At 44.0% G+C, this 144,179-nt stretch overlaps 1 long non-coding RNA gene across 1 annotated transcript; it reads left to right on the forward strand.

Annotated features, from left to right (window-relative positions):
* Positions 1–14,327: 14,327 nt before the first annotated feature.
* On the forward strand, positions 14,328–98,984 carry LOC141089035 (uncharacterized). Its single transcript, XR_012232152.1, has 3 exons — positions 14,328–14,439; positions 93,114–93,207; positions 97,979–98,984. It is a non-coding gene; the product is annotated as an uncharacterized lncRNA (long non-coding RNA).
* The last annotated feature ends 45,195 nt before the right edge of the window (positions 98,985–144,179 follow it).

Consider the following 144,179-nt stretch of genomic DNA (forward strand, 5'->3'; position numbering starts at 1 on the left):
CCCATAAAAAATGATGTAGGGTCTCCCTATAATTAATAACCAGCAAGCGCTAGGCAGACAACTGCAGACTAATATTAGTAGCCTGCGAAGGAACCATGGATATTGGGTGCGTCCCAGACTAAAAATATCAGCTCCCAGCCACCCCAGAAATGGCACATGCATAAAATGCGCCAAATCTGGTATTTAGCTTTGCTCTTTCCACTTGCCCTGATGCGGTGGCAAGTGGAGTTATAGTTGGTAGGGTTGATGTCACCTTTGTATTGTTAGGTGACATAAAGTCTAGAGGTTGGTAATGCAGAGGCGTCTCTAAGGCGCCCTCATTACTAACTCCATAGCGATATTGTATGAAAAACACACAACCAGAATAAAGTCCTCTATTTGAACAAATGACACAGAATCCTTTATTGACATTAAATTAAACCATTCTCGCTTCATCTCCCAGTCCACTAAAGCCAATGTCCCCTGTAATTGAATTAAAATAATAAAACAAGTGTTGGTGCCGGGATTCTCCTGCAGCACAGGATAGATCCCAAGCCTTGTCTGGTGCAGTGGTCTCCCATTCAGGCTCGGTCAGTGGGATGACTGCTTAGCACAGACTCTGGACCCAGTGACTTGCCCAAGCCCATGCTGAAAGTGTAGATGTTGCAGGCTCTCCAGCTAAGCCTACAGTGACTACTGGTATACACATGCAGCATTGTATTCTGGAGCCTAAGAGTGTACCAAAGTGGAATTTATAATTTCCCTTTTGTCAGGCAGGGCGTTAGAATGGGCTATGCCATTATGGGAACAAGATGATCACCTGATGCTTAGCGCCTCTCATTTTCTGGGTGCCCTGAAAGAGGTTTTTTGGAGCCACAAGTAACTTATGATACCGCACTCCAACTCCTGGCTTTAGCTCAGGGTTCATACTTGGATAGCCAGTTTGCCATTCAGTTTCCTATCCTCGCTACCGAGTTGGAATGGCTTGATAAGGTCCTAGTACAGATCTTCTGGAAGGGATTAGCAGATCATTTCAGGGATGCTTTGGCCACTAGGGAGATTCCAACTACTATGGAGGAATTAATATCAGTGGCCACTCGCATCGATCTGCGGCATGTTGAGCATGGTTTGGAGCGAGCCCATACTAAACCCTGGGTTCAGTTGGCTCCGAACTTCGCCAATCTCATGTGTCCTCCAACTCAGGTTGACGGCCCTGTAGAGCCCATGGACGTCTCCTGAGCTGAGCCAATCTCCCTCTCTGTACATCCTAAGCTGGCTTGTTTTGCCTGTGGGGAAATCTGTCACCTTGCCAATAAATGTACCAAACATCAGAAAGAATCACAGCCTCAAATGGCCTTGGGGAGTTCACTAGTTCCTGTTGAGGTGTCACCCAAGTTGGCTTTTGGGGTTTCTCTGACGTTTGGGTTGGCTACTCTCACAGTGCAGGCTTGCATGGACTCCGGGGCTGAGGGCAATTTCATGTACGCTACCTTCGCCCAATGGCACGCTATCCCATTAGTAATGCTTCGTAAGCCAAAGTCTTTTTGGGTCCATTTTGCTAACCTGAATTTCCCATCCGACTGTACCTCTTACTCTCACCGTGTCTCTGAAGCATCAGGATAGTTATCCTTGAGGGTTTGGATGAGGTACTTCTGGGGTTACCTTGGCTGCGTCTTCATTCCCCCCAGATTGATTGGGCAATGGGGAGCATACAAAAATTGGGTAGCTTCTGTGAGAGTCTGTGTCTGAAGGCCCAGGTACCCCCGGGCAAGTTTTATGCACCATCTAGAGCTTTAGCCAATCAGCAAAAGCACATCCATGCCTCCCAGCATATGTTGGCTTTTAAGCATGGCAAATGTCACCGGGGAGTGGGTGTTAGAGGGGGGTAATGTTAGGCGCCTATATTCTCCCGCCGCACGGGATAGATCGCAAGGCTTGTCTGGTGCAGTGGTCTCCCATTCAGGCTCAGTCACTGGGATGACTGCTCAGCACAGACTCTGGACCCAGCACCTTGCCCAAGCTCGTGCTGCATGTGTAGTTGCTGCTGTCTCTCCATCTAATCCTATGGTGACTAATTGTATACACGTGCAGCATTGTGCTCTGGAGCCTAAGTCCAGATTTCGCCATACTGAGCATGTCTATGATGTGGTGCCTTCTCATTGGTGCTTGGACATCAGCTGCTCTGGTGATGTGGCAGCTTCAGATTGGTCCACAGGCAAGGTCCTGTCTGTCTGGACTTTCAATGGCGTACACTAGTATCATGTGTGTTTGGTGTGTTGGTGGCTACTTTACTAGCCTGTGTGCACATGTGTCAATAATACCACTGCAAGTGTTGGTCTAGACAGGCAGTGTAGGCTGGTAACTCCCTCTTGAAATTAGCATCTCCACCGGGCATCCTCAGGCGCACATTCTAAAGCACACCATGTGTCAGAGCACGGTCAACCACCAGCTTAGTCTTCCTGGGGGTTAAGTTATAGGGACCCCAATTAGTATTTTTCTATAAACCTGTGCAGACTAACAGGGTATAGTCCTTTTTGCTTTGCTTCATAGTACCGCTCTGTGGTGAAACAGAGATTGTTACTTTGCACTCTGTGCACACTGAGTGACATTTAACTCAGTGTGTTTTAAGTGTTTTCTTGCAGCCTTACTCCGCCATTGTGCTAGCTGCGGTTTCTCCATCACCGCATGGTGGACCCTGGGTTGCGAACGCACCTTATTATAATTTCTTATTTGGTGCATTACGCCAATCCTAACAAGCATATTCCTCACCTGTCTGAAGTGAAAAGATAATCCATAGTGTCCCAGGATGATCCTGATAACTTTGAGAGCAGTTACTGATTCATCTGTTCTAAAGAACAGCCAGCTACACACTGACACAAGAGTTAATTGCTTCCACAGTGTGTAGCACTGAGCTACGGTGAGAAAGTTCACCGGAGTTCATCAGAAGGAAGAATAGATCATCAGTGGTTCTCCTAACACTAAAACAGTATCCATGAAATATCATGGACAAAAAGTTTAAAGATAGCATATAGGTGGTATCTACTATATATGGCTATAAGAACTATTCAGCCACAGTGACATGGGGTCAGGAATGTCTTTTGATTCTTAATTTGAGGTCAGCTCTGTCTGAAAATGCTATGAGTACAAGGTTGTGTGAGGACAACTAGCTTGTAGCTCTTGAGCCAAAATGAGCCCTCATCTCCCATGTGACATTTATAATATTGATGTCTTTTTATGCGGAAAATAAACTCTTTGGCTCTGTCAAGCATTGGAGGCCTTTAGTTTTAAGCTACAGGATACAAAAGATAGTAAAGAATTGGAGACCTTTAGCTTTATGAAAAGTTTGAGATGAAACTATAGAAAGTCCACAGATAGGAGTTGTATCACTATTTGTGTACTTTCTATAGTGTCAAACTATTTCCACAAAGCTAGAAGTCACCAATTCTTTAGCAATTCTATAGCATGCTATAGATTTAACATATTTCTATATGTGTAATATTACACAATTATGTACAGTGGGTATGGAAAGTATTCAGACCCCTTTACATTTATCACTCTTTGCTTCATTGCAGCCATTTGGTAAATTCAAAAAAGTTCATTTTTTCTCATTAATGTACACTCTGCACCCCATCTTGATTGAAAAAAAAAAACAGAAATATAGAAATTTTTGCAAATTTGTTTAAAAAGAAAAACTGAAACATCCTTCACCAAGGCTCTTCTCCCACGATTGCTCTATTTGGCTGGACGGTCAGGTCTAGGAAGACTTCTGGTGGTCCCAAACGTTTTCCATTTAAGAATTATGGAGGTCACTGTGCTCTTAGGACCCTTGAGTACTGCAGAAATTATTTTGTAACCTTGGCCAGATGTGTGCCTTGCCACAATTCTGTTTTTGAGCTCCTTGTCCAGTTCCTTTAACCTCTTTATTCTCATTCGGTCTGACATGCACTGTGAGATCTTATATAGACAGATGTGTGCCATTACAAATCTCAAGGAGGATCACAAGGAAATGGACAGCATGTTACTTAAATATAAGTGTCTGAGCAAAGGGTCTGATTACTTATGACCATGTGTTATTTCTCTTTTGCTTTTTTAATGGATCCCTGTCCATTCGTTCTCATCCTGCCTGTTTGAAGATGTTTTAAGGTTGTACTAATAAAGTTTTTGATTTTAAGAACGGTGAGTGCCACCCTTTTTTCTATTTTTTGCATGGATTATTTGGACTGTTCGAATTGGTTTGGCACAAGTGAGTTTACGTGATAATGCTGGGAGCGAGGTGACTGAACATTGTGGATACAGGGCTCTGGTGAGATAGTGGTGCGGAATCCTTTTTTAAGGTAGAACAGCACAATAGGGTCTCATCTGGGGAGGAGGATATCAATTAATAATGAGAAATGCTCACCTTGCAGGGTTGTGTGACCACAACCACTTATATTGCTTAGATACAGGATATTCTAGAACCACAAGCATGCCAATATACCAATAGTGGAGAAGAATGGGTTAATTCCTGCACTGTCTGAAAGTATGAGACCATAAATTGATGGAGTAATACCTACACAGGTTTGTCATGAAGAAGTGTGTTTAGAGTTGAGCGACTTCTGGTTTTTTAGGGTCGCGTTTCGTTTCGTGAAACCCGACTTTTCCAAAAGTCGGGTCGAACAAGATCGTCCGATTATAGGGAAAAGTCGGGGTCGTCCCGAAACACGAAACCCAATGTAAGTCAATGGGGAATAAAAGTCGGCAGTGAGAGGAGGACAGGAAACACACCTACAGTGCCCATTTGAATGCCAAAAGCATCAATTCTTCTTACTTAAGCTTGTCAACCTTAATTAACTTCATAATACAAGTTACGCACTGAAAAATGGGGGTTATTTGGCTAAAGTTGTGGGGGGGGGGAGGGCTGGCTGCAGGTTTTCATGTGCCCTGGGCGAAAGAGCGCCCCTTTAACACATATCACAACTCATCATGCTCCGATACGGCAGAGAAATAGCGGTATAGTACAATGAAAAATACCTCACTTTTTACATCTCATGACGAGGCCCATCTATTTCTCCATACAGAATCATTGGTCCCATATAATGTTTGAAACAGTATATGATGAGCTCCACATAATGCTACAGTATATGTTGGTCCCCATGGATGAAGCTCCACTGTCTTATGGGCCCAAATAATGCTCCAAACATAATGGGCCCCATTTCTAATGCTCTAGTGTATAATGGGCCCTGTAAATGCTGTTCCAGTGTCTGATGTCCACCTTTGGAATGTTCCAGTGTATGGTGGGCCCCATCTATCATTCTCCAGAGTATAGTGCTCCCCAAAAATTGCTGTCCCAACATTGAAAACAATCAAATAAGTCTCCTCGCTAGGGAATCCCTGTACTTGTCTGGATTCCTCGTCGTCCCCATCTTCCATCTCACTGCACAGTATTTCAACTTTGCAAGTGCTGTGATCCTGGGCAAGCAGGGGGGGCCCACTCGTTGGCGACGGCACTGGCACAGGGCCCCTGATAGTACGGTGGTGTGTCTGATGGCGGGTGGGCCGAACCTGCACTTTCATCTGCAGCTTCCTCTTTGTCACCGTGTAAGATGGAACTGTATATGGGAAGGGTAACCTGAGTTTCATCAGGGTCAGATTCAGGTCGTGTAGCGTGCGAGGGGAATGTAGTGGTCTGGGTCAATGTACCAGCAGATTCATCGAGCAGTGGCTGGGCATCAGTGCACTTGTGTCGCCCCCAGGAGTACGGTCGCCACAGTGGCATTACCTTCTTCCTAGGGAGTGTGATGTCATGCTTGGGAGCAACGAAGGATCTCTCTAGCAGGTTAACTGATTGGGCGGCGTTATTCCCACGAGTCATGACCCTCCAAACAGCATTCATGAAGGCAAAGTGTTTGTTTTACGTGGGCAGTATGGTTGCAAAGCTGAACCTTAAAGGAATGTCCAGAAGGGCACCACCAGGAGTGGAGCCTACGGTTAAATTCGACTCCACCTGGGAAACCTCAACCATGCCAGCTACAGAACAGATGCACACATTGCAAGCTTAATTCCGTTAACGAACGAGACTCCGTCATGCCCCGCGGTCCGAGTCCGGCTTATTAGAGGGACACGTGAGGCTCTGGCACATGAGATTGGCCAATAACTGGTGTGTCATGCCCTTACATGTCTGTGGCTGCATGTGCGCTACACTGAAAAGGCCAGCGTTTGTCGCTTACAGGTGCAGATAACCCGCTGAACAACGTTAGTGATGGGGATCACTGATTACAATTATTACCCGCGAACAATGATTTCCCAGTAAGTGCAGGTCAACCGCAGTTCCGGAATTAGGCCTAACCGTCATTCCTGAAAAAATGAAAAACTTACGTGTGCAAACCACAGGTGCTGTAGCTTGCTTAACAGCTCGCCAGCCGTTCTCACGCCCAGTATGGATTACACGTGATTGCACAAAGGTGAGAAAGGGTACCGTATCCCCAGATAACATGTATGGATAGTGTACACATTCAAAATATATGTCTATACATCAGGAGGCAGGCTCAGACGGTGTTAGGCCCAGTATGGATTGCACGTGATTGCACAAAGGTTAGAAAGGGTACCGTTTCCCCGGATAACATGTATGGATAGCGTACACATTCAAAATATATGTCTCAGGAGGCAGGCTCAGATGGTGTTAGGCCCAGTATGGATTGCACGTGATTGCACAAAGGTTAGAAAGGGTACCGTATCCCCGGATAACATGTATAGATAGCGTACACATTCAAAATATATGTCTCAGGAGGCAGGCTCAGACGGTGTTAGGCCCAGTATGGATTGCACGTGATTGCACAAAGGTTAGAAAGGGTACCGTATCCCCGGATAACATGTATGGATAGCGTACACATTCAAAATATATGTCTCAGGAGGCAGGCTCAGAGGGTGTTAGGCCCAGTATGGATTGCACAAAGGTTAGAAAGGGTACCGTATCCCCAGATAACATGTATGGATAGCGTACACATTCAAAATATATGTCTCAGGAGGCAGGCTCAGACGGTGTTAGGCCCAGTATGGATTGCACGTGATTGCACAAAGGTTAGAAAGGGTACCGTTTCCCCGGATAACATGTATGGATAGCGTACACATTCAAAATATATGTCTAAACATCAGGAGGCAGGCTCAGACGGTGTCAGGCACAGTATGGATTTGACGGCTCAGACTACACAGCGGAGGAGCAGGGAGAGGTAAAGATTGCAAATGCTGGGGCCCTGCCCAAGCAAGGGGGGCCCACTCGTGGGCGTCGGTACTGGCACTGGGCCCCTCATAGTACGGCGGTGTGTCTGACGGCGGGTGTGCACCACCACCGTCAGAGACACTTGATTGCACGATGAAGGACCCTGTACCAGTGCCCGCACCCAAGAGTCGGCCTACCCACCTGTCCAGGGCAACGGCACTTGCACGGTGTCGTGCGCTAGGTGGTGACCCCGGCCATGGGGGAGGAGGCAGCACAGTTAGGGAGTTTTAGAAAGTGGCATATGTTGATGTTGGACATTCAGCTGATGCAAAAGGTGAAATAGGTCAAGTCCCAGGAAGAGGTGGACCAAAGCAAGCCATTTTTCTGTCACCCTATGTGTCATCAGAGGAAGGTGGGACAAAATCCTTGGAAACCCATGCGTGGTTCATTTTAATGAAGGTTAGATCATCCACATTTTGGGTTGACAGACGGGTCCTTTTTTCTGTCAGGATTGATCCAGCTGCACTGAAGACTCTTTCTGATAGCACACTTGCAGCTGGGCAAGCGAGCTCCTGTAAGGCATATTGGGCCAATTCAGGCCAGGTGTTCAGTTTAGCGGCCCAATAGTCAAAGGGGAATGACCTGTGTGGGAGAACATCGATATGGGAGGAAAAGTAGTTTGTAACCATAGTTGACAACTGCTGTCTCCTGTCACTTTCCATCGATGCAGTATTACCAGTTGTGTGAGCGGTACTTGAAAAATCAGTCCACAACATTGTCATGAAACCCCTGTCTCCAACGCCACTTCTGCTGTGTGCACCACGAACACCTCTGCCAAGCTGCCCCCGGCCCGTACGGCTCGTGTGAGAACCATCACCGCTGCTGTGTGCTGGGAATGCCTCAAGCAACCGATTTACCAGAGTTGCTTGTTTATTAGCCAATATTAGGTCAAGGTTCTCGTGTGGCATGATGTTTTGTAATTTGCCTTTATAGCGTGGATCCAGGATGCTGGCCAACCAGTAGTCGTCATCGTTCATCATTTTGGCAATGTGTGGGTCGCTTTTTAGGATCTGCAAGGCATAATTTGACATGTGGGCCAATGTTCCCGGTGTCAATGATGCACTGCGAGTGCTGGTTGGAGGAGCACTTTATGGCAAATCCACATCCCTCCAGCCACGCACAAACCCTGTACCAGACCTTGCCACGCCAACATTTTCACTTGCCCCACGAGATGCATCCCCCTCCCCTAAGTAATCATCCCCATCATCCTCCTCCTCCTCTTCTTCCTCCACCTCTTCCAGGAGAGGTCCCTGAGCAGACAATGGCTGAATGTCATCAAGGATTCCCTCCTCCTCTTCCTCCTCATCAACATTGGCTGCAGACACCTGCTCCTTAAGGTGCGTCAAAGTTTGCATGAGCAGACGCATAAGTGGGATGCTCATGCTTAGGAGGGCGTCGTCTGCGCTTACCAGCCGTGTGCATTCCTCAAAACACTGAAGGACTTTACAGAGGTCTTTCAGCTTCGACCACTGCACACCTGTCAACTCCATGTCTGCTCTCAAAGTGCCTGGCCGTGTATCCTCCCACAAATGCATTATGGCCTGCCTCTGCTCGCATAGCCGCTCCACCATGTGCAGGGTGGAGTTCCACCTTGTTGCAATGTCGATAATGAGGCGGTGGTTGGGAAGGTGGAGCAATCGCTGCAGCTTCTGCATACGAATGGAGTGTACAGGCGACCGGCGGATGTGCGCGCACAGTCTTCGCACCTTCTGGAGCAGGGCTGTTAACTCCGGATAATTTTTGAGGAAGCACTGCACCACCAGGTTCAAGGTGTGAGCCAAGCAAGGTATAGGGCTGAGTTTTGAAAGGGCTATGGCTGCCACAAAATTACGGCCGTTATCACTAAATACCTTGCCTGCCTCAAGATGTACACTGCCCAGCCATGACTCAGTTTGTCGCTTCAAGTACTCGGCCAGCACCTCGGCGGTGTGTCTGTTGCCCAAACACATCATCTGCAACACAGCCTGCTGACGCTTTCCACTAGCTGCTCGATAGGGGGACACATCGTGTGCAACAGTGGCAGCTGCAGATGGAGTGCTCGTACGACTGCGCTCTGTGGACGAGCTTTCACTTCTGGAGGAGGAGGAGGGTCGAACGCCTACAGCCAACTGTTTCCTATACCGTGGGCTAGGCAGCACTGTCCCACCACCGCTGTCCCCTGTGGACCCTGCATCCACCACATTAACTCAGTGCGCAGTGATGGACACGTAACGGCCCTGGCCATGCCGACTGGACCATGCATCAGTTGTGAGGTGCACCTTTCCGCTCACTGACTGCTTGAGTGCATGGACAATGCGGTCTTTCACATGATGGTGGAGGGCTGGGATGGCTTTGCGAGGGAAGAAGTGGCGACTGGGTAGGTCATAGCATGGTACTGCATAGGCCATGAATTCGCGGAAAGCTTTGCTTTCCACCAACCGAAAGGGCATCATCTCAAACGAGATTAGTTTGGCAATGTGGGCGTTCAAACCCAGTGTACGCGGATGAGAGACTGAGTACTTTCTTGACCTACTCATAGTGTCTGGGAGGGTGAGCTGGGCTTGAGAGCTGCATATGGTGGAAGTAGCGGTGGACAGGGCGGACTGACAGAGGGTTGATGATGGTGATGGAGTTGGTGTTCTTTCTGATGGCCTAGAATCAGTCTTTCGTTGATATAACAGTGGGATTCCCTACTGCTGTGGCCTTGCAACGACACCTCAACATTTGCTGCTGTGCTAACCGGTGTGCTTACAGTGGGGGAAACAATGTAGCGTTGCTGACTACCTTCGTTGTGATCAGTTGCACATGTGGCACTTGAGGTTTGGTGTTGTGTCCACGCTTGCAAGTGCATGCTGGTTAAATGTCTAAGCATGCAACTGGTATTCAAATTTTTCAGATTTTTCCCTCGGCTAAAGGTTTTTGCGCACTTCTTACAGATGACCTTGGCCTGATCATGAGGATTTTGTTCAAAAAAGTGCCACACTGCACTCTTCCTACTTTGGCAGACATTTTGCGGCCTAGCACGCTGTGATCTTTTGACCCTCTGGACAAGCTGTCCAGCAACTCTTTTGATGTTTGGAACCTGTCTTTGGAGAGCTCCGGCCTGCCAGATAACAGCTGTTGCGATGTCGATGTCTGCTGTGGATGCTCCTCATCTGAGCTATTGGAAGCAGCAACCTCTTCCCCCAATGGATGCCAATCTGGGTCAACAACTGGGTCATCCATTACCTCCTCTTCTATGTCATGTGCACCTTCCTCTGTGTCACCGTGTATGGTGGTATAGTGTGCGGGAAGGGGCACCTGAGTCTCATCAGGGTCAGAATCTGGCTCTGTACACTGCGAGGACAATGTAGTGCTCTGAGTGAATGTACCAGCAGAATCATCCATCAGCAGCTGTGCATCAGTGCACTCCATGTCAGATTCATCTTGGCCTGGGTAAATCACCATTTCACTTGATAATCCAGGCATGGTATGTGAAAACAGCTCCATGGAGTAATCAGTAGTATGGCCTGCGTCATCCTTCAATCTTGGTTGGGGTGAAGGACACAAGGAAACGTGTGGTTTATGAACATGAGCCTCCAATGACGACTCAGTGCTTTTACTTTTTACAACTGAAGAAGAGGAGGCGATAGAGCTGGAGGCTGAGACAGCAATGTAAGACAAAACTTTTTCCTGATGCTCTGGCTTTAAAAGCGGTTTGCCAACTCCTAGAAAACTAAGCGTTCGAGGCCTTATGTAGCCAGACGATGACGCAGGCTCAACACCTCCTGCATTCGGTCCTATTTTACTCTTGCCACTACCATCAGATCCACCACTAACACCATCATTACCAGCTGCCAACCCCCGCCCAATTCCACGGCCTCTTCCACCAGCCTTCCTCATTTTTGGTAGAAATGTAGACAAAATCCAACAAACTATATAGTAATGTAAAACAAGGTACAAGGTGTCTATAGGACAGGGGAGATTTTGAATTTCTGCACACACTTGTGGACACTGGACACTTTTGGATTGTGTGATGCCCAATGAATATCTGAGCGCTATGTGACAGGCTCGATGGCACAGCCTTGACCAAAGTGACTAGAGGATAAGGGAGATTTTGAATCTCTGCACACACTTTTGGACACTGGACACTTTTGGATTGTGTGAGGCCCAATGAATATCTGAGCGCTATGTGACAGGCTCGATGGCACAGCTGTGACCAAAGTGACTAGAGGATAAGGGAGATTTTGAATCTCTGCACACACTTTTGGACACTGGACACTTTTGGATTGTGTGAGGCCCAATGAATATCTGAGCGCTATGTGACAGGCTCGATGGCACAGCTGTGACCAAAGTGACTAGAGGATAAGGGAGATTTTGAATCTCTGCACACACTTTTGGACACTGGACACTTTTGGATTGTGTGAGGCCCAATGAATATCTGAGCGCTATGTGACAGGCTCGATGGCACAGCTGTGACCAAAGTGACTAGAGGATAAGGGAGATTTTGAATCTCTGCACACACTTTTGGACACTGGACACTTTTGGATTGTGTGAGGCTCAATGAATATCTGAGCGCTATGTGACAGGCTCGATGGCACAGCTGTGACCAAAGTCACTAGAGGATAAGGGAGATTTTGAATCTCTGCACACACTTTTGGACACTGGACACTTTTGGATTGTGTGAGGCCCAATGAATATCTGAGCGCTATGTGACAGGCTCGATGGCACAGCTGTGACCATAGTGACTAGAGGATAAGGGAGATTGGATTGCTTTTAAAAAAGCAGTTTGCAGAGCAGTGGGTAAACAGCAATGCCAGCCTGTCAGGAAGCCTTAAAAGGCAGCCCAACAACCAACACCACTGATACACCACAATATAGCCTCCCCTTGCACTGCACACACAGTGACTGGTGTGTTGTGCAGGCCAAATTGCTAGCAGCAGAAGCAGTTTTTTTTTCTTCTCAGCAGGACAAAAAAAAAAATTGGGATTGCTTTTAAAAAAGCAGTTTGCGGAGCAGTGGGTAAACAGCAATGCAGGAATGTCAGGAAGCCTTAGAAGGCAGCCCAACAACCAACACCACTGATACACCACTATATAGCCTCCCCTTGCACTGCACACACAGTGACTGGTGTGTTGTGCAGGCCAAATCGCTAGCAGCAGAAGCAGTTTTTTTGTCTTCTTCCCTGCCTAATGTTCTCCCTACAGAATCAGCAGCAACCTCTCCCTATACTGCACGCCCTTTTATACCCCCTGTGACGCCCACCAAAGCAAGCCAATCACTTGCATGCCCTTCTGAAAGATGGTGGTGACCCCTGCCTATGTCATCACGTTGCCCACAGTGTCCGTGGATCCTGATTGGCTGAAAAAGAGCGCAAAACAAACTTTTGAAACGCGACTTTGGCGCGTAAGTCGCCGACCTCGTGGCCGACCTCATCCTAGAGTCGGGTTTCGTTTCATGAAACCCGACTTTGCCAAAAGTCGGCGACTTTTGAAATTTTTCGACCCGTTTCGCTCAACTCTAAGTGTGTTACTTCAAAATGAGTTGACAAATAAACCACATTTAATCTACACTTGTCTCCGACTTCATCCACTAACTGTCTCCTCTGTTCAGACGTTGTAGGAATTAACCTATTCTTCTCCACTATTGGGATCCAAAAAAAAAAATATCGGCTAGCTTGCCTTCTTATCAATCTTCCAGTATTCAAGAGTGTAATATTGCACAAAGTGATTCCTTAGTAATGGAAACCCATGATATGAAATTCATAATGAACAGTTCTAGCTTTGCATGGCCTTTTTAGGTTTTTGGAGGCTACTTTTTTCAACTTCTTGTTCAGTGAACTTATTCTGTTGGCAGATATTAGCATCACAATAGCAACACTATTGGGAGAGCAAATCAATTGGAAGTTAGAAAGATGGTAAATTGATTTTAGATGGAATAACATAACATTTAGAGGTGAATAAGTGTAAAAAAATATATTCCTCATCTATTTTCAATTATACAAACAATAATTAGCTCCCAAACTTAAAGGGTTTATGTGTGACTGTTTTATTTTTTTTCTTAAGGTGCTAAAAACTGACTACCTAAGTGATAACTCTGAGCCAGCACCTGTCAGACAAGTCAGGCAGTTACTAACTAACTGCCTATTCTCCCCAGTTCCAGCTCTTTGCGATCATGGACTGCTCCTGCCAGAGATTGTCCTGCTTGACTTCAACAGAGCAGCTCTCTTCTTCTTCCAGGCTACTTTGTTGACAATTCATGACCTCCCTCATCATGCTAATTTACAGCCGGCCTCCCACAATTATGCAATGAAGAGCCGGTTATCAATCAACATGACATCAGCAGTTACACCAATTCAACAGAGAAGAGCAGAAGAGAAGCAACTGCTCGATAGATGTGATATCACCAGAAGCCATAGAATTAACGGCAGGAGTGGTCTGAGCTGGTTTGTAAGTTCTAAGATCCACAAATTACAGTCCCAACCCTTTAAAGCCTAGCAAATCTTGTCTTCCATCTTTATACTTTAGGTTCTCCAAAATATTAAGTATTCTGATTTTTCATTGTGCCAAATCAATTCTACCATGAATACATTCATATGGCAGTGGAACGTAGCTCCTCAATATAATACACTGGATAGTTCTTGTTTATCTTGAATGTTTTATGTCTGAAAGCTTGATTTAATGCATCTGTTATCAAAGGATATGCTATAAATGTTTACAATACAAACTTTCTAGCTAGGATACATTTAGGCTATGTTCACATGTGCCGTTTTCTCAGCTTTTTTTCATGCTTTTTTGTGCAAATTTTCACCTGTGTTTTACCGTTCCTGCAAAGTTTGAGATTTCAGAAATCTCATGCACGCAGCTTAGTTTCTTTGTACCCAGTATTTTGTGTAATGCCTTGGTTTTAGCAAAATGCAGCATGTCACTCCTTTGAACGTTTTTTTCAGCATTTTTCACCCATAGAAAGCAATGGGTAAGTGCAATAAAGCAGCAAAAAATGCAGGTATCAGCTTTTGCTGAGGTTTTTAGTGAAAAAAAAGCATTTTTTGTGTCTTTTCACAAGTTTAATTTAAAAAAGGCTCTATTTGATTGTGCACCTGTGTCTGGGCCTATTTCACCCTTCATCTGTGGTTGCTGGATTGGCAGTGTGGAGTTCAGATCTGAAATGTCCATGTCCAGACCTGGTCCACCTTTATCTGTGCTTGCTCTTTCAAGCACCATGGGAGTGATTCAGAAATGCTTCAGGTACATTTTGCATTTAATATAGTATTGCTTTTAATACATTTAGGACACTGTAATAGCACAGTGGGACTGCCCCATATGAGAATGCTGTGACGTGGCGGAGTGGCTCAAAGAATTGATCAATTGTTTGCTAAATGTCTCATTTTAAAGTACAGTTAGAAATCAATATGTGCATGACAATAGGCAGCGCTGGCTTCCCACCTTTTTTTATTTTCACAAGTTTAAACCATAATATCTTGATGTTCATGGCATTTAAGAATGGCAGTTTAGGATTTGTACAATTTAATAGGATTGGTCCAGCTTTATTAAATTAGTGATGTGTACAAATTAAACATCGGCCGACCAAGGTGGAAAAGTGAACAGTGTCCTACAAACTCAAAGCTCTGCCCATACCATAGGTAAGCTATTCACAACCAATTCACCTACCCCCAATGTTTAATTTTCCAAAAATGGTTTTATGGATCCACATATGCCTTTCATTGGTGACCTGTATTCATGCTTCTGTGGTGGAAGCAAAGCTGAACTTTGGGATCCTGAAATATGCAGCAAAAACACAGAAAAAAATGCAGCAAACCCTACTTTTTGTTAGCAGCTTCTTTACTGCCAAGAGAGCAGGTTTTCCTGTAGAAAAAAAAGCAAAAATAAAACGTGTGAACATAGTGTAATGAGATAAAATAAAGTAATATATGGTTCTTTATTTCTAATCAATATGATGAAAGATATTTATTTGGGTTTCACTGTAATTGTATTTACTAGAGTTGAGCGAAACGGGTCGAAAAAATTCAAAAGTCGCCGACTTTTGGCAAAGTCGGGTTTCATGAAACGAAACCCGACCCTAGGATGAGGTCGGCCACGAGGTCGGCGACTTACGCGCCAAAGTCGCGTTTCAAAAGTTTGTTTTGCGCTCTTTTTCAGCCAATCAGGATCCACGGACACTGTGGGCAACGTGATGACATAGGCAGGGGTCACCACCATCTTTCAGAAGGGCATGCAAGTGATTGGCTTGCTTTGGGGGGCGTCACAGGGGGTATAAAAGGGCGTGCACGCCGACCGCCATGTTACTCATGCTGATCTCAGAATAGGGAGAGCTGCTGCTGCTGATGATTTTGTAGGGAGAGCATTAGGCAGGGAAGAAGACACCAAAAACTGCTTCTGCTGCTAGCGATTTTGCCTGTACAACACACCAGTCACTGTGCAGTGCAAGGGGAGGCTATATAGTGGTGTATCAGTGGTGTTGGTTGTTGGGCTGCCTTCTAAGGCTTCCTGACATTCCTGCATTGCTGTTTACCCACTGCTCCGCAAACTGCTTTTTTAAAAGCAATCACAATTTTTTTTTTTTTTGTCCTGCTGAGGTACTGAGCGTGCATTTTTTCACACCATACAGCGGTGTACGCTCCTCACACAGTACCGTGTAACGGCTGTTATCACAGCCACAGTGAAGCTATCAGTGAGTCACTATGTGAGAATAAGTCGAGGACATGTTCCGTTCTTACAGATCTGCACTCTAGGGAGATTCCAATTCTGCCCAATTCTACATACACCTTGTAGTTTGTGATACACTAGCCAATTTCTGCCTGTGACAGAGCGCTCAGATACTCAGTGGGCCTCACACAATCCATAAGTGTCCAGTGTCCACAAGTGTGTGCAGAAATTCAAAATCTCCCTTATCCTCTAGTCACTTTGGTCACAGCTCTGCCATCGAGCCTGTGACAGAGCGCTCAGATACTAGTCAGTGGGCCTCACACAATCCAAAAGTGTCCAGTGTCTGCAGAAATTCAAAATCTCCCCTGTCCTATAGACACCTTGTACCTTGTTTTACATTACTATATAGTTTGTTGGATTTTGTCTACATTTCTACCAAAAATGAGGAAGGCTGGTGGAAGAGGCCGTGGAATTGGGCGGGGGTTGGCAGCTGGTAATGATGGTGTTGGTGGTGGATCTGATGGTAGTGGCAAGAGCAAAATAGGACCGAATGCAGGAGGTGTTGAGCCTGCGTCATCGTCTGGCTACATAAGGCCTTGAACGCTTAGTTTTCTAGGAGTTGGCAAACCGCTTTTAAAGCCAGATCATCAGGAAAAAGTTTTGTCTTACATTGCTGACTCAGCCTCCAGCTCTATCGCCTCCTCTTCTTCAGTTGTAAAAAGTAAAAGCACTGAGTCGTCATTGGAGGCTCATGTTCATGAACCACACCTTTCCTTGTGTCCTTCACCCCAACCAAGATTGAAGGATGACGCAGGCCATACTACTGATTACTCCATGGAGCTGTTTTCACATACCATGCCTGGATTATCAAGTGAAATGGTGAATTACCCAGGCCAAGATGAATCTGACATGGAGTGCACTGATGCACAGCCGCTGATGGATGATTCTGCTGGTACATTCACTCAGAGCACTACATTGTCCTCGCAGTGTACAGAGCCAGATTCTGACCCTGATGAGACTCAGGTGCCCCTTCCCGCACACTATACCACCATACACGGTGACACAGAGGAAGGTGCACATGACATAGAAGAGGAGGTGATGGATGACCCAGTTGTTGACCCAGATTGGCATCCATTGGGGGAAGAGGGTGCTGCTTCCAATAGCTCAGATGAGGAGCATCCACAGCAGACATCGACATCGCAACAGCTGTTATCTGGCAGGCCCGGAGCACTTCAAAGACAGGTTCCAAACATCAAAAGAGTTGCTGGACAGCTTGTCCAGAGGGTCAAAAGATCACAGCGTGCTAGGCCGCAAAATGTCTGCCAAAGTAGGAAGAGTGCAGTGTGGCACTTTTTTGAACAAAATCCTCATGATCAGGCCAAGGTTATCTGTAAGAAGTGCGCAAAGACCTTTAGCCGAGGGAAAAATCTGAAAAATTTGAATACCAGTTGCATGCTTAGACATTTAACCAGCATGCACTTGCAAGCGTGGACACAACACAAAGCCTCAAGTGCCACATGTGCAACTGATCACAACGAAGGTAGTCAGCAACGCTACATTGTTTCCCCCACTGTAAGCCCACGGGTTAGCACAGCAGCAAATGTTGAGGTGTCGGTGCAATGCCACAGCAGTCAGGGAATCCCACTGTTATATCAACGAAAGACTGATTCTAGGCCATCAGAAAGAACACCAACTCCATCACCATCATCAACCCTCTCTCAGTCCGCCCTGTCCACCGTTACTTCCACCATATGCAGCTCTCAAGTCCAGCTCACCCTCCCAGACACTATGAGTAGGTCAAGAAAGTACTCAGTCTCTCATCCGCGTACACTGGGTTTGAACGCCCACATTGCCAAACTAATCTCGTTTGAGATGATGCCCTTTCGGTTGGTGGAAAGCGCAGCTTTCCGCGAACTCATGGCCTATGCAGTACCACGCTATGACCTACCCAGTCGCCACTTCTTCTCTCGCAAAGCCATCCCAGCCCTCCACCATCATGTGAAAGACCGCATTGTCCATGCACTCAAGCAGTCAGTGAGCGGAAAGGTGCACCTCACAACTGATGCATGGTCCAGTCGGCATGGCCAGGGCCGTTACGTGTCCATCACTGCACACTGGGTTAATGTGGTGGATGCAGGGTCCACAGGGGACAGCGGTGGTGGGACAGTGCTGCCTAGCCCACGGTATAGGAAACAGTTGGCTGTAGGCGTTCCACCCTCCTCCTCCTCCAGAAGCGAAAGCTCGTCCACAGAGCGCAGTCGTACGAGCACTCCATCTGCAGCTGCCACTGTTGCACACGATGTGTCCCCCTATCGAGCAGCTAGTGGAAAGCGTCAGCAGGCTGCATTGCAGATGATGTGTTTGGGCGACAGACACACCGCCGAGGTACTGGCCGAGTACTTGAAACGACAAACTGAGTCATGGCTGGGCAGTGTACATCTTGAGGCAGGCAAGGTAGTTAGTGATAACGGCCGTAATTTTGTGGCAGCCATAGCCCTTTCAAAACTCAGCCACATACCTTGCTTGGCTCACACCTTGAACCTGGTGGTGCAGTGCTTCCTCAAAAATTATCCGGAGTTAACAGCCCTGCTCCAGAAGGTGCGAAGACTGTGCGCGCACATCCGCCGGTCGCCTGTACACTCCGTTCATATGCAGAAGCTGCAGCGATTGCTCCACCTTCCCAACCACCGCCTCATTATCGACATTGCAACAAGGTGGAACTCCACCCTGCACATGGTGGAGCGGCTGTGCGAGCAGAGGCAGGCCATAATGCATTTGTGGGAGGATACACGGCCAGGCACTTTGAGAGCAGACATGGAGTTGACAGGTGTGCAGTGGTCGAAGCTGAAAGACCTCTGTAAAGTCCTTCAGTGTTTTGAGGAATGCACACGGCTGGTAAGCGCAGACGACGCCATCCTAAGCATGAGCATCCCACTTATGCGTCTGTTCATGCAAACTTTGACGCACCTTAAGGAGCAGGCGTCTGCAGCCAATGTTGATGAGGAGTAAGAGGAGGAGGGAATCCTTGATGACATTCAGCCATTGTCTGCTCAGGGACCTCTCCTGGACGAGGTGGAGGAAGAAGAGGAGGAGGAGGATGATGATGGGGATGATTACTTAGGGGAGGAGGATGCATCTCGTGGGGCAAGTGAAAATGTTGGTGTGGCAAGGTCTGGTACAGGGTTTGTGCGTGACTGGAGGGATGTGGATTTGCCAGAAAGTGCTCCTCCAACCAGCACTCGCAGTGCATCATTGACACCGGGAACATTGGCCCACATGTCAGATTATGCCTTGCGCATCCTAAAAAGGGACCCCCGCATTGCCAAAATGATGAACGATGACGACTACTGGTTGGCCAGCATCCTGGATCCACGCTATAAAGGCAAATTACAAAACATCATGCCACAGGAGAACCTTGACCTAATATTGGCTAATAAACAAGCAACTCTGGTAAATCGGTTGCTTGAGGCATTCCCAGCACACAGCAGCGGTGATGGTTCTCACACGAGCCGTACGGGCCGGGGGCAGCTTGGCAGAGGTGTTCGTGGTGCACACAGCAGAAGTGGCGTTGGAGACAGGGGTTTCATGACAATGTTGTGGACTGATTTTTCAAATATCGCTCACACAACTGGTAATACTGCATCGATGGAAAGTGACAGGAGACAGCAGTTGTCAACTATGGTTACAAACTACTTTTCCTCCCATATCGATGTTCTCCCACACAGGTCATTCCCCTTTGACTATTGGGCCGCTAAACTGGACACCTGGCCTGAATTGGCCCAATATGCCTTACAGGAGCTCGCTTGCCCAGCTGCAAGTGTGCTATCGGAAAGAGTCTTCAGTGCAGCTGGATCAATCCTGACAGAAAAAAGGACCCGTCTGTCAACCCAAAATGTGGATGATCTAACCTTCATTAAAATGAACCATGCATGGGTTTCCAAGGATTTTGTCACACCTTCCCCTGATGACACATAGGGTGACAGAAAAATGGCTTGCTTTGGTCCACCTCTTCCTGGGACTTCACCTATTTCGCCTTTTGCATCAGCTGAATGTCCAACATCAACATATGCCACTTTCTAAAACTCCCTAACTGTGCTGCCTCCCCCCCCATGGCCGGGGTCACCACCTAGCGCATGACACCGTGCAAGTGCCGTTGCCCTGGACAGGTGGGTAGGCCGACTCTTGGGCGCGGGCACTGGCACAGGGTCCCTCATAGTGCAATCAAGTGTCTCTGACGGTGGTGGTGCACACCCGCCGTCAGACACACCGCTGTACTATGAGGGGCCCAGTGCCAGTACCGACGCCCATGAGTGGTCCCCCCTTGCTTGGACAGGGCCCCAGCATTTGCAATCTTTACCTCTCTCTGCTCCTCCGCTGTGTAATCTGGGCCGTCAAATCCATACTGTGCCTGACACCGTCTGAGCCTGCCTCCTGATGTATAGACATATATTTTGAATGTGTACGCTATCCATACATATTATCCGGGGAAACGGTACCCTTTCTAACCTTTGTGCAATCACGTGCAATCCATACTGGGCCTAACACCGTCTGAGCCTGCCTCCTGATGTATAGACATATATTTTGAATGTGTACGCTATCCATACATGTTATCCGGGGATACGGTACCCTTTCTAACCTTTGTGCAATCACGTGCAATCCATACTGGGCCTAACACCGTCTGAGCCTGCCTCCTGATGTATAGACATATATTTTGATTGTGTACGCTATCCATACATGTTATCCGGGGATACGGTACCCTTTCTAACCTTTGTGCAATCACGTGCAATCCATACTGGGCCTAACACCGTCTGAGCCTGCCTCCTGATGTATAGACATATATTTTGAATGTGTACGCTATCCATACATGTTATCCGGGGATACGGTACCCTTTCTCACCTTTGTGCAATCACGTGTAATCCATACTGGGCGTGAGAACGGCTGGCGAGCTGTTAAGCAAGCTACAGCACCTGTGGTTTGCACACGTAAGTTTTTAATTTTTTCAGGAATGACGGTTAGGCCTAATTCCGGAACTGCGGTTGACCTGCACTTACTGGGAAATCATCGTTCGCGGGTAATAATTGTAATCAGTGATCCCCATCACTAACGTTGTTCAGCGGGTTATCTGCACCTGTAAGCGACAAACGCTGGCCTTTTCAGAGTAGCGCACATGCAGCCACGGACATGTAAGGGCATGACACACCAGTTATTGGCCAATCTCATGTGCCAGAGCCTCACGTGTCCCTCTAGTAAGCCGGACTCGGACCGCGGGGCATGACGGAGTCTCATTCGTTAACGGAATTAAGCTTGCAATGTGTGCATCTGTTCTGTAGCTGGCATGGTTGAGGTTTCCCAGGTGGAGTCGAATTTAACCATAGGCTCCACTCCTGGTGGTGCCCTTCTGGACATTCCTTTAAGGTTCAGCTTTGCAACCATACTGCCCACGTAAAACAAACACATTGCCTTCATGAACGCTGTTTGGAGGGTCATGACTCGTGGGAATAATGCCGCCCAATCAGTTAACCTGCTAGAGAGATCCTTCGTTGCTCTCAAGCATGACATCACACTCCCTAGGAGGAAGGTAATGCCACTGTGGCGACCGTACTCCTGGGGGCGACACAAGTGCACTGATGCCCAGCCACTGCTCGATGAATCTGCTGGTACATTGACCCAGACCACTACATTCCCCTCGCACGCTACACGGCCTGAATCTGACCCTGATGAAACTCAGGTTACCCTTCCCATATACAGTTCCATCTTACACGTTGACAAAGAGGAAGCTGCAGATGAAAGTGCAGGTTCGGCCCACCCGCCATCAGACACACCACCGTACTATCTTGGGCCCTGTGCCAGGGCCGTCGCCAACGAGTGGGCCCCCCCTGCTTGCTCAGGATCACAGCACTTGCAATGTTGACATACTGTGCAGTGAGATGGAAGATGGGGACGACGAGGAGTCCAGACTAGTACAGGGATTCCCTAGCGAGGAGACTTATTTGATTGTTTTCAATGTTGGGACAGCAATTTTTGGGGAGCACTATACTCTGGAGAATGATAGATGGGGCCCACCATACACTGGAACATTCCAAAGGTGGACATCAGACACTGGAGCAGCATTTACAGGGCCCATTATACACTAGAGCATTAGAAATGGGGCCCATTATGTTTGGAGCATTATTTGGGCCCATAAGACAGTGGAGCTTCATCCATGGGGACCAACATATACTGTAGCATTATGTGGAGCTCATCATATACTGTTTCAAACATTATATGGGACCAATGATTCTGTATGGAGAAATAGATGGGCCTCGTCATGAGATGTAAAAAGTGCAGTATTTTTCATTGTACTATACCGCTATTTCTCTGCCGTATCGAAGCATGATGAGTTGTGGTATGTGTTAAAGGGGCGCTCTTTCGCCCAGGGCACATGAAAACCTGGAGCCAGCCCTCCCCCCCCACAACTTTAGCCAAATAACCCCCTTTTTTCAGTGCGTAACTTGTATTATGAAGTTAATTAAGGTTGACAAGCTTAAGTAAGAAGAATTGATGCTTTTGGCATTCAAATGGGCACTGTAGGTGTGTTTCTTGTCCTCCTCTCACTGCCGACTTTTATTCCCCATTGACTTACATTGGGTTTCGTGTTTCGGGACGACCCCGACTTTTCCCTATAATCGGACGATCTTGCTCGACCCGACTTTTGGAAAAGTCGGGTTTCACGAAACGAAACTCGACCCTAAAAAACCAAAAGTCGCTCAACTCTAGTATTTACCCATACTATAAATTATATGATTATTTAACCTGCCTGTTGAACATTGCATTAGAAATGCAAAAATAATGTCAGAATTGAAGAATTGTTGTTTGATCATCACTCCTACAAAAAGAGATCTAAAAAGTATTACCCAAAAGTAGCACCAATAAAAAATACACATAAATAACACCAGCAAAATCTAGTTTGTCCTGCAAAAAAATAAATGCCTACATAACTTTGTCTCTGGAAACAAAATATATATGTGTCTTAAAATATAGAGACAAAATAGTAATAGTAGTAACAAATCTATCTAAATGTGATACTGTCATTTTTGTATCGACTCACAGTACAGTTAACCTGCCAATTATATTGAACAATGGCAAGAGTTTAAAAAATATCCTGACTTGCAGTTTTTTTGTTCATTCCACCTTACAAAAAGTGACCAAAAATTTGGATGTACCAGACAATGGTAAAACTGAAAACTACATCTTGTCACGCAAAATTAACCCTCACACAGCTTTGTTTATGGCCAAATGTTAAACATATGGTGATATAAAATGAATATGATTTTTTCACTGACAAATACAATTCCTCCTGCAAAAAATATACACCTAGGCCAATGACAAAATACCAAAAAATTATGACTCCTGAAAAGGCAAAAAAAAGATTTTTGGTCATTAAAATGAAATGTGGATTGATCTTTTAAGGCTGAAAAAAGTATAACTGTACATCTAAAGGTTTACAATAGACTCTACTAAATGAGGAAAATGTAAGAGCAAACCAGTTTACAAGCAAAGCTCATCTTTTAAGCTCTACTTTCTTACCCAGCAGGCAATACGTGTATGTCTGTGAATGCATAACTCTATAACGATGAAGCATTTCAAGTTAATTCATGATGCCATATCGTAACTTTGGCAGGTAGCCCTTTAATTGCCACTCTTTCTGTGTAATTATACTAAATAAAAATTATCCCTTTGCCTCATTAAATATAGTTACCATTCAGGTTACATTTTTCCATTTCCATTAATGTCAAGAGATTTCACATTTCAAAAAATCATGGGCTCTAAATTAAATAACTGTTTTATTGCAAAAGATGTGTTTTATTTCTTATTCTCTACTTTTCTCTTATTTAAGGAATGGAATGTAAAAGTTGTGAAACTGATTCACCAGCAAATGTTCTTTCAAGTACCTTTCACAATGGCTGACCTAGGAGGCCGTCTATTTCTGGCTGGCTCACTTTTTGACGACAAAGATTTAATTGGCCATCAATGTTACACCTTAACAAAATTCCTTTAAAAATATCTTTATGGAATTAGGTAGGGGTCTTTGATTTATACTAAATAATGGGTAACTGGTATCATATGCAATTCTACGACAGACAGGATCACAATCTTGGCTATATGGGTGGTCATACTAATGCTCAAACTAATCTGTCTTTACCATGACGTAAAACACATGGCAATGTTTGGAATATATGCCTAATGGAAATATTACTCTTTTTTATTTTCCTATATGGACACACAGGACATCCTGATTTTACAGCTATGTGCATCCCTAGGATGTAGATAGTGTTAAATATAATGGTGGAGGAAGGAGACACCAACTTAATCTTCCACCATTCAGCCTGTGAGACCCATAAAACAGACTCGAAGATGTCACTACATCGCATCTGGTGTGTGCAGCCTCCGTGCACACATCAAAGACAAAAAACGTAGCGCTGTGGAAAGAAGAGTACGTTATTTGTTCTTATTTTTTTTCATTTTTCAGTTACTTGTGAGGTGAATGTGTGGCAGCATCATACCATTTAGGCTGCTGTGGTGGCCATCATACTGTGTGGGGAGCTGTGGGGAAATCATACTCTATATGGGGGGGTGTGAGAATCATCCTACTGTGAGTCTGTTATGAACTGGTCACCGAGGAGGATGGCAGGAATAGACTATGCCCCCAGGAAACCAGAAAGGTTGATAACTTAGCGGATTGCAGACCCCTAATCCTAACAACACAACTAGCAGTAGCCGTGGGGCGTACCTACGATGCCTCGGCACAGCCGGAGTGCTAACTAAGCATAAAGCAAGAAAGGTGATATCTAAACTGTCCCAGAGTAGAACCCCAAAGGAATAGATAGCCCCCAAACATATATTGTCAGTGAGACAAGATGAGACACAAACGCAGGCAGAAAATAGACTGAGCAAATGATGGGGCCCAAACTGACTAGAAAGGAAAGACACTGTCTGCAATCATGCAAAAACCCTAAAAAATCCAACACGTCTGATGTACAAAAAACACTGAGGTCTAACGACCTCTCCCCCACTATATCAGCATTCTGGTATGAACTGGCAGCAAAACAAAAGAGACTAATATAACAGGGGACTGAACAAACTGACACAAGCTGTAACATATGGAGCGGGGTCCAGCACTGCCCCAGCAGGGAGCACGCTGAACCCTCACAGCAAAGCAGAAAGAGGCAAAACCAGATCAGATGCAAAGGATTAGCAAATAAACAACTTAACTGAAAAATGCAGGATCAGGCAGGAGACAGCGGACCTCAGAATGCGCAGAAAGCATCTAATCACCAGCAGCCAATGAAGGAAGCCTGCTCACTCAAATACTCCAGTCAGTAACCTCTGATTTCCAATCATCGTCATCAGGTGGCAGACTTCGGCCAGCTGCACTATCCACTGTAACCACCAGAGGGAGCCCCGACTCAGAAGTCAAATTGAGAGAGTTCACAACAGGGGTCTGTGACATCTGTCATACCATATGAAAGGTTCTGTGAGAACCATAATACCATGTGTGGTGTGATACCCTATAAGCACTATAAAATGTCAAGAGAGATGTGGTGGCCATCATACTGTGTGAGGTGCGGTCTATAAGATGCCTATCTGTTACAAATCCTATAGTTATATTGTAAATAACCATACAGCCAGAATAAAGTATTTTAATTTAAAGAATGACACAGACTCCTTTATTGATTCTTAATTAAACCATACTCACATTCCATTGAATCTGTCGTCTCCTGTAATAGAACATAAATGAAAAACAATAATATCCCTCGCCTGTCTGGCATTTTGTCCCACTACATTACTAAGCCATGGGCTTGATGTCACCTGACAATACAAAGGTGACGTCAACCACACAAATATGAACCCCACTTGCCACCCCTACAGGGCAAGTTGGAAGAGCCTGGAAAGCTCCAGAATTGGTGCATGTAATAGATGCACCTTTTCTGTTATGAATGAGTCACTGGAGGAGGAAAAAACAAAAATGCAAGCTAAGTCCAGAAAATCGGAGAGGTTGGTAGCTAGCAGATTGCAGACCCCTGATCCTATTCACAACAACTAACAGTAGCCGTGGAGCGCTCCTACGGTGGTCCTAGATGCCTCTTCACAGCCGAAGAACTAAATAAGCCTAAAGAAAGAAAGGGGAAATCTAAACTGCCCCAGAGCAGACCCCAAAGCAATAGACAACCCCCGACATGTATTGTCGGTGAAAACAGATGAAAACACAAACACAGACAGAAAGACAGGCAGAGCAAATGATGGGGCCCAACTATCTAGATAGGAAAGGACAGAAAAGATGCTGGCTGCAATCCGCAAAAACCCTACCAAAAATGTCCCAACACGTCTGATAGTAAAAATGTCCCTGAAGTCACTAGACTTTAAAATCTCCATATCAGCACTCCGATATACTCCGAAGACAGAGCAAAAGAGATTTAACCGATCAGGGACAAAAATGGAAATTCAGCAGAGCCCCAGCCGGGGCTGGCAGAACACAAAACTAAGCAAATCAGACAAAATCTCATGGAACAATAACAGATCAAAACTTAATTTTAGAAGACAGGAACTGAACTGGAGGCCAGAGCTCAGAGCAGAGAAATCACCAGCAACCCTACAGTGTTGTGAGTTCATTTTCCCCTTCATTACTGAGGCCCGAGGAACTCCCTCTTCTGGTAAAGAAAGGTAGTGAGCCTGATTATCAAACACCTGAGGCTGATGATGATGACTGGCTGAGTGGAGTTACTGACTGGATATAAGGCTGCCGACGCCCTTCTGCCCTGCGGTGATTTCTCTGTGGGATCCTTGGGGACCAGTCTGAATTCCTGCTCCTCTAAAGCGAAGTTTGCTGCTCGGCCTTTTGCATTTGTGCTTTGACTTTGTTTTGCTTTGTTTTTCTGGATTTCTGCCATTCCCTGCTGGGGTGTGCTGAATTCCTTTAGCTCTGTCTTCTGAAAATACCTGAGTGCTGATTTAGTTTTTGAAGCCTAGCTGCTTCAGGGCCTTTTTTCATATCAGCTTGTTGGCTTATGTCTTTGATAGGGTTTTGGCAGATTGCAGACCGCAGCCTTCCTGTCCTTTCCTATCTAGGTAGTTTTGGGCCCCGTCTTTGCTCAGTCGATCTTTCTGTCTGTGTTAGTGTTTTCATCTTGCTTCACCGTCATTATATGTTGGGGGCTGCCTATTGCTTTGGGGTCTGCTCTGGGGCAGTTTAGATTTCCCCTTTCTTTCTTTAGGCCTATTTAATTCTCCGGCTGTGATCGAGGGGTCTAGGGCATCGTAGGAACCCCCCACGGCTACTGCTAGTTGTGTTGATAGGTTCAGGGGTCTGCAATCTGATAGTTGCCAACTTCTCTGGTTTTCTGGACTTAGCTTGTATTTCGGTTTTTGCCTCCTACGGTGACTCATTCATAACACTACAGGGCGTCAGCTGCCTTATATCCACTCAGAGATTCCGGATGTCCAATCGTAATCCACCTGTTCAGGTGACAGGTTTCTCCCATCCAAATCAGTTTCACCACCTCCTTTCACCAGCAGAGGGAGTTAATTGGACATCAAAGGTGAACGAGAAAATGAGCTCACAACACTTTTCTGTGCTTCTGTGGGCTGCTATTTTTAGGCTGGAGGAGCAATATCCATGGCTCCTTACCAGCTTTAGATTACCAGCCCCAAGCTGTCTGCTTTAGCTTGGCTGGTTGTCAAAAATGAGGGTGACTCCACGCCATTTTTTAAAATTATTTATTTAAATAATTTAAAAAATCTGAGTGGAGACCCCTTCTATTCTTGAAGACCAGACTTGCTGAGCTGACAGTTGAGGGTTGCAACCTGGCTAGCTATCAAAAATAAAGGGAACCCATGCGTTTTTATTTTAGTTTTTTTACAGTGCAGGCGCTGGCTGATGAATACTCCCAGTAGTCCAGAAGCAGTGGTCCCATTAGCTGACACCAGTGATCGGAGGTAAGCTTTATACCTCCGGTCACAGTTGCGCGCTCACTCTGTCTTTTGACAGCATGCGAACTGTGACTTTCTGACTGGCAGTGATCATTTTACCGCCGATCAGGAAAAGTGTTTGCCACACAGTCATGCACATGACAATGTGGTATACACTGGATGTTCAGGCCCCCCATACAAGGGAGTGGGGTCCGGGCTCTGGTTCAGGTACTGTTCTGGTACCCAAATCAAAACTTTTTGCAACTGTTTGGCCAAACCTGCTGGCACCGAACATCCATGTGTCTGCCCATCTCTATTGAAGGATTTTAAAGGGAACCTGTCACCCCCCCAGGGCGTTTTTCAGTTAAAGAGCCACCTTCAGCAGCACTAAGGCTGCATTCTGTGAAGGTGACTCTTCTTTTTCTGACCCTCAGTAATGCCAAAATATTGACTTTTATAATTAGCTCCTCATACCTGTAATGTGTCCCACAGGTATGATGTGTCCCTCTCTATCAGCCGCCTACCATCCGTCAATCATACCTGTCCGGTGCCTCAGCACCGCCCACGATCTGTCCATCATGATACCCCGTGCGTCGCTGCCTCCTCTTGATTTGAATCCCGGCGCCTGCGCTGTAACAAGAGCTCTGAAAAAGAACAAGGTTTTCGTTCGAAATGCGTAGCCTGTTTGTTACTCATGTAAATTTTACTGTTTCTGGACTATATTTTATACAATAAATTGGACTTTTTGTGAAGCTGGACCTTTTTTCCACTTTGTTCTGAGCATAATTCTGTCTGGCTAGAGCTGATGAAGAACAATCACTGAATAAAAAGAGCATTATGATTTATAAACTTTATAAAAAGCAGCAAATTGTTTGGCTTTGATTTTCTGCAAATGATAAGAATACACATTACAATTAGCCCTATTGTAACACATATTAGCAGCAGCAAGTAAATAGACTTAATTGTACTTCATATTAAGTGACACAAATTAAAATTAATATAAAATAAAAATTATAACATTATTATTAACATGTTAATATTAATATTGAGCAGACTTCATTTCATCTTATTGGTTTGGTCTTCCACAACAGTCATGATCTATCATATGGCTCCTCTGAACAATTAATCACCCCAGCCTCAAGACACTTAATATCCTGTAGCTGATTTATGGGTCACGTATGAGAGGGCACATGACCTACTGCCTTTTTGACCTTTTCAGAATGCCTGCACTAGAGCAAGTGATCATGTGATCTTACAAGAGACTATTGTGTAATCCAACTGCTGGACTGAAGCCCATAAGCATATTTTTGAAAGGTCAGACAACACGGAACAAAATAAACATTTAAAAAATGGCATGGGTCCCCCTCATTTTTGACAACCAGCCAAGCTCAAGCTGAGAGATGGGGGCTGGTATTCTCAGGCTGGTAAGGGGCCAAGGATATTGACTAGGGATGAATGAGCATAATTGTGGGTATTCAGTACTCGGCGAGTAGTGAAGTACTCGCGGTACTCGGAACATAGCGAGTATTTCACTACTCGCCTCGCACTACTTGGCTCTCCCACCCAACAGTTGCCAATCACAGTAATGCCCCAGCCTTCTTGGTTGTGGGTGGCATTATGATTGGCTGGCCGCCCAGCGTCATAGCCTATGAGTCATAGCCTGGCTCTATCTAAGCCCTGCCACCACCATTTTCTGCACATTGCATGCAGAACACAGCTAGTGTAGGGAGAGTGTGAGCAGCTGCTAGGGAGAGTTGTGTTTGTTTCTGCAAATCATCCAGAAATCCTCTGTAAAACCCAAAAGCTCTTTTCAGAGCTGAAAGTATAAGGTCAGGGACTGGGTAGTGACAGTTTTCTCAGCTATTTTTGGGGTCTCATTTACCCCTGCAGGGCAATTTTTTTGTGCTGTCGTGGTGCTGTGTTCACAGCGAATAGGATGCACGCACGGTACTGCACAACTGACACACAGCCAGCACCGCTGTCTTGTGTGGTGACTGGGGTGCAAAATCTCACCTTAAACCTCAGGGCAATTTTTTTGTGCTGTTGCGGTGCTGTGTTGACAGCGAATAGGACGCACGCACGGTACTGCACCACTGACATGCAGCCAGCATCGCTGTCTTGTGTGTTGACTGGAGTGCATAATCTCGCCATAAACCTCAGGGCAATTTTTTAGTGGCAGCATCGCTGTCTTGTGTGTTGACTGGGGTGCATAATCTCACCTTAAACCTCAGGGCAACTTTTTAATAGCAGCACCGCTGTCTTGTGTGGTGACTGGGGTGCATAATCTCACCTTAAACCTCAGGGCAATTTTTAATGGCGGCACCGCTGTCTTGTGTGGTGACTGGGGTGCATAATCTCACCTTAAACCTCAGGGCAATTTTTTTAGTGGCAGCACCGCTGTCTTGTGTGGTGACTAGTGTTGAGCATTCTGATACTGCAAATATCGGGTATCGGCTGATATTTGCGGTATCGGAATTCCGATACTGAGTTCCGATAATTTTTGCATATCGAATACTGGAATCGGAAGTTCCCATAATGCTATGAGCTAGTTTGATTTCAATCACCCAATGAGGAATCCTAAGAAGTGTGGGCACATCCTGTTAGGCATGTAGGCATGTTAACTAATGGCATGGCTGTGATTGGCTGCTGAAATGATGTCATGATGCACTATAAAAGCCGCCGCCGCCATTTTGGGTTCACTCTGCTGTGAATTCAGTTAGGGACAGGACGCTGCTGTTCAGACTCTGAGGGACAGTTAGAGATAGCGATTTTCTATATAGTGCTTTACCCAGGCTACTTTATCAACCGCTGTAGCTTTCTTTTGCCTTGCAGCGCTGTTCACAGCTGTCTGCAAGGTCTGTGTGTGAGTGCAGCTCACGCTGTAGTGTGTTCTGCAGCCACCTCTGGTTGTAGTCCGCTCACCGTGCGTCACTGCCACATACATAGTCCTTTTTTTGTTTTATTGCTGCTCATTTTTCCTGATTTCTCCTATTAGTGTGCTTCCATCCGTATCCATCTACATTGGTTGCAAACACTATATAGGAGTAGATAGCGGAGCCTTTCTGCAGCCTTTCAGTGCTAGTGCACAGTTCTCTGCACTGTTCAAGGCTGTCTGTGAGGTCTCTGTGTGTGAGTGCAGCTCAGGCTGTAGTGTGTTCTGCAGCCACCTCTGGTTGTAGTCCGCTCAGCGTGCATCACTGCCTCATACATTGTCCTTTTTTGCTGTAGTGCTGCTTATTTTTCCTGAATTTCTCCTATTATTGTGCTTCCATCTGTATCCAGCTAGATTGGCTGCAAACACTATATAGGAGTAGATAGAGGAGCGTTTCTGCTGGCTTGCGCCCTGCAGCCCCAGCCAGATTAGTATTAGCCTATTTTTTGTAGCCTCATCTATTGCATTGTAGGTTACCTTCCTGCATTGTAATAGCTACAAAAAGTTTGTGATACTATCGCTTTTACATCTTTGGTCACATCCTTTTTTTTTTTTTTTTGTGAAAAAAAACACGTAAATAAAGTTCACCAAACACTCCCCTTTACAGTTGTGTAGGCCACATTAGCTCACATTAAAGTGCAGTCCACACTTTACAAAATTAGTGTTTCTTATACCTGTTAGCAGCTGTTCAGGAATAAGCACACTAAGACCTTAGTACTTTTCTGCCTATCTTTATCAGTCTACCAAGAAGAAGAAGGCAGGGAGTAAGGCACGTGGTCGTGGGCGTGGAGTTTCAGCAGGGAGAGGACGTGGGGATTCTGTGCCTGCCTCGGGCACCAGTGACTCAGCATCCCCCAGTTTTCCCAGGGAACAGTCCTTTATGCACAGCTTTGTAGGAGCTCGCCGTTCCCCACTGCTGCGGGAGGAACAAATTGAAGCCATTGTCAGATGGATGGCAGCTAACGCATCGACTTCAATTACTTCCACATCCTCTCAGGTCCAGAGCACTGAAGAGCAACCATCTGTCTCTTCACCACCTGCCAAATTGCCCAGGCAGTCAGAGAGCCCTGGACAGGAGCCATCTCTACTTCTGTTCTCTGAATCTCTTGGCTTGGAAAGAGGGGGCCAGCCAAGCAGCATTCTAGAATGTGAAGAAGAGGGAGTATGCAGTAATGCACAACAGCTTTGTCCCTCTGAATCTGAAGAGGCGGGTGGGCCAGTGCCTATGGTCAGCACACCTCAGTACGCATCTGATGATGAGACTCAGGTGCCACTTTCTGGTGCATACTGTGCTGGCGAGACTACCTAGGAGAAGCAGGTGTTTGAAGAGGGGAGTGTAGATGATAAGGTCCTTGACCCACTATGGCGTGAGGAACAGGAAGGTCGTGGGAGCAGCTCTGAGGAAGAGATTCCCCGAACGGCCAAAACAGGAGGGAGAGGGAGGGGGCAGACTTGGTTGCTTGTAGCCTCCACTTCGGCACCCATTAGGAGCATTCCTCTTCCAAAACCCAAAATGGCCGCTCACAGGACTTGCAGTGCGTGGTCCTTTTTTGACACAGTTACAGATGACATTTGCTTTGTCAAATACAAGCTGTGTAATCAGAAAGTCAAAAGAGGGAAAAGTGTCAGCAATATCAATACCACAAATATGTGGAAACATATGCAGACCAAGCACGTGGTGGAGTTACAAAGACACACTGAATACGTAGGCCAACCTACAGCACCACCTACCACCTCTTCAGCTCGTGTTGTAGCCTTTTCCTCCAGCTCACACACAGCTGGTTCAGCTTCCTCACAGGATCGCCATGCAAGAACCTCTGGCACTGTTGTACAGAGACCCAGTGTAATTCCACCCACAGCACCATGTTCCCTGTCATCCTCACACTCCCAGGCCACTCTACAGCCATCAGTAGCACAGGCATGGGAGAAAAGGCAGCTATACTTGGCAAACCATCCCCGAGCACAGGCTCTGAATGCTGGCATTGCAAAACTACTGTCCCTTGAAATGCTTTCATTCAGGCTGGTGGAGACTGACACCTTCCGTAACTTCATGGCATTGGCAGTCCCACAATACAACGTGCCCAGCCACTTTTATTTCAGCAGGCAAGCCATCTCTACCCTGCAAAAGTATGTGGAGGGAAAAATCAAACATGCGCTACTAAATGCCATCAGTAGCATGGTCCACCTGACCACTGATGCGTGGACCGGTAACCATGGACATGGACGATACCTTTCCCTCACTGCCAATTGGGTAAATGTTGTGGAGCCGGTTACAGATCTTGAGAGTGGCGCTGTACGTGTTCTGTCAACTCCAAGGATTGCAGGAATCCAGTCTGTACACATTGACTCCTCCTCATACTCCACTTCCTCTGAATCAGCGCTGCAAGAACCGTCATGGTCTACCTCCACATGGACCCTTCAACGCTTACCTGTTACGACCGATATGAGCACAGCCGTGGCCAAACATCAACAGGCCGTACTGAAATTAATTTCTTTGGGGAATCAAAGCCACACAGCGCAGGAGCTCTGGAATGCCATCAAGCAGGAGAGCGACGTGTGGTTTGTGCCAGCGAATCTCCAGCCAGGCTTGGAAGTGTGTGACAATGGCCGAAATCTGGTGGCAGCTGGGCCTAGGCAACCTCACTCACATCCCATGTCTGGCACATGTGCTCAACTTGGTCATGCAGAGTTTTTTGAAGGACTATCCAGATCTTGATGCACTGCTGCACAAGGTAATCATAGAGTGCGCTCACTTGCAGCGTTCCAGCATGGCAAGATTGTGCATTGTAGCTCTGCAGCGCCGATTCCGCCTTCTGGAACATCACGTCATATGTGACCTACCCACCAGGTGGAATTCAACGTTACATATGTTGGAGCGGTTGTGTGAGCAGCAGGCAGCAGTAAAGGAGTACCGGTTGCATCAGGCGCAAACAAGTCGCACTGCGCGCCATTCACACTTCACCACCACTGAGTGGGCTTCTATGAAGGACATCTGCCACGTTTTGCGTGCCTTCGATGATTCCACGCGGATGGCGAGTGCAGATGATGCACTAGTCAGCATGACTGTCCCCCTTATCTTCCTGCTTCAAAAAACACTGCAAGCACTAACGGAGGAGGTTGTGGGAGAGGTGGAGGATGAAGAGTTACAAATGACATCTGCTTCTGGACAGTCTGCGCAACGTGGTTCCTCACAAAGGCCTAGGCAGGGGACATTTTGTGAGGAGGATGAGGAGGAGTCAATGGAGGAGGAAGACATCTCTCCAGAGGAGGGAGGTACACAATGCTCTAGTAGTCAGTATGTAGAGCAAGGGTGGGGTGATGCAGAGCAGGCAGAGATGATGGCTCAAGCAGGGGACAGCGTTTCTTGGCCAGTTGGGAGTCTGCAGCACATGGATGATTTCATGCTGCACTGCCTGAGAAACGACCGCCGCATCACCCACATTCTCAACACGGCTGATTATTGGGTGTACACCCTCCTAGATCCTCGCTACCGGGACAACTTACAAAGCCTCATAACACCGTTGAACCGGGAGCGTAAAATACGGGAGTACCAAGACACACTGGTGCATTCCATCATGTTCTCCATTCCACCCGAGAGCAGTGCTGCTAGTGCTTTACAAAGCAGCTCTGTGCGTCGAGGTTGTGGATGAAGCTCTACACAAAGAGGGAGCAGAAGCAGCGCCTCAGCACAAGGCAAGACCAGTATGGCCCAAATGTGGCAAAGCTTTGTGTCCCCGCCACAAATGTCTACACCATCACAGACGGCTCCAGTCAGCAGGAGGCAACGTTTCCGTCAGATGGTGACAGACTACATGTCTTGCCCTCTCAGTGTACTCCCAGACGGCTCTTCCCCCTTCAAGTTTTGGGTCTCTAAGCTGGATACATGGCCAGAGCTTAGCCAGTATGCATTGGAGGTGCTGGCTTGCCCTGCTGCTAGTGTATTATCGGAACGCATCTTTAGTGCTGCAGGTGGTGTACTAACAGACCGTCGCATGCGACTATCCTCCGATAACGTTCACCGGCTTACTTTTCTGAAAATGAACAAGGCCTGGATCTCACCGGAATTTGCCAGTCCTCTTCCAGATTAAATAATTGGTAGGCAACAGTATCCAGGTCTCCTGTTGTGTTCATGTTTCTACCATCTAAACTGTAATACCTGGGCTCTAACACAGCCAGTTGCTGTTCAGAAGTGCCGTCTGCACAGAGAAAAACACAAGCTCCTGTGTTAGTGGGGTTCAGTAACGCCAGCTGCTCCCCTTCTGTGTGTCCGGCAATGTCTCCTGCTCCCTCCACATTGACACAACATCAGATATTAAACTTGCTCCAATTAGGCCTCAGCCTACACCCTGATTGACCCTGGGCTCCAACACCGCCAGTTGTTGCTCAGAAGTGCCATCTGCAAAATCAACATATGCTCCAGTGTTATTGGGGTTCAGTAATGTCAGCTGATCCCCAGCTGTGTGTCCGGCAATTTCTCCTGCTCTATCCACACTCACACAACTACAGATTTTAAACTTGCTCCAATTAGGCCTCTGTCTCCACTCTGTTTGTAGTAATTACCCTGGGTTCCAGCACCGCCAGCTGGTTCCTGGCAGTGTCTTTGGCATGGGTACTCCCTCCTGCCCAGCCTGGTTCTAGCACGCCAGCTGTTTCCGGGTAGCGTCAATGTCACTTTGCCTCCAAAACTTTGTCCTATGGTGTTGCGGTTGGGTTAGCCGACTCTATGGTGGCTGCAGTTTAGGTGCTTCCTATGTGGGCTGCGGGATCTGGCAATAAAGGCTGGCTCCATAGTGCCAATAGGACAAGCACCCCCTGTAGGACTGTTGGGTTTCAGTAACTGCGGCAGTCTCGCGGCCTTGCAACTTTGTTTTTCATGGGTACCTTCTGCTACACATCCGGGTTCCAGTACCGTCAGCTGGTTCTCGGCAGTGCCTTTGGCTTACGTGCCTCCTTTTCGGTATCCGAGTTCCAGTAACGTCTGCTGGTCCTTGGTAGTGCTTTCTGGCACAGGTACCTCCTGCTTAGTAACCGGGTTCCAGTACCTTCAACTGGTCCTCGATAGTGCCATTGGCTGCTGTTCCTTCTGCTGCCCCTCCGAGTTCCAGCACTGTCAGCTGGTCCTCGGTAGTTCCATTGGCTCTTGTAGCTTCTGCTACCCATCCGGGTTCCAGCACCATCAGCTGGTTCTTGGCAGTGTCTTTGGCACGGGTACTCCCTCCTAACCAGCCTGGTTCCAGCATGCCAGCTGTTTCCAGGTAGTGTCAACATCACTTTGCAACCAATACGTTGTCCTGTCATGTTGCAGTCGGGTTAGCCGACTCTATGGTGCCTGCAGTTTAGGTGCTTCCTATGTGGGCTGCGGGATCTGGCAATAAAGGCTGGTTCCGCAGTGCCAATAGGACAAGCACCCCCTGTAGGACTGTGGGTTTCGGTAACTGCAGCCGGCTCGCGGCCTTGAAACTTTGTTGTTCATGGGTACCTTCTGCTACCCATCTGGGTTCCAGTACTGTCAGCTGGTCCTTGGCAGTGCCTTTGGCTTAGGTGCCTCCTTTTCGGTATCCGAGTTCCAGCAATGTCTGCTGGTCCTTGGCAGTGCTTTCTGGCACAGGAACCTCCTGCTTAGTAACCGGGTTCCAGTACCATCTGCTGGTACTCGGTAATGCCATTGGCTCTTGTTCCTTCTGCTGCCTCTCCTGGTTCCAGCACCGTCAGCTGGTCCTCGACAGTTCCATTGGCTCTTGTAGCTTCTGCTACCCATCCGGGTTCCAGTACCATCAGCTGGTTCTCGGCAGTGCCTTTGGCTTAGGTGCCTCCTTTTCGGTATCGAGTTCCAGCAGTGTCTGCTTGTCCTTGGTAGTGCTTTCTGGCACAGGTACCTCCTGCTTAGTAACTGGGTTCCAGTACCATCAGCATGTCCTCGGTAGTGCCATTGGCTCTTGTTCTTTCTGCTGCCCCTCCGGGTTCCAGCACTGTCAGCTGGTCCTCGGTCGTTCCATTGCCTCTTGTAGCTTCTGCTACCCATCCGGGTTCCAGCACCGTCAGCTGTTTCTCGGCAGTGTCTTTTGCGCGGTTACTCTCTCCTGCCCAGCCTGGTTCCAGCACGCCGGCTGTTTCTGGGTAGTGTCAACGTCACTTTGCCACCAATACATTGTCCTGTCGTGTTGCGGTCGGGTTAGCCGACTCTATGGTGCCTGCAGTTTATGTGCTTCCTATGTGGGCTGCGGGATCTGGCAATAAAGGCTGGTTCCGTAGTGCCAATAGGACAAGCACCCCCTGTAGGACTGTGGGTTTCGGTAACTGCGGCCGGCTCGCGCCTTGCAACTTTGTTTTTCATGGGTACCTTCTGCTACCCATCCAGGTTCCAGTACTGTCAGCTGGTTCTCGGCAGTGCCTTTGGATTAGGTGCCTCCTTTTCGGTATCTGTGTTCCAGCAACGTCTGCTGGTCCTTGGTAGAGCTTTCTAACACAGGTACTTCCTGCTTAGTAACCGGGTTCCAGTACCATCAGCTGGTCCTCGGTAGTGCCATTGGCTCTTGTTCCTTCTGCTACCCATCTGGGTTCCAGTACCATCAGCTGGTTCTCAGCAGTTCCTCAGCCTTCTTGTACCTTCTGCTACATTTCCAAGTTCAAGCTTTTTGAAATGGCTTTTGGTAATCACTCTGGATCTCCCTGACGACGACCCTGAAGACTACCCTGAAGAAGACGACGACCCCCAAGACTATTACCCTGAAGACGACGACCCTGAAGAACACCCCAAAGAAGACCAAAAAGGTGACCCTGAAGAAAATGACCAAGAGGACAAAGAACATGCAGACAACCACCAAGAAGCAGAAGACCAAGAAGCAGAAGACCAAGAAGCAGAAGACCAAGAAGCAGAAGACCAAGAAGCAGAAGACTAAAAATCAGAGCAAAAGATATTATCTAAATTATAAGCAGAAGAAGACTAAGCAGTGTATGGGGGTGAATCCGTTCTTCCTCGTGGTGCCCCTGGAAAATGCCTGCTGCTGCAGGCCAATCTGAATGCAGACAAATCCTGTTGTAAATCTTTTGTGACAGGCACAACGGAAGGTGTAATCTTCAAACTTTTAGAGATAACAACTACAGGAATGCCTGTCACAAATAAGAATATGATGAAGAAGAAGATGAAGAAGTAGAATATGAAGAAGAATAATTGTTGAATAAGAAGAATATGAAGAATGTAAAAAAAAAGAATAATAGGAAGAAGGTGAAGAAGAAGATGAATAAGGTGAAGAAGAAGTTGATGAAAAAGATGCTTCTCCTGCTGAGGATCATGAAGGAGAAAGTGTGTAAGAAAAGTTAAAAAAAAGAATAATAGGAAGAAGGTGAAGAAGAAGATGAATAAGGTGAAGAAGTAGTTGATGAAAAAGATGCTGCTCCTGCTGAGGATCATGAAGGAGAAAGTGTGGAAGAAGTAAAAAAAGAAGGTGAAGAGCATGGAAGTAGTGAAACATACATATCTGACAAAATATAAAAAAGGTTAACATAGTCAATATCTTTGTAACTCCGAACGTCTTAAAAAAAAAAATTAATTCCAGCTATTCCATTTGATTGGGCTAAACCTCTATGCCTTTAATGTCTCCTCCACCTCCCCCAATACATTCTACATTATTCTTAGTTGTTTTCCTTCATGTAGAATTAACCTACAAGGAAAGAAAGGGTTTATTTTAATTCCGATATTTCTGTTCCATTGACTTGCATTGGTTTCCAGTATTGGAATCGGCGATATTCGATAATTTTTGGGTATCGGTCCGATCCAATCCGATATTTCCTGATATCGGAAGGTGTCGCTCAACACTAGTGGTGACTGGAGTGCATAATCTAGCCTTAAACCTCAGGGCAATTTTTTAGTGGCAGCATCGCTGTCTTGTGTGTTGACTGGGGTGCGTAATCTCACCTTAAACCTCAGGGCAATTTTTTAGTGGCAGCATCGCTGTCTTGTGTGGTTACTGGGGTGCGTAATCTTGCCTTAAACCTCAGGGCAATATTTTTGTGCAGCTGCGGTGCTGTTTGTAAAACACAAAGCAGTGCTAGGCTGTAGTGCTACCTTCCACAAAGCCCTAACTGCTCCTTGTTCCCAATATCTGCATCTGAACATCTGCAACTATGGCAGAAAAATCCAAAATTCCTAAAAAGGCTATTGTGAAGGGACAGGGAAGTGGACGTGGGGTTGTCATTGGTGCCCAACAAGGCACAGAGTCTGGGAGACCGAAGATGGTGGATGCATCTAGGTTCCTGGCAAAATTTCCTGGTCTGGAACATAAACTGGTCTGGAAGCCAGAAGAACAAGAGCAGATACTGTCTTAGATGGCTGATAAGGCCTCAGCGAAATGTTCTAGCAGCACCCAGTCATCCATGACAAAACAGTCTACTGTCCATACAGAGAACGCTGGGTCATCCTTTTCTCAACCTGTTCCTAGTTCATCACCCGGTCAGGAGTCACAGGAAACATTTGACCCCAACCTTGGTCACTCCAGATCTGTTTAATCCATTTCCTTTCGTTGCCTCTGGCCTCTCACCATGCGACATTGAAGAGGAACATGAGGGGATATCGTCTGTTGATGATGGCCAAATATTTGAAAGCCCACGGCCAGAAGAAAGCCACTTTCATCCACGTGATATACCGAGAGAAGAGCTGGAGGCTGATAGTGATGAAACACAGTTGCCTTCTGGCCAGTCACCAATATCAACACGGAAGGAGGATGACATGGACGACGAGGTAGTCGTTGATGAGACCGCCAATCCAATCTGGACCGTTGGCGTGCATAGCCAGCACAATAGCACAGAGGAAGAAGGTGGATACGTAGAACCAACAAAGGCAGCAAGGGCTACTGGTTTGAGCAAAGTGCGAAATGTGTCGACTGTTGCGAAGAGCAATCTCTCTGTGCCCCAAGTCAAGGCAAGGAAAATTTTTTTCCGATAGTCCTTCTGAACCAAATGTTGTCATCTGTAGCATATGAAGCTGAGCAGAGGCCAGGGCAAAGGCAGCCAAAGCACCACCAGTATGCGGAAACTCATGGCAGCCAAGCACCCTAGTCGGTGAGCTGAACAACAGGATACCAAATCAGGGTCTGCGACTGTGGGTCAAACAACTGCCATGTCACCTGTGATATGTCCTTTCCAATCTGCTGGGCAGGAAGCAGGTGATCATCATACCTCTTGCTCACAAGCTGCGGTTGCACAGACACAGGCCACAACAAGCTCATCTACATGTTTGTCCCAGGAAAGCGTCCAATTATGGGTGCCCCAGATGTATGAAAAGAGGCGTAATTACCAAGCCACACACCCACAAGCACAAATACTGAGCGCGGACATTGCCAAGTTGCCAGCCGTGGAGATGTTGCCGTTTAGGATTTTGGGGACACAGTCTTACTGTGAACTTTTGGCTGCGGCTGCCCCACGATACTCGGGTCCCAGCCGGCACTCTTTTTCCCGGTGTGCCATCCCCGCGTTACACCAGCACGTCTTAAACAATCTAAAGCATGCTCTCACCAACGCCGTAACCGGGAAGGTCCATCTTACTACAGACATGTGGACAAGTACTTGTTGCCAGGGACGATACATCTCTATCACGGCACACTGGCTCAACCTGGTGGAGGGTGGGACAAAGTCTCAAACTGAACCATCATCACATATACTACCCATGCCACGAATAGCGGGCCCAACCTCAATCAGGTTTTCCGCCTCATCATATACATCCAGTCTCCCCTCTTCCTCCTCCTCCGCATTGTCATCCTATGCTGAATTACCCTCCACATCACTCCCAAGTTGGGAGTTGTGCAGCAGTGCATTGGCAAAGTGGCAACACACTCTGCTGAAGCTGATCTGCTTAGGTGAAACACCACACACTGCAGCAGAGCTGTGGCAAGGACTAAAACATTAGACCGATCAGTGGCTCTCCCCATTGCAACTCCAACCTGGTCTGGTTGTCTGTGACAATGGGCATAACCTGGTGGCTTTAAAGCTTGGGAAGCTGGTACCACGTGCCATGCATGGCTCACGTGCTGAACCTAGTGGTGCAGAAATTTATAATAACATACCTTGACTTGCCGTACTTACTTGAGAAGGTACGCCGTATTTGCGCCCATTTTTGCCATTCCTCAACTACTGTCGCCGGTCTTGCAGCGTTTCAAAAGCAATTTAATTTGCCAAACCACAGACTCATTTGCAACCTGCCAACATGGTGGAACTCAACATATCATATGTTGGCAAGGGTAAGTAAGCAGCAGAGGGCACTTGCTGAATACTAGATTAAACATGCCCGTTACACTGAGACTCAGCCAAGACACATAACAACTGTTGAGTGGATGTGGATCGCTGATATTTGTGAGGTTCTTGATAACTTTGAGTTCTGCAACAAGCTTGTGAGCGGTGATCAGGCTATTATCAGCATAACCATCCCTATGCTATGTCTGCTGAAAAAAATCGCTGCAGAATCAAAAAATGGATTATTTGCACGCCCAGCAGCTAGGTATGGAGCAAGATGTTGCAATGGGTGATCCTACCCAGCCCAGCCAATATCATCAGGTAAGATTGGGGGATGAAGATGATGATGAAAATGAGGAGAGAGAGGACTTCTTTTTCAGTGATACTGGGGGCACACCTCATGCTACAGAGGGGAATCCTAACCCCAGCTTCATGTCTGTCCAGCAAGGGTGGGCTGGAAAGGAGGAGAGTCAGTGTGAGGATAGGATGGGTATTGTTCCTCCTTCTGGGGTCACAGAAGATTTGCCTCTTTGCAGCTTGGCACACATGGCACACTTCATATCTGACTATCTGTGCCAAGACCCTTGTGTAATCCACATTTTCAATAGCAACCTATACTGGTTTTCCACCTTTCTACACCCACGGTACAAGAACAAATTTCCTTCACTACTGTTGCAGTCACCAAGGGGTTTCACAATTGAATCCTTCAAGAAGGCCATTGTCAATCATTTGATGGCAACAGCACCCTCAGACACCACTGCTAGCAGAGGTACCAGCTCTGTGCAACAGCATGCATTAATGGGGAGAGACACGCCAAGCAGGTCCAAAAGAGGTCGTGGTAAAATGTCCACAAACTGGGCCATCTTCAATAAACCGGCTCATCACCAAGGACTAGCTGGAACAGTAACAATGTTAAGGAGGGACAAGTTGAACAAGATGGTCAACGACTATCTAAGTGACCATACCTGCGTCCTTCCTGACGCTACTGTTCCGTTTAATTACTGGGTATCCAAGATGCATAGTTGGCTAGACCTCTCCTTATATGCCTTGGAGGTGCTGGCCTGCCCTTCTGCTAGTGTGATGTCAGAGCGTGTTTTCAGTGCCGCTGGGCAATCATCACAGATACATGCACACGGTTGACTACAGAGAATAAAGACAGGCTGACTCTGATAAAATGTAACAAGAACTGGATTTTGCAACAGTATTTAAGCCCTCCAGATGACAGTATCCCAACCTAAAGTCACTCAAAATGTTATATTTTTTTTAAATTGGTGTTCAGTCACGTCCATCCCTTCCCATACAAGCCTCTTTTCTTGTTCTTACACATGTTTTCAAATCCTACTTCTGCCACATGTACCTCATGGTCAATAAGCTAAAACCAATGTTACGTTAATTAATATTTCCCATCGGAAGCACTTGTGATGAGAGTGAGACCTTCTTCCTTCATCAACCAACGTATCATGCCCCATGGGCTAATTTTTGGAGACACTATGGCTATACCTGGACACTGGGCACTACAACTACTATGCTAGTAGTCCTAGCTTCATCCTAATTGTTTCACCCTTCAGACCTGCCTTGCTTCATTCAGCAACTATGATACAGCCCCTTGGGCTAATTTTTGGAGACACTATGGCTATGTCTGGACACTGGGCACTGCAACTACTGTGCTGGTAATCCTAGGTTCATCATAATTGTTTGGCCCATCAGACCTGCCTTGCTTTCTTCATCAACCATGATACAAACCCTAGGGTTAATGTTTTGAAGACACTATGTCTATGCCTACACATTGGGCAGTGGCAGTGGAACAACATGGACAGTAGTCCAAGCTTTATTATTGTGAACCCCTTGTGATGATGATGATGGGTGTCTTCTTCCTGCATTAACCATCACTCAGCCCGTAGGGCAGATCACTCTTTATACCACTTACGCACTTAGCTGTCAGAAGATCGCCTCCATCATCACTCGCTCTCACAACACTTCTGATATATCACTGGCACTGCATAAGTGGCGTACGAGTCCCTCTCTGCCGTCAAAAAACCACAGGACTTCAAATAGTGTTTGTACATTCTAGTGAAGCAGTGGTGTAAAACCACTCGTGCAGCCCATGACCAAGTGCCCCCTTGTTATATACATTTGTTTACAGCATACATTTTTTAACATTTACACATTTTCTAGCCTTTTCCTCAGCCCCCAGACCGTTTTGTAGGGTCCAGCAGACAATTGCTCGCATTTTCCATTGACTATCTTTGGACTCGTTAATCGTTCCAAATACCCGAGTATTACGGTATACTCGGTACGAGTATAGCGAGTCTGAATACTTCAGTATTCACTCATCCCTAATATTGACTCCCCAATCTAAAAATAGCAGCCCACAGCCTCCCAGAAAAGGCACATCTATGAGATGCGCCAGTTTTGGCGCTTTGCCTGGCTCTTCCCACTTGCCTTGTAGTAGTTTCAAGTGGGGTTCATATTTGTGAGGTTGATGTCACCATTGTATTTTCAGGTGACATCATGCTCACGGCTTAGTAATGGAGAGGTGCCTATAAGACACCTATTCATTACTAATCCTTTAGTTATATGCTAAATAAAGACACAGAAAATATAAAATCCTTTATTTGAAATAAAACAAAACACACTTTTCAATTTTTTATTTAAAAATAACAAACACAGTTATACTCACCTAAAACCAATTCCATTAAATCCCTTGTTTCCTGTAATAAAACCTAAATAAAAAAAACAGCAATATCCATCACCCATCCAATGTTCTGTCCGACACCAAAATCCATGTCTGGAGGATAAATAGTTTTTAACCTGGACAGTGCCAAGATGTGAACATCCAGGCTGAGAACCACTGGTGAATGGCCAGCAGTGACATCATCAAGGTTACCGCTGATCAGTGAGACTGCATTCCCAAGCCAGACTGAACTACAGTGATCTCAGCACCGTGGGAAAAATTCACTGAGTTCACCACAGATCACGGTGAGAAATTCTATATGATGACCCCCACCATGTAGGCATAGCAGAGAATAAATTAACCTCTCTACACCAAGTGTAATGTACTGCTCAAGAATACTGTACTAGGTACTGGCGCTGAGTCCTTGACTAATATTTCAATCATCAGGCCCTTTGAAATAGTTTCATTCTGAACTTTCTGAGCAAATCAAGGACATTTTAACACAAGTCCCTCCTTCAGTTTGCTGCGACAAAAAAACATGTCCTTGGTAATTGATCTTTATACATGACTGTGTAAATGCAAACAGAAATGCAAGTTAAATTATGCACCTACTCCTAGGTTTTGTGCATCTACTAGAGCCCATGCAGATTGAGATGACTCACGCTCATCGATAACAGTATGTCAGGTGAAAAAAATTGTTGATTTTGTGGAGAGTCTAGACATGAGATAAGTGCCTGCCAAAGACAGACACTTCCAGAAAGATACAAATGCCTAGGTAGGTTCAAGGATGTCCAGCTAGGTGTAAAGGTATTGTGGCATACCTGGGAAAGACAGGGTTATATCTCAGCTCTGCATTTGTTGATTAGATGCCCCTGCAGTATTTCTCTAAGAACAAGGAAGTAGATTCATTTTGTGCATTGTGTCAGTCTGCTGAATGAAGCAGAGTTGAGTGTGCCACTGGTAAGCCAAAATGTGAACTGTAGGTGAGTGTAAGGCTGGAGTCACACTAACCTGCGCAAAATACGGTCCGTAGTTTACATGCATAATACGGATGAATGACCCCTAAATAGTGCTCCGTAGGCCATCTGTAAGCAAGGTGAGGTCGCGTATTTTGCGCATGTCTGCATCCGTATGTAATCCGTGTGGCATCCGTATGCAATCCGTATGGCGAGATTTTCTCGCGGCCTTGCAAAATGGACATTTAATGGTTTTGAGGCCTGCAAACAATTTAAATCATTAGCCTGCACCCTATTTCTACACTCAGAAACAGGTGGCTGCCTCCATTCTGTCCATTTGTCACCTTGCTTTCACGAGGTGTGTTGGTGTTCTTTGTGCAGCATGGCAGAGGGTCTGAGATTCAATACAACTGAGCAGGTTCTCTTTACCTGGCTTTTTTCACGGTGCTTTGGGCAACCATACCCAGTGATAGTGGATCCGCGGAGGAGGAGACGCATGTGGGTACATCCACTTTTGAGGCAACGACTCACAAGAGGTCATTTTCACCGCCTCTATTCTTCTCTGCGGGAGCATCCGGAGAAATTTTACCAGTACTGTCGCATGAGCATTTCCACATTTGATGGACTCTTGGAGACAGTGCGCCCTTGGATAACCTTTCAGGACACAAGGATGCGCAAAGCGATATCTGCAGAGGAGCGACTTCTACTCACAATACGGTATGTACTACACAACCACATTCTCTATGTTCATAATGTGTGTGCATAATTATGTTTTTTGGCCTTCTTGGACAAAGTTTAATGTCCTCATCTTACTCCAAAAATGTTTCAACTTACACACCAGAATGTTAGATCTAATATGTCCTGCATATCTCTTAGTCATTGTGCCACCAAATATGTGTGTGTTATTCTCTCTCAATTCCTACCAAGTATGGTCGGCATGTAACTGATTTTTTTTTTACTTTAGCCATTCTAAACTTAACAATTTCTGTTGTTCTACAGCTTCCTGTCCACTGGCCTGTCTTATGCCACCCTCCACCATGAGTTTCTCATTGGAAAGTCAACCATTTCAGGCATAGTGAGGTCTACATGTACAGAAATCTGGACAAGACTCCATCAAGTGGTCATGCCCAAGCCCAGGATGGAAGACTGGTTAACGATTTCAAGGGACTTTGAGGAGGACTGCCAGTTTCCAAATTGTATTGGGGCCCTGGATGGCAAACATATCAGGGTGCGTAAGCCGCCGAACTCTGGCTCCCAATTCTTCAATTATAAACAATACTTTTCTGTTGTATTGTTGGCTCTGGTAGACCCTCAATACAAGTTTATAATTGTTGACATTGGGGCCTATGGAAGGACGGGAGACTCTAGAGTCTTCAATACTTCCATAATGGCTCGGCGGCTACGCACCAACCAGTTGGATCTACCACCACCACGCCAGCTACCAGGCTCCCCCGAAGAATCAGTCCCTTATGTCCTTGTGGCAGATGAGGCCTTTCAGTTATCGCGCAATGTCATGAGGCCATATCCCCGGCGCAACCTTGACCACAGGCGCAGAATTTTTAACTTGCGCCTATCACGTGCTAGGCGACTGGTGGAGTGTTCCTTTGGGATTCTTTGTGCCAAATGGCGGGTACTCCAGTCTGCCATTCAGTTGAGTGAGCAAAATGTGAATGAAGTTGTGAAAGCCTGTGTTCTGCATAACTTCACCAGGATACATGATTGTTCCTCCTCTGTTGGTGTTGTGCGTAGGCCGAACAATGTGCGCAGGGTGAGACCACCTATGAACCCTCAACGTAGACCGCTCTCTGGCCTAAAAGTGCGTGATATTTTCACTAATTACTTTATCTCACCTGAGTGGGCAACTTCTTGGCAAGAGCATGCTGTCTATGTTATAATTTGTTTCTTTAATTGTGTCTAAATATATATTACTCAAGCCCTTATGATTCTACGAGTGTTTCATTGCATTGGTTTGTGTCTGTTAGTATGTTGTGAGGGATTGTGAAAAATCACACAGAGACGTTAACTAGAGTAGACAAATTTTTAGTTTTGCCTTTTTTTTTTTTGGTTTGCTTAAAGGCAAACATAATATTGCCATAAGAAAATTTTGGCAATGGCCAAAATGACCCTTTGTGCCTTCTTTAACTTTTTTTAAAATTAACATTACATAACAAAACACCAACAAAGATTAGGCAATAACAACATTGCTGCATGACAAGATTAAACTAGATTTGCCAACAAAAGGTGAGCTCCATCACCAAAATAAAGGCTACAAGATAACACTCACATTTCCTCATAATGTTTTCCAATCATAGAAAGATTCCACCATGACAGGCAAGGCTACCTCACAGCTTTCACACAGATATTACCTGTCTGTAGAACAGAGAATATTTAAGCATGCTATACTGGAAAGGATGAAAATACAAAACTCACTTGTTAACACATAGAGAAAGCGTGATATTCTGAATGCTGGTCGCCTTGAATTTTTTTAATAGAGATTGCTAGCAAAAAAGGTGACTACTTCACTAAGGCCAGCACGCCTTTCCTAGGCGTTAGCAAGTGAGTAGTGTATTTTCATCCTTTCATTTTACAGTATAGCGCATTTAAATATTCTCTTTTGTACACACATGTAATATCTGTCTGAAAGGCGTGAGGTAGCGTTGCCTGTCATGATGGATTGTTTCATATGTTTGGAAAACATTGTTTAAAAATGTGAATGTTAAATTATGTTCTAAATGTTGGTGATGGAGAACACCTGTTTTTTACTTTCTATTAGGAGCACCAGTTAAAACGCACTGGACATCTTCCCCCATCAGAATCATAAATCCTCATAGGTTGGGGAAGGGGAACGTGGTAGAACAGCCTGTGGGTGCTGCTGGACACTGTGGCCAACATCGCCCTGTGTGGGGCCATACTGTTGCCCATGATGCTGGAATTGTCCAGCCTCCTGGGACTGTTGGGGATACTGGCCAGAGTAATGTTGATGGTGAGGGGCTTCTTGTTGGCTGTGGTAGGCACGTGGCTCATACCCACCAAGATAGCCAGATCGTCCCCAACCAGGTTGGGACCAGCCTCCAACACTGGGTGGGTACAAGTGGCCATATTGGTGGGGTTGGCTTGAGGATGACATTTGGGGCTGTGGAATAGAAGGTTGGGTAGGGGGAGGAAGGGGTTGAGGTGTTGGCCCACGTATTAGGGGCTGTTCGGACCCTGCTTGAGCAAGCATCTGTGTGGATGGTCTCATGCGCATTAGATTTCGTGGTGAGAGCTGCCACCTCTCCAGAAATTCAAAAACCTCATATGGGGTATTGGGGGGGTGCTTGCATCAAGCAGGATCTGAATACATCCCCTAATACGGAGCCAGACCTCACGGGTAAGGGCACGGAGATAAAGGGTGAGGCTACGTGCATAGGTCTCCTCCCCATCATCTGTAGTTACTCTAGACAAATAATTGAGCACCCCTGTGTCCACATTGGTCCTGCTCTCTTGAATATTGACCTGGCGCCTTCTTCTTGTTCGCCGTGATGTAAGAGCAGCCTGTGGGGAGAACCTGATCTGGGCAGTTGGGCTGCTGCTCAAGTTGCCCGGCTCTTCCAGGATGGGTGATGTGGCAGCAGCAGACCGTCCTGGTGGTGTTGTGTGTATGCCTGCCATTGTGTTGTCCTGTGATGCCTCATCTTCAGCCATCCTTCTTGTAGGGGGAGAAGATGGGCCAGCCTCCTCATCCCCTACAGGATCTATAATGGGCTCTGCCTCTGAGGCCATTCCTCGATCAGTAAGGTTGGATTGAGTTCTGTTATGAAATAGAACAGAGGCAAAAATACATCAATATTTTTGTCCCTGTAAAGTATTTGTGTAATGTATTTGTGTAATGTGGTGTGAGGTATGTACTTACGGTCTCAGATCCAGAATTGGGGCGAGGAAGGACAGCCGATCATAGTATATGTACTTCCTTTTTACATATCCAGCATCCCAACTCCTGGACCGCTGCTGGCGTTCCCGGCGGAACTGGTCCCGGATGCTTCGCCAGCGTTTCATCACATCTTCCACTGCAATGTGACAGGAAAAATTGTCAAATTCACATATTTGAGAGGTCACATTTTCTAAAACAGTAGTCTAGGCATGGGGCCTTCTGGGGTGTGTGTTCTACCCATGGTGGCATATGTTATTGGGCAGATACACAGGGTCTCATTAGCTACACTTAAAATAATTTGTTTGTCTAGGAGGATGAGGAGCTTGTGGCCTAACCCCAAATTATGGCTGTGTGAAGCCACGTGTCACATCCAAATGTAACGGTCTCATGAGGCAAAAAGTACATGCACAGGAAGGGGGGTGCTGATTCTAGATTCTTTTTTTTTTGCACGCTAAGGTTAATGATGTTTAGGGTTGCACTTATGAATTTTATGCTGCTCATCACGTGGTCGGTCACCAAAGTCATGGTACATCTGGCGACAGATGCGCCTCCATGACGCCTCCTTTCTTGTCCGGTTAGCATAATTTGCATCGCGTGGGTCCCATATTTCGGGACGCTCCTGCACCAGGACAATGAGCATCTCCACATTAATGTACATGGACGCCATGCTGCTGCTATACTCCGTGGAGGCGTACTTCCTGGATGTCTGGAGCGCTTTTTAAGCTAATTTGCATGTCTAGGCTTCCTGATGATTGATTGGCCCATTTCCTGTCACCAGCCAAAAGACCTGCGTATTGCTCGCAGGTAACACGTGTGGTCCATGTGTAATCCGTATTTTTTGCGCACCCATAGACTTGCATTGGCGTACTACGGGCGTAGTACGCTGACAATCGCAGCATGCTGCGATTGGCACGGAGCGTAGAATACCTATGAGAAATATACGCCTGGTGCGAGTGACCCCTAAGAGACATAATAGGGTCTCTCTTTGAACAGAGATCGAGTAGGTTTGCAGTCTGCTTGTGAGAGCTGCAGAGAACCATGTAGCAGGTGCAGTCTGTTCAGTGTGAACTATGCTCGGAGTTGAACACTTCTGTTTAGCGATGGAAGCTGCTGGAGCTTGAGCAGGGATACCAAGACGGGTGGGATTGTGCCCTTTTGTACATAAAGTTTGCTTCGGCAGAAAGCACTGTAATCTGTTCGGTTGAGCCAGCATTGACATCTGTGATCATAATTATATGAACAGGCCGTATGCAGAAAACCAAAAGTATCAGTGGTTGCTGTGGACAAAAGCTGTTTTGTTGGACCCAGCTGGGGCTAGCTCAGATATGAGTAGCCAGGGTCTGTTATGTTTAATTGTGGACCAGGCTAGGGATTTATGTTTATGACTTTTGGTGCTGTGCAACCTGTGGAAAGCAAAAAAAAATAACTGCACCTGTTTGGACCAAAACTTCACTGCCTGGGTAAATGTTACCTAAGGCCTAGCACCTTTTGCCAACTACTGTAGAGAGAGTGAATCCCTACAGTATTTATCTATGATTCTGCAAATATTTTGCTCCCTGCCTGTTTATCTTGTCTCGAAAACTCTATGGTTTAAGGCCATTATTGATTAAGGTGCCATTGCAAATTTTGTTGATGCCAGGGTGGCAAAAGTTCAAAAGTTCTTGGTTTGTTTTGCTAAAATTATGCTCTCCTAGGGTTTGGTGAAATATATCAATAAAAGAGGTGTCTTTGCTTATTTGTACCTTACATTTTGAGTGTATTTCTTTTTGCTCTTGAAAACTTGTACATAGTTTTGGTTTTGGACATAAGATTGTTATTGCCTGGCACCAGGGTAATATTTTGCTCTGTAATTTTGAATATCAGAAAAAAAAATTATGTTTTTATCTGTAAACTTGTTAAAACCCTTATCTAGTTGTATACCTGAAATATTTAGAAAATTTGCTGATGTTTTTTCTTTGTCTGAATCTAAAAATCACCGCTACATACACAGAGTATATGATTGTCCTATTGATCTGGTACAAAACTCCAGTCATTCCAAAAGTAAAATATGCACTCTTTTGAGGAAACCAAAAAAACTATGAAAGCAAAAAGGCCCAAATAAAATAACCACCTTTATTTATAATTTATCAGAAAACATAAAAGAAACCTAATTTTTAAAAAAATGTAATAAATGAGTATGGTAATTATGCAAATTGTCTCTTCAGAGAGGAAGAGGACTAGAACTCTAGCACCACCTATTGGAAGCAGCAATCCTAAAAGTCAATGTCGACCCTTTCACAAGCCTTGTTACATGACTTAGGATAAAAGCCAAGCCAGAATCTCAATTTGCAGACACTGTGTTTCGGGGTACTGCCCCTCATCAGTGCAAAGTGTGAGATCTGGTTTGGCTGTGAGAGAGGCGTCTGACCGATATCCAAGAAGTAGTATTTCTCCTTGCAGAGAATGACATGCTAAGCATGTGGAGATGAGGAGACTTAAAGCCGTAATGCTCCTTTGGCAAATATGCTAATTATGCAAATTTTCTCTTCAGAGAGGAAGAGGACTAGAACTCTAGTACCACCTATTGGAAGTAGCAATCCTAAAAGTCAATGTCGACACTTTCACGAGTCTTGTTACATGACTTAGGATAAAAGCCAAGCCAGAATCTCAATTTGCAGACACTGTGTTTCGGGGTACTGCCCCTAGTCAGTGCAAAGTGTGAGATCTGGTTTGGCTGTGAGAGAGGCGTCTGACCGATATCCAAGAAGTATAATTTCTCCTTGCGGAGAATGACATGCTAAGCATGTCGAGATGAGGAGACTTAAAGCCGCAATGCTCCTCTGGGACACAGAGATAAATGTCACCCAGAAGCAAAATCAAAATACTGTAACATCATTTGTAATCTTAATATTATTTTGATTTGTTTCATGGGTGGCGTGAATATAAGTGTCCAATACTCTTATTTTTTATTATGTTTACGATATTTTATGTCTTCTAATGTATCAGAAATAAAGGTTGTTATTTTTGGGGTTTCTTTAGGCTGTGTGCCCACGTTGTTTTTTTAAGCGTTTCTGCAGCGCTTTTAGATGTGCGTTTCTGCAGTGGAAATGCTTAAGAAAAGCACAAATGCTAACGGTGCGTTTTTTTCCGCTGCGGAAACTCTTAGCATAAAAAAAGCAGCATGTTTATTAATGCGTTTCCGCATACATACAATTGTATTGCAAAAACACTTAGGAAAACGCATGCTAAAACGCTTAATAAAAGCGTCAAAAACACTTACAAAAGCGCTTCATAAAACGCAAGCTTTTTCTCAGGAAGAGGGTGTGCGTTTCCGCTCAGGAATATTCTGCTTCAGAAAAGCAACGTGGGCACATAGCCTTAATATTTTTGAATTACCAGTACAATATCTTTCAGTTCTAGAATTTCCGAGCATGAAGGAATGCATAGTAGACAGTCTGGAAAAACGAGTTTATTAGACCTTACAAGTCACCAGTATGCACAAGTTTCTTTTTTCTTGGTAAAAAAAGAAACATGGAGGTCTAAGACAAAATTTTGACAACTGAAACTTTGCAAACATTCTGAAAATAATCACGATCTTATTGCATTTATCCCTGATCTCTATAACCAGTTGTTAGGAGCCCATTGGATGACATGCTTGATCTCAGAAAAATGTGCGGGTTGAACCTTATAAGGGAAAAGAAAGACTCAAAGACAGTATTTAATACACTTTGATACACTCTGAGAACCTGGCGATGACAGCTGTTTTTCAAATTTTGTTAGTGACGTGTTTAAAGATACAAGCAGTAAATATGTGGTTGCCTGTTTAGATGACATCTTAATTTACTCCCCTGATGTTGCACATTGTTCATGCATGCACTGAATTTCAAAGACTGCGGGATAATTCTTTACAACTAAGCTTGATAAAATGTGATTTCCGGGTTCAGGACACAAAGTTCCTCTGATAAATCTTTTCTACTAAAGTTTTTTGAATGGACCTCACAAAAGTCCAAGTTATTGAGAGTGTGTAACCCAGATCTCTGAAGTAGAGATGACCAAGTAGATTCAATGCAAATCAAATTAGAGTCAAGTTTCCTGAAATCCGCAGTTCCTGTCAAATTCAAACAAGGTAAAATTTGATTCACGTGAATCTCCTTAACACAGCTGTCACCATTTTACACATTGTATCAGATTTCATCAGTTACAGACTGATGCATGGGCTTCCCCAATATATATATATAAATCAAACGCTCTCTCTCATGTCACTCTCATATTCACTATAATTGAGCGCCTGCTAACAAATGAAGAAGCACTTTCATCAAAATTGTTGTCCTCTTAATATATTGCAATCATATTATACAGCACTGTGTACTTGCAATTGCTCATTTTGCCCTTCTACCTATTTAATTCTTCTGTTTTCCATTAGGTCTATGGCATCATGGGATTAAAAACAGACTAGCTGAATTCTTCTAAACTCTAAGTAGAAACAGGAGGTCAATTTTCCCTGTGTGACTCATCAGTCACTGCAAAAGTCAATGGAAGGTGGTGGAGGTAGCAGCTGGGTCAGGAATTGAAGGGAGGGATGATTTCTGCAGGGAAAAGAGACTTCCTGTTTCTACATCCCAGAGGAGCATTGCGGCTTTAAGTCTCCTCATCTTGACATGCTCAGCATGTCATTCACCACAAGGAGAAATGATACTTCTTGGATACATAGAGTAGAGAAAACAGAAGAACTTACTGGATAGCAGGACAAAATGAGCAATTGTAAGTACACAGTGCTTTATAACATGATTGGAATATATTAAGAGGATAAAAAATTGATGGAAGTTCTTCTTTAAGTGACACAGATCATAAGATTCATCATGCAGACCAATCCATACTAACAACTTTCTTCCTTAATAGATTCTCATTTCTCCTCTTTTCAGTGTGTGCTTTTTTCCCATTTATTGTTCCTCTTACAGCTAGTTTTAAATTCTATAAAAAGTCTACCATTTTACAGAATATCTTGAGCCCACAGACAAAGGATGTCCGTAATTAGCATCATTACTACCATACATTGTTCTATGCCAGAACTGTGCCCGTGTCTTTTCTATCTCTCGCTTTCAACTCCGAAACATGACAAATGATTTACTTCCGCATTAGTATACCTATGCATCAATAGTGAAAGAGTTGGGACGCTGTGTAATGTAAGAAAACAAGAATGAAATGATTTGTAAGTCTCTTGTAGTCATATTTTATTCACAACAGAACCTAAAACACAATACAGTTTTGGGTCTTCTTTGACAGATGTTTTGCTTTTGTAGTGTGCCAAATGTTTTCTGTTTTTGAAAAGTCTTAACCACGGGCAGGAGAGGTTCAACTTTTCTTTTATGAAACCATGCTGTTGTGATGGATGCAGTATATGGTTTAGCATTGCGCTACTGAAGAAACATGCAAGGCCTTTCCTGTCTAGATGTTCGAAAATCTTAAAAAAATGTGGAAATTGTACATGTCATAGGCACTACAGTATTGTAACCCCAATTTACTAGAAATTCGAACTGTGGGCTGATAACAAGTTGCTAATCCTCTTCCTCTTGTGTCCATCGGACATGGCCGCATGATTTACATATAGAATTTCAAATTTGCTTGACGCCTTCACGCTGCAGCCCTTTTTCGTTTTTGCATTTCCGTTTTTTGCTCTCCTTTCCGGGGAGCCATAACTCTTTTATTTTTCCAACAATATGGCCATGTGAGGGCTTGTTGTTTGCAGGACAAGTTGTACATTTGAACAATACCATTTGTTTTACCATATTGTATACTCGAAAACAGGAAAAAAAATTCCAAGTGCGTTGAAATTGCAAAAAAAAGGGCAATTCCACAACAGTTATTTGGATTTTTTTGTTACCATGTTCACCAAATGCTAAAACTGATCTGGCATTATGATTCTCCAGGTCATTATGAGTTTGTAGATGTCAAACATGTATATGTTTTTCATTTATATGGTGAAAAAAAAATACAAAGTTTATTAAAAAAAATTGCATCATTTTCTGAAACCTGTAGTGTCTCCATTTTTCGTGATCTGGGCTGGGTGAGGGCTTATTTTTTGTTTGCCGATCTAACATTTTTAATGATACCATTTTGGTGTGAATACGATCTTTTGATTTCCCGTTATTGTATTTTAGCCTCTTTATCCACAAGGCTGGTTTGCATGTTAATGATGAGGTAATAACTCTGGAACACTTCCATGGATCCCGTTTTTTCTGACACTGTTTTCTCGTGACATATTGTACATCAGGATAGTGGTAAAATATCTTTGATAGAACTTGCATTTATTTGTAAAAAAAAAAGCAAAAATTTGGCGAAAATTTGGAAAATTTTGCAATTTTCCAAATTTGAATTTTTATGCCATTAAATCACAGAGATATGTCACATAAAATACTTATTAAGTAACATTGCCCACATGTTTACTTTACATCAGCACAATTTTGGAACCAAAATTGCTTTTTTGTTAGGAAGTTATAAGGGTTAAAAGTTGACCAGCGATTTCTCATTTTTACAACACCCTTTTTTAGGGATCATATCACATTTGAAGTCACTTTCAGGGGTCTATATGATAGAAAAAAAACAAAAGTGACACATTCTAAAAACTGCACCCCTTAACTACCAAGGGTGGTTTGCACGTTAACTACCGGGCCAATTTTTACAATTCTGACCACTGTACCTTTATGAGGTCATAACTCTGGAACGCTTTCATGGATCCCGGTGATTCTGACATTGTTTTCTCGTGACATATTGTACTTCATGTTAGTGGTAAAATTGCATTCAAATAACTTGCGTTTATTTGTGAAAAAAACGGAAATTTGGCGAAAATTTTGAAAATTTCGCAATTTTCCAACTTTGAATTTTTATGCCCTTAAATCACAGCGATACGGCACACAAAAAACTTAATACATAACATTTCCCACATGTTTACTTTACATCAGCACAATTTTGGAACCAAAATTTTTTTTTGTTAGGAAGTTATAAGGGTTAAAAGTTGACCAGCGATTTCTCATTTTTACAACACCATTTTATTTTTAGGACCACATCACATTTGAAGCCACTTTGAGGGGTCTATATGATAGAAAATACCCAAAAGTGACACCATTCTAAAAACTGCACCCCTTAAGGTGCTTAAAACCACATTCAAGAAGTTTATTAACCCTTTAGGTGCGTCACAGGAATTTTTTGAATATTAAAAAAATGAACATTTAACTTTTTTTCACAAAAAAAATACTTCAGATTCAATTTTCTTTATTTTACCAAGGGTAACAGGAGAAATTGGACTGCAAAAGTTATTGTGCAATTTGTCCTGAGTACGCTGATACCTGATATGTGGGGGGGAACCACTGTTTTGGCGCATGGCAGAGCTCAGAATGGAAGGAGCGCCGTTTGACTTTTTCAATGCAAAATTGGCTGGAATTCAGATCAGACGCCATGTCACGTTTGGCGAGCCCCTGATGTACCTAAACAGTGGAAACCCCCCCAAGTGACCCTATTTTGGAAACTAGACCCCCCAAGGAACTTATCTAGATATGTGGTGAGAACTTTGAACCCACAAGGGCTTCACAGAAGTTTATAACGTACAGCGGTACAATTAAAAAACCATATTTTTTCCACAAAAATGATCTTTTCACCCCCAATTTTTATTTTTCCAAGGGTAACAGGACCCTAAAAGTTATTGTGCAATTTGTCCTGAGTACGCTGATACCCCATATGTGGGTGTAAATGACTATTTGGGCGCATAGCAGAGCTCGGAAGGGAAGCAGCGCCATTTGACGTTTTTGGCTAGAATTGAGATCGGACACCATGTCGCGATTGGAAAACCCCTGATGTACTAAAACAGTGGAAACCCCCCACAAATGACACCATTTTGGAATCTAGATCCCCCAAGGAACTTATCTAGATGTGTGGTGAGAACTTTGAACCCCCAAGGGCTTCACAGAAGTTTATAACGTACAGCAGTACAATTAAAAAATCATATTTTTTCCACAAAAATGATCTTTTCACCCTCAATTCTTATTTTTCCAAAAGTAACAGGACCCTAAAAGATATTGTGCAATTTATCCTGAGTACGCTGATACTCCACATGTGGGGGTAAACCACTATTCGGGAGCATGGCAGAGCTCGGAAGGGAAGCAGCGCCATTTGACGTTTTTGGCTGGAATTGAGATCGGACACCATGTCGCGTTAGGAAAGCCCCTGATGTACCAAAACAGTAGAAACCCCCACAAATGACACCATTTTGGAAACTAGACCCCCCCAAGGAACTTATCTAGATGTGTGGTGAGCACTTTGAACCCCCCAGTGCTTCACTGAAGTTTATAACGTCCGGGCGTGAAAATAAAAAAATCGTATTTTTTCCACAAACATGATCTTTTAGTCCCCATTTTTTTATTTTCGCAAGGGTAACAGGAGAAATTGGACCCCAAAAGTTGTTGTCCAATTTGTCCTGAGTACGCTGATACCTCATATGTGGGAGAAAACTACTGTATGGGCACACGTCGGGGCTCGGAAGGGAAGTAGTGACGTTTTGGAATGCAGACTTTGATGGATTGGTCTGCGGGTGTCATGTGCGTTTGGAGAGCCCCTGATGTACCTAAACAGTGGAAACCCCCCACAAGTGACCCCATTTTGGAAACTAGACCCCCTAATGAACTTATCTAGATGTGTGGTGAGCACTTTGAACCCCCCAGTGCTTCACAGAAGTTTATAACGCCTGGGCGTGAAAATAAAAAAAACATTTTTTTCCGCAAAATTATATTTTTGTCCCCAATTTTTTATTTTCCTAAGGGTAACAGGAGAAATTGGAGCCCAAAAGTTGTTTTGTAATTTGTCCTGAGTAGGCTGATACCCTACATGTGGGGGTAAAACACTGTTTGGGCACATGGCAGAGCTTGGAAGGGAAGGAGCACCATTTGACTTTTTCAACGCAGAATTGGCTGGAATTGAGATCAGACGCCATGTTGCCTTTGGAGAGCACATGATGTGCCCAAACAGTGGAAACCCCCAATTATAACTCCAACCCTAACCTCAACACACCCCTAACCCTAATCTGAGCCCTAGCCCTAGCCCTAACCCTAGCCCTAACCCTAGCCCTAACCCTAACCCTAGCCCTAACCCTAACCCTACCCTAACCCTAACCCTAGCGGGAAAATGGAAATAAATACATTTTCTTTTAGTTTTATTATTTTTCCCTAACTAAGGGGGTGATAACGGGGGGTTTGATTTACTATTTATGGCGGTTTTTATGTTTGGCGGCTGTCGCACGCTAAAAGACGCTTTTTATTGTAAAAATAGTTTTCGCATCACCACATATTGTGAGCTATAATTTTTCCGTATTTTGACCCACCGAGTCATCTGAGGTCTTATTTTTTGCGGGACGAGTTGACGTTTTTATTGGTACCATTTTCGGGCACGTGACATTTTTTGATCGCTTTTTATTCCGATTTTTGGGACGCAGAATGAACAAAAACCAGCGTTTCATGAATTTCTTTTGGGGGGTGCGTTTACACCGTTCCGCGTGCGGTAAAATTGATAACGCGTTTTTATTCTTTGGGTCAGTACGGTTACAGCGATACCTCATTTAGGTCGTTTTTTTATGTTTTGTTGGTTTTTTGCAATGAAAACAATTTTATATAAAAAATAATTATTTTTGTATCGCTTTATTCTGCGAGCTATAACTTTTTTATATTTTTGTGGATGATGCTGTGTGGTGGCTCGTTTTTTGCGGGACAAGATGACGTTTTCAGCGGTACCATGCATATTTATATGCATCTTTTTGATCGCGCGTTATTGCACTTTTTGTTCGGTGGTATGATAATAAATCATTATTTTTTGCTTCGTTTTTTATTTTTATTTTTTAAGGGGTTCGCTAAAGGGGTTAACTAATAGGACAGTTTTATAGGGCAGGTCATTACGGACGCGGCGATACCAAATATGTGTACTTTTATTGTTTTTGGTTTTTTTATTTTGAAAAAATTGATTTATTGGGGAATATTTTTTTTTTTTTTACTAATTTATTTAGCGATTTTTTTTTTTTTTTTTTTTTTTTTTTTTTTTAAATTATTTTTAACACTTTTTTTTTTTTTTTACTTTATTACCTTGTCCCAGGTGGGACATCACTGTCCTGTGACAGATCGCTGATCTGTCACATCACAGATCACTGTGACAGATCAGCGATCTGTCACAGGCACTGCTGCAGACTTCCTCATGCCTGCGCTTTGCAGGCAGTGAGGAAGTCAACTCCCTGCAGGCCCCCGTTGCCATCTTGGATCCGGGGGCCTGTAGGGAAAGAGCCCCCCGCAGCAGCGCTGCACATTGCGCTGCCGTGGGGGGCTCAGGGAAGCACGGAGCGAGCCCCCTCCCTGCCGATGCTTCCTTTTAACCCCCGGTACACCGCGATCGCGTTTGATCGCGGTGTGCAATTGGATAACGTGTCGGGGGCGGTCCGTGACCGCCCCTGACACATTGTGCCGGGTGTCAGCTATGATAATTAGCTGACACTCGGCCGCGATCAGCGGCGCTCCCTTCGAGGGCGCCGCTGATCGTGATGACGTAATATTCCGTCCATGGTAATTAGGTCCATGGTCACATGGACGGAATATTACGTCAATTGTAGGTAAGGGGTTAAGGTGCTCAAAACCACATTCAAAAAGTTTATTAACCCTTCAGGTGCTTCACAGGAACTTTTGGAATGTTTAAAAAAAATGAACATTTTACTTTTTTTCACAAAAAATTTACTTCAGATCCAATTTTTTTTATTTTCCCAAGGGTAACATGAGAAATTGGAAACCAAAAGTTGTTGTACAATTTGTCTTGAGTACGCTGATACCCCTTATATGCAGGTAGACCACTGTTTAGGCACATGACAGAGCTCGAAAGGGAAGGAGTGCCGTTTTACATTTTCAATGCAAAATTGGTGTTACGGAATGTGCTTAGGATGGCAAAATAAAAAGAGTAACCCGGAGTGGACCCTCTGGGTCACGGCTCCAGAGCCCCTGCGGGCGAGCTGGACCAGGTGGAGCCACCCCCTATACAGGGAGTGTTAGGGGCAGGCCCACAAGGGATGGAACCGTGACAGCCGGAGCCAAAGGGGCGACTGGGTGAGCACCAGGGGAACTAGGGTGGAGAGTCAGCAGAGCAGCGGTACGGGAGACAGCGGAAGGAGCCAGAGAAACGCAGAGACTTGGAGGGTTTGGAGCTGGTAGTAGCTGGAGGCTGCAAGAGAGAAAAGGGGTAAGAGAGTACTAGGACAAGAGTGTAACAGGAGAGCAAGCACACAGAAAGGACGGCAGGGACAAAGAGAGGTGAAGGCACCAGAGGTGAGGGGGAACCAGGATCGCCGGGATGGCGAACACAGAGAGAGACAGCAGAAACACTAACTAAGCAATGCAAAGGGAATATGCAGGGCCTGAGAGCGTACTGAGCGTTGGCCAAAAGGACAGCGACCCGGGAACGATACACAGGCGTCTTACCTGGGGAGATGCTGGCCATAAATAGACGATGGGCGCCGCCATGTTGGGGGGCGGAGCCACTGCGTCACATGATGTAGTCAGAGCACCGGCCACAGGAGCGTGGGACCGACGTCGGGGAGGCCGGAGGTCAGGAGCGGGGACGCGCCGGGGAGTGGGTGCGCGCCGGGAGGTGCGCACAGGACCTTGCAGGTGAGTATCTGTGGCGGGCGTGACAATTGGCTGGAATTAAGATCGGACTCCATGTTGCATTTGGAGAACCCTGATGTGCTTGAACAGTGGAAACCCCCCCACGAGTGACACCATTTTGGAAAGTAGACCCCTAAAGAACTTTATCTAGATGTCAGGTGAGCACTTTAAACCCCCAAGTGCTTCACAAAAGTTTATAACGTAGAGCCGTAAAAATAAAAAAAATCATATTTTTTTCACAAAAATGATATTTTCGCCCCCAATTTTTTAGTTTCCCAAGGGTAACAGGAGAAATTGGACCTCAAAAGTTGTTGTTAAATTTGTCCTGAATATGCGGATACCCCATATGTGGGCGTAAACCACTGTTTAGGCGCATGGCAGAGCTCAGAAGGCAAGGAGCACTGTTTGACTTTTCCAACGCAGAATTGGCTGGAATTGAGATCAGATGTCATGTCGCATTTGGAGAGCCCCTGATGTGCCTAAACAGTGGAAACCCCACAATTCTAACTCCAACCCTAACCCCAACACACCCCTAACCCTAATCCCAACCCTAACCATAACCCTGACCACAAACCTAACCCAAACACACCCCTAGCCCTAATACCAACTCTATCCCTAATCCCAACCCTAACCCTAATCCCAACCATATACGCAATTCAAACCCTAGCCCCAGCTCTAGACCATACCGTAACGCTTACAGTAACTTTAGCCACAACCCTTTGTCTAACCTTAACTTTAGCCCCAACCCTAAACCAAACTTTAGCCCCAACACTAACCCTAACTTTAGCCCAACTCACTTTAGCCCAACTCTAACCCTAATGGGAAAATGGAAATAAATACATTTTTTATTTCATTATTTTTCCCTAAGGGGGTGATAAAGGAGGGTTTGATTTACTATTTTTTATTTTGATCACTGCGATAGGGTCTATCACAGTGATAAAAATGAAACAATAGAAAAAATCTCCTATTGTTGCCGGATGCCGGCTGGCAGATCTCGGTGGGCGCACTGCGCATGCACCAGCCATTTTCTCCCAGAAGAAGAAGCCAGAAGCCCGGGGTCTTCAGAGGAGCCTGCAGGGAAAACTGAGGTACTGGGGGGTGATTGGGGGACCCTACTCCTCTAATGTGCAATCACATCAGAGGAGATAGAAATTAAATGGAAAATCAGACTTTTTCTGGCGGTCGCTGTTATACCATTAATAACGGCAATCACAACACTGAAGTTGGTAAAAACCAACCTGAATCATGTTCTCTGGGGTCTCAGCTACCCCTGGCAGCTAAGACCCTGGAGAAATTCTGAGGCTGGGGGACGTTATAACCTTAAACTTCAGTCCTGTTAAAAAGCAGTGCTGTGTTTTAAGTACCCTTAACTGCCGCTGCTAAAAGGCGTATCGGTGTTAAGGGGTTAATTGTAACTTATTACATTGCTTATTACGATTGCTGGCAGAGCAGGGGAGAATGATGATAGCCATGTTCAGCAACCAGCGCTGGGGAACAGCTCTTACTGTAACGCTTCTTCCCTGGCGACTGTCCGTGCGGTACTGATGTGGGACACACAAGCCACATGTGTGCCGCAAGTGTTACACACACGACCACTAACATCTCCAGTACTGGAAATATCAGGACGTGTGAAAGAGGCATTATAGGTTGTCTTTATGCTTGGCAGATGTCACACGCTAAAAGACATTTTTTATTGCAATAAGATAGTTTTTGCATCATCAAATTTTGAGACCTATAATTTTCCATATCTTGTTCCACAGAGTCATGTGAAGTCTTGTTTTTTGCAGGATGAGTTGGCGTTTTTATTGGTACCATTTTTGGGCACATGACATTTTTTGATCACTTTCTATTCCGTTTTTTGGGAGACAAAATGAGCAAAAACCAACAATTCATGAATTTCTTTTGGGGGGGCGTTTACATCATTCCACATGTGGTAAAATTGGTAAGGCAGTTTTTTCTTCGGGTCAGTATGATTACAGCAATACCTCAGTTACCGTATATACTCATGTATAAGCTGAGATTTTCAGCCCATTTTTGAGGGCTGAAAGTCCCCCTCTCGGCTTATACGCGAGTCATATACCAGGGGTGGGTGGGAGAGGGGGAGTGGGGGTGTCAGAGACCATACTCACCCCCTCTTGGCATGTCTCTGCAGCCCCTGCTTCTCCCTCGGTCGTCTGATTCCTGCGTTCAGCGGTCACATGGTACCGCTCATTAAACTCATGAATATGCGCATATTTATGAGTTTAATGAGCGGTACCACGTGACCGCTGAATGCAGGAAGCAGACGACCGATGGAAAAGCAGGGGCTGCAGAGAAGACCGTGCGCCAGGAGGGGGTGATTATGACGGGGGCAGAGCAATATTCACCTGTCCCCTTTCCATCGCCGTGCATCGCTGTGTCTCCGGGTCCTCCTGCTGTGACATTCAGGTCAGAGGGCGCGATGACATAGTCAGTGCGTGCCCTCTGATGAATGAACATCACTGCAGTGACCCGGGAGACACAGCGGTGGACGGCGATGGAAAAGGGGCCAGTAAATATCGCCGATGCCGGGGGCTCAGGACACCGTCACCTGGCCCACAGCGACGGAGAGGTGAGTATGTAATTTTTTTTAATTGCAGCAGCAGTAGCAAATAAGGGGTATTTATGGAGCATCTTATGGGGCAGCATTAACCCTTGTGAAGCAGCATATTATTGGAGTATTTATGGAGCATCTTATGGGGCAGCATTAACCCTTGTGCAGCAGCATATGAGGGGTATTTATGGAGCATCTTATGGGACAGCATTAACCCTTGTGCAGCAGCATATTATTGGGGTATTTACGGAGCATCTTATGAGGCAGCATTAACCCTTGTGCAGCAGCAGCAGCATATGGGGGGTAACTATTGATCATCTTAAGGGGCAGCATTAACCGTTGTGCAGCAGCATATTATTGGGGGTATTTTTGGAGCATCTTATGGGGCAGCATTAACCCTTGTGCAGCAACGTATGGGGGTATTTCTAGAGCATCTTATGGGGCAATTTTAACTCTTGTGCAGCAGCATATGGGGGGTATTTATGGAACATCTTATGGGGCAGCATTAACCCTTGTGCAGCAGCATATAGGGGGGTTTATCTATGGAGCATCTTCTTGGACCACCATTAACCATAGGCTTATACGCAAGTCAATAAGTTTTCCCAGTTTTTTGTGGCAAAATTAGGGGGGTCGGCTTATACACAGGTCGGCTTATACACGAGAATATACGGTATATTTTTTATGCCTTGGCGCTTTTCTATAATAAAAAATATTTTATAGAAAAAATATTTGTTTTTGCATCACTTTATTCTGACAGTTATAACTTTTTTAATTTTTTGCTTATGACACTGTATGGTGGCTTGTTTTTTGCAGGAGAAGATGACATTTTCAGCGGTACCATTTTTATTTATATCTGTGTTTTTGATCGCGTGTTATTCCACTTTTTGTTCGGCGGTATGATGATAAAGCATTGTTTTTGCCTTTTTTATGGTGTTCACTAAAGAGGTTAAATAGTGGGACAGTTTTATAGGTCGGGATGTTATGGACGCAGTGATACCAAATATGTGTACTTTTATTGTTTAGATTTTTTTTCAAATATTTATTTAGTGATCGAATAAATATTGCGCATGACAGGAAGTTTCTCAGCTTTGATAACCCGGATGTCATCATGACAACATCGAATTACCATAGCAGCAATTGGGACCCCACGTCACGCCACAGGGATCTCCGATCCAAAGGCAGAGGGGCTGTCAGCCCTCTGCCTGCTCTCGGAATGCTGCGATTGTGTTCGATCGCAGTATTCCGGGGATTAAAGTGTCGGGAGAGGTCTGTGAGAATCAGCTGACACCCAGCCGCGATCATCAGTGCACCCTCAGTGTGCGCGGCTGATTGCTGAGACATACTATCCTGTGCATGGTCATAGGGGCACAGAACACATGGATGGGACAGAACGTCTAATGTTAGAAAGGGTTTAATTACCAGAAGTATTTTAGGTTTTAAAAAATATATGTACTTGCGCTAATAGTATCCTATAGTCAATCCAAGTAAAACAAATCGCTCACTATGAAACAACAGTGATATACCTGGTAAGACAGAGTGATCGTTCAATCCCCCTGAAGTTCCTAAACAAATTCAGGACACATTTGGTTTTGCATGTTCACTTTTTGCTCCCTTTCTTCCCAGAGCCATAACTTTTTTATTTTTTGGTCAAAAAGGCAATGTGAGGGCTTGTTTTTTGTGGGACAAGTTGTACTTTTGAACGACACTGTTGGTTTTACCATGTCGTGTACTCGAAAACAGGAAAACAATTCAAAATGTGGTGAAATTGCAAAAAATGTGCAATCCCACAGTTGTCTTTTTGGGTGTTTTTCACCATGTTCACTAAATGCTAAAACTAACCTGACATTATGATTTTCCAGGTCATTATGAGTTCATAGACACCAAACATCTCTAGGTTCTTTTTTATTTAAGTGGTGAAAAAAAATTCCAAAGTTTGTTAAAAAAAATTGCGCCATTTTCCGATACCCGTGATCTCGGTTTGGGTTAGGGCTTATCTTTTACATGTCGAGCTTCCAATTTTAATGATACCATGCTGATGCAGATATGATCTTTTGATCACCCATTATTGCATTTTAATGCAATGTTGCGGTGACCAAAAAAACGTAATTCTGGCCTTTTTCAGTTTTTGAGTTTCAGGTTAATTCTTTTTTTTATATTGATAGATCGGACGATTCTGAACATGGCGATACCAATTATGTGTATGTTTCTTTTTTCATTGTTTTATTTTGAATGAGGCGAAAGGGGGGTGATCTGAACTTTTATATATTTTTTATCTTGTTATATTTTTTAAAACTTTTTTTTACTTTTTGCATGCTTCAATAGTCTCGATGGGAGACAAGAAGCTGCACTTGTCCGACTGTATGTAGAAGAATTGCTGACTTGCTATATGTGCGGACCACTGGGCGGAACTCATAACAATCCGGCACTGACAACCATAGAAGTCTGCAGGAGACCTCTGGTTGTCATGCCAACCCAATGGTGACCCGTGATCATGTGACAGAGTCACCGATGGGCGGATTTCTGGCGTGATTGCCGAAAGCACATTTTAAATACTGCTGTCAGAGTTTGAAAGTGGCATTAAACAGGTTAATAGCCACAGGTGGATCGCGATTCCACCTGTGGCTGTTCTGGGCACATGTCAGCTGTTTTGAACATCTGACATGTGCTGGGAATGGTGTGGGCTCATCACCGGAGCTAACAGGTTTGGAGTCCGACATAGGCATACTATTACGCCTGATGTTGAAAAGGGGTTAACGCAATGTTGTGGCGACCAAGAAAAAGTCATTTTAAAGTTTTAACTTTTTTTACCTACGCCGTTTACCAATAGGATTAATTGTTCTTATAACTTGATAGATCAGGCGATTCACATTGCAGCAATATCAAATGTGTATTTTTTCTTATTTTTAAATTATTTTATTTTAAATGGGGCGAATGGGGGGTGATTTGAACTTTGAAATTTTTAAAACTTTTTTTTACTTTTTGAATGCTTCAATAGTCTCCATGGGAGACTAGAAGTTGGAGTTATCTGATCACCTGTGCTACACACAGACAATTATCATTTGTACATTATAAATGCTTAGTTGCCATGACCCCCGACTACTGGGCGGTGCTCACAGAAATCTGGCAATGAAGCCACAGGGGTCTCCTGCAGACTCCAGGTTGTCATGCCAACCCATGGGCGACCCACAATCATGTGACATGGGCACCTGTTGGCAGGATTAGTGACACGCTTCTAGCAACATCACGTTAAATGCCGCTGTCAATGATTGACAGCAGCATTTAACAGGTTAACAGCCACGGGTGGTTCGCAATTCCACCCGTGGCTGTTAGGGGCACATGTCAGCTGTTTAAAACCTCTGACATGTGCTGAGAAACATGTGGGCTCAGCGCTGGAACCCACATCAACAGGAGAGACACAACATGCATGAAGGGATTAATCTGACCACAGAATAGTTTTATATTTAGCCTCAGTCCAAGGTAAATGAGCTTTCATTCAAAAAAGATGGCAATATTTCTGGATAGTATTGATATATGGCACTGTCTTTGCAAGATAGAGCTTAAATTTGCATTTGTGAATTGTACAGAGAATTGTGTTCATGAAATATCATTTCTAGAATTGTTCCTGAGTCCAAGCAGTGATTTGGATGACTGAATCATGCCATTTTAATGCAGTGCCACCTTAGGGCCAATTGAATACGAGTATCCACTATTGACCATTGGCGTAGTCTCCACAATCTCTCAATCTTTTGATGATATTCTATGTTCTAGATGGTTGCATATTCATAGTCTTTGAAATTTTACATTGAGGAATACTACACTCAGTTTTTCAAAGATTAGCAAATGTCTGAACTTCTTTGCTTCTGATAGGCTCTACCTCTCATGCAAGCTCATTTGATTTACCGGTAGTTGAAAAAAGACATTCCATCTATTTATCAATAGTACCACTTAGTTTAACAGCCTTTTGTTAGGCCTGTCTAAACTTATATGAGATGTGTTGCTGAAATCAATATCTTAGTGTATGTTCACACTGGGCGTTTTTGCTGCTTTTTTTTCTGCAGCAAAACCTGATTTCTTGGCAGGATAGAAGCTGTGACAAATATGCAGGTTTAGGTGTGTTTTTGGAGTGGTTTTTGGTGTGGTTTTTGGGCTAACTTGTGTCTCTTTGTGCATGGTAAAAGTTGAGTGCCCCCATGACTTTTCTGCAGAAAAAAACACTGCAAATAATGATACCTGTGTTTTTGCTGCATTTTTTTAAACACCCATTGAAGCCAATGGGTGAAAAACGCTGAAAGAAGTGACATGCTATATGTCCAAAAAAAGCAGCAAAGCACAAAATCCTGATGACACAAAAAGCAATGTATGTGCACGAGATTTCTGAAATCTCATAGTCTTTGCTGGTACTGTAAAAGGCAGCTGAAAATTAGCATAAAAAACAGCAAAAACACCCATTGTGAACATACCCTCAATTAGTATTCTTTTTTTCAATTGAAATAGACAAATGTCTGTAAATTTCTGATACAAGTCCAGTCCTAGGTGACGTAAGAGTCTACACAGGTTTTTTTTTTAAGGCACTTAGAGACTTTTACTCTGTCTGTATGCTCTTTTTACTTTTTGATTTTAGATTAAAGTGCTTTTATCCACTTGAAGAGATGTAGCCAAGGCTACTATACTAAGGTTGGGATCACATGTGCGAGGAATACAGCCGATTCTCGCATGTTAATACCCGGCACTGCCGCCGCCACTCGGATTGGAACGTGTGGCCGCATAGCAATATATGGAGCCGCACGCTCCGATCCTGAGTGCCGGCGGCAGTGCTGGGTATTAACATGCGAGACTTGGTCGTATTCCTCGCATGTGTGATCCCAACCTAATGCTCAATGTGTATGAAGGCGTGCCGCTTGCTGGTGTGTGATATAACTTGTACTCCCAACCTGAGAACTACTTTTTCCCTTGTTTTCTACTGCTCTTTGGACCAGTATGAGGAAAAAGCTGCTCATCTGTCATAAGATTAATGGACAATGGGTCAACAAATTTACTTCATATGCTGAATTCTTCTGTTTTGACATTTTTTCTGTAGACAATACTGTGCAAATGTTTTAAGTAGGTGTGGAAAAATGCTGGAAAATAAGAATGCTTTCAAAAGTAGAAATGTTAATAGTTTATTTTTTATCAATTAACAAAATGCAAAGTGAGTGTAAAATATAAGCTCAAATCTAGTTAAAATTTAGTGTGACCACCTTTTGCTTTCAAAACAGTATTGCAGCAAGAATTCTAGATAGACTCGCTGTTTTTGAAGGAACTTGGTAGGGAGATCATTCTGAAGATCTTGGAGAACTGACCACAGATCTTTTGTGGATGTAGGCTTTTGCAAATCCTTTTGTATTTTCATGCAATCACAGATAGACTCAATAATGTTGAGATTTATGCCTTTATCACATACAAGATACCTTGATCTTCTGCAAATGGTTCTTAAGGCTGGTTTCACAAGTCCTGATATTTCCGGTACCGGAGATATAAGTGTCTGTGTGTCCATGTGTATACTACGTGCGGCACACGTGTGGCAACCGTGTGCCACCCGCGTGCCGCATCAGTGCCACATGGATGGCCACCATGGAAGAAGCGCTACTGTAAGCACTGTTCCCCGGTGGCAGGTGCTGAACGCGGCTTTCATTCTCCCCTGCTCTCCCACGATCAGCACGAGTGTTATGAATGAGTCACCGTAGGAGGCAAAAGCAGAAATACAAGCTAAGTCCAGAAAACCAGAGAAGTTGGCAACTATCAGATTGCAGACCCCTGAACCTATCAACACAACTAGCAGTAGCCGTGGGGGGTTCCTACGATGCCCTAGACCCCTCGATCACAGCCGGAGAATTACATAGGCCTAAAGAAAGAAAGGGGAAATCTAAACTGCCCCAGAGCAGACCCCAAAGCAATAGGCAGCCCCCAACATATAATGACGGTGAAGCAAGATGAAAATACTAACACAGACAGAAAGATAGACTGAGCAAAGATGGGGCCCAAAACTACCTAGATAGGAAAGGACAGGAAGGCTGCTGTCTGCAATCTGCCAAAACCCTATCAAAGACATAAGCCAACAAGCTGATATGAAAAAGGCCCTGAAGCAGCTAGGTAGGAATTATCCTCCTGACCATAACCCTTCCACTTAACCAAATACTGGAGTCTCCGTCTAGCCAGACGGGAATCCAGTACTTTCTCTACCTCATATTCCATGTTACCTTCAACCAATACAGGGTCTGGAGGTGCCACCCCCGGAAAAACAGGTTCAACAAACCTCTTCAACAAAGATTTATGGAACACATTATGGATTTTAACTGTGACAGGAAGAGCCAAACGAAAAGAGATCAGATTAATAATCTCCACAATCTTGTAAGGTCCAATAAATCTAGGTTTAAACTTAGGAGAAGCCACTGTCATAGCAATATTTTTTGATGATAACCACACCATATCACCAACCTTAAACTGGGGACCGATGGTCCTATGTCAGTTGGAAAACCGCTGGGCCTTTTCCTGGGAGAGAGATAACTTATCCACCACTTGGTCCCAGATCTGGTGCATTCTCTCCACCACAGTGTCAACACCTGGGCAGGCAGAGGGCTCCACCTGCCCTGAAGAAAATCGAGGATGAAACCCAAAGTTACAAAAAAAAGGTGACATCAAAATGGCAGAACTAGCTCTATTATTTAAAGCAAATTCGGCCAAGGGCAAAAATGAAACCCAATCATCCTGGTCAGCAGAAATAAAACATCTCAAATATGACTCCAAGGTCTGGTTTGTTCTCTCTGTCTGCCCATTGGTCTGAGGGTGAAAAGCAGAGGAGAAGGACAACTGAATTCCCAGCCTGGAACAGAAAGTTCTCCAAAATCTAGACACAAACTGGACTCCTCTGTCAGATACAATGTTCTCAGGAATCCCGTGCAAACGAACCACCTGTTGTAAAAACAGGGGCACCAACTCAGAGGAAGACGGCAACTTAGGGAGTGGTACAAGATGAACCATCTTAGAGAACCTATCACAAATCACCCAAATAACAGTCATCCTCTGAGAGACAGGCATATCAGAGATGAAATCCATTGAAATATGGGTCTATGGCCTCTTGGGGACAGGCAAAGGCATCAACAACCCAATAGAGCGAGAACACGATTTAGACCGGGAGCACGTCCCACAGGACTGCACAAAATTCCTGACATCACGAGACAAGGAGGGCCACCAAAAAAACCAACTCACCAGATCTCTAGTACCAAAAATACCTGGATGACCAGCCAAAGCAGAGCAATGAACTTCAGACATCACTCTCTTCTTCCACTGGTCAGGAACATACAACTTTCCACTGGGACAACGCTCAGGTTTGTCTTCCTGGAACCCTTCCAGAGCACGTCTCAAATCGGGCGAGATGGCAGAAAGAACTACCCCTTCGCCTAAGATGGTAGCAGGCTTGGTCACCACAGGAGAATCAGCAAAGAAGCTCCTAGAGAGGGCGTCTGCCTTGACATTCTTTGTTCCAGGAAGAAAAGAAACCACAAAATCAAAACGTGTAAAAAACAAGGCCCACCTAGCCTGTCTAGGGTTCAAGCGCTTAGCCGACTCTAGGTAAATCAAATTCTTGTGGTCAGTGAGGACCACGACTTGATGCTTAGCTCCCTCCAACCAATGTCTCCACTCCTCAAATGCCCTTTTCATGACCAACAGTTCCCTATTCCCCACATCATAGTTACGTTCAGATGGAGAGAACTTTCGGGAAAAGAAAGCACAGGGATTCATTTTAGATGTTACAGGATCCTTTTGGGACAAAACAGCTCCTGCACCAATCTCAGAAGCATCCACCTCTACCTGGAATGGAAGTGAGACATCAGGTTGCCGCAAAACCGGGGCGGAGGTGAATCTTCGCTTCAGCTCCTGAAAAGAAGAAACAGCCTCCAGAGACCAATTTAACACTTCAGCACCCTTTTTAGTCAAATCAGTCAATGGCTTGGCAATACTAGAAAATTTTGCTATAAATTTCCGATAAAAAGTAGCAAAACCCAAAAACTTCTGGAGGGCCTTCAAAGAAGTGGGCTGAACCCAATCGTGAATGGCCTGTACCTTGGCCGGGTCCATTTCAATAGTTGACGGGGACAAAATAAATCCCAAAAAAGAAATCCTCTGTACTCCAAAAAGGCATTTAGATCCTTTGACATACAGGGAATTCTCCCTCAAGATCCGGAACACAGTCCGAATATGTTCCACATGAGAATCCCAATCCTTGGAGAAGATCAAAATATCATCCAGATAGATAATCAAAAATTTATCGACAAAGTCTCGGAAAATATCGTTCATGAAGCACTGGAAGACAGAAGGGGCATTAGTGAGCCCAAAAGGCATCACCAGGTACTCAAAATGTCCCTCCGGAGTATTAAACGCCGTCTTCCATTCATCTCCATGCTTAATGCGAATAAGATTATACGCCCCCCTGAGGTCAAGCTTGGTAAACCAGCAAGCACCTTTAACTCTGGAGAATAGATCAGAAATCAGGGGTAACGGATACTGATATTTAACAGTAATTTTGTTGAGGGCACGATAATCAATACAAGGTCTTAATGATCCATCTTTTTTGGCTACAAAAAAACCCCGGCACCTAAGGGTGATGAGGATGGTCTAATATGACCCTTCTCCAACGCCTCCTTAATATAGGATCGCATAGCCTTGTGCTCGGGTACAGATAAATTGAAGAGCCGACCCTTGGGGAAATTTACACCCCGGGCTCAGTTCAATTGCACAGTCATAACTCCTATGAGGAGGCAGAGACGCAGACTCATTCTCACTAAATACATCATAAAAGTCCACCAAATAATCAGGAACATCATGCGACTGAGGAGAGGTGGAAAACACCGGAGCCTCACTAAAGGCACACAGACAACCCCAACTCACCACAGACACAGATTTCCAATCCAAAACTGGATTATGAATCTGTAACCAGGGAAACCCCAGAACAATAGTATCATGCAGATTATGCAACACCAAAAATCTGCAATTTTCTTGATGGTCTGGGGCGACCCGCATTACCACCTGGGTCCAAAACTGGGGTTTATTTTTAGCCAAAGGAGTAGCATCAATCCCCCTCAAAGGGATAGGCGTCTGCAGAGGTGTCATCGGAAATCCACAACGTTTAGCAAAATCCAAGTCTATTAGGTTTAGGGCTGCTCCCGAATCCACAAAAGCCTTGGCGGAAAATGTGAACAGGGAGCAGATCAGAGTAATAGCCAGAAGAAACTTAGGTTGAACACCCCCAACAGAAAACGTGTGTGCAAAGCGTTTCTCTCGTTTAGGACAGACAGAAATAATATGCGAGGCATCTCCACAGAAAAAACACAACTTATTACGCCTTCTGAACTCCTGACGCTGCTCTCTGGAAAAAACTGTATCTCATTGCATAGGTTCAGACATTTGTTCAACAGGTGGCAACACCTCTCGTGCAGCTTTGCGTTCGCGCAAACACCGATCAACCTGAATGACTAATGACATAGAATCGTCAAGACCAGAGGGAACAGGAAATCCCACCACAGTATCTTTTACGGCTTCTGACAACCCCTTCCGAAAGAGAGCAGCCAAGGCATTATCATTCCAGGTAGTAAGTACTGCCCACTTTCGGAATTTTTGACAGTACAATTCTGCAGAATCACGACCCTGGCTCAATGCCAGCAGGGTCTTTTCAGCCTGATCAATGGCATTAGGTTCATCACACAACAACCCCAAGGCTTGAAAGAATGCGTTCACATTAGTCATAATAGGATCATCTGGTTTCAAAGAAAACGCCCAATCCTGGGGATCGCCACGCAGCAAAGAGATGACAATTTTAACCTGCTGCGTGGAGCTCCCTGACGAGTTAGGCTTCAAGGCAAAAAATAATTTACAATTATTTTTGAAATTCAAAAATTTAGACCGATCCCCAAAAAATACATCAGGTGTAGGAATCTTTGGTTCAGCAGCATGTGAATGAGCAAGGTAGGCAGAAATTCCCCGCACTTCCGCAGCGAGCTGCTCCACGCGATCAGACAATTGCTTTATCTCCATTGAGAGAAAAAAAAATTCCCCCTACGGCCTCAGAGATATAGAAGAAAAAATATACACAAATTTTTTTTTTTTTTTACAATTCTTTCCTGCTATTGAGTACCCTAGGATCTGCGGTATGGTGGGTGATTCTGTTATGAATGAGTCACCGTAGGAGGCAAAAGCAGAAATACAAGCTAAGTCCAGAAAACCAGAGAAGTTGGCAACTATCAGATTGCAGACCCCTGAACCTATCAACACAACTAGCAGTAGCCGTGGAGGGTTCCTACGATGCCCTAGACCCCTCGATCACAGCCGGAGAATTACATAGGCCTAAAGAAAGAAAGGGGAAATCTAAACTGCCCCAGAGCAGACCCCAAAGCAATAGGCAGCCCCCAACATATAATGACGGTGAAGCAAGATGAAAATACTAACACAGACAGAAAGATAGACTGAGCAAAGATGGGGCCCAAAACTACCTTGATAGGAAAGGACAGGAAGGCTGCTGTCTGCAATCTGCCAAAACCCTATCAAAGACATAAGCCAACAAGCTGATATGAAAAAGACCCTGAAGCAGCTAGGCTTCAAAAACTAAATCAGCACTCAGGTATTTTCAGAAGACAGAGCTAAATGAATTCAGCACACCCCAGCAGGGAATGGCAGAAATCCAGAAAAACAAAGCAAAACAAAGTCAAAGCACCAAAGTAAAAGGCCGAGCAGCAAACTTAGCTTTAGAGGAGCAGGAATTCAGACTGGTCTCCATGGATCCCACAGAGAAATCACCCGCAGGGCAGAAGGGCGTCAGCAGCCTTATATCCAGTCAGTAACTCCACTCAGCCAGTCATCATCATCAGCCTCAGGTGTTTGATAATCAGGCTCACTACCTTTCTTTACCAGAAGAGGGAGTTCCTCGGGCCTCAGTAATGAAGGGGAAAATGAACTCACAACACACGAGCAGAGGAAAATGATTGAATGAAAAACTGACCTGCTGTGACCTCAGGACCGTGGGAGAATGCAAGTGATTAAGTCACTGTGACAGAGCTTGAACTGCCATGACCTCATCACTTGCATTCTCCCATGGTCCTGAGGTCACAGGAGTTCATGCCGGCAGAGAGCACAGACTCAGTGACATCACCGCTAGTTACTGAGCCTGCGCCCGCTGCATCTAATTCATTCACCAGCCTGAGCGGTCGCATTAGCACCGCTCCTGTTGTAAACTGATTATTCCCCAGATATGGATTACGTTGTGGAACTGAATGCCAGACAGGTATGGTATAATGTTGGTTTGTTGTTTTAAATTTTATTACAGGGGATCGAGGGTGTCACTTGGATTAGGAGAACAATAAAGATGGCAAAACTGTGATGTTTTATTTCATTAAAATACTTTATTCATGCTGTGTGTATATTTAACCCCTTCACAACTATAGGATTAGTAATGTATAGGTGTCTTATTGACACCTCTCCATTAATAAGCCAGGCTTGATGTCACCTTACAGTAGAAAGGTGACATTAATGCCCATTACCCCTTTGCCACTGCTACAGGGCAAGTGGGGAGAACAGAGCAAAGCTCCAGAATTGGCGCATCTAATAATTGCATCTTTTTTGGGCAGCTGAAAATAGCAGCCTGCACCTGTGAGTTTTGCCGGGTTGATTCAAAAACATAGGGGGACCTCATGTCGGGTTTGGCTTTCATTCATTCTACTCTGCTTGCGCTGATTGCAACAGAGCAGGGGAGAATAATGACAGATGCATTAAGCACCAGCCGCCGGGGAAGAGAGGTTACAGTAGCGCTTCTTCCCCCGGCGGCTGCCCATGCACTCGGCGGACATTAATGTGTGTTCTCTGTGTGCACGTGTGTGGGATGATTTGCGGCCCATGCGTCCGGGAGAAACGTGTCAATGTCTCCGGTATTTGAGAAAACTTCCACCACACGTACCAGAGACACTGACGTGTGAAACTGTCCTAAGACATTGGCTGTATGTTTGGGAGTTGTCCTGATGAAAATTTGAAGCCAGCCAAATGTCTGCCTAAACCTTTTGCACAATATTGAAATTACTTTTCCTTCTTGATGTTGGAACTTCATTGTTGAGGAGTGTCTATGTGTGTATATACAAGAAATATTCACTCTAATTTATTTGGTTTCTTTTTAGATAGAAAACCAGAAATGTTTCTGGACCAGAAATAAGAACTAAACCCTCCTGTATTACCCCTCCTTTTGTCAATGCCCTTAGGTACTATGTACCGATTAGGTAGTGCCCTAAAAAGCTACATGACCAATTATATCTAGTAAATTAATTTCTAAGAAACATATTTATACCTGGCAGCACAGAATGAATAAGTGGTGTGTGACCAAAAACGATTATTGTTTTCGATTGCTCCAACTTACAATGATGGTTATATGTTGGAGTCTTTTAAATTGTTTTCAGAATGGGCAGTGTTTTGGTCTCCCGTAATGTGGAACAAGTTTACCACCATAATGCTTCCATGGAAGACTAATTAGTAAAAAGCTGCTAATCATGTTTTTTTATTATTACTTTTTACAGAAACATTGGCATTTTTCAGTTTCTCATCTTCAATGGCTATTTTTGTAAAGGTATAAACATGACTTACATCAGTATTGGTTGTTACCTTTGGAAAAGCTTTTCAGAAAGTCAAGATAAAATTCATTAAACATGCTGACACAATGACAGTTAATTGTCTATTGAGTGGATGGAGGCTGGTATCCTTCACTCATGATGCAAAGAGTCAGTTCTTTAAATAATGTATCAATAGTGTTAATGACTGGGCTGCACTTTAGGCACAAGCTTCCCACTGTGCCACTAAGAATTCTTAGAAGAACATGACAGTTTAGGAAAAACTTGACACATTTCTGCCCAGGAGGCTCCCCTTATTGATACCTTGAGAAAGAATTAAGTTTACTTTTAAAGAAAATACGGGAACATTGGTGTAAGTATTAGAAGCTGGACTATTTTATTCAATGACTTAATTAGCTTATACAGATAAATGTGTTTACAATCAATAGTATAAACTAACTTATAAGGCCTATTTTTTGCATGTACATGGCAGTTAATCTATAAAGGCACACCAAAAATAATCTTTTACTGGTAAAAAAAACATTAAGATAAAACTAAAAACAAAATATTGAGAAGTACACGTATCTGCATTATTCACTTTATTAGTTTCAACTGTACATTTTTATTTAAAAAGAAATACTATGAATTTCTCATACTTGAAAGGTAGACAAGTGAAAGGCATAAATACATAAATAATTTTATAATTATTTGTAATAATGATATTTGTAAGAGGATGAAAGAAAATCTAACACATTTCATTGTACATGGCTTGTTAGTACTTTGTAGGAAATGTATGGTATATATTTTAAAAAAAAAAGAATTCCTAATTCTATCATAAGCCACAAACGTGTTGTGTAATAGAAAAGAAAAAAATTATGTACTGTTTTATCTTACAGTTATTCTGTTTATGTGATAAAGGCAAAAGATTTAAATAGGACAAAAAATACTAATTTAGGGTTCATTAACATTGCAGTTTTTTATAGACATGTTCCATCCATTTTTTTAACAGAACATGGACATATAAAATTCATTTGTTATAATCATATGATTAATGTTCAAAATCAGAGATGTAAATTAAAGAGGTTCATGAAATAAATGGATAGCACTCAGATGTCATCCATGTGTCACTTGAATATTGTCCATTGCTCATTAGTAGATTACAGGATAAATTTGAAAATCTTTCATAACTTTTTTTAATCAGAGAGAAAAATAAAGACAAATGAGTTCTAAAAACTGGGACATTGACCAAAAATGGGTCCAAAGAATAACCTGAATAAACCCTTAAAACATATACTTTATTCAACTTTTTTTAATAAAAACTTTCACAAAAAAAAATGTGTTGTGAGTAGAGATGAGCGACTTTGCCTTTTTTAGGGTCAAGTCGGGTTTCATGAAACCCGACATTCGCAAAAGTCGGGTTGAACGAAATTGGCCGACTATGGGGAAAAGTCGAAGGCCGACTGAAACACGAAACCCAATGCAAGTCAATGGGGAAGCAAAGTCAGCAGGGAGTGGAGGACAGTAAACACACCTACAGTGCCCATTTCAATGCCAAAAACATCAATTCTTATTACTGAAGCTTGTCAACCTTAATTTACTTAATAATAATTACGCATTGAAAACTGGGGGTTATTTGGCTAAAGTTGTGGGGGGTAGGGCTGGCTCCAGGTTTTCATGTGCCCTGGGCCAAAGAGCGTCAGCGTGCCCTTTAACACATACCACACCTCATGATGCTCCGATATGGCACAGAAATATAGGTATAGTACAATGACAAATACTTCACTGCTTACATGACACGACTGATCTATTTTAAATTGTAAAATGGCTCAAAAAAAGGACAGTATATTACTCCATACAGTATTATGGCCACCACATCGTGCGCCATACAGAATAATGAGCCCCATATATTTCTCCATACAGAATAATTGGTCCCATATAGTATTCCATACAGTATATGATGAGCTCCACTTAATGCTACAGTATATGATGGTCCCTATGGACGATGCTGCAGTGTGTCATGGGCCCAAATAATGCTCCATATATAATGGGCCCTATTTCTAATGCTCCAGTGTATAATGTGCCCCATAGATGCTGCTCCAGTGTCTGATGTCCCCAATTTGGAATGCTCCAGTATATGATGGGCCTCATGGCTGATGCTCCAGTGTATGATGGGCCCTAATAATGCTCCATATATAATGGGCCCCATTTCTAATGCTTCAGTGTATAATGGGCCCTGTAAATGCTGCTCCAGTGTCTGATGTCCCCCATTTGGAATGCTCTAGTATATGATGGGCCCCATTTTTAATTAACCCAGGCATGGTATGTGAAAAGAGCTCCATGGAGTAATTTGAAGTGTGTGCTGCCGCATCCTTCACTTTTGGTGTGGGTGAAGGACACAAGGAAAGGGGTTGCTCCTGACCAGAAGCCTGCACTGACGACTCAGTGCTTGCATTTTTTTAAACTTCAGAAGAGGAGGCGATAGAGCTGGAGGCTGTTTCAGCAATGTAAGCCAAAAACAGTTCCTGATGCTCCGGATTTAAAAACAGTCTACCTACTCCCAGAAAAGGGAGCCTTACAGGCCTTCCAGAGCTACACCATGACGCAGGCTAAACACCTCCTGCCTTAGCTGCTATTGTGTTTTTGGCACTACCAGCAGATGCACTACCACCACCATCAGCACCAGGTGGCCCCCCACGCCCACGTCCACATCCTCTTCCACCATACTTCCACATGTTTTGGAAAATGGACCCAAAATACCAGCAGATATATGGTACTGTATCAGAAGCGTACAGCTCTATATAGTTTAGGGATGACAGTAAATCTCCGTATATATTTCATGAGGGATAAAGCCGTGGCGAAACGTGCATCGGGGTTACAGCGAGGCATCCCCCTCTTATACTGACAGCATGGGTAAGTGGCATTAAGCATATTGGACATTATGGGTATTATCCCTTGGAGCTTTGTACGCCGATTATTTGTGCATGGTGTAACTGCAATATATATGTGGTGACTCCTTGATTTTGACATTTTGGTGTAGCTCTTTATTGTTATAACTCGGGCACGTTGCAATATTACGGCAGTATTTTGCTCACTAGGTCTGCTTTGTAGTTTCACTTACGTTATTGTTTCTGTCCCACCCTTTATTTATAACGGTGATTCCTCGCTTGTTGTTTTTTCTGGATTGATCCTCCAACCTACCTCGTATATATTTATGAATGTTTGATAAATTTTAATATATCATATTAAAGACTTGCAATTTATAAACCTTTTTTCTGTGGTTTATGGTTACTCTGTTTTTCTTCTGTCTGTAAGCTGTATACAGTGTTGGGGTAATCTTAAAGCTCCAAATATATTTCCGGAGTAACAGACAGACATTCACAGGCTCATTATGGATTACACCAGAATCTAAATAGCAAAAAGGTTACTGTATCAGAAGCGTACAGCTGTATACAGTGTTGGCCAAATTTGAAATCTCGGTATATATTTCCGGAGTCACCCTCAGACGCCCACTCAGTCTGGGTTTGACCATAATAAAAAATGTTGTAAAAAAGGTACTGGAAAACAAGATAGCAAGTATATATATAATAGGGTACAATTGAAATCTCTGTATACATAGTCCCATAGTCACTCTCAGACGCTTACTCAGTATGGATTTGACCGCAATATTAAATGTCGATCAAAGGTACAGTATAACAAGATACAAGCTGTATCGAGTATAGGGTAAAAATTGGTATCTCTGATTCACCGCATATATAGAAGTCGTAAACCACACACGCTCACTCACTATGGATGATACCGTAATAAAAAATTTTGAACAAAGGAACTGTACCAGGTGTATCCAGTCTAGGGGTAATTGTAAATTTCCATCTATACTTCCGGAGTCAGACACAGACACTCAGAGGCTTACTATGTACAGTATTACAACAGAATTTAAAAAGTAGAAAAAGGGAAAGGTATTCGAAGCGTACAACAGTATACAGTGTTGTGGTACTTTTAAATCTTCGTGTATATTTCAATCTCAGTAAGCCAGTCCAGACTCTCCACTACTGGAAACTGTTGTGAGTTCATTTTCCCCTTCACTACTGAGGCCCGATGAACTCCCTCTTCTGGTAAAGAAAGGTAGTGAGCCTGATTATCAAACACCTGAGCCTAATGATGATGACTGGCTGAGTGGAGTTACTGACTGGATATAAGGCCGCCGACGCCCTTCTGCCCTGTGGGTGATTTCTCTGTGGGATCCTTGGAGACCAGTCTGAATTCCTGCTCTTCTAAAGCTAAGTTTTCTGCTCGGCTTTTTGCATTTGTGCTTTGACTTTGTTTTGCTTTGTTTTTCTGCATTTCTGCCATTCCCTGCTGGTCATAGCGTGGTACTGCATAGGCCATGAGTTCGCGGAAAGCTGTGCTTTCCACCAACCGAAAGGGCATCATCTCAAACGAGATTAGTTTGGCAATGTGGGAGTTCAAACCCAGTGTACGCGGATGAGAGACGGAGTACTTTCTTGACCTACTCATAGTGTCTGGGAGGGTGAGCTGGACTTGAGAGCTGCATATGGTGGAAGTAGCGGTGGACAGGGTGGAATGAGAGAGGGTTGATGATGGTGATGGAGTTGGTGTTCTTTCTGATGGCCTAGAATCAGTCTTTCGTTGATATAACAGTGGGATTCCCTGACTGCTGTGGCCTTGCAACGACACCTCAACATTTGCTGCTGTGCTAACCGGTGGGCTTACAGTGGGGGAAACAATGTAGCGTTGCTCACTACCTTCGTTAAATGTCTAAGCATGCAACTGCAATTCAAATTTTTCAGATTTTTCCCTCGGCTAAAGGTCTTTGCGCACTTCTTACAGATAACCTTGGCCTGATCATGAGGATTTTGGTCAAAAAAGTGCCACACTGCACTCTTCCTACTTTGGCAGACATTTTGCGGCCTAGCACGCTGTGATCTTTTGACCCTCTGGACAAGCTGTCCAGCAACTCTTTTGATGTTTGGAACCTGTCTTTGGAGTGCTCCGGGCCTGCCAGATAACAGCTGTTGCGATGTCGATGTCTGCTGTGGATGCTCCTCATCTGAGCTATTGGAAGCAGCACCCTCTTCCCCCAATGGATGCCAATCTGGGTCAACAACTGGGTCATCCATCACCTCCTCTTCTATGTCATGTGCACCTTCCTCTGTGTCACCGTGTATGGTGGTATAGTGTGCGGGAAGGGGCACCTGAGTCTCATCAGGGTCAGAATCTGGCTCTGTACACTGCGAGGACAATGTAGTGCTCTGAGTGAATGTACCAGCAGAATCATCCATCAGCGGCTGTGCATCAGTACACTCCATGTCAGATTCATCTTGGCCTGGGTAATTCACCAATTGACTTGATAATCCAGGCATGGTATGTGAAAACAGCTCCATGGAGTAATCAGTAGTATGGCCTGCATCATCATTCAATCTTGGTTGGGGTGAAGGACACAAGGAAATGTGTGGTTCATGAACACGAGCCTCCAATGACGACTCAGTGCTTTTACTTTTTACAACTGAAGAAGAGGAGGCGATAGAGCTGGAGGCTGAGTCAGCAATGTAAGACAAAACTTTTTCCTGATGCTCTGGCTTTAAAAGCGGTTTGCCAACTCCTAGAAAACTAAGCGTTCGAGGCCTTATGTAGCCAGACGATGACGCAGGCTCAACACCTCCTGCATTCGGTCCTATTTTGCTCTTGCCACTACCATCAGATCCACCACCAACACCATCATTACCAGCTGCCAACCCCCGCCCAATTCCACGGCCTCTTCCACCAGCCTTCCTCATTTTTGGTAGAAATGTAGACAAAATCCAACAAACTATATAGTAATGTAAAACAAGGTACAAGGTGTCTATAGGACAGGGGAGATTTTGAATTTCTGCAGACTCTTGTGGACACTGGACACTTTTGGATTGTGTGAGGCCCACTGATATCTGAGCGCTATGTCACAGGCTCGATGGCACAGCTGTGACAAAAGTGACGAGAGGATAAGGGAGATTTTGAATTTCTGCACACACTTGTGGACACTGGACACTTTTGGATTGTGTGAGGGCCACTGATATCTGAGCGCTATGTCACAGGCTCGATTGCACAGCTGTGACAAAAGTGACGAGAGGATAAGGGAGATTTTGAATTTCTGCACACACTTTTGGACACTGGACACTTTTGGATTGTGTGAGACCCAATGAATATCTGAGCGCTATGTGACAGGCTCGATGGCACAGCTGTGACCAAAGTGACTAGAGGATAAGGGAGATTTTGAATTTCTGCACACACTTGTGGACACTTTTGGATTGTGTGAGGCCCAATGAATATCTGAGCGCTATGTGACAGGCTCGATGGCACAGCTGTGACCAAAGTGACTAGAGGATAAGGGAGATTTTGAATTTCTGCACACACTTGTGGACACTGGACACTTTTGGATTGTGTGAGGCCCAATGAATATCTGAGCGTTATGTGACAGGCTCGATGGCACAGCTGTGACCAAAGTGACTAGAGGATAAGGGAGATTGGATTGCTTTTAAAAAAGCAGTTTGCAGAGCAGTGGGTAAACAGCAATGCCAGCATGTCAGGAAGCCTTAAATGGCAGCCCAACAACCAACACCACTGATACACCACAATATAGCCTCCCCTTGCACTGCACACACAGTGACTGGTGTGTTGTGCAGGCCGAATCGCTAGCAGCAGGAGCAGTTTTTTTTTCTTCTCAGCAGGACAAAAAAAAAAAATAGGGATTGCTTTTAAAAAAGCAGTTTGCGGAGCAGTGGGTAAACAGCAATGCAGGAATGTCAGGAAGCCTTAGAAGGCAGCCCAACAACCAACACCACTGATACACCACTATATAGCCTCCCCTTGCACTGCACACACAGTGACTGGTGTGTTGTGCAGGCCAAATCGCTAGCAGCAGAAGCAGTTTTTTTGTCTTCTTCCCTGCCTAACGCTCTCCCTACAGAATCAGCAGCAACCTTTCCCTATACTGAGATCGGCAGAAGTAAGATGGCGGTCGGCGTGCACGCCCTTTTATACCCCCTGTGACGCCCACCAAAGCAAGCCAATCACTTGCATGCCCTTCTGAAAGATGGTGGTGACCCCTGCCTATGTCATCACGTTGCCCACAGTGTCCGTGGATCCTGATTGGCTGAAAAAGAGCGCAAAACAAACTTTTGAAACGCGACTTTGGCGCGTAAGTCGCCGACCTCGTGGCCGACCTCATCCTAGGGTCGGGTTTCGTTTCATGAAACCCGACTTTGCCAAAAGTCAGCGACTTTTGAAATTTTTCGACCCGTTTCGCTCAGCTCTACTTGAGAAATCATTCCACAACATGGTCATTAAACCCCTGTCTCCAACGCCACTTCAGCTATGTGCACCACAAATACCTCTTCCATTGTGCCCACTACGGCTCGTGGGAGAACCAGCACAGCCGCTGTGTGCTGGGAAAGCCTCAAACAAACGGTTTACCAGAGTTGCTTGTTTGTTAGCCAATATTATCTCTAGGTTCTCCTGTGGCATGATGTTGTGTAATTTGCCTTTGAAGCGTGGATCGAGGATGCTGGCCAGCCAGTAGTCGTCATCCTTCATCATTTTGGCAATTCAGGGGTCCCTTTTTAGGATCTGCAAGGCATAATCGCACATGTGGTCCAATGTTCCAGGTGTCAACAATGCACTGCCACTGCTGGATGGAGGAGCACTTTCTGGCAAATCCACATCCCTACAGTCACACACAAACACTGTACCTGACCTTGGAACGCCAACATTTTCACTTGCCCCCTGAGAAGCAAACTCCTGCCCAAAATAATCATCCTCCTCCTCTTCATCTTCTTCCTCCACCTCATCCAGGACAGTTCCCTGACCAGACAATGGCTGACTGTCAGCAAGTCTTCCCTCCTCCTCCTCTTCGCTCCGCTGCAGATGCCAGATCCTTAATGTGCATCAAACTTTGCATGAGCAGACGTATAAGTGGGATGCTCATGCTTATGATGGCGTCGTCTGCACTTACCAGCCGTGTGCATTCCTCAAAACACTGAAGGACTTTACAGAGTTCTTTCAGCTTTGACCACTGCACACCCGACAATTCCATGTCTTCCCTCAAACTGCCTGGCTGTGCATCCTCCCACAATTGCATTACAGCTTGCCTCTGTTAACACAGCCTCTCAACCATGTGCAGGGTGGAGTTCCACCTTGATGCAACGTCTATGATTAGGCGGTGCTTGGGGAGGTGGAGCAATCGCTGCAGCTCCTGCATACAAGTGGAGTGGACGTTTTAGCGACGGATGTGCGAGCACAGTCTTCACACCTTATGGAGCAGAGATGTTAACTCCGGATAATTATTAAGGAAGCACTGCACCACCAGATTCAAAGTGTGAGCCAGGCAATGTATGTGTGTGAGTTTTGCACGGGCTATGGCTGCCACAAAATTACAGCCATTATCACTGACTACCTTGCCTGGCTCAAGATGTAGAGTGCCCAGCCATGACTCAGTTTCTCGCTGCAAGTAGTCAGCCAGTACCTCCGCGGTGTGTCTGTTGTCGCCCAAACAAATCATCTTTAACACAGCCTGCTGACGTTTACCACTAGCTGTTCAATAGTGGGACACCTCGTGTACAATACTGCCTACTGCGGATGGAGTGCTCGTGCGACTGCGCTCTGTGGACGAGCTTTCGCTTAGGGAGGAGGAGGAGGGCTGAAAGCCTACAGCCAACTGTTTCCTATACCATGGGCTAATCAGCACTGTTCCACTGCCACTGTCCCCTGTGGACCCTGCATCCACCACATTAACCCAGTGCGCAGTGATGGATACGTGGTCCTGGCCATGCCTACTGGACCATGCATCTGTTGTGAGGTGCACCTTTCCACTCACTGATTGCTTGAGTGCATGGACAATGTGGTCTTTCACACACAGATGGAGGGCTGGGATGGCTTTTCGAGAAAAGAAGTGCCGACTGGGTAGTTCATATCGTCGGACTGCGTAGGCCATGAGCTCGTGGAAAGCTTCGTTTTCAACCAAATGGTAGGGCATCATCTCTAATGAGATTAGTTTGGCAATGTAGGCATTCAAACACAGTGTACGCGGATGAGAGGATGAGTACTTTCTTGTCCTGCTCCAAGTGTCTGGTAGGGTGAGCTGGACTGGAGGGCTGCATATGGGGGAAGTAGCGGTAGACCGGACGGAGTGAGAGGGGGTTGATGAAGGTATTGGTGGTGATGGCCTAGATTCAGTGTTGTGTTGCAAAACCATTGTGATTCCATGAGTGCTTTGGCCTTGCGACGACACCTCAACATTTAGTGCTGGTGGTGTGCTTAACGGTGGCGGTGGTCTTACAGTGGAGGAAGCAATGGAGCGTTGCCGGCTACCTTCAGTCGGAGCAGGTGCACATGTGCTACCTGAGGTTTTGTAGTCCGTCCACGCTTGCAAATGCATGTTGATTAAATGTCTAAACATGCAACTGGTATTCAAATTTCTGAGTTGTTTACCTCGGCTAAAGGTCCTTCCGCACTTCTTACAGGTAACCTTTGCCTCATCAGTAGGATTTTGGACAAAGAAGCGCCACACTGCACTCTTCCTACTATGGTATACATTTTCTGGCCCTGCACGCTGTGTTAAGTTGACCGTCTGGCCAAGCTGTCCTGCAACTCTTTTAGTTTTTGGTCCACGTTTTTGGAAAGCTACGGGCCTGCCAGATAACCGCTGCTGCGATGTCAATGCCTTATGCGGATCCTTCTCCTTATCTGAACTATTGCCAGCGCCACACTCCTCCCCCAATGGATGCCAATCCGGGTCAAGAACTGGGTCATCCATCACCTCCTCTTCAAAGTCATCTGCAGCTTCCTCTTTACCTTTCTCTGTGTCACCGTGTAAGGTGGTATAGTATGTGGGAAGGGGCACCTGAGTTTCATCAGGGTCAGATTCTGGCTCAGTAGACTGCGAGGGCAATGTAGTGCTCTGGGTTAATGTACCAGCAGAATCATCAAGCAGTGGCTGTGCATCAGTGCACTCCATGTCAGATTCATCTTGGACTGGGAAATCCTGGATTTGACTGGATAACCCAGGCATGGTATGTGAAAAGAGCTCCATAGAGTAATCTGAAATGTGGGCTGCCGCATCCTTAACTTTTGGTGGGGGTGAAGGACACAAGGAAAGGTGCTTTTCCTGACCAGAACCCTGCACTGATGACGTGCTTGCAGGTTTCGAACGTTCAGAAGAGTAGACAATAGAGCTGGTGGCTGTTTCGGCAATGTACGCCAAAACCTACTCCAAGAAAAGGGAACATTACAGGCCTTCTTGGGCCAGATGATGACACAGGCTCAACACCTCCTGACTTAGCTGCTATTGTGCTTTTGCCAGAACCAGCCGATGCACCACCACCATCAATACCAGCTGCGCCCCCCTGCTCACATCCGCGGCCTCTTCCACCATACTACCTCATGTTTGGGAAAATGTACCAAAAATACCAGCAGAGAGATGGTACTGTATGAGGAGCGTCCAGCTGTGTAAGGTGTATTAAAAAAATTAAATCTACGTATATATTTTGTTAGTCAGTGACGCTCTCCCAGTATGTATTTGACCGTAATCCAACAAGCAGATATACGGAACTGTATCAGAAGTGTACAGCTGTATACATTTTTTGTGTAATTAACAATCTCCGTATATGTATTTATGGAGTGTCACACACACATGCTGACTCTGTATAGATGTGACTGTAATGTGAACGGCAGATATACAATACTGTTTGAGAATCGGACAGCTCTTTACGGTGTCTGTATAGAAAATTGTCAATCTCCGTCTATTTTTATACGGAGTGACACACGCTGTCTCTGTATAGTTTTGACCGCTATCAAACAGCAGATATACGAAACTGTTTGAAAAGCGGACAGCTCTATAAGGTGTAGGTCTGGAAAAATGGAAAATCTTGTCAGCTTGTTTTTCCAGAGTCACACACAGCTTGTATTTTCCGTGATACCAGCCAGTACATGGTAGTGTGTGAGGAGCGTACACCACTATACGGTGTGTGAAAAAATGAACGCTCGGTAACTCACCAGAACAAAATAATAAAAGTTGCAGTGCTTTGAAAAAAGCAGTTTGAACAGCAGTGTGCACACAGCAATGAAGCTATCAGGTAGCCATAAAAGTCAGCCTAATCACCACCAGCACTGCTGCACACAACAAAAATCCTCCCCTTTCACTGCACACTAACTGTACAGTGAAAAGCGCTATCAGCAGAAGCAATTTTTTTGTTCTTCTTCCCTGCCTAACGCTCTCCCTTATTCAGAATCAGCAGCAGCATCTCTCCCTATTCTAAGATCTCCAGAAGTAAGATGGCGGTCGGCGGTCACGGCCTTTTATAGCCGCTGTGACGCCACACAAAGCCAGCCAATCACTTCAATGCCCTTCTCTAAGATGGCGGTGGCCGCTGCCTATGTCATCGTGTTGCCCACAGTGTGCGTCCTCCATCATTGGCTGAGAAAAGGCGCTGGAAGCATTATTTGAAACGCGACTTTTGCACTCGGCTCGGCGACCTCATGGCCGACCTCACGCTATGGTAAGGGTTTCGATCGGAGAAACCCGACTTTAGCTAAAGTCGGCGATTTTTTTAATTTGACCGACCCATTTCGCTCAACTCTAGTTGTGAGTATTCACATATACTTTATAAGTTTAGATAATAACCACAATGATGGCCCAGGTTGTTGGGGACCTAGGACCTATCTTTCACCAATTAATTTATTGGAGTCCACCCTATCTTGTTGTAGTGGTTAGCATCCTAATAAATAGAGCAAATGGCGCCCCTGCTCGACAATTTCTCTTCTTAATATGTTCTATTTATCCCTACATTAACAGTCAGTAGACATTAATTTTGCTTTATGTGAACTTAGAAAAATGGTGGACGGCTTGCCTCCATTTGGATGAACTTTTCTGCTCACCTATGCTGCTAACTCCTCCCCATATGTCTTTGCACATGTGCATCATAAGGTCAGGTGACCATGGTGTGTTATGCAAACATACAGAAAGGACTTTAGGTCCCTTGCTAACTACAGTAGGTCCAAGCAATCATACACAGAGTCATCTCAGGCCTAGTGAATGCCATAAAGTCCTGGTCTAGCATGAACATACAGTGCATGACGGTCTTAAGAAGATGTGACGAGGACAGATTGGAGAAGAGCCTGCTGTGGAGTAAGCAGTGAGGTCTTAGGTTTTTCATTCTACATCTTTAGTCTCTTTTGCTCTGGGATCTCTCCTGACCCAAGAGCATAATAAGGCACATTCAATTTACAGAGAAAAAATGCTGTAAATAGAGATTCCCAGAAAAATCTGCGTGATTTGGTGAATTACAAACTCCTCAAATCTGCTCATCTCTAGTTAGCTCATGTCTGAGTTGTAATTATAGCCATGCCTGCTTGCACCCAAGAGCAGAGAGAATCCTCTAGTGAGCTTGGATTGTGACTAGAACACTTTACAATTCAAATCGCGGAGATTGCAAAATAACTAATTGCTTGATGCCATGTCACACACTGATGAAGGTATCAAACAGCTAGTTTTTTATGTTTTATGTGGCTGTGCAGCATTTCTAATAATGACCTGCAGCTATGATGTCACTTGATCTAGCACAACCAATCAGGGAGATCAGACTTTTTATAAGAGAATAGTCAGGGAATTCAGCAGCCATTACAGAGCAATTTTACCCTCTCTATCTCATGCAGATGGAAGTTCACCTTAAATAAGTTACACTTTAAATTTCTATCTCTTAAAGGGGTTTTCAAAGCTAAGCATGGCTCTCATTGCTGTGTCCTACCTTTATATTTATTAAGTATAGCACCATACCCCTGCTGGCTTTTATACGTTTTCCGCACCATCCAGTGCTAGCCAGGTGTCAATTTTCCTTCCCTGAGAGCAATCCAGCAACAAACTACTACTTCTAAGCTCAGTCCAGATAATCTTGGTGTTATTGCTCTCTCATATCTGCTGTGTTACTCTACAAACTCATTTCTGCTATCAATGTACCTTATAATGTACCATATTTTTCTGACTATAAGACGCACCAGACCATAAGACGCACCCCAAATTTTCAGAATGAAAAGAGGGGAAAAAAATTAATGTGTCAAATGGGGGTCCATCTTACAGTCCGAATTAATCTTACGGGGTGTGGGATTGGCAGGGCTGGTGGAGTGTGGTCACAGGGGCTGATCCGTGGTCCGGTGATATGACTCCCATCCCAAACTGGAGCCGCAAGTTCGGTGGTGCTAAATGTGCGGGGGCTCCACCAACATTTTTTGAAAGCCCGGAGCCCCCGCACATCCATTGCTGTGATGTGGTGGCCTCCAGGAAAGTGGTCGCCAGGGGCAGCATATACTCAGATTGAGTTCTCAGCAACGAGATCTCATCCTGAAATCTCAGTAGACTGACCAGGTGCTGTTTCACTGGTGCTAGTAAAATGGGCCTGTCAGGATTGTGGGTGAGTGTGGTGCCACGTTAGTGACTGCTAGGGGCAAATCCTCTCACTCACCGTGCCTTTACCCGTGTGGACAGGAGGTGTGTGTAAAGCACTATATGTCCCCAGGGAGTGCGGAACATCACGATGCAAGTAAGGAGACCATACCACATGATCATGCTGATGTAATAGTGACGTCAAGCGGGGTGTCGAGGTGTGGATTCCTCATGTTTTGGCATAATAGGGTTTCTGTGTGATCTCTCTGGTGTCATCCTTCACAAGTGTACTATCAGGTTTCTGCTTTGCTATCAGCTTGAGTAGATGTCATGTGACATTACAGTTGAATTCTTGAGATAACGCAACAACTAGCCTCTTATCCACTTCTCTCAAAAGAACACTGAGCGAAGCTGGAGAACATGCTAATCAGCACGTGACTTTCAGTAAACAAATTATATTTGTGTGGTTATGTGATGACTGCTTGAGCTGGGAAAAGCGTAAAATCCTGACATGTTTCACACTGTCAGAATTCAGCAAGCACAGAAATATATGTTTGGTCCAGAAAACCCCTTTAAAGTCTCTAAAATTGTCAACAGACCTCATTATGGTAAATGGAATGCAAGGGATCCAGTACTGTCATTAATTTAGTTGTCTTATTCCTATGAGGGAGCAGAAGAAATTTTTAAAAAAATGTATGTGTGAACCCAGTCAAAGATGCAAGTGATTTACAGGACATAATAATGATATGCAGATGCAAGTTACGGAACATAAAATCAGCAAGGAAAGCGAGTTTTACAAATATTAAACTATAAAAAAACTTGTAAAAGTAGCACTGAAACAACTTAATCACTTTACATTTTTCTAATGGATGTTTATTTTTTTTTCAAATTAAAACTAATTCAGTGTCATGCTGATCTAATGTGATTTTGTATTCCCATGAGGGTAAAGGCTAAATATTTCATTGTAAAATCATAATGTGACACTCCTTTATGATTACAGTATTCCCTTGGCTATCTGTGCTGTCAGAAAGCCTGATATGTAAATTTTAAATGTACGAGATTTAAGGAACTAATGAACCATAAGAAATACACCAGAGTCCTATAAACTATTAGGACTCCATCTGTGAGTGTAGTGCAGTCTGGGAAAAGGACAAGCTAGAAATAAGCCATTCTGCCGATCTACAGCGTGGAACAATACAATTTACCGTAATGACAAAAGCTCTTAAATATTCGATCTATGTCCATGGTAAAGACATAAATAGTTTATTAAGCCAAGAGCGCAGTATACTTTGTACTGGGTCTTTGTTATAACACTCTTTACACAAAACATTAAAATTATATTATAAGCATTTTAAATCTATGTTTCGAACATTTATATCCATCCTCATGGTCACACTCATATGATTCTGTATGTATCCTTAATATGAAGCTGATTGTCTATGGGACCATATTGCATGTCTGTGTTCCTCTGATCCCATAAAGGGTCAAACAGAAGCTTTTCTCTTCAATGGTAAAAGAGAAATGAGGTTTTGCTTGATGATATACTATTTGAGAGCAACCGCTATCATAAACCTAACGGCGCTGTTTCCCTTGTTTTGAAGATGTGAGATTTGAGCTGATTTTTTTTCTGCTGCAACACCTCTTTCCTCAGTCCTCACATTTTTCAGTTCATTACACCTGTGTTCAAAAATAGTTCCGAGTCCCAAGTGTCAGCGACCTCTAGAGCAAATATAGCATAAGCATTGGTATATTATAACTCAAAGCCAATACCAAATAAAATCTGAAGAAATAGTAACAGCTCAAAAGAGACCAAAGTAATAATATAGATGAAGAGGAGATGGAGGAAGAAGCACTGTAAATTCAATATTATCCATTACTGATCCGGAGAATATTATGAAATAAATCCCATTGGACATAACTTTGATCATTTTATGCTTTAAAACAATTTAATTTAGTTTATTTGCCAGTTGAGCCAATATGGAGGAAGACTCTAAATACATATCTGCGTTTACGATATATACAGGTATATAAGATATATTCCCAGATTAATTTAACGTTGTAAGAGGAACTATTTATCAAATATTGTATCATTTATTCTCTGACCTCAAGAAAGAATAATGGGAAGAAAAATGCATCATGAATGATACTATTGCAACATGAAGCTACAATGGCTCAATATTCATCATTTGTTTTCCAGAATTTTTGGAATTGTACTGACAAAAAAAAAAGCTAAAAAAATGGTAAATTGGGATGTTTTATGAACTCAAGTTGGCAAATATACAGTATCTAGCTACTAAGGTCAATATGAGCCAATAGAAAAGATTGGTGATATAGCGCTACTTTATCTATGAGCTGTACAGTCATTCACCAACTGATGCTTCCGCTAGTAGACGATGCTGGCTCTTTTTACAAGTGTTTTCAGTAAAAATTTTTATTGTGTAATAATTTATACCAGTGATTTTTTACTTATCCTATAGAAAAACCTATAGATAAAAAGCTAGAAAAAATGCCATATCAATGCCATATCACTGAGATCTTTGATTTGCCACATTTATAACTATGAATAGAAAAGATATTGTTTCAATTAATTAAAGTTAATAGCCATTTCTTTAAAGGGAATCTATCACCCCATTTTTGGCATATAAGATGCGGCCACCGCCATTAGGGGCTTATCTACAGCATTCTGCGAGTTAGATTATACTCACCATGGGGTCCAGTCCGATGGGTGTCGCTGTCCAGTCTGGCGCCTCCCATATTCTAGCGATGATGTCCTCCTCCTTACTTCTGCCACAGCTCCTGTGCAGGCATACTATATCTGCCCTGTTAAGGACAGAGTAAAGTACTGCAGTGGCAGGCGCCGGACCTCTCTGACCTTTCCCGGCGCCTGCGCACTGTCGTACTCTGCTCTGCTCTCAACAGGACAGATAAAGTACGCCTGTGCAGGAGCCACAACAGAAGTAAGAAGGAGGGAGCCATCGCTAGAAGATGGCAGGCGCCGGACCGGACCGCGACGCCCATCGAACCGGACCGGACCCCGGGGTGTGTATAATCTAACTAATTTACCTTATCTTTATGGTTACATTGGGGGCTTATCTTCAGTATTACAGAATGTTGTAGATAAGCCCCTGATGGCGGTGGCAGCATCTTATATCGCAAAAATGAGGTGACAGATTCCCTTTAAAGGAGTATTCCTATGATGAGCATTTATAGCTATTCCATAGTTAGAGATTCTGTGACCTCAGGATAACGACCATGTTGCTTTCTCCATTCAGGTCTTTTAGAATTATGACAAATGCCAAATAATGTCATTGGCAATAATTCAAGTTATTAGAAGAGGGGTCTTTGGATTTTTGTGCTCTCGATAATGAAGATCTTAAAGATCCTAAAGATATGCTAAACATGGACTCCCAAGGTATCCTTCATAATGTATTGGCTCAACTGGCAATTAAACTAAATTACATTGCTTTAAACTGCAAAATGACCAACATGATGTCCAATGGGACTTATTCCATAATATTCTCGTGATAGGTATCAAATATTTAAGTCAAAGATAGGAATGTCACTTTAAAATTTGGCAGTATAAAGGACATGTTCACGTGGGTTATGCTTGAGACAAATTGCAAAAATGGTACATGCAGTGTTAATATGATCTCGACTCTAGATGTGAAATGTATTTTATTTCCACATTAGAATTCCTTATTCACATGAAAAGTATTGAAGCTTTGAGAAATTTATATGGCAATAAAGAAGACAAATTGTTCTTGCAGTCATTTAACAGATCTCACTAAATAATAGCTTCTAATGTTTTATTGGTGCTGAAATAAAAACGTACTATGATCCAATATTGTAATATCTTTTCTGAAAACAATACTTTCATCATTTAAGAAAGCAAATATTTCCAAAAGCCCTAAGAAAAATGCTATTTTTTACTCATCAAATTTGTCTACTATTGACTGTCATCAGGTATTAGGCATTTTCACATAAGTTATCTGGGAAAGCGAAAAAAAGGTAAGAAGGAACTTCTCTGTTCTTTCTTGGAAAATATATTTTTTTCCACCTGAAGAGCAGCTCGGCAATTATGAGACGAAGCACTTTTCAATGTAATTCTTAGCAACTGCCTTTTATTCACACTACAGTTGTTTTCTCTCCCTCTTCTCAAAGAAAGCTTTAGTCCTCGAATCAATACACTTCTACAGCATATTCTAACATGCACAATTATACCTACCCTATAGAGCAGAACATTGAAATTCTCACAATTTGGTTTGTAGGTTGAGATTGAGCCTTACAATGGTCTGTAAAGAAGTAGGCTATTTCATTATGTTTCATTTGTATCTTTTGTGATAGTGACTGGTTCATCTCTTCCGATTCATGGAAGCATATGTGACTGTAGGCAATTTACTCATTTGGGCCATTCGTTTTATATGCAGCTGTTGATACTGTAAGTATTTTTTAATTTATTGTAAATGTTGGATGGATTGAGATCTGTTTGCGTAGATGATTTCAAGTTGTCCATACAGGAATGAATGGACACATTATAGCTTGATTTGCTCATTCATGTAATAAGGTACGTGATTATGTTCTCCATCTGTACTTATTTTATAGTTTAAGGTCCATCCACCTGAAAAACATATTAGATTCTATTCAAAGAGCTGTCTAAAATTATCCCTGACATACACCATGGTTCTTTACTGTGATATATGTAAGAGTTTTTGGACCCACTGGTCAAAATTACTGTTATTGTGAACAGTGAAGCAAGTTGAAGGTTAAATGATCTCTAAAATGCCTAAAATTAAAGATGAAACATTCCCTTTGTATGCTAGGTAAAAAAGAATAAAGCATTTTTTACATTTTTAAAACTGCAAAAAGGAAAATGGGCTGATGCAAAAACTTGGGCACCATTGGAGATTGGTGTGCTCAGACAGCTTCTTCACTGTCATTGTTAGGAAAGGCCAATTGTTGCAAATTACCCAAAGTAATAAAAACTCAACCTCTCATAACTTTGTGCCAAAAAACAGCAGCCATGGGTTCATCTAAGCAGCCATAGGTTCTTTTAAGCAGCTGTCTAGCACTCTGAAAAGTGAAATGATGAAGGACCGTAAAGCAGGAGAAGGCTATCAGAATATATCAAAGCATTTTCAAGTTGCCCTTTCCTCAGTTTGAAATGTAATTAAGAAATAGCAGCTAACAGGTACTGTGGAGGTCAAGATAACATCTGGAAGACCATGCAAAATTTCAGTGAGAGCTGCTCGTAGGATTGCTGGAGAGGCAAATCAAAAACCCATGCTTGACTGCAAGAACCCTTCAGAAAGATTTAACAGATTCTGGAGTTGTGGTACATTGTTCCACTGTTCAGAGACACATGCACAAAAATGGTCTTCATGGAAGAGTCATCAGAATAAAACCTCTCCTGTATTCTCACCATAAAATTCAACATCAGAAGTATGCAAAAGAATGTCTAAACAAGCCAGATGCATTTTGGAAACAAGTCATGTGGACCAATGAGGTTGAAATGGAACTCTTTGGCCACAATGATCAAAGGTATGTGTGGAGAAAAAAGGGCACAGAATTTCAGGAAAAAAAACATTTTGCCAACCATTAAGTATGGGGTGAATCAATCATGCTTAGGGTTGTGTTGCAGCCAATGGCACAGGTAGTGGGAAAAATGGATTTAATGAAATTTCAACAAATTCTTTATGCAAACATAATACCATCTGCAAAAAATCTGAAATTGAAGAAAGGAGGGGTGCTATAAATGGATAATGATCCTAAACACACATCAAAATCCACAACAGACTACCTCTAAGGGCGCAAACTGAAGGTTTTACAATGGCCTTCACAGTCCCCTAATCTAAACATCATTGAAAATCTGTTGCTAGATTTTAAAATAGCAGTGCATGCAAGACAACACAGGAATCTCACAGAACTGAAAGAATTTTCCAAGGAATAATGGATGAAAATCCCTAAAACAAGAATTGAAAGACTCTTGGCTGGCTACAAAAAGCATTTACAAGCTGTGATACTTTCAATGGGGGTACTTCTAGGTACTAACCATGCAGGGTGCCCAAACTTTTGTATCGGCTCATTTTCCCTTTTGTAATTTTAAAATGTAAAGGATGAAAAAAAAAATATTTTTTTGTCTAAAATACAAAGAAAATGTGTCATAGGCATTTTAGAGATCATTTCATCTTCAACTTGCTTAATTGTTCACAATGGCTAACATAGATCAAAATTTTAAGAACAGATGGGAAGACCTAAACACTTGTTCAAAAGGGTTCATGATCCTTTTAAAAGAAATGAACCATAATACACTAGAAACCTTGGAAGTGGAGATCGATAAATTGCAAGTTAGTCTACGAAGGGACATGAATAGTGACTCCCTTAAAAAATTAAATGAGGATGTTGACATTGAGTTGCAGAAGTGGGCCCATGATATACAAACAACTAAATCGAAGAAATTTAAACGGGATATCCTGGATAAACAGTTGTCTCGTGTCTATCATTGGTGTAATGGAAATGAACGCTCAAGATCGAGATATAGGAATACGTCCTTTTCCAGATCCAGGTCCACTTTATGCGCTCAAATAAATCGTTTGAGGGCGAATTTTCATCTAAATCTGCCTCTAATGAGGGTCCATCGACTAGTGACCTCCCAAATCAACGTGTTGTTACACGCCAATCTACAAAGAACAAGACGTCGAGTGGAAGGTCTACCCAAACTGGATCTCATAGTAATCTACAGGTATTGAATCTTTCCCAACATGTCCTGACTGAGGCACAGGTTGACGTACTCAGCAGAGGTCTTTCTTTCTCACCAACTAATCAATATAATTTTTTCACAGCCTTGAAAGATTTGCAATTGTTTTCTCGCAAATTATTGCTGAGAAAATTACATCATTGTGGTCAAGCGTTGACACCTTTGAGCGCACTCGAGATGGAAGCCTTACATAATCTTGAAGATCTACTTGAGGAACAGGCAGCACCTCAGACATGTAGGTTTCCTGCAGCATTACTGCCCAGATCGGCCAAGTTCCCTCCCTTGTCTCTAAGTCCAGAGATTTTCACCAAACTCGTTACGGATGATTTCAAAAAATTATCCATCAAAAAGAGATTTGACAATCTCACTTACGGTATAAACAGCGTCAGGCAATCCAGCAGTTGCAGGCTCTTCCTGATGTTGTTTTTAATTCAGCAGACAAGGGAGGGAACATTGTTATCTGGCCTTGTGAAATGTACGAACGAGAAGCCCTTCGCCAGCTTAGGGATTCGAATACTTACACCAAATTAATATCGAATCCTATGGCTTCCTTCTCGATTGAGCTCCAAAAGATTTTACATAGGGCTTATGAATCTAATATCATTTCAAAGAAGGTCCTTGATGGCCTGGTCACTCTTAACCCTAAGGTGCCAACGTTTTATCTATTACCTAAAATCCACAAGGATGCCCTCAACCCCCCAGGGCGCCCTATCGTGTCAGGAATTGGTGGCCTGGGTTATGTGGCTTGCAAGTTTATTGATTTTTATTTGAAACCTATTGTAGAAACCCTGCCATCCTTTGTTCGCGACACGACGGATGTACTGGCTCGGGATGGCGGCATCCTTTTGGAACAGGAGGCTATATTTGTTGTTGCAGATGTGGAGTCTCTCTACACTTGCATCAATCATGCCCACGGTCTAGATGCTGTGCGCCGCTTCTTGGGGGCCTCTGACCTGGATGGCCCTTTGTGTGAGCTTGTCATCGAGCTGCTGCGCTATGTTTTGTCCCACAACTTTTTTGTGTTCAAAGATGCTTTTTACCTTCAGAGGCGGGGCACGGCCTTGGGCGCGGCCTGTGCACCCGCGTACGCCAATCTCTTCCTGGGGTCCTGGGAGAGATCCATTTTTGGTGACGCGGGCGCACCGGCCGCCTCCCATGTGCTGTGGTGGCTTCGTTATATTGATGACATCTTGATATTGTGGGACGGAACGGTGCAACAGCTCGAGGACTTCATGAATCAACTTAACCATAATTCTTTAAACATTCGGTTAACCTATCACTATAGTGATACTAAAGTGGACTTCCTGGACATCTCTCTGGTGGTCGACTCTTTACGTCGGGTCAGGACGGATGTATTTAGGAAGCCCACTTCGGTTAATTCTTTGATTCATGCGGAATCTGCACATCATCCGGCCACTATTAGGGCTGTCCCGGTCGGACAGTTCCTAAGAATGAGGCGCATTTGTTCATCTGATGTTCTTTTTGAGGCCCAGGCCGCTGACCTTAAACATCATTTTCAGGCCCGGGGTTATAGTGGCAGGAGCATCAGACAGGGGTATGATCAGGCAAGGAGAACTCCACGTAACACTCTACTGCACTCTAAGAAGAGCAAACGAAACACTGAATCTGACGGTCCTATTCGTTTCATTACTACTTTTAACCATCAGTGGACAAACATGCCTCAGATTCTTATCAAACATTGGGGTATCTTGAAGGCTGATCCTGTCCTTGAGTCCACTTTGGGTGACTTTCCTGCCATGACGTCTCGACGTTCCAAGAACTTGGGAAACTTACTGGTCAAAAGCCACTATGTCCCTACCATCCGTAATGTCTTTGGTTCTCGTGGTCCGACCCAAGGTTTTGTCCCTGTGGACACTGCCTTGCATGCGCCAATGTCCAGCGAAGTACTAACTTTACTGCCTCGGATGGCTTGCGCACCATTGATATTCGCCAGCGTATATCCTGTGGCAGTACCAATGTGATTTATTATGCCACTTGTGGCTGCCCCAGGATATACGTTGGCTTGACTACCAGAGAACTCCGAGTACGGGTGCGTGAGCACGTCCGTGACATTGGCGCTGCGAAGGCGGTTTTGGACCCCTCGGAACTTAAAACAATCCCCCGGCACTTTAAAACTCATCACAATTGTGATGCTGGGTCTCTCAAAATACGTGGTATTGACATCCTCCATTTTGGTATTAGAGGGGGCAATAACAAGAAGATCTTGGCCCAGATGGATTCCGGCTGGATTGTTCTACTCGATACCATGGCTCCTAGGGGCCTAAATGAACACCTCAGCTTTGCCCCTTTTTTGTGAGTCCTTGATATGTTACTGGCTTACTATCATTCTTTTGTTGGTTCCATTACTGTCAGATGTCCCTGGTTTTATTTCCATTTTTAATCCTTGTTTTTAATTCTTTCTTTTCTTATTTTTTGTATTTTTGTGTGGTTATAGGATCCTTTTCCGTGACGCATTTAGGACCCTTACATCTGAAATGGCTGCAGAAATTAGGAAAGATGTCTTAATGATGGACCTATTGGGATATATTACTTGTTTATACTACAGTTCGATTCATGTGGTCCTAACTTTGTATTTACTTGCATTTTGTTTTGCGTCATGTGCACATTATAAATATCTGTGATCTGTATTTTAATGTTGTCACTGTGGTGGCTATTATTTTTTCCCGTTTATCACGTAATTTAGGGCTATCTTAGCATATTATTACAATCATGTAAACCTATTGGCCCTTTGTGCTATTTTTTGACTTACCCCCCCTTAATTTTATACTCTAATATTGGTATTGCAAGGGATTTATTATTGTAAATATGCACCATGCACTTTAAGGCTGCCGGTATACATTATCATGCCCCTCTGTGATATTCTGGGTGAGCCAAGGCGGATGTGCGCATTTGCGGTGGTGTGCACCTGTATGCTCTGGCTGCAGGGCGTCTCCATGTCTCCATGCACACCGGGATATTTCTATCCCATTTGTGCATGTGATGACATGGTGCCCGGGCTATGTGGAGGACCTGGCGCGCACACCACGCATGCGCCACTACAAACCGCTGTCATTGGCTCCTTATCCCAACATGACACATCACATGGGCTACTTTAAGGTCCTATTGCTCACCACTTACTATCCCCTTGAGAAAGCGGCATCAGTGCCTGCGAAAGGCGCATCGGGGGTGTACGTCTGGCCGCGGGGCACCTTCTCTGGCATTCATTTTATCCCGGTAAGCCGAGTTGCTAAATTTTGGCACACATTCTTTACTAGATAGCCTTACATGCTTTATCCTCTTTGGTCATTTGACTGGAGCGCTTACTAATTTAGGGTTATGTTGTCAGAGGGGTGGCCCCTTTTGTTTGCCTGCATGTTCCTTGGTGCACTATAGTTACTTTACTTTGCTATACTTCCTGTGTATTTTGCATGTACAATAAACATTTATATTTATTAATTTCATCTATTTTCACCGCATACTCCTTTTTCTCTGGTGTTGTCATATTACATTTTGGGGGGAAAACTCAGAGAAGGGGCAAAATTGAATATCAAAATCTTCGCTCATCTCTAATCATTACAAATTCTCTCATGATTAGTGTTGAGCATTCCGATACCGCAAGTATCGGGTATCGGCCGATACTTGCTGTATCGGAATTCCGATACCGACTTCCGATATTTTTTCAATATCGGAATTCGGCATCGGAATCGGAAGTTCAAAGTTGATTGACAGACTGACGTCATCATGATGCGCGGTGTGTGCGCATCATGATGCGCCGTCATTTCGGGCCTTCCGGGGGTCTCTGCCGGCCTGCCGGGGGGCTGTGTGGACTGCCCGGGGTCTGTACCGGCCTGCCGGGGGGCTGTGCCGGCCTGCCGGTGGTCTGTGCACCCTGTGGGGGTCTGTGCCGGCCTGCCGGGGGGCTGTGCCGGCCTGCCGGGGGGCTGTGCAGGCTCCGGGGGGCTGTGCCGGCCTGCCGGGGGGCTGTGCCGGCCTGCCGGTGGTCTGTGCAGGCTCCGGGGGGCTGTGTCGGCCTGCCGGGGGGCTGTGCCGGCCTGCCGGTGGTCTGTGCAGGCTTCGGGGGTCTGTGCAGGCATCGTCCGATGGGACTACAAGTCCCATCGGGCGATGCCTGCTACCATGACAGTGATTGACACATTAGCCAATGATGGGACAGTAGTAGTCCCATCATCCGGCTAATGTGTTAAATGTTAAAAAAAAAAAAAAATACTACATACATACTACATGCATGCTACATACATACTACATGCTACATACATACTACATACATGCTACATACATACTACATACATACTACATGCATGCTACATACATACTACATGCTACATACATACTACATATATACTACATACATACTACATACATGCTACATACATACTGCATGCTACATACATACCACATACATACTACATACTACATATATACTACATGCATGCTACATACATACTACATGCTACATACATACCACATACATACTACATACATACTACATACATACTACATACATGCTACATGCATGCTACATGCATACTACATGCATACTACATGCATGCTACATACATACTACATGCATGCTACATACATACTACATGCATGCTACATACATACTACATGCTACATACATACCACATACATACTACATACATACTACATATATACTACATGCATGCTACATACATACTACATGCATGCTACATACATACTACATGCATGCTACATACATACTACATGCTACATACATACATACATACTACATATATACTACATGCATGCTACATACATACTACATGCTACATACATACCACATATATACTACATGCATGCTACATACATACTACATATATACTACATGCATGCTACATACTACATGCATGCTACATACATACTACATGCTACATACATACATACTACATATATACTACATGCATGCTACATACATACTACATGCTACATACATACCACATACATACATGCTACATACATACTACATATATACTACATGCATGCTACATACATACTACATATATACTACATGCATGCTACATACATACTGCATGCTACATGCATGCTACATACATACTACATACATACTACATACATACCACATATATACTACATACATACAATACATTCATACAATACATACATAGACATACAGTACATATAACATAGAGTAACATATTTACCAATACTTGTCACATTGTTCCCCGAAGCCATTGTCGTCTACGGAATAAATATTAACATAACAAACCACAAAAATACTCACCCACGATCCGAAGCAGTCCACGAGTGTGTCCCACGACGATCTTGGGTAGAGAACTGCAGCATCAGATGATGCTGCCGTTCTCTACGGGCTGCAGGAATCCAATGACGGAAGGTAGGTATCCTTCCGCACTGTATTCCTCCGCCACTTAAAAAAAAAAAAGTCCCTAGTCTCACTTTATGCCATTGCTGCGTGGGAAATTCCCACACAGCAATGGCATAAAGTGAGACTAGGGACTTTTTTTTTTTTAAGTGGCGGAGGAATACAGTGCGGAAGGATACCTACCTTCCGTCATTGGATTCCTGCAGCCCGTAGAGAACGGCAGCATCATCTGATGCTGCAGTTCTCTACCCAAGATCGTCGTGGGACACACTCGTGGACTGCTTCGGATCGTGGGTGAGTATTTTTGTGGTTTGTTATGTTAATATTTATTCCGTAGACGACAATGGCTTCGGGGAACAATGTGACAAGTATTGGTAAGTATGTTACTCTATGTTATATGTACTGTATGTCTATGTATGTATTGTATGAATGTATTGTATGTAGTATATATGTGGTATGTATGTAGTATGTATGTAGCATGCATGTAGCATGCAGTATGTATGTAGCATGCATGTAGTATATATGTAGTATGTATGTAGCATGCATGTAGTATATATGTAGTATGTATGTAGCATGTAGCATGCATGTAGTATGTATGTGGTATGTATGTAGCATGTAGTATGTATGTAGCATGCATGTAGTATATATGTGGTATGTATGTAGCATGTAGTATGTATGTAGCATGCATGTAGTATATATGTAGTATGTATGTAGCATGCAGTATGTATGTAGCATGCATGTAGTATATATGTAGTATGTATGTAGCATGTAGCATGCATGTAGTATGTATGTAGTATGTAGCATGTAGTATGTATGTAGCATGCATGTAGTATATATGTAGTATGTATGTAGTATATATGTAGTATGTATGTTGCATGTAGTATTTATGTAGTATGAATGTAGCATGTATGTAGTATGTAGTATGAATGTAGCATGTATGTAGTATGCATGTTGTATGTATGTAGCATGTAATTTTTTTTTTTTTTTTTTTTTTTTTTTTACATTTAACACATTAGCCGGATGATGGGACTACTACTGTCCCATCATTGGCTAATGTGTCAATCACTGTCATGGTAGCAGGCATCGCCCGATGGGACTTGTAGTCCCATCGGACGATGCCTGCACAGACCCCCGAAGCCTGCACAGACCACCGGCAGGCCGGCACAGCCCCCCGGCAGGCCGGCACAGCCCCCCGGAGCCTGCACAGCCCCCCGGCAGGCCGGCACAGCCCCCCGGCAGGCCGGCACAGCCCCCCGGAGCCTGCACAGCCCCCCGGCAGGCCGGCACAGCCCCCCGGCAGGCCGGCACAGCCCACCGGAGCCTGCACAGCCCCCCGGCAGGCCGGCACAGACCACCGGAGCCTGCACAGACCCCCTGGCAGGCCGGCACAGCCCCCCGAAAGGCCCGTACAGACCCCAGAGAGGCTGTACAAGGGCAGGAAAGGGTTTTTCTTATTCCGATACCGGAAGTCCCATAGACTTGAATGGGACTTCCGGTATCGGAATCGGCGATACCGATACTTTTTTTAAAGATCGGCCGATACCATCCGATACGATACTTTGAAGTATCGGACGGTATCGCTCAACTCTACTCATGATGCCTTTTTGAGGGGTAACAGTAGTAATGGGTCAAATGGTTAACTAAGTGGTACAGTACATCAGGTTCAATGTTGGAAAATACAGTTTATATTGACTCATTAAATATATGTGCAGTTTGTGCAAATATGTATGTAGGTTAAAAGAGTTACTAATGGATTAGTCTAAAATGGAAAATGGTAGCAAAAGTTATAAGCGCTAAATTGAAAAAAAAACTCTACATTTTAAAAAAGGAAATTCTAGTGACCCCAGAACACAACAAAAAGGCAAAATGTAGAGTTTTCAGCTTATAGTTAAAACTTTCATGCAATATATGGCTGCAATGTATTTTAACTAAAAATATTTCTTGAAAATGTACATGAATCTAACCTTATATTCACTCACTTACCCTCTTGCTTTACTTTATATAGTGCCCCTAGATAATGCTATCCAAAATTGGATTGCCAAATGGCGTAGAGAGAAAAAAAATCAAAACCCCAGAATTACATTTTTTTGGTCACCCCGACATTGCATTAAAATGCAATAACGGGCGATCAAAAGAACGTATCTGCACAAAAGTGGTATCATTAAAAACGTCAGCTCGACATGCAAAAAATAAACCCTCACCCAACCTGAGATCACGAAAAATAGAGACGCTACAGGTCTCGGTAAATGGCACAATTTTTTTTTTTGTTAGCAAAGTTTGGAATTATTTTTTTACCTATTTTTCTTCTGAAAATTTGGGGTGCGTCTTATAGTACGCACCGTCTTATAGTCCGAAAAATACAGTACTTTGTTTGCTTTATGGGTCATTCTATATGATGCAATAAAGATCCATGATAATTGCAAGTAGCCCTAGATTTATCTCTTCTTTTTTCACTAGATAAATGATACATAGTCAAAGATTGGAAATATGACACATGCAGAGTTGTAATTAAAAAATCAATAACTCATTAGCAAATTATCATTGTGGCTACATGAATCTCCTGTTTAATCTGCTGTTGCTGGATAAGCTTTGTTTGCTGCAGAATTGATAAAACCAATGTTTATTGATTGCTTAATAATAAAGGGTTAACAGTATGTCACAGGTGTAAGAAAAAGCTCCACTAATTCTTCCTAATTCTTCTCTCAAAGAAACCTGTATCCTGTACGTAAGACACTAACTGTCATAAAACCCAGCAGACACTGCGTGGGCTGCATGTTAGGCTGCAGTGTGGATCATGCTTATTACGTTACTGTATTTACAATGCATTGTTTTAAAGTTTTGTTGTTTTTTTGCTTTTTTTTGTTATGGCTTTGATAGTGGGACTTTTCCGTTCATGACTTAATGTTGTGCTCAATACACTTGTTTTTTCAGTGTTTTCACTGCATTTTTGCAGCATTTTTTGGGTGTGACTTACATGTGGGCTTTGTCTATCATATATGTTTAATAAAGTTAGTTTTATTCGCCTAAAAGATGCTTAAAAAAAGCAGAAGAGGAGAAGTTTTTTTTTAAAACGAGGCATACCAATATTTTTCCCACTTTATTTCCCAGGTAATTGAAGTGTATGTGAACATGTTGCGGAATACCCTGCGGATTTTTCCACGCGGATTTAGTTTGGATTTTCTGCAGATTTCCCCTGTGTTTTGACTCCTGCGGATTCCTATAAAGGAGCAGGTCTCAAAACGCTGCGGATCCGCTCAAAGAATTGACATGCTGTGGATTAAAATCCACAGAAAGTCCACTTGGAAAAATCTGCAGCATGTGCACAGCGCTTTTGGTTGACTTTAATGGTACTGTACAACGCAGCAGAATATGCTGCGGATCCGCAGAAGAATCCACAACGCGCGCACATACCTGAATAGTAATTACCGCTCTGTATTATGTTACCAAAAGTTCCTCATTCACACTTTAGTATTTTTGCATCTGTTTGCCAATGTTAGGAGTGGAACTTACAGAGAAAAAGTATAAATCTAGTCGCATATCGATATGTATGGATTAACTACTGTCCTGTGTTTTGAGGACACTTCTAGTTTTGGCATACAAATAATGAAGAAATGCTGAAGCAATATTACTGATGTGTTGATGAGGCCTAAGATGGCAAACCTTCTATTGGAAGATGCACAACTTTGTCTGAAAATTTATTAGGCATAAGTCATACTTTCTCAATGCATGGGGAATTATTCCGCAACCTATCATTTATTCTCAGAGTCAAACAAAGCAATAAGAACATTATAATTTTATCGCAAAACCAATGAAAAAAAATATTGCTGTTGAGCTATGAGTCTAAAAGTTTAGCCAAACTTGGCATAAAAGTAAATAGGGTGTTCCTTAGGAATAAAAGTTGGCCCAATGATCATTTGGCTACCTTTAGCCTATGTGCACACATTGCGGATTTGTTGCGCTTCCGCAGCGTTTTTTCTGCATGGAAATTCTCCAAAAACGCAAGTGATTACTTAAGCAATGCTAATCAGCGGCATTGCTGAATTGCACATGCTGCGGATATTTCCTTCCGTATTTGCAGCATTTTATTTTCTGCAGCATGTTAAATCAGCAGCGTTTCTGCACCAATTGACTTCTATTGAGTCAGTCAAATCCGCAGCAAAACCGCAGGTGTAAAAAGGTTTGCGGATATGCTGCGGATGTGCTGCCAAAAATGCTGCAGAATAGGAAATAATGTCAGAAGGAGGAAGATTGTGTGGGCAGAGAATGTGTGTATGGGCAGAGAATATGGGTGTGTCTGTGTGTGTGCAGCTGTGTGCTGGTGTCTGTGTGTGTGGGTGTCTGTGTGTGTGTGCAGGTGTCTGTGTGTGTGTCTGTGGCTACCGCCGGTACTGTCGGTCACAGAGCTGCGGTATCATGGGGTCTTGATGAAGGCTACTTAGCCGAAACGTACGTCGGGTTGGGTACTCCTAGGCGGACCTGTACTTTTGAACAGTCTAAGAGGTAATATTAAGCAATGAACTTATCTGGTGTGACTATGCTATTTATCCTCACTGGTAGCAGGTTCCACCATTTGAGAGGGTCACAATAGTCTTCTAGCATGCATACCTGGACTGGCTGCTATACATTATTTTGGGATAATGAATAACTATATTTGTATTAGGGTTTGATATTATGATTTATATCCCTATGTCCATTACCTATGGTGTACCCTTGGTTTTTTCACTCATGTGCTAATTATGGTCAGAACTGACTTTTTTACCACCTTTTTCCTACATTCCTGTTATACTCTAATAAAATCATTTTGGTAATTTGAAAAATTGTTGTATGAGACCTTTTTTCGTGTGTTTTTTTCTTATATATTATGGGTTTAATGTCGCCTGACAATACAAAGGTGAAATCAACCTTACAAATATGAACCACACTTGCCACCTCTACAGGACAAGTGGGAAGAGCAAGGCTTAGTGGTAGAATTGGTGCATCTATAAGATGTGCTATTTCAGGGACGGCTGGGAGCTGATGATTTTTAGCCTGGGGGTGCTAATATCCATGGCCCCTTCCCAGGCTATTAATATTAGCCTGCAGCTATCTGCCTAGCCTTTGCTGGTTCGATTTTACAGGGGGACCCCATTTCAATTTTTTTTACTGTAAACTAGCCAGTAAAGGCTAAGCAAACATCTGTGAGCTGATGTTAATAGCCTGGGAAACTTTATGGCTATTGGCTCCTTCCCAGAATATTAACATTAGCCTCAGCTGTTGGCTTTCCCTCTGCTGGTTATGAAAATTAAGCGGGAGCCCACACAATTTAAAAAAAAAATATTTTGAAAAATGGACAGATATTGCGCCTCACGCAGATTTCGTGTGTGTGTCTTTATTTCACTCTTTATGCACCGTTTTATTAATAAGGGTATCTGGCTGACACATGTTCATTACTAAACCTAGGGCTTGGTATTGCATATATACAGTATATATACTGCTCAAAAAAAAGGGAACACTATTCCATTTGCAACAGGCTGTTTGTGTTCCCTTTTTTTTTGGCGGTATATATTCACTTATATTTGTTTTTGTGTGTAAACATTATATTTGATCATGGTAATTATATTATGGTCTTCAATGGAGAATGAAAATTAAGAAATTGAACAAGGAAATGACATCACAATTCTTTTATTTTAAATAATATGTGTTAGGCATCGAGTTCCCACCACTGCACAGGGGGAATCTCAAGCCATGTCCTCTGCGGTCTCCCATTCTTTTTCAGCCGCAGAGGTTCCTGCTCAGCAGAGACATCAGGCCCAGCATCTTGCTCAGGCTAATGCTATGTGTCTGATTGCTGCTGCTGCTGCCCCAGGTTCAGCTGTAGCATTCAGCATTAGTCAGCGGTGAGGAGACGCTCCTGGGACTAAGTCCTGCTTTTTCCCATCTGAGCATGCCCGTGAGACGACCGCACATTGGTGGTCAGAGGTCACATGCTCAGGTCCTCAAGCAGCTCGGATTGGGCCATCACCAAGGTCCTGGAAGGCTGTGGCTATAAAAGGATCGCATGGCTGCATGGCCGTGCGCTAGTGTAGACCAAGTGGAGTGAGTGTTGTATGCACGTATGAATGTCTCTGGTGAATGACTCATTATGACAACCCCTACCCTTGGTACGCATGTGTTGTTCAGCCTTGCTTGTTAGTGCCTAGGCTGAGTCAGGGACTAGCTTCAGCGCCAAGTAGTGGCTTTGCCTGTACGCCACTGTGCACTGTGTCTGCACTCCACGGTAGCCAGCATCTATTAGTGGTGTTCGCAGGTGCGATGCCGTGCGCTTAGTGAGTCTAGAGAGGTTCTTACCCCACTTCCTTGTGGCAGAGTCTTGTGACCGTACACTAGAGCTGACTCAGCTGTGCCTTGTGACAGTCAACAGGGTACAGTATCTGTGTTCTGCGGTTCCATGGCTATGTGAAGCAACAGAGCCCATTGCTACTACACACTGGGTGGCGTTTAACCCAAGTGTGTCCAGTGCGATACCGCCATTTTGTGTCCGCCATTACCGAGCAGCAGTTGATATCTCTGCACGGCGGACCCCAGGCTGCAAACGCACCTTACTACCATCTTATTATTTGGTGCGTTCCGCCAGCCCCTAACAATATGTTTATTTAGCTTGCAAAAACACATACAAATCCACATAAAAAACTGCGTGGAATTTTAACTGCATTTTCTGCAGAAACCGCACAGAAATTTTTCATAAGCAAATCCGCAACATGTGAAAATAGCCTTACTTTTATTCCAGGTACATACTTAGATTTTCTTGCTTCTTTAAACAACCACTTTTTCACAAACCATTTTTTTCCAAGGCGAAGGTTAAAAAAAGCTTTGGAAAGCTTTTATTGCAATCGCACAAGTACAAATTGAACAGTTCGGACATAGGCATCAATCCAAAAGAGTAAAACACAAGCTGCCTTGATGTCAGATGGGGAGACCTTCTGATACTAATTATACAGAACATGGCTTTTCAAACTAAATAAAACCACATATTATGCAGTTTGAGCCAACATAACTACAAAGTGGATAAGAATGTAAAGGTCACCATTTATTCTGTGTTTTTTTTCATTTAAATTAGAAAAATATAGATCCATTAACCTTTCATTTATTTGTATTCTCTCATTTTTTAGAGTCAAAAGGGTAAAACTCATCAGTTTAAAAGGGCATATTTGAAGTTTACAATTAAAAGATAATTTGAAATATACTTTACGTTGTTCGCTTCTCCTTTCAGATCTCTTTTAAATAGTCTGTAGTTGTGTTTCTGCTTCTAGATTTAGCATTTGAAGTAACAGGAGTAAATTTAATTTACTGCAAAATCTAATGGCTTACCTTCTCTAAGCATTGTAACAATGTTCTGTAGATTATCATCTTGTTCAGTTGGTTCTGTTGTTTATTTAGTGAAAAGATTTTCAGCAGCACTTTTCAGACATTGTTATTGCCCCACTCGGGCTCACAAGCCAAATCTTTAGTTTCAGCAAAAATGCTAAATATTAAAGATGCATATGAACAAGCACCTGTTAGGGACTAAGGGGTACTTCACACTAAGCGAGATCGCTAACGAGATCGCTGATGCATCACCGATTTTGTGACATATCAGAGATCTCGCTGTGTGTGGCACGCATCAGCTCACCGCCCCCCCGCTGGGTATCGCTGATCATGCAGGAATGTCCTGGGCCATTTTTTGATCGATGGTCTCCCGCTGCGTGTGGCAGCGGGAGACCAACGATCAGCGAGCTCTCAGCGCTGTAAGCAGACCCTGGGAGCTGGTATCTAAGCTAAATATCAGGTAACTAAGCGCGCGCATCCCTTAGTTACCTGCTGTGTACCCTGGATACCAGTGTGCTCACGCTGGGAGCTGGCATCCAAGGTAAACAACGGGAAACTAAGCGCCCGTGGGAATGCCAATGAAAACAGCTGCCGCAGATCCACGGGTCTTCCGACCCAGACAAATGTTAAAAATGGAGCCAAATGTGATTTATCAATGCTGCTGGTAGGAAATGAAGATCCAAATGGAAGGATAATTATTTCAGGCTTTTTTAGTCAACGCGTTTCAAAGTAATTCCAGACTTCTTTCTCAGGCCTACTGTATATTTAAACTTGCACCAAGGTCAGCAAACGTGAGCTTGTTGTGAATTCAGTGTTTATACTCTGTTATTCAAAGCATCAAATGTGGCACGTTTCGGCTTGACCAAAGCCTTTTTCAAAGAATATGACACAGTGATAAACACAAACTTAAATAGGGTTTTCCACGATTTTATGGCAATTTGCCCCTACATTAACATATTCGAGTGGTAGACATTAAATTGATAGCTTTAGTCAAAACGAACTATAACAATTTAATTTGCAAATTTCAATGCTTGATTAAGGCATCAAAAAGAAAAAATGTATGTGTTTGCGTCTATCACTGTGGTATACAGTATTCTGTTCGTAAAAGGCCTTGGTTAAGCAGAAACGCGTCACATTTGATGCCTTGAAGAATATGGAATAAAATTTTGAATTCGCTACAAGCTTACGTGAGTTCAAGATTAAATGTGGGACGCCATCCCTTGACACGAGTACCACCATTCTTTGGAGTGTCGACTGAAATTATACTTGGACCATTGCACATTTATTGACATTAGTTTAGCAATGTAAATGTTCTGTTTGGTATGGGACTTGTCCTACCGAAGCTGCAAAACGGTCCAGTGCATATAGTGTCAAAGAGTGATGGTAACAGATCTCAAATTGGAGATACGCAAAAGATTTCTATAAACTTTCTCAAGGTCTTCTTGATCTAAAAAATACTAGGGCATTTTTTAGCATAAAACAAAGAAGCAAAAAGCCAGCTCACCGACAACCACCGCAGGTGCACGGAACTCAGTATTGATGAGACTTCTTGGACCAATAGAGAAAAAGGAAGTTCTGTGCTAGCTCCGTAAAATTTCAGACTTTATTAATCCATTTTATAATAACAATATTGAATGTTCCACATCATGAGCAAACAAAGGTAAACGAGCGACGCATTTCGATCACAATGGTTTGATAAAGATCACCATTGCAACTGAAACGTGTTGCTCATTTCCCCTTGTTCGCTCATGGTGTGGAGCATGCAATATTGATATTTTAAAATGGATTAATAAAGTCTGAAGTTTTAAGGAGGTGGAACAGAACTTCCTTTATCTCCATTTTTAGCATAATATTAGAAATGTATGAATATTTATAAAAGGTTATATGTATGATCAGGCTTACACAACAATATCAAAGCTAATAAAAAACTGCCAAGCTGCAGTCATTTAAAGGGAATCTGTCACCAGGTTTTTGCTTTTCTATCTGAGAGCAGCATAATGTGGGGGAAGAGACCAATTCCAGTGATGTGTAACTTACTGGGCTGCTTGCTTTCATTTTGATAAAATCACTGTTTTGTCTGTTGCAGATCAAGCAGTTCTCTGAATGTTGAGCTCTGTATAACCACACCTACACCACTGATTGGCAGCTGTATGTGTGCACAGAAATGTATGTGTGCACAGAAATCTGCCATTCAGTGGAGGTAGTGGGGTAATAGAGAGGTCATGAATATGCTTGATTACCTAGTACTAGATTTACTAGTCATCTAGTCATAATCTCTTGCTGATTCAACAGTGATTTTATGAAAACCATACAGAGCAGCCCAGTAAGTGACACATTGCTGGAATCAGGGTGTCCTTACATTTTTCTGTTCTCAGATTAGGTGGCAAAAACCTGGCAACAGGCTCCCTTTAACCCCTTTCCTACATTGGACATAATATTCCGTCCATGTGACCTGGGACCTAGGTCTCAAGGATGGAATATTACATCACAGGTGATCAGCGGCGCTCATGGGGGGAGCACCGCTGATCACAGCCGGGTGTCAGCTGATTATCACAGCTGACACCTGGCACTATGTGGCAGGGGCGGTCCATCCGCCCTCGGCACATTAACCCCTGGCACACTGTGATCAAACATGATCACTGTGTACCAGGGGCATAGGAGAGAAGCGTGCAGGGAGAGGGCTCCCTGTGTGCTTCCCTGCGACCCCCGGAGTGACACAATGTGTTGCGCCTCTCAGAGAGTCCTCCTCCCTGCAGGCCCCCGGATCCAATATGGCCGCGGGGGCCTTCGGGGTACTGCAGGGAGGTGTCTTCCTCACTGCCTGCTGAGAGCAGGCAGGAGGAAGCCTGCAGAGCGCCTGTCAGATCACAGATCTGACACAGTGCTGTTCTAAGTGTCATATCAGTGATCTGACAAAAGACAGTGATGTCCCCCCGGGACAATATAATAAAGTAAAAAAAAAAAAACACGTGTAAAAATAATTAAAAAAAAAAATCACAAAATAAATAAATAAAAAAATTCCCTAATAAATTCTGTTTTTTCTAAAAAAAAATAAAAGTACACATATTTAGCATCGCCGCGTCCGTAATGACCCACCCTATAAAATTATCCCACTAGTTAAGCCCTTTAGCGAACCCCTTAAAAAAAAAAAACAAAGCAAAAAACAATGCTTTATTATCATACCGCCGAACAGAAAGTGCAATAACACGCGATCAAAAAGATGGATATGAATAAACATGGCATCGCTGAAAACATCATCTTGTCCCGCAAGAAATGAGCTGCCACATAGCGTCATCAGCAAAAAAATAAAAAAGTTATAGCTCGCAGAATAAAGTGAAGCAAAAATAATTAATTTTTATATGAAATTGCTTTTATTGCATAAAAGCGAGAAAACGTAAAAAAAGACATAAATGAGGTATCGCTGTAACCGTACTGACCCGAAGAATAAAACCGCTTTATCAATTTTACCGCACGCGGAACGGTGTAAACGCACCCCCCAAAAGAAATTCATGCATTGCTGGTTTTCGTTCATTCTGCGTCCCAAAAATTGGAATAAAAAGCGATCAAAAAATGTCACGTGCCCGAAAATGGTACCAATAAAAACGACAACTCGTCCCACAAAAAATAAGACCTCACATGATTCAGTGGGTCAAAATATGGAAAAATTATAGCTCTCAAAATGTGGTGATGCAAAAACTATTTTTACAATAAAAAACGTCTTTTAGCGTGTGACAGCTGCCAAATATAAAAACCGCCATAAATAGTAAATCAAACCCCCCGTTATCACCCCCTTAGTTAGGGAAAAATAATAAAATAAAAAAAAGTATTTATTTCCATTTTCCCGTTAGGGTTAGGGTTAGGGCTAGGGTTAAGGTTAGGTCAAGGGCAGAGATTAGGGTTAGGGGTGTGTTGGGGTTAGGGTTGGAGTTAGAATTGGGGGTTTCCACTGTTTGGGCACATCAGGGGCTCTCCAAATGCAACATGGCGTTTGATCTCAATTCCAGCCAAAAAAGTCAAATGGCACTACTTCCCTTCCGAGCTCTGCCATGTGCCCAAATAGTGGTTTACTCCCACATATGGGGTATCAATGTACTCAGGACAAATTGCACAATAACTTTTGCAGTCCTGTTTCCCTTGGGAAAGAAAAAAATGGAGGTGAAAAGATCATTTTTGTGGAAAAAATATGATTTTTTAATTGTACAGCTGTATGTTATAAACTTCTGTGAGGCCCCTGGGGGTTCAAAGTTCTCACCACACATCTAAATAGGTCTAGTTTCAAAAATGGGGTCACTTGTGGGGAGTTTCCACTGTTTAGGCACATCAGGGGCTCTCCAAACATGACATGGCGCCTGATCTTAATTCCAGCCAATTTTGTGTTGAAAAAGTCAAACGGCGCTCGTTCCCTTCCTAGCTCTGCCATGCGCCGAAACAGTGGTTCCCCCCCATATTTCAGGTATCAGCGTACTCAGGACAAATTGCATAATAACTTTGCAGTCCAATTTCTCCTGTTACCCTTGGTAAAATAAAAAAAAATTGGACCTGAAGTAATTTTTTTGTGAAAAAAAGTTAAATGTTCATTTTGCTTAAACATTCAAAAAATTTCTGTGAAGCACGTGAAGGGTTAATAAACTTCTTGAATGTGGTTTTGAGCACCTTGAGGAGTGCAGTTTTTAGAATGGTGTCACTTCTTTTTTGTATTTTCTATCATATAGACCCCTCAAAGTGACTTCAAATGTGATGTGGTCCGTAAAAATAAAATGGTGTTGCAAAAATGAGAAATTGCTGGTCAACTTTTAACCCTTATAACTTCCTAACAAAAAAAATTTTGGTTCCAAAATTGTGCTTATGTAAAGTAAACATGTGGGAAATATTACTTATTAAGTTTTTTGTGTGCCATATCTCTGTGATTTAAGGGCATATAAATTCAAAGTTGGAAAATTGCGAAATTTTCAAAATGTTCACCAAATTTCCGTTTTTTTCAAAAATAAACGCAAGTCATATCACTGAAATTTTACCACTGACATGAAGTACGATATGTCACGAGAAAACATTGTCAGAATCACCGGGATCCATGGAAGCGTTCCAGAGTTATTACCTCATAAAGGGACAGTGGTCAGAATTGTAAAAATTGGCCTGGGCATTAACGTGCAAACCACCCTTGGGAGTAAAGGGGTTAATGGCCCATTTAGACTGGTTGATGAGCATTCTAAACGCACAGGGCGACCTTTAATACCATCGTTCTGTGCTCACAGAATATGTTTTGGGCATTATATATGCTGTATCTATAGGCTATGTGCTGCCAACAATGATATTTAAGCCTGCTGAAAAATCATCATGCCCAATGAAGGAGTGTTTTGCTCATTTGTTGCTTGCCCGCTTGCTTAGACAGGTTGAAAATCGTGAATGACCATTACCATGTATGTGGTTTAAGAATATCTGCTGTAATGGGTGCTAACTCCGAAGAAGAAATAGTGAGAAGTGAATAATTTGGATTAAACAGTGTAATATGTTCTTTTCATTAAAGGGAATCTGTCACCTATTTTTAGCCCTATGAGCGGCTGCCATCACCATCGGGGGCTTATCTACAGCATTCTGTAATGCTGTAGATAAGCCCCCGATGTAACATGAAAGATAAGAAAAACAAGTTAGATTATACACACCGGGGGGCGTCGCGGTCAGGTTCGGCGCCTCCCATCTTCTAGCGATGATGTCCTTCTTCTTACTCCTGCCACATCTCTGGTGCAGGCGTACTTTATTTGCCCTGTTGAGGGCAGTGTAAAGTACTGCAGTGCGCAGGCGGCGGGAAAGGTCAGAGAGGTCTGGCGCCTGCGCACAGCAGTACTTTACTCTGCCCTCAACAGGACAAGTAAAGTACACCTGCGCAGGAGCTGTGGCATAAGTAAGGAGGACACCATCACTAGAAGATGGGAGGCGCCAGACCGGACCACGACACCCATTGGACCGGACCGGATCCCCCCCGTGTGAGTATAATCTAACTTGTTTTTCTTATCATTCAGGTTACATCAGGGGCTTATCTACAGCATTACAGAATGTTGTAGATAAGCCCCTGATGGTGGTGGCAGCCGCTCATAGGGCTAAAAATAGGTGACAGATTCCCTTTAATATTTTGTGTAAAGAGCAGTATATTAGGAATCACTATAAGTAATCCAAGTATTTGGTAAGTGGCATATTCTTACTGTATATTCATAGCAACAATACAACTGCCAAATATCTGTGTGCTTAAAAAGACAACTTGAACATAACTTTCACAAATAACTTATTTCCTGGCTCATCTGAGTATATCATGACCTCTACGCCATACAAATGAACTTGTCGGTCACGTACATATGGTAGTTTTGAAGTTCAAAGCTTTCATTTTCATGAAAGATAAAGGATATGCCCTATCTATTTTTGAGCTGTCAATGTTTGAAATGTAAGCTGCATTGGGAATCAAAGGAAATGATTGGTGAAGTGCTCTTAGAGAATTTGTGATTTGACCGGGATTTAGTGATAAAAATGGTAGCTGAACTCCATTTAGAAAATTGAATTGTTTTCCTTATGGTCATAGATTTTAATATTGAGCCTTTTGTTGCTGTAAGTCCTCTTTAAATGATATTTGTATGACGTGGAAGTAAATCAAAGAAAATGTATCTTTTTTTTTTATTCCTTATTCAAATCAAATGATGAAAAAATACATTTGCTGATCTGCTTTTATTAATTATAGATTTTTCTTGCTTTAGCTGCTACATCAACCAGATGTACATACTGTATAAAAATAAGGATTTGGAATTGAGAAAATTGGATGTTTTCCCTTGTGTTTAAACTTTTAAACCCTCAATGCTCTATGACATATTATTAAGTCAAGAAACTCAAAACCGTATAGATGCTGGCTATATCATATAGCTGGCAGCAGGCACCTGCCCTTAACAGCAGAAATAAGTGCTTCCTCCAATCGCTGCTCTAAGGGTACCGTCACACATAGCGACTCACCAGCGATCCCAACAACGATATCAATGTGTCAGGATCGCTGGTGAGTCGCTATGTGATCGCTGGTGAGCTGTCAAACAGACAGCTTCACCAGCCATCAGCACCAGCGACGCTCAGCGCCCTGTGTCTCTGTGTACTTTAGTTACCAGCGCGCTGATGCAGGGAGCTGGTAACTAAGGTACACATCGGGTTTCTAAGGGACATGCGTCACTTAGAAACCCGATGTGTACCTTAGTTACCAGCTCCCTGCATCAGCGCGCTGGTAACTAAGGTACACAGAAGGTTTCTAAGCACCGCACGATGCTTAGAAACCCTGCATTTACCTTAGTTACCAGCTAATCGCTGGTCTCCCGCCTGTCACACGCAGCGATGCGTGAGGGCCAGCGGGATACCAGCGATCAAAAAAAATGTCCAGGGCTTTCCAAGAGCGATCAGCGATACCGGCAGGGGGTGGTGAGATTGTTGTTGTGTCACAAAACTTGTGACTCAGCAGCGATCTCACTAGCGAGATCGCTATGTGTGACTGGGCCCTTAACTTCTTAGTTGCTTTTACTGACAGCAGCCTTTAAGCACACAGATCAGGCCTGGTCATCTGATCTGCAAATATCGGCCCCCATAATACTATACAGATTGCGGGAAGCTGATACATTGCTATGGCTGTCATGTTATTTCTCCTGAAACATGCAGCCATAGTGTGGGCATCAAAGGAGACACTGATTTTTAATATGAAAACAAAAATAAGTCAAGACAAGCATAAATTAACTATAATAAATGCTGAAGAAATAACTTCACTCCAAAGAATGAGGCATAATGGCACCCCTTTTGAAAAAGCATCCAACGCGAAACGCGCGTCAGGGGGTCACAGGAGGGCACACTGGTGTACTGGTGATTATGGGTAAGTGATATTTATTTTGATGCAGATGGGCACACTGATTTGTCAGTTGTTCCAGACAATGTTGTTTATATTTGCTCATGTTTCTGTATGGATACTTTGCTTGGGATTTATCCTGTTGTACTGTATTACCGATATGCATATTGTATAACTCTTGGTCGCAGTATCACCATGTGTACCCCTGTATTGGCCGTAGTATTCCTTCTTTCCTTTTTATTGTAAAAGCCTTAATATTGGTATGTACATCTTGTATATTTTCAAAATTATTTGAATTAATAAAATATAATTTTTTTATTGGATTGTGTTTCTCTGCTCCGTTTTCTCTATGTATATCACTGGTTTTTAATATGTATAGCAATAACATGGTATTGCTGAATGTCATAGAAGTGTTCAATCAACCGCAGGTTCATATCTCTTAAGGGGGCTAACAAATGAAGTGAAAAGTAAAAAAGAAAAATGTTTTTAAAAATATGAAAAGGTAAGAAACAAATTAGCATCATATCCTTTTCACTAGTTAAACATAAAAATGATAAAAATAACACAAATATATAATTATTTGGTACTATTTCATCCACAAAAATCTGATGTTTCAAAATTTAAAGTTAATTAGCCCGAACTGTAAATGCTGTAAAGAGGAAAACTTCAAATGCCAGAATTAAGGGTTTTCGGTTACCAAAAAATTAAATAGATATGGGTCTTTCAAAAAGTGTCACAAACCAAACAGTTTTTTCAAAATTATAAGTTTAAGACACTGAAATAGTATTTTCTTATAGCCTAGGCCATATTTTTTTAGATCCTCAGAGAGTTCTTTGCCATGAGGAGCCATGTTGACTTTCCAGTTCCAGTTCCAGTGTGAGAGCGATAGCACCAAATTTTACACACCTGCTCCCTATTCACACCTGAGCCCTTGCAACACTAAAGAGTCACATGACACCAGGGAGGGAAAATGGCTAGTTTGGTCACTTTCATTTAGGGGGGTACTCACTTTTGTTGCCAGTGGTTTAGATATTAATGGTTGTGTGTTGAGTTATTTAGAGTGGACACCAAATTTACACTGTTATACAAGCTGCACACTGAGTACCTTACATTGTATCAAAGTGTCATATCTTCATTATAGTCCCATGTAAAGATATAATAAAATATTTACAAAAGTGTGAGGGATGTGATAACTTTTGTGATATACTGTATGTTTTATTTTTATGTTTTACTAACATCCGCATTTGTGTGTACTAGTGTTGAGCGACTTTTGTTTTTTTATGGTCGAGTTTCGTTTCATGAAACCCGACTTTTCCAAAAGTCGGGTCGAGCAAAATCGGCCGACTATAGGGAAAAGTCGGGGTCGTCCCGAAACATGTAAGTCAATGGAGAATTAAAGTCGGCAGTGAGAGGAGGACAGGAAACACACCAACAGTACCCATTTGAATGCCAAAAGCATAATTTCTTGTTACTGAAGCTTGTCAACCTTAATTAACTTCATAATACTAGTTACGCACTGAAAAATGGGGGTTATTTGGCTACAGTTGTGGGGGGGGAGGGCTGGCTCCAGGTTTTCGTGGGCCCAGGGCCAAAGAGCGCCCCTTTAACACATACCACAACTCATGATGCTCCAATACGGCAGAGAAATAGCAGTATAGTACAATGAAAAATACTTCACTTCTTACATCTCATGACTGATATCCATTTTAAATTCTCCAATACCTCCAAAAACGGACAGTATATAACTCCATACAGTATTATGGCCAGCGCTTAGTGCGCTATACAGAGTAATGAGGCCCATATATTTCTCCATACGGAATCATTATTCCCATATAATGTTTCAAACCGTATATGCTCCACATAATGCTACAGTATATGTTGGTCCCAATGGATGAAGCTCCACTGTCTTATGGGCCCAAATAATGCTACATATATAATGGGCCCCATTTCTACTGCTCTAGTGTATAATGGGCCCTGTAAATGCTGCTCCAGTGTCTGATGTCTACCTTTGGAATGCTCCAGTGTATGGTGGGCCCCATATATCATTCACCAGAGTATAGTGCTCCCCAAAAATTGCTGTCCCAACATTGAAAACAATTACATAAGTCTCCTTGATAGGAAATCCCTGCACTACTCTGAACTCCTTATCGTCCCCATCTTCCATCTCACTGCACTTGGCTGTTTAGGCCCTCCCAGCGGCAGAGACACTTTTGCGCACTATGCGGTGCCCTGTGCCAGTGCCATCGCCCATGAGTATGCCCCCCCACCTGCTCAAGGAACCTGCACTTTCATCTGCACCTTCCTCTTTGTCACCGTGTAAGGTGGTATAGTATGTGGGGGAACCTGAGTTTCCTCTGGGTCAGATTTCCTCTGGGTCAGATTCTGGCTGTGTAGAGTGCGAGGGGAATGTAGTGGTCTGAGTCAATGTACCAGCAGCATCATCCAGCAGTGGCTGGGCCTCAGTGCACTTGTGGCATCCCCAAGAGTACGGTCGCCACTGTGGCATTGCCTTCCTCCTAGGGAGTGTGTTGTCAAGCTTGGGAGCAACGAAGGATCTCTCTAGCAGTAAAACCATCACACAACACATTTCCCACTCCAGGCCAGCAGGGAGACCTCTGAACCTGACTGCTGAGGAGCTGCTCTCTGTGGTCAGGAGGAGGTAAGTTTGGGCACTCTGTGCAGGGAAGGGGAAGTGTGTGGACGTGAGAAGGGGAGCTGGAGGATGAGCAGAGTTAAGACGCACTCCTAGCTGGAGCACATGGTCCGGATTCCGGTCTCCGAGTTTGTAGGGACACTGACATTCCTGCAGCAGAAACCGGGGGAAGTAGCAGCTATAAATGCTCTGTATCCAACTAAGGCTCGGAGGCCCCAGCGTCGACGTGTGGGAGCCAGAAAGAAAAGGCTACAGCTGTCTGCCATACAAGTAAAGTCTGAGGAACATCTGTTAGACAGGAGGCGTTTCAGTGAACCACGGTCCTGTGAGTGCTTCCCCCACAAGCGCTAGAAAGGAGACGTTCAGGAAGGTACATGTTGGCGGAGTGTTGGAAGGGAGCTTTCCATTCTGGTCCCGGAGGTTGGCAGAGGTCCTGACCCGGAGGCCACAGCACGGAGGCAGGCATCTGTGTAACCTGCAGACTGTGAGTAAAGCTTTGGAACTGCACGCTCTGGTGTCCTACAGTTATTTCAGCACCGCTACATCTGGGTACCACCACCTACACCGCCTGTGCCTTTCCCCCATCACTACATCTACACTTCCCTGGGACTCCAGCTCCACCTGTGGGGAGCTTCACCATCTTTGCAGCACAATACCATCAGTCCCAGAGGATCTGCATGCAGCGTCGGCCTAACATCTATGTTGCCGAACACCACAGGTGGCGTCAAACTATCTATATAAACTCTTTACCATTATACCACGCCATTTACATGGGCGCCCAGGGCCACCGTCCGGGTCACCGCTGCTGTGACACATCCCACTGACACCGGCCCGGTACCGAGTACCCCACAGCCCTGGGAGGACGACCCATATGCCGACTGCTGATCGGGCGGCGTTATTCCCACGAACCTCCAAACAGCGTCCCTGAAGGCAAAGTTTTTTGTTTCTGGGGGCAGTATGATTGCAAAGCTGAATCTTAAAGGAATGTCCAAAAGGGCACCACCAGGAGTGGAGCCTGTGGCTTAATTGGACTGCACCCGGGAAACCACTACCATACAAGCTACAGAAAAGATGGACAGATTGCAAGCTTTGTCGATTCTGTGTGTGGTGTGGTATGTCCGTTTGTAGTTGTGCTAGCGATTTCTCAGCTTTATTCCGTTAACGACCGAGACTCCGGCATGGCCCCGCGGTACGCGTCAAGCTTACAAGAGGGATACGCGAGGCTGTGGCACGTGAGATCGAGCAATAACAGGTCTAGCATTCCAGTACATGTCCGGGGCTGCATGCACGCTACACTGAAAGGACCAGCTTTTGTCGCTTACAGGTGCAGATAACCTGCTGAACTCCGTTAGTGATGGGGATCTGGGATTCAGATTATTCCACGCGAACGATGATTTCCCAGTAAGTTCAGGTCAACCGCAATTCTGGAGTTAGGCCTAACCGTCATTCCTGAAAAAATTACGTGTCCAAACCACAGGTGCTTTAGCTTGCTTAACAGCTCGGCAGCCGTTCTCAGGCCCAGAATGGATGCAACAACATTGTAGAAAGTTGATAAAGGGTACAGTTTCATCGGATAACATGTATATATGTAGCCTAGTTTACACATTAAAAATATATGTCTATAGATCAGGAGGCAGACTCAGATGTTCTCAGGCCCAGTATGGATTTGACCAGATTGTACAAAGTTGAGAAATGGTACTTTATCACTGGATAGCAGGTATATATAGCATAGTTTAAACATGTAAAATCTCCGTGTTCTCAGTATGGATTACACAGCAATCTAAAAAGTGGAAAAAAGGAAATGCATTTGAGGCATACACAACTATATACTTTTGGTGTTATTTTTAAATCTTCATATATATTTCTGTCTCAGTAATACAGTCCAGCCTCTCCGCAATAGGAAATGAGATGCATACAATTAGTGACATAAATGCTATTGATTGCAGAAATCTAGGAATTATTATTCACGGGAAAAACTTCCGTCACAATTCTCATAGGCGATGCTGACCCTCAATTAATTTGTGTGTTGAGACAGTGAAAACATTTTTTTGTGAATAAAGTCTTGCTGTATCGCACTTCCGTTAATTCCATCACTGTTACTCATCTCAATCCAATTTTTATCACAGGGAGCAATGTAAACATGGTGCTCACTGGCTATCATGATCTGTCACATAACTTTGGAGTGCAAAAGACAGAAGCCACAGGCCGTAGGCGATTCTATTTGATTGGCATTTTGAATTGTGTGCCGGAATGTCACTCGTTTGTGAGTAGGGAAACTGTGAAAGCTGATGATAAACCACCACTGCATGTAATTGTGAGTCGACGTCCATAAGAAATGGAAGCCACTGATCATCTGGAGCTAGAGCCCGGCCAGCAGGACAGGGCATAGCTACATCTTAACCATCATCTTTCAGTTCAATCAATTTGTAGTGGCAGTCCCAGTGAAGGATTTGACAGCCCAGACTACACAGCGGAGGAGCAGGGAGAGGTAAACATTGCAAATGCTGGGGCCCTGCCCAAGCAAGGGGGGCACACTCGTGGGCGTCGGTACTGGCACTGGGCCCCTCATAGTACAGCGGTGTGTCTGATGGCGGGTGTGCACCACCACTGTCAGAGACACTTGATTGCACTATGAGGGACCCTATGCCAGTGCCCGCGCCCAAGAGTCGGCCTACCCACCTGTTCAGGGCAACGGCACTCGCACGGTTTTGTGCGCTAGGTGGTGACCCCAGCCATGGGGGGGCCGCCCACTTAGGGAGGTTTACAAAGTGGCGTATGTAGATGTGGGTCATTCAGCTGCTGCAAAAGGCGAAATAGGTCAAGTTCGCGGAATAGGAGGAGGACCAAAGCAAGCCATTTTTCTGGCAACCTATGTGTCATCAAGGGAAGGTGGGACAAAATCCTTGGAAACCCATGCATGGTTCATTTTAATGAAGGTTAGATCATCCACATTTTGGGTTGACAGACGGGTCCTTTTTTCTGTCAGGATTGATCCAGCTGCACTGAAGACTCTTTCCGATAGCACACTTGCAGCTGGGCAAGCGAGCTCCTGTAAGGCATATTGTGCCAATTCAGGCCAGGTGTCCAGTTTAGCGGCCCAATAGTCAAAGGGGAATGACCTGTGCGGGAGAACATCGATATGGGAGGAAAAGTAGTTGCTAACCATAGTTGACAACTGCTGTCTCCTGTCACTTTCCATCGATGCTATATTAACAGTTGTGTGAGCGGTCCGTGAAAAATCAGTCGACAACATTGTCATGAAACCCCTGTCTCCAATGCCACTTCTGCTTTGTGCACCACGAACACCTCTGCCAAGCTGCCCCCGGCCCGTACGGCTCGTGTGAGAACCATCACCGCTGCTGTGTGCTGGGAATGCCTCAACCAACCGGTTAACCAGAGTTGCTTGTTTAGTAGCCAATATTAGGTCAAGGTTCTCCTGTGTCATGATGTTTTGTAATTTGCCTTTATAGCGTGGATCCAGGATGCTGGCCAACCAGTAGTCGTCATCGTTCATCATTTTGGCAATGCGTGGGTCCCTTTTTAGGATCTGCAAGGCATAATCTGACATGTGGGCTAATATTCCCGGTGTCAATGATGCACTGCGAGTGCTGGTTGGAGGAGCACTTTCTGGCAAATCCACATCCCTCCAGTCACGCACAAACCCTGTACCAGACCTTGACACGCCAACATTTTCATTTGCCCCACGAAATGCATCCTCCTCCCCTAAGTAATCATCCCCATCATCATCATCCTCCTCCTCTTCTTCCTTCACCTCGTCCAGGAGAGGTCCCTGAGCAGACAATGGCTGAATGTCATCAAGGATTCCCTCCACCTCTTCCTCCTCGTCAACATTGGCTGCAGATGCCTGCTCCTTAAGGTGCGTCAAAGTTTGCATGAGCAGACGCATAAGTGGGATGCTCATGCTTAGGATGGCGTCGTCTGCGCTTACCAGCCGTGTGCATTCCTCAAAACACTGAAGGACTTTACAGAGGTCTTTCAGCTTCGACCACTGCACACCTGTCAACTCCATGTCTGCTCTCAAAGTGCCTGGCCGTGTATCCTCCCACAAATGCATTATGGCCTGCCTCTGCTCGCACAGCCGCTCAACCATGTGCAGGGTGGAGTTCCACCTTGTTGCAATGTCGATAATGAGGCGATGGTTGCGAAGGTGGAGCAATTCCTGCAGCTTCTGCATACAAATGGAGTGTACAGGCGACCGGCGGATGTGCGCGCACAGTCTTCGCACCTTCTGGAGCAGGGCTGTTAACTCTGGATAATTATTGAGGAAGCACTGCACCACCAGGTTCAAGGTGTGAGCCAAGCAAGGTATGTGGCTGAGTTTTGAAAGGGCTATGGCTGCCTCAAAATTACGGCCGTTATCACTAACTACCTTGCCTGCCTCAAGATGTACACTGCCCAGCCATGACTCAGTTTGTCGCTTCAAGTACTCGGCCAGCACCTCGGCGGTGTGTCTGTCGCCCAAACACATCATCTGGAACACAGCCTGCTGACGCTTTCCACTAGCTGCTCGATAGGGGGACACCTTGCGTGCAACAGTGGCAGCTGCAGATGGAGTGCTCGTACGACTGCGCTCTGTGGACGAGCTTTCGCTTCTGGAGGAGGAGGAGGAGGGTCGAACGCCTACAGCCAACTGTTTCCTATACCGTGGGCTAGGCAGCACTGTCCCACCACCGCTGTCCCCTGTGGACCCTGCATCCACCACATTAACCCAGTGCGCAGTGATGGACACGTAACGGCCCTGGCCATGCCGACTGGACCATGCATCAGTTGTGAGGTGCACCTTTCCACTCACTGACTGCTTGAGTGCATGGACAATGCGGTCTCTCACATGATGGTGGAGGGCTGGGATGGCTTTGCGAGAGAAGAAGTGGCGACTGGGTAGGTCATAGCGTGGTACTGCATAGGCCATGAGTTCGCGGAAAGCTGCGCTTTCCACCAACCGATAGGGCATCATCTCTAACGAGATTAGTTTGGCAATGTGGGCGTTCAAACCCAGTGTACGCAGATGAGAGACTGAGTACTTTCTTGACCTACTCATAGTGTCTGGGAGGGTGAGCTGGACTTGAGAGCTGCATATGGTGGAAGTAGCAGTGGACAGGGCGGACTGAGAGAGGGTTGATGATGGTGATGGAGTTGGTATTCTTTCTGATGGCCTAGATTCAGTCTTTTGTTGATATAACAGTGGGATTCCCTGACTGCTGTGGCCTTGCAACGACACCTCAAAATTTGCTGCTGTGCTAACTGGTGGGCTTACAGTGGGGGAAACAATGTAGCTTTGCTGACTACCTTCTTTGTGATCAGTTGCACATGTGGTACTTGAGGTTTGGTGTTGTGTCCACGCTTGCAAGTGCATGCTGGTTAAATGTCTAAGCATGCAACTCGTATTCAAATTTTTCAGATTTTTCCCTCGGCTAAAGGTCTTTGTGCACTTCTTACAGATAACCTTGGCCTGATCATGAGGATTTTGCTCAAAAAAGTGCCACACTGCACTCTTCCTACTTTGGCAGACATTTTGCGGCCTAGCACGCTGTGATCTTTTGACCGTCTGGACAAGCTGTCCAGCTACTCTTTTGATTTTTGGAACCTGTCTTTGGAGTGCTCCGGGCCTGCCAGATAACAGCTGTTGCGATGTCGATGTCTGCTGTGGATGCTCCTCCTCCTTATCTGAGCTATTGGAAGCAGCACCCTCTTCCCCCAATGGATGCCAATCTGGGTCAACAACTGGGTCATCCATCACCTCCTCTTCAATGTCATGTGCACCTTCCTGTGTGTCACCGTGTTTGGTGGTATAATGTGCGGGAAGGGGCACCTGAGTCTCATCAGGGTCAGAATCTGGCTCTGTACACTGCGAGGACAATGTAGTGCTCTGAGTGAATGCACCAGCAGAATCATCTATCAGTGTCTGTGCATCAGTGCACTCCATGTCAGATTCATCTTGGCCTGGGTAATTCACCATTTCACTTGATAATCCAGGCATGGTATGTGAAAACAGCTCCATGAGTAATCAGTAGTATGGCCTGCGTCATCCTTCAATCTTGGTTGGGGTGAAGGACACAAGGAAAGGTGTGGTTCATGAACATGAGCCTCCAATGATGACTCAGTGCTTGTATTTTTTACAACTTCAGAATAGGAGGCGATATAGCTGGAGGCTGAGTCAGCAATGTAAGACAAAACTTTTTCCTGAAGCTCTGGCTTTAAAAGCAGTTTGCCAACTCCTAGAAAACTAAGCCTTCGAGGCCTTGTGGAGCCAGACGATGATGCAGGCTCAACACCTCCTGCATTCGGTCCTATTTTGCTTTTGCCACTACCATCAGATCCAACACCATCATTACCAGCTGCCAACCCCCGCCCAATTCCACTGCCTCTTCCACCAGCCTTCCTCATTTTTGGTAGAAATGTAGACAAAATCCAACAAACTATATAGTAATGTAAAACAAGGTACAAGGTGTCTATAGGACAGGGGAGATTTTGAATTTCTGCACACACTTGTGGACACTGGACACTTTTGGATTGTGTGAGGCCCACTGAATATCACAGCGCTATGTCACAGGCTCGATGTCGCAGGTGTGAAAAATGTCACTAGAGGATAATGGAGATTTTGAATTTCTGCACACACTTGTGGACACTGGACACTGTTGGATTGTGTGAGGCCCACTGAATATCACAGCGCTATGTGACAGGCTCGATGTCGCAGGTGTAAAAAATGTCACTAGAGGATAACGGAGATTTTGAATTTCTGCACACACTTGTGGACACTGGACACTTTTGGACTGTGTGAGGCCCACTGAATATCACAGCGCTATGTCACAGGCTCGATGTTACAGGTGTGAAAAATGTCACTAGAGGATAATGGAGATTTTGAATTTCTGCACACACTTGTGGACACTGGACACTTTTGGATTGTGTGAGGCCCACTGAATATCACAGCGCTATGTCACAGGCAGAAATTGGCTAGTGTATGACAAACTACAAAACTAAAACTAGACAAAACTAGAAGGTACAGGTCTGTAAGAACAGAACATATCCTCAACTTATTCTTACAGAGTGACACACAGATAGCTTCACTGTGGCTGTGATAACAGCCGTTACACGGTACTGTGTGAGGAGTGTGCACCGCTGTATGGTGTGAAAAAATGCACGCTCAGTACCTCACCAGGACAAAAAAAAAAAATTGGGATTGCTTTTAAAAAAGCAGTTTGCAGAGCAGTGGGTAAACAGCAATGCAGCCGTCAGGAAGCCTTAGAAGGCAGCCTAACAACCAACACCGCTGATCCAGCAAAATATAGCCTCCACTTGCACTGCACACACAGTGACTGGTGTGTTGTACAGGCAAAATCGCTAGCAGCAGAAGCAGTTTTTGGTGTCTTCTTCCCTGCCTAACGCTCTCCCTACAAAATCAGCAGCAGCAGCAGCTCTCCCTATTCTGAGATCAGCATGAGTAACATGGCGGTCGGCATGCACGCCCTTTTATAACCCCTGTGACGCCCACCAAAGCAAGCCAATCACTTGCATGCCCTTCTGAAAGATGGTGGTGACCCCTGCCTATGTTATCACGTTGCCCACAGTGTCCGTGTATCCTGATTGGCTGAAAAAGAGCACAAAACAAACTTTTGAAACGCGACTGTGGCGCTTAAGTCGCCGACCTCGTGGCCGACCTCATCCTAGGGTCAGGTTTCATTTCATGAAACCCGACTTTGCCAAAAGTCGGCAACTTTTGAAATTTTTCGACCCGTTTCGCTCAACTCTAGTGTGTACTTTTGTAATAGGCGCATTCTGTGCTTTTGCCTCTAGCTTTAAATTGAAGATATCACTTTCAGATGGCACTCACTAGAGTAAAATGAATTTGTTCGAGTGGAAAATGAATTCTACTCAAATTTTACAAAAATATGTATTCCAAAGAATGTGGAATTTTTTGCAATTAGCTCTACTTCGCCCCCTATCTGTCAAAGTCCCACAAGCTTCAGTCCTAGGGCCCCTGCTCTTCTTATTTACACCTTCAGCCTGGGACAGCTCAAAGAATCTCACAGCTTTCACTATCACCTCTATGCTGATGACACACAGATCTACATCTCTGGACCGATAGCACTGCTCACTCTCCCCAGTGCCATAAGCTCGCTGCCTTTGGGTTATCCTTGACTCTGCATATCCAAGCCCTTTCCACTTCCTGCTGACTTCAATTCAAAAATATTCAAAAATATTTCCCGGATCCGTCAATTCCTCAACCAAGAATCTGCAAAAAACACTAGTCCATGCACTCGTCATCTCCTGCCTTGAATACTGCAACCTCTTGCTCTGTGGCCTCCCCTCTAACACTCTTGCACCTCTCCAATCTATTTTAAACTCTGCTGCCTGACTAATCCACCTGTCCCCACGCTATTCCCCGGCCTCTCCCCTCTGCCAATCCCTGCACAGGCTCCCCAGTACCCAGAGACTCCAGTTCAAAACCCTAACCATGACATACAAAGCCATCCATAACCCATCTCCTCCATACATCTGATCCTCACAAGATCTCCTTCTCTTCTCCCCTATTATTTCCTCTTACTACAATCTCATACAAGATTTCTACTGTGCATCCCCCTGCTCTGGAACTCTCTACTCCAAGATATCAAACTCTTGACTACCATGGAAACCTTCAAAAGGAATTTGAGCACCTACCTCTTCCGACAAGCCTACAACCTGCAGTAACCACCAAACGGTTGCACGACCAGCTCAAACCTCACCTACTATATCTTCAACCATCCCTTATAGATTGTGAGCCCTCACGGGCAGGGTCCTCTCTCCTTCTGTAACCATCGTGACTTGTATTAAGATTACTGTACTTGTTTTTTTATTATGTATACCCCTCCTCACATGTAAAGCGCCATGGAATAAATGGCGCTTGTGAGATATGGGAAAATTATATCTACTTGATATCATTTTCCTATCGGATCGAATTCTCTACCAGATGCTGTAGACCAGAATTTGTGCTCCCAAACTCAGCCCCCCACCCTTGGGATTCCACAAAACCATTCATTGTTTTTCTTTAATTAACTTTAGTTTGAAGCTCTCTCCAGGGGGGACATAGACCCTGTGTCCAGCAATTATCACAAGGATGTGAATTCTTGTGCAGCTACAACCTACTGTCTCCCTTTGTTCACTCAGGCTGCCATCGTGGCACAACAGATCCCAGGTTAACCAGTGCAAGGCTCTGAGATATGGACTTTAGAAAATGACCTAAAATAAATGAATGCAATATCTCTGAACCTAGTCGAGCACATAATTGGAATCGGCATTCTTTTCCCCACATGCCCATATCATTTAGCCACCTCCAGACCCTGCGTTATGGAGTTATAAAGCATAGCTGGCAGGAATTAAATACAGCAGCTGTATTTGGGCTCTGTACACAGATAAAATCCAGTGGAACCCAGTGGTGGCACCGCTGACTCATTACGAGCAACTGGCGGAAAGATATGGGCCATCCACAGTTCCACCTGGAAAATCAGTCTCTCAGATGCGAGAGGAGGGAGGCAGCCCAGCCCAGGGGTGGGCGCAGAGTGTGGGAGACAGCAGCCTACAAGAAATTAGTCAGACCTTCATTTTGGACTTAGTTTTCTACTGGCTGGAGGACCGTTAGCTGACGCAGCCAGGGGAATCACGTACCTAAGATTTGGACCTGTGATCCATCAGCACCTATCTGTGGTCACATGCTACATAACATGGTAATTGCAACCTATCTATACCCTATCCTTGTACTACACTCTTGACTGTATACTTGTATATTGTTCTGTATATATATACCTTTACTTATCCAGTGCACCTTTTCGGAGATTAAATATAAAATTAATCTTTGGCTGCTCTTTCTTCCCATTTCATGAATCCCCACATCCGCACACTCAGTTGGTTATATTATATGCTACCCGGGTTGGTTTCTGACCTGATATAAGCCTGCTGTCGGATGGGGCTTATATCGAATGAGGAACTGGTGGCAGCATACCGTACTGTGTTAGTGAGGAACTCTGACAGTGATGGCCGGGAGGTTTATATATATATCCCCAGCCTGGACTGGTGATATACTGTATATCACTGGGAGTGCCTCAATAACCCGTACCTATAAGGGATGCCTTTCCGGTGACTATTTGCCCTTGGTACAGTTCCCTGACTGACCTGGGGCAAGTGGTGGAGCCAGAGAGCCGATATCTGCTGGGTCCTTCTCTACCCTCCCCAGAGGTGAGAGAAGGTGACACACCCGTTCCCCTGTGCAATCCGTCACAGCGCTATAATAATAAATAATAAAAATACTTGAATTCAGCAAAATAGCTGCATGTTGGCCCCCATTTTGCTAAAAACAAATAAAAAAATACTCACTTCACTGATCACCTATCCTGCTTACTTCTTCTTGTACTGTCCTCAGTATTCTTCTAATTGTTGTTCCACACTGAAACCATGGGCATCTTCACGCTAAGGGTATGTCCACACTGGGTGGTTTTGCTGTGTTTTTTTGCAGCTTTTTTATGCTAATTTTCAGCTGGTTTTACAGTGCCAGCACAGCCTATGAGATTTCAGAAATCTCATGCACACACATTGTTTTTTTTGTCATCAGGATTTTTAGCTTTGCTGCATTTTTTGGACATAGAACATGCCACTTCTTTCAACATTTTTGCAGCATTTTTCACCCAATGGCTTGAATGGGTGTTGAAAAAATGTTGCAAAAATGCAGGTATTATTATTTGTAGATTTTTTTGTGCAGAAAAATCATGAACATTAGCATGGACAAAGAGACAAAAGTTAGCCCAAAAAACACACCAAAAACACACCATATCCTGCGTTTTTGCCCCAGTTTCTTTCCTGCCAAGAAATATTTCTGCATGTTCTAGCCTAGAATACATGTTATAAATCATGGTGAATTTTGTTACATTGTAATGTGCACTGCGATCTTTTGTTCTTATGACATACACTCTAGACTACGACTTCCACCCACGACGAGGCCTGAGATGTCCCTGGGCACATGCAAGAACTTCCAGGCCTTGTAGCATCCATAATTTATGGCTGAGTGAAAAGATGCAAAGTGTTTTAGCATGCTGCTATGTTATTATGTGTTGATGAGGACTGTACAGGGGACAGAGAGCAGTGGAGTTGAGTGGTGAGAAGAGTAGTAATTATTTTTTCTACATTTTCCGTTTAATGTGTCCTGGGGTTAGAGATGGGTGAACCAAAATAGTAAAGTCTGAAGCCCGTACTGAAAACATACTGTTTGGGCATGGACCTAAACACAGTGACCCTGAACACGGACTTAACCCGGAAGACCATGTTACTGTTCGAGTTCAACACCACGAACACCGGATGTTTATTGCTCTGTCATGTACATGACAGCGAGGCAAACACTGCCTCTGATCGGCAGTAAGATCATTACCACCAGTCAGACAGCCGCAGTTCCCAAGCAGTCAAATCAAAAAAAGTAAAAAGTTTACCTCTGGTCACTGGCGTTGGCTGATGGAACCACTACTCCCATCAACCAATGCCTGCAGCCGCTAATATTAGCAAGAGCAGGCACACTGATTTGAGTATTCATCGGCCGGCACCTGCACTATTAATAAATAAATGAAAAAAAAATTGACATGGGTTCCCCTGCATTTTTGATAACAAGCCAGGCAAAACTGACAACTGTGGCCTGCAACCCTCAGATGTCAGTGATAGCAAGGCTGGTTATCAAGAATAGAGGGGTCTTCACAACTTTTTTTTTTAAATACACAGTGAGGTTGGGTCCCCGCTATTCTTGACAACCAGCCAAGCTAAAGCAGACAGCTGAGGGATTGTATTCTCAGGCTGATAAGGAGCCATAGATGTTGGCCCCCCAAGTCTAAAAAAACAGCCCACAGCCACCCAGAACAGGTGCAGCTATTAGATGTACCAATTCTGACTCTTTGTTAGCTCTTCCTACTTGCCCTGTGGAGGTGGCAAGTGGGGTTCTTATTTGTGGGATTGGTGTCACCTTTGTATTGTCTGGTGACATCAAGCCCACAGCTTAGTAATGGAGAGACGTCTATAAGACACCTATCCATTAGTAATCTCATAGTTGCATTGTAAATAAACAGCCAGCCAGAATAAAGTATTTTATTTTAAATAAAAAACAGAACACACTTTTACTTTTTTATTTTAAATTAACAAACACAGTTATATTCACCTAATGCCCAATTTCACTGAAGCGACGGTCTCCTGTAGAAGACCAAAATTAAAAACAACCATATCCATCACATGTCCTTCGTTCTGTCCCATGCTGTAATCCAAGTCTGGGGATAAACAGATTTCAACCTGGACGTTGCCAAGATGCGACTGTCCAGGCTGAGAACCATTGATGAATGAGCTGCAGTGAGCACAGCATTAGTGACAAGCAGTGATGTCATCGGGATTACCGCAAATCACTGAGGCTGCGTTCCCTGCTGGGCTCCTGAACTACAGTGACCTTGGTGAGATCACCGCTAGCACCGTGCGTAAAAGTCTCAAGGTGCAGTGGTGATCTCACATGGACATTCAATTATTTGCAGAGAATAAATTCATTGCAAATTGAATTTCACAGTAAAATCCAGAAGGTTTGGTGAATTTCATCAAATCCGCTGACCCCTACTCAGCTAAGTGATTGTCAGCAGTGGTGATGTGCAATCCCAATGTGATATCACCTCTGCAGCCAATTCAGCTGTTGTTGGATGCAAGGAGTGTGAGTACCCTAAGATGTTGTTTTCGTACTTGAATTCAAGTGTTTGGCATTCACTTTGCATAAATTGGAAAATCGCATTAATTCAATAATAATAATTGCTATATAGTGTATCAGTTCTACATTGGCAAAAAAAGGAGTCATACTGGTGAGCCTTCATCATATGAGTTGCAAATAAAGACAGTGACTGTTTTTAAAATGTAATATAAGTCAACTTTTGTATGAATACAATTTTGAGGTTGAAAACTGATGTCACAGGAATTCCTAAAAATAACAGGGAGAGAATCTAATAGAGAATCTATGGGGTATTGTCAAGAGGAAGATGGTAGACACCAGACCCAACATTGCAGACAAGCTGAAGCCTGCTATCAAAGCAACCTGGGCTTCCATAACACCTCAGCAGTGCCACAGGCAAATCGCCTCCATGCCACGCTGCATTGATGCAGTAATTGATTCCAAAGGAGCCCCGACCAAGTATTGAGTGCATTTACTGAGCATACTCTTCAGTAGGCCAACATTTCAGATTTTAAAGTCATATGTTCAAGCTGGTGTTATAAAGTATTCTAATTTACTGAGATAATGACTTTTGGGTTTTCATTGGCTGTAAGCCATAATCATCAACATTAACAGAAATAAACACTTGAAATAGATCACTCTGTTTGTAATGACTCTATATAATATATGAGTTTCACTTTTTGTATTGAAGAACTGAACAAGATTAACTTTTTGATGATATTTTAATTTTGTAAGATGCACCTGTTGTATTTAAAGGTTGCTAACGTTCTTTGGAAATTAAAGTATCAATGGTAAAAAGTAAAGAGAGCTCCGAAGACAGTATATACTGTTATCAACATTCCTACAGAATAAATGTCTTGCCATAATTCCACCATATGATTTAATGTTCCCATTAGAACTGGATGATATATCAAAATGAAACAAGTGCTACCATATGAATCAGTGCTAGAATTGTATAAAGCGATTATAAGCATTAACCTCCTGGTCCTTTTCCGCAGTAATCATAATGTTTACAGATTTACATGGATAATTCTGAAACCACTAATACTAATTCTCTACTCAGTACTGAATAGATGGATTCCTATTATGTTAGCATAAGCACTCTGTTCAGGTAGTGAAATGTACTTGTTGTCCTACTGTTTAAGTGGGTACTTTGCATATAAATTAAAATGTCTATAAATGCATAAGTAAGAGATGTAAAGTAGGTATTTTTCAAAATACGGTAGATATTTTATTGCAGTTCTCCAAAAATGTAGTCTTTATCATTTAACAAACTCACAGATACACTTAATGCAAGTAACAAAAAAAAATAGAAAAAAAAAAACAAAGCTAAAATTAAGTTGAAGGTTGGATGGCTTACGAAGTTTTATGAAAGACTGATTAATGTATGAAGTCAGCGTGTTGTTCTGCCACACAAATATTGTAGTTATCCATTTTGCAAACTCATTAAGGCAGACTCTCATGAAAAATAATACACATCTGACAATTTTTTATGGATTTTGCTATTAGTTTAAGAATTGCACACGTTGACAAATTGAACGCTATTTTAAATGGATAAAAAAAATAAATAAATTCAGTTGAGCAGTTGCTTGTCAAGTTGTGAGATTAATTTCTGGACGTAACTTGGTTACATCATTTAGTTATATTTATGGGAAAGTTGGCAGACAAAATACATGATTAATTAAACTCCTAGACAAAATCTCCTGGCGATAAAAAGAGCAATCATATCTTCATATACAACTATATTGGAGCAGGGAATGTATAATTGGGGGTTTTGCAAAATCTACTAGACCGATGGTGAAAGAAAGGCACGAGATTTATTAGGGTAAGGGCTTGCTCACATGGCTGTATTATTGGTCCGACTGCCATCCAAAAAATCATGGTATCGCACTCAGACCGATATTAGTCTATGGACCAAGCACATGTCAGATTCTTTCATTGGCTCAGTCAAAGGAAAAAAAATCGCTGTGTGCCCGAGTTTGATCCGATATTCGGAACTCACTCAGCCATGCGTTGTGTGGAAATCATTGGACTGCACTCCGTTGACAATGCACACTGACACAGTGGAGAACATGGAGACATTTTGTTCTCCATCTTCTCTTCAAATTGTGCTTCAATTGTCTTATCCAAGGGAATCGGACCGCGCCATGCTGACGCTGATCAGAGTTTGATCAGAGTGTTATTTGCCCAATCATCCCGCTTCTCTCGGATGAGAGAATCTACCGCAGTCTGCACATGCCCTAATAGCGATATTTTTTTATTTTTTAAAATTTCTTGTAAAGATGTCATATTTTTTAATTCATATTTCTATATATTCCCTTTCAGATCAAAAAAGCTAATGGCCTGATAGTTTGAAGATTTACATATTTTTTTTTTTTTTGTATCTCAATTTTCCATTAGCATTCAAACTCTATTACAAATCATAAAAGTGCAAAATATTTGTATTGGAAACCCTCTATGTGCAGTTTTGTAGGGACAATACTATATATCTGCTCATTCTTAATCCAACTTTTAAAGCAATGCAGAATATCCTGGTCTTGACTGGTAAAATACCCAATAAAGAATCTACCAGTCATTCAGTAAGTAGGCTTCTTTTGTTTCATACATAAACCTTTTTATTTCTCATTTGCATTTATATTTTTGTGTCTCTTCCATGTCTTTGGCAGGCATGGAAATGATATGGAACAAAAAAAAGCAATATCCACTTCAGTGATGCATACAACGCTATTTGTTTGCAATATGGTGGGGATCTTTTACTTTGTGTGGGATGAGTTTGGGTACAATAACTGATTTTTAGTCTAAGTTCAGGCCTGAGATTATTTACTTATTATGTTTTGCTTATATAGCACCATCATATTCCACAGCACTTTACAGACATTATCATAGCTGACCCCATTGGGACTCTCAATCTAAATTCTTTGTCAGTTTGTCTGTGGAGTGTGCAAAGAAACCCACTCAAACATGGGGAGAACCTATAAACTCCTTGCAAATGATGTCCTTGGTGGACTTTAAACCCAGGACCATTTTCATTGTAAGACAACAATGCTAACCACTAAGCCACCATGCTGCCTTTAAGTATCTGTTGAGATCATAATGTGCAAATTTGTGTTTCACCTGAGCCAATCTGTGGCTCTCATCTTTAACTTAAAGAGTGATGTCCTGAGATGGTGAAATCACTCAATGTCTCTAAGGGTCCTGTTTCACTTAGCGACGCACCAGTGATCCCGACAACGATACGACCTGGTATGGATCGCTGGTGCGTCACTAAATGATCGCTAGTAAGCTGCCAAACAGGCAGATCTCTTCAGCAATGCAGCAACGATCCGGCGATCTGTTTAACGATCTCGGCGGTCGTTGGTACCTTGTCACACAGCAGCTTTTCTGAGGATTCCCGCCTGCGTCCCTGAGTTCTGCGTTGCCAACGAGGTCACTCATCGGGGTCAAACACAGCGATGCGCACTGTCCAGCAGGATACCGATGATGAAAAATGGCCCAGGACATTCGAGAATGATCAGATTTATCCAGCGGGGGGAGGTCGCCACTGCGTGTCATATGTATCGAGATCGCTGGCTAGGTCGCTGTTGCGTCACAAAATCGATACTTCAGTGATCTCGCTATGTGAGACAGGGGCTTAACACAGATTGACTCTTTGTTTTCTCTGTACTTGCCACTTTTGCCTCTATTGATAGGTTTGGTGTAGATGCAACTCAAGTGCCGTGTGATGAACTGATTGATTCACTTTGCAAAAAAAAAATCCTACTATAAAATGGTTTGTCCACTACTTTGACAGCCCTTTTTCATTCCCAATGTTAGCTCCCTTTAAAATAAAAAGATCTATACTCATCTCCGGTGTGGGAGCATTTCCAGCGGTGTCAGCACTCTCATTTCAAGAGGCTGATGTGAGGTTTGTTACATCATGTGAGCCCTGTGACCAATCAACTCTGGCATCACTGTCCTCACCTTCGGATGTATAAGTAATCAGAAGGAAGTGAGTCAGCTGCAGCCCTTACTTCTTCTTGATTAGTTATACTTCCAAAGGCTGGGAAAGAGATGCCAGCACTGACTGGACTCAGGGCTCACGTGACACAACAAACCTCATGTAAGCTCTGAGAATGCGAGTGCCAACACCCCTGGAATGCGTAATAATAATTATTATAATTGTTCATTTTTATAGCGCTATTTATTCCAGGGCGCTTTACATGTGAAAAAGGGGAATACATAGACAAGTAGAATAACCATGAGCAATACAAGGCAGACACAAGCACAAAAGGAGAGAGGAAACTGCCTGCGAGGGGTCACAGTCTACAGGGGATGGGTGAGGATACACTATTAGAGGGTAGAGCTGGTCGTGCGGCAGTTCAGTTGACTGAAAAAGTCTAGTATGTCTGGTTGTAGGAAGAAGAGATAAGAGGGGAGTAGAGAAGGAGATCTTGAGAGGATTGAAGGTTGCGTGTAGCTAAGTACCGGGAGACCATGTCACAGATGTATGGATGTATGGAGGAAACAGGTGTGGATGGCTTTGTATGTCATAGCTAGGGTTTTGAAATGGATCCTCTGGACAATAGGAAGCCAGTGAATGGCTTGGCAGAGACGAGAGGCTGGGGATTAATGGGAAGACAGGTGGATTAGTCAGGCAGCAGAGTTTAGGATAGATTGGAGTGGTGCAAGAGTGCTAGAGGGGAGGCCAGAGAGTAGGAGGTTGCAATAGTCAAGGCGCGAGATGATGAGGGCATGCACAAGCATTTTTGCAATTTCTTGGTCAAGGAATGAACGGATCCGGGAAGTATTTTTGAGTTGGAGTTGGCAGGAGGAGGCAAGAGCTTTGATATGTGGCTTGAAAGAGAGAGCAGAGTCGAGGATCACCCCGAGGCACCAAGTATGCAGGACTAGGGAAATTAAGCAGCCATTGACATTGATGGTTAGATCTGGTGGAAGGGTGTAGTGAGATGGGGGAAAGATGATGAATTCTATTATGCCATGCTCGGTTTTAGAAAGCGAGCAGAAAAGAAAGATGAAATAGTGGACAGACATTGTGGGATTTTGTTCAGCAAGGAGGTGATGTCTGGCCCAGATAGGCAGATCTGCATGTCATCGGCATAGAGATGATATTGCAAACAGTGGGAATCCATGAGCTGTTCCAGGCCGAAGGTGTAGATGGAGAAGAGTAGGGGTCCTGAGCCTCAGGGAATACTGACAGACATGGGGCGAGGTGAGGAGGTGGTGTGGGAGAGGGAGACACTGAATGTTCGGTCTGTTAGATACGAGATCCAGGATAGGGCCAAATCTGTGATGCCAAGAGATGAGAGAATCTGTAACAAGAGGGAACGGTCCACAGTGTCAAAGGCAGAAGATAGGTCCAGGAGAAGGAGGGCAGAGTGGTATTGCGTGCTCTTGGTGATTAGTAGGTCATTGGTGACTTTAGTTAGGTGCAATTTCAGTTGAGTGATGCGGTCGGAAGCCAGATTATAAGCGGTCAAAGAGGGGGCAGGAGGAGAGGTGGGAGGTAAGTTCAGCATGGACATGCTGTTGCAGCAGTTTTGAGGCATAGGGGAGTAGTGATATCGGATGATAGCAAGACACAAAGTATGGTTCGAGGGAGGTTTTTTGAGGATGTGTGTGATCGAGGCACCTTTGAAGGATGAGGGGAAGACACCATTCGCAAGTGAAAGGTTGAAGAGATGGGTTAGGGCTGGGATGAAGACTGTGGCAAAGTTAGGAATGAGGTGGGACTGTGCAGTGGTACTGCTACATAGAAATAAGTATTATCGCCAGTCTTTAATGATATTGCCACATGTACGTGTTACCATTGTGCGTTGTATAATATTATGTGTCTATTGTCTATGCATAGTTAGGGTAAGCTAGTGCATCCGTCTTGGGACATTAGAGGAGGGAACTCTTAGTACATAGTTCCACATAGACCAGGTGGATGTAATTATGTTGTGGCCCACTAGATGGGGGCATACTAGTGGGGCCTGATAGGATGTTCATAGAGGGTTAATTGTAGGAGGGACTGCTGGGAGTTAAAGTTAGTGCTGAAGAGCAGTTTAGCAAACAGGGCCAGGGCGCCCAAGTGTCCACGTGGGCTATAGGCCCGGACAGCTCAGCAGCCACGTAATAAGTCGTTATAGACCACATTACCCATGGCCACTGCGTGTCTTAGCAGTGGGCCAGAACAGGAAAGGAAAGATGTGGTGTCTCTTCGCCTGGGCCAATGCTTTTAGGCCAGAAGTTGGCTGGACTAAAGAGATGGAGGGAGTTGGAGCTTCGACAAGATCGGTACAGACAGACCGGATGCTTCACCAGGGGTCACCAAACGTAGTGACTGATGAATTTGTGTCTGGGGTGAAACAGGCTGAAGGAAATGTTATTATAGTGAGGTCAGGCCAGGAAGGAACCAGGAAGCAGTCTAAGACGGTCTGGTCCGGGCGTGTACTGCACAGAAGTGACAACAAGTAAGGGAAAGATGAGGAAGCAAGCAAATGTTATGATGTACCAACTGTGGATGTAATATGCAAAGTCCTAAGTAAAGAAAGTATCAAAGTTGTCTCAGACTGATGGGGGTCGCCTAGAAGAGGGACCGTTATGGCTTGGGAAGTGTCCGGGAGAAGCTGACTCTGGAGATGCAGGTATACTGAGGAGAAGAGTATTGTTTCATGAATGGGAAGGACTGGACACAGCTGCTACAGTAATACAGGTCATGACTACTGTCTTGTCCCTCCCTTACAATAGTGTGGATGTCAGTAGAAAGTAGATGGAGTAGCCAGGTGGTGAAGTGGTACTGATGGCTAGTTCTGAGGGGTGGTAGATGACAGCCAGATGGAGGTTGGAGGGGGAATAAATGCGGACGGAGTGCACCTCAAACGAGGGATGAGTAGCGGAGGGTGTAAGCGGAATTGGGGTAAAGGGGTAGGTATCGGACAGGAGCAAGTCAACTCCTCCACCACGTTTGTTGCTGGGGTGAGGGGTGTGAGAGAGATTGAATCCCCATAAGAAATTGCAGCTGGAGAGGCTGAGTCAGAGGGGGAGAGTAAGGTTTCAGTGATGTCAAGGTAGGAGAGTTTGCTAGTGATAAAGAGGTCATGGATATACGACAGTTTGTTGTAGACAAAGCGTGTTTTCCAAAGTGCTCCAGGTAGGGGGACAGGGGGAGTGGTGGCTGGATGAATGGGTATGAGGTTATCATGATTACGAAAACTTTTGGAGTATCGTGGCAGGGTGTTAGAAATGAGTGTGGGGATGTGTTGAGGAAAGCCAGGATTTGGGGAGTAGCAGACATAGCGTTAGAATGTGGAGCAGGATAGGACATGTTGCAGCCATGTGTGTCTGCAGAAAAAGGATGGTAGGTGGAGGAACAGTTGTGAGGTGGTGGTTAGATGGCTGGGGAGGATGGAGGGAGAAATGACTAGTTCCTTACTAGGTGGAGGGATTACAGGAGATAAGAAGAAGTGAAGTAGTATGGGGGTGAAAATTAAAAAGAAATTGAAACATTGTAGTGGTAGAGTCTAATTCAAAGTAATGTACTTCAAAATCTATACTTTGAAAGACATGATTTGAAAGACTGAATCAGACAGAGTCGGGATCAGACTCATGGTTCTGAATATATCTTTAGCTAGTGGCAATCAGGTGTGAATGAGGAGGTGGATGGGTTTGGCCAGACCAGATGCTGAGGCTTAAACAAAGGTCTTAAAGATAGGGAGAGGTTGGAGTGACCATTCAAAGATATGCCAGAGTAATATAAGAGAAATAAAACAGATCATTGAAAGAATTGATAGGTAAGAAAAGCATACCAGAAAGACATTAAATGTGCTTCACATAGACAGTCAGATGCCAATGAAAGCTGAGTGGGTTGAAAGCATACCTGTGGGAAGAGGAAACAACTCGATTAGATGATGATGATGATGATAATACAGCAAAAGCAATGATGATGGTGAGGAATGGCCAAATGTATCATAGAATTTGAGTCTAGTTCAAAGTAATGTTATTCGAAATCTGTAATTTGAAACATGTAATGAGTGGATCAGACAGAGTATTTATTGTATTCATTTTAACGTGGGCAAACATGGGAAATGAGAAGTAGTTGTCCAAGTAGTGGACAACTCCTTTAAATCACCAGCTTATTTAGAGATCACAGAAGAATGCTATTTAAATCCTTTACAACATCATATCCTGTGGGGCAGTTACTGTATGTTAATTAAATCAGGCAAGCTGACTTAATATAACAAGTTCAGTGAAGACATACTTTCCCTTTACTGAGATAGGAGAGTGTAGTTATGACTGATAAGATTCTATGTAGATGATAGGAGGGAGGAGCTAGAGGCTGAGCTCCACCCTCCTCCTCCCCCTCCTAAATAGATCAAATCTTATCAGTAGCAGCAAAAAAAAATGTTGGCGTGGCAAGGTCAGGTACAGGGTTTGTGCGTGACTGCAGGGATGTGGATTTGCCAGAAAGTGCTCCTGCACCCAGCACTCGTAGTGCATCATTGACACCTGGAACATTGGCCCACATGTCTGATTATGCCTTGCAGATCCTAAAAAGGGACCCCGCATTGCCAAAATGATGAACGATGACGACTACTGGTTGGCCAGTATCCTGGATCAACGCTATAAAGGCAAATTCCAAAACATCATGCCACAGGAGAACCTAGAGCCAATGTTTTTCCAACAAGCCATAGGGGGCAACATGAAGAGGTGTTTGTGGTGCATACACTCAAAGTGGCGTTGGAGACAGGGGTTTCGTGACCATGTTGTGGACTGATTGTTAAAGTACCGCTCACACGACTGGTAATACTGCATCGATCGAAAGTGACAGGAGACAGCAGTTCTCAACTATGGTAACAAACTACTTCTCCTCAAATATCGATGTTCTCCCTCACCGGTCATTCCCCTTTGAATATTGGGCCAGTAAACTTGACAACTGGCCTGAATTGGCACAATATGCCTTACAGAAGCTCGCATGCCCTGCTGCTAGTGTGTTTTCTGAAAGAGTCTTCAGTGCTGCTGGATCAATCCTGACAGAAAAAAGGACCCGTCTGTCGACCCAAAATGCTGATGATCTAACCTTCATTAAAATGAACATTGCATGGGTTTCAAAGGATTTTGTCCCACCCTCCCCTGCTGACACGTAGGTTGCCAGAAAAATAGCTTGCTTTTGTCCTCCTCTTCCTCGGACTTCTCCAATTATTCCATTTGCAGCTGCTGAATGTCCAACATCAACATATGCCAATTTTTCCACCTCCCTACCTGGGCTGCCTCCCCCTCCCGTGCGAGTGCCGTTGCCCTGGACAGGTGGGTGGGCATACTCTTTGGCAACGGCACTGGCACAAGGTCCCTCATAGTAGAATCAAGTGTCTCTGACGGTGGGGATGCACACCCGCCATCAGACACACCGGAGTACTATGAGGGGCCCTGTGCCAGTGCCGTCGCCAACGAGTGGGCCCCCCCTGCTTGCTCAGGATCACAGCACTGGCAAAGTTGAAATACTTACCTCTCCCTGATCCACCGCAGTGACGTCTTCCGCGTTTCCTGACAGTGACATTCTGGTCAGAGAGCGCAATGACATCACGTCTGTACGCCCTCTGCCTAAACAGTCAAAGTGCAGTGAGATGGAAGATGGGGACGACGAGGAGTCCAGACTATTACAAGGATTCCCTAGCGAGGAGACTTATTTAATTGTTTTCAATGTTGGGACAGCTATTTTTGGGGAGCACTATACTCTGGAGAATGATATATGAGGCCCACCATACACTGGAGCATTCCAAAGGTGGACATCAGACACTGGAGCAGCATTTACAGGGCCCATTATGCACTGGAGCATTAGAAATGGGGCCCATTATATATGGAGCATTATTTGAACCCATAACACAGTGGAGCTTCATCCATGGGGACCAACATATACTGTAGCATTATGTGGAGCTCATCATATACTGTTTAAAACATTAAATGGGACCAATGGTTCTGTATGGAGAAATATATGGGCCTCATTACTCTGTAAGGCACACTATGCGGTGGCCATAATACTGAATGGAGTAATATACTGTCCGTTTTTGGAGCTATTGGAGAATTTAAAATGCATATCAGTCATGAGATGTAAGAAGAGAAGTATTTTTCATTGTACTATACCGTTATTTCTCTGCCGTATCAGAGGATCATGAATTGTGGCATGTGTTAAAGGAGACCAGTGACACTCTTTGGCCCTGGGCCCACAAAAATCTGGAGCCAGCCCTACCCCCCACAACTTTAGCCAAATAACCCCCAGTTTTCAATGCCTAACTATTATTATAAAGTAAATTAAGGTTGACAAGCTTAAGTAATAAGAATTGATGTTTTTGGCATTAAAATGGGCACTGTAGGTTTGTTTCTTGTCCTCCACTCCCTGCCGACCTTGGTTCCCCATTGACTTGCATTGGGTTTCGTGTTTCAGTCGGCCTTCGACTTTTCATGATAATTGGACGATTTCGTTCGACCAGACTTTTGAGAAAGTCGGGTTTCATGAAACCCGACTCGACCCGAAAAAAGGCAAAGTCGCTCATCTCTAGTTTGTACTTTTATCCATCTCGTTTCCTCTTGCGAAGAGTCTGGACTGTTTTACTGAGAATGAAATATATATGAAGATTAAAAAATACCCCAACAGTGTATACTGGTGTACGCTTCGAATACATTACCCTTTTTCTACTTTTTAGATTCTTGTCTAATCCATACTGAGGCTGTGAGTGTCTTTGTCGGACTCCGGAAATATACACAGAGATTTTTAATGTTTAAACTATGCTATATATACCTGTTATTCGGTGATACTGTACCCTTTCTCAACTTTCTACAATCTTGTCGAATCCATACTGGGCCTGAGACCGTCTGAGTCTGCCTCCTGATATATAGACATAGATTTTTAATGTGTAAACTATGCTATATATACCTGGTATCCGGTGATACTGTACGCTTTCTCAACTTTCTACAATCTTGTCGAATCCATACTGGGCCTGAGGCCATCTGAGTCTGACTCCTGATTAGAGATGAGCGGTGTTCGAGTCGAACTGTTCGCCAACTTCAAATTCGAGCTGTTTTGGGCAGTGTTCGAGCCGTTCGTCGAACTGGAACACTTTGCTTAAAATTCGGCTGTTCGAGTTTCCGTTCGAGAACGGTTCGTTCACCAAAAGCGTAACTTTATTTTCACATTAATAATGGTTTTGAATGTTAATAGACAGTTTCATGGCATAGTAGCGGTGTCTGGTAGCCAGCGGTGTAGTACACCTGTCAAGGAGGTACACTGTGTGTGTTTCTAATAATTTTTTACCTCATCTTGTCCAGAAAATCCTTTGGGGCCTTGTAGCACTGTCTGCTAATCAGCAGAGGAGCCCACCCGTGAACCAAGCTGTGCCACTTGTTTATGTAAGAACCATTTTTTAACTCCATTTAGCCCAGTGAATACTTTGGGCCTAGTACCTGTGTCTACTGCTCAGCAGAGGAACCCACCTGTGAACCTAGCTATGCCGCCTGTTTATGTAAGCACTGTCTGCTACTCAGCAGAGTTGCCCACCCGTGAACCATGCTATGCCGCCTGTTTATGTAAGAACTTTGTGCTACTCAGCAGAGGAGCCCAGCTGTTAAGCAAGCTACAGCACTTGTAGTTTGGACACTTATTTTTTCACATTCTTTCTGGAATGCCGGTTAGGCTTAATTCCGGAATTCCGGTTGACCTGCACTTACTGGGAAGTTCGCGGGGAAGAATTGGAATCCTAGATCCCCATCACTAACGGGGTTCAGCGGGTTATCCGCACCTGTAAGCGACACTCGCTGGTCCTTTCAGTGCAGTGCGCGTGCAGCCCCGGACATGTAAGGGCATGACAGACCTGTTATTGCTCTATCTCGCGTGCCAGAGCCTCGCGTGTCCTTCTAGAAAGCTGGACGCTGACCGCGGGGGCATGCCGGAGTCTCATTCGTTAACGCAATTAAGCTGACATATCGCTAGCACAACTAAAAACGGCAATGCACCACCACCCACAGAGTCGAGAAAGCTTGCAATCTGTCCATCCTTCCCGTGGCTGGCATGGTTGAGGTTGCCCGTGTGGAGTCCAATTAAGCCGCAGGCTCCAGCCCTGGTGGTGCCCTTCTGGACATTCCTTTAAGGTTCAGCTTTGCACCCATACTGCTCCCGGAAACCAAACACTTTGCCTTCATGGACGCTGTTCGGAGGGTCATGGGAATAACGCTGCCCGATCGGCAGTTGGCATAATTTATGGTGGGAAGTCCGATGGTATATGATCATCTTCGATTTTAAAATTTTAGAATTTTTTTATTTTAGATTTTTATTCCAGCCTTTCTTGACTTTATAAGGGCATGACATGCCTATATCTGTGTCTCCTCCTCCTACTTTTACTCCTCCACCTCTTTTCTAGATGTAGTTGCCCTTTTCCATATGTTATTTGTGTCTTCTGAGCATTTTGTCTGCTTTGGGACACCTTTTAAGGTGTTTTCTATGTGTTTGTATGTGTTTGTGCTTGCCTGCCATTGTTTTCAATGGGGTTCGACGGTGTTCGTCGAACGTTCGACGAACATTCGACGAACTTGCCTCCTGTTCAACGAACTGAACTTGAACACTAGCGGGGTGGCTCAGCACTACTCCTGATATATAGACGTACATTTTTAATGTTTAAACTATGCTATATATACCTGGTATCTGGTGATACTGTACCCTTTCTGCCAG

The sequence above is a fragment of the Dendrobates tinctorius genome, unplaced genomic scaffold (genome assembly GCF_039654945.1).
Source record: "Dendrobates tinctorius isolate UK_male_01 unplaced genomic scaffold, ASM3965494v1 ptg000043l, whole genome shotgun sequence".
Lineage (NCBI taxonomy): Eukaryota > Metazoa > Chordata > Amphibia > Anura > Dendrobatidae > Dendrobates > Dendrobates tinctorius.